Source organism: Dermacentor silvarum, chromosome 11 (genome assembly GCF_013339745.2).
Source record: "Dermacentor silvarum isolate Dsil-2018 chromosome 11, BIME_Dsil_1.4, whole genome shotgun sequence".
In the NCBI taxonomy this organism is placed as follows: Eukaryota; Metazoa; Arthropoda; class Arachnida; order Ixodida; family Ixodidae; genus Dermacentor; species Dermacentor silvarum.
In genome coordinates, this window is record NC_051164.1 from 104,079,385 (window position 1) to 104,223,563 (window position 144,179).

General features: G+C 47.3%; 2 protein-coding genes across 2 annotated transcripts in view; one reads left to right on the top strand and one right to left on the bottom strand.

Moving 5' to 3' along the window:
• The first annotated feature begins 10,577 nt into the window (after nt 1–10,577).
• On the top strand, nt 10,578–107,433 carry LOC119432948 (ras and EF-hand domain-containing protein homolog). Its single transcript, XM_049659423.1, is given in 20 exon segments — nt 10,578–10,732; nt 26,692–27,409; nt 63,802–63,951; nt 64,735–64,790; nt 64,793–64,824; nt 69,493–69,588; nt 71,102–71,298; nt 72,558–72,626; nt 73,261–73,348; nt 74,384–74,457; nt 88,825–89,132; nt 91,441–91,539; nt 92,058–92,509; nt 95,491–95,597; nt 96,346–96,851; nt 99,428–99,509; nt 100,157–100,271; nt 101,095–101,214; nt 102,268–102,344; nt 103,507–107,433. Coding segments are annotated over 19 exon segments (3,183 nt in total). The 5' UTR covers nt 10,578–10,732; nt 26,692–26,951; the 3' UTR covers nt 103,604–107,433.
• Nucleotides 107,434–125,338: 17,905 nt separating this feature from the next.
• LOC119432807 (vitellogenin-2) overlaps nt 125,339–144,179 on the bottom strand; it is a 48,045-nt gene continuing 29,204 nt past the window's right edge. The window contains exons 17-25 of the mRNA XM_049659430.1: nt 142,879–143,182; nt 138,441–138,647; nt 138,075–138,335; nt 135,402–135,539; nt 134,371–134,613; nt 132,178–132,478; nt 130,887–131,044; nt 129,713–129,952; nt 125,339–125,853 (exon numbers count right to left, since the gene is read on the bottom strand). Coding sequence (XP_049515387.1) covers nt 125,689–125,853; nt 129,713–129,952; nt 130,887–131,044; nt 132,178–132,478; nt 134,371–134,613; nt 135,402–135,539; nt 138,075–138,335; nt 138,441–138,647; nt 142,879–143,182 — 2,017 coding nt within the window. The 3' untranslated portion in view covers nt 125,339–125,688. The remainder of the gene's footprint in view (nt 125,854–129,712; nt 129,953–130,886; nt 131,045–132,177; nt 132,479–134,370; nt 134,614–135,401; nt 135,540–138,074; nt 138,336–138,440; nt 138,648–142,878; nt 143,183–144,179) is intronic.

A 144,179-nucleotide genomic window follows, 5' to 3' on the forward strand; every position in this document is an offset into this window, starting at 1 on the left:
ATTGACGTTTCTGATGTGCTGCGGTTTCGATCCTTCTTTCCAATGCTCTTGCTCAAGTTTGACTCGATTTGACAATCTCTCTCATTTGCCCGGAGTGCTTGCACTCTGCAATTTATTTATTCTAATTTCTAGAGCCATATTTTTACACGTTGCACATCAAGTCACTTCCGCGCCAAGGCACTTGCATCACAGGTGCTGCTATTTTTAATGCGCCATGCTGGTGATCGTCACCGTGACGAAAGTGAATGAGTGAATCATAACCCCAGCCGGCTTCTTAACATTATACAGCCAACTGCTTGTATGTAGATTAGCCAGAAAAGACACACACACATACTTCGCAGCTGTTCTCCAGTTTTGCATTTTCAAACGTGACGACGGGTGAGCGCCTCGAAACTGGTGACCGTTGACGTGGTGCAAAATAATTTAGCCAAACATTCAAATTTGCCTGTGCATCATATAGGAAGGCACGACTAGAAGCACGTCCTTGGCCACTCTTCGGAGCAAGTCGGTCTATTTCTTGTGTTCTGCCTAATTGCATAATTTGCTCGGATTAATGAATCAAGCTGTATGCCTACAGCTTTTTTGCCAGGGGAGCCTTCAACACAACTTTGTATGTGTGTTGTGAATACATTGAATTGAACTCGACAAGCCCCAAATTTAGGGAAAAAACTTCCAGTGCTCAAACTTTCTAATAGTCGCAGACCGTTTTAGGAAGCTTCTGAACCAGCACTTTCTAATGCCCTGCCTATTACGCAATAATTTTTTTCGGCGTCATAAAAAATCCGGTAAAATAAGAGGGGAAAAAAAAACAAACCGCGTGATTATAGGTACGCTTGCGTGAGGCCGATTACGCTGCTTTAAAAACGGCTTCGTATGCGAGAACAGCGGTGTTTGACTAGCGCGTTTAAAGTGACTGACTGACTGACTGACTGACTCACTGAATGACTGACTGACTGACTGACTGACTGACTGACTGACTGACTGACTCACTCACTCACTCACCTCACTCACTCACTCACTCACTCACTCACTCACTCACTCACTCACTCACTCACTCACTCACTCACTCACTCACTCAATCACTCAATCAATCAATCAATCAATCAATCAATCAATCAATCAATCAATCAATCAATCAATCGCTCGATCAATCGATCAATCAATCAAATAGTCAGACAACCAACTCAATAAACTTATCGACCCTAACGAACGTAAGCACCCATGCACACAGTCAACATGCGGTTTGTGGCGTCACCACACATTGCTGTTGTAGTAGAGATGAAGCATTATTAAGTCACTGAACGGCAAGTATCTATGGTTGACAGTCCATGTACAATGGCAGGCGTGGAAAATACTGAAAATTATCTGTTATTGTGCGGCGTGACTCAGATCCCGTCCTCGCGGACGTGATCGATGCGCAATTGTGCCCAACTGCTGCCCCGCGTGGCGTTGTGCTGCTAGTTTTCCACTCCTTTCTGCCAAGAATGCCCGAGGGGCCTCGTCGATGCGGTAACCGACGTGCTCTAGGAGAGCTCACGATTGCTTAAAGGATTTCCGGCGTCGACTTCACGGGTGCGTATTGTTCTTTGGATGCCAGGCATTTCTTGACATACGTCGGCAGTCAGTGTATTTTGTTGCGTTCATAGTTGTCCCTCCAGCATAGACGTTTCAGCTGTGGGAACGAATTACTAACAAACAATTAGTACAGTATTTAAGTTATAACTGAAAGCAAGAACATTTCCTTGGTTCTTTTTACATATGCACTCTCCGAGGCCAGAAATAAATGTCACCAATTGTTCCCGTTTTTCCTCGATGTGGGAATGCAGTGTGTTAAATTTTGGGCATTACAGGGTTAAACCACTGAGCTAGCTCAGTGGTTATGGCGTCGTGCTGCCAAGGTCGCGTGTTCGATCCTGGTCATTTAGATGGGGATCGATGGGGGCGGATTGCTCCAATTTAGATGGGGACGGATTGCAAAAAAAAAAAAAAAAATCGCTGGCGTGCTTAGATTTAGACGTAAACTAAACAGCCCCAGGTGGTAAAAATTCATCCCAAGTCTCGCACTACTGCGTGCCCCATGGTCGTGCTTTGGGCACGTGAAAAACTAGAATTTAATTAAATTTAGTTACTTGACTTTTCGCCCTTCGTCGCTGGTTCGTACGTCGCCGCGCTGCCAATATCGCCGGTGTCGGTCTCGGCTGATAAGAAGGATGGAAAGGGAATCGCAGAAAAGCAACGCTATAGATGGCTCGCACTGACGTCATTGTAGCCGCCATGTTGGTGCACCGACACGATGATAAGCTGGGTCCGTAACGTCACGTGGAAGCTTTCAATAAGATGGATTGGACTGAAGTGCTCGTAGTCGCCATGTTGGTGCCCCGACACGGTGATAAGGGGCGCGATATTGTACGCATTCCAAAATGGAACGGAGGCGGTCCGTTCCATCGAGCCGCTCACGATTGGTCCATTTGAACCGTGAGCCGCACACGATTGGTCAATTTGAACCGTGACGATCAAATTGACCAATCGTGTGCGGCTCGATGGAACGGACCGCCTCCGTTCCATTTTGGAACGCGCACAAGATAGCGCCCAAGGTGGGTGCGTGACGTCACGTGAAAGTAGAAGGCGGGACACGAGAGGAATGAAAACATTCACTGTAAAATAATTTACACCCGTAAAAGTGAAAAAGGATGTAAGTCCGTCTGTAATACACCTTTTTACACCCTTACACTCAAAAAGGGTGTACGATGTTAGGTATAGACAGATTTATCCCCTTCACTTTTAAGGGTGCAAATTATTTTAGTGTTCCCACAGCGCTGACTAACAACTGTATGTATTTATTATTATGATCTGTTCCTTTTATACAGAGATAAAAACAGCATTACCAAAACCAAGAAAAAAAAAACTGCTGTTTTGTCATTGTATAGAGGGCAGAGCATGATTATAAAAGCATAAAGTTGTAAGCGAGCGCTGTGTCTGTATGCTCTTTCCAATCTTGCCCCGCCTTCTAGCGCTGCTTTTCTGTAATCGTGTACCACATAGTCCGCCAGTCAATTCTTGATAGGTGGGAAGTGAAATGGTTCGTTCATAATGCAGTACGGCCCCAGGATAGTATACATCCTAATCCCGCGTCATCGTCAAGAAAATGTGCCAGCCTGTTTCTCCCCTTGCATTATATCGTCTCCTGAAGGTCTAAATTTAGGGTGAATAGTCTAGTTTTGTGGACAGCTGGTGCGTTGTGCGACCAAGAGTAAGTTAAATGTATATATACTGATGAGCAAATCTATCATTAGTGCAGGAACTCAGTAAGGTCTCTTAAGTTCCTTATTATTAAGTCATCACATCAACAGCATACTGTCAACATTTGTCAAGCTGTTCAGAACAGACGCTATCCAAATCTCTTGGCTCTCATGACGTTACGAGGAGATATATGGCAGGAACTTGAAGCTCGTGTTTTATTTGAGCATATTTTCTGGCTTATCCGAGACTCCGCTCATACTGAGACAGACACTACCGCCATTCTAGAAGTGTAATTTTTCAATTTAGTGTAGCTTAACATTTTTCTTTGGTGTCTATTTAACGTCATCTATCCACGCTCGCCTGCTAGCAGCGTCTTGGTCGCGAAATTCTAGGAGTTAGTACTTGTGGCGAAAATTTCCAGAGGGCAGTTAGCGCAAGAGAAGAGTTGCAGCGGCGACAGCTGTTTAGAATCTTCTTTCCTACAGGAATTGAAGAAGCCACCTGCGTTTTTTTTTTCTTATTGCTTTCTATGTGCGACGAATTGATGCGCTGGCTTGTTAAAGAATCAAGCGCCTCCACACGTACAAGAAAACGGCATCGAATAAGCGATGTATCGAGAGGAAACCTCTTGGTTGAGATGTGCTTGTTGTTTGGGAGGGGGGGGGGGGGGGTAAGGTGTCTTCAGTGATTGGTCATGCCGTAAAATGTTACTCGTAGGTGCCAGCTTCGAACGTTTTTCGATTCGTCACGTATGCATTATCGTGCGCAATCTTCTTTGTTTTGGCTTGCACTTTCGCGGAGTTGATGGGAGCCTTGAGATATATATGCAACGCTCGCGCGTTTGACGTTTCTGCGATCAGAGAAAGCTCAGAAGGTCTGAACGTGAAAAGAAAGTCGCGTTCTCTTTTGTTCACCCGCGCGTGGTTCGCCCCGGCTGACGTGGTTGCGGGGACTTTGCCACTGTGCACCGTTTTGGGCTTCAATAGGTTTAATTTGGGACGTATAGCACGTTGTGCTTGTTTAAGAAAAAAAAAAGAAAACGAACAAAGCTCGAATGTTTTGCTTAGGTACGCCGTATCCGTTGAGAATTCCGTTAAGGAGGAAGTCGTCTGAGCCAGCTAAACAAAAAACTGCGCTGTTAAGCATTAGCCAAAACGGGACGATAGTGTGCAGGCGATGACAGCAATGTTTGAAACGCGTTGAAACTTTGTCATCGGAACCGTATCGGCAGGAATAACTTAGCAGCAGATTTGTGCTGTCTTCATTGAGTTGGAGAAGGCTTTGTTCAGAAAATAATACTGGAAGTGCCTAAAAAATGCCCCAGGGAAACAGGCAATTATCGGCTGATGATGGAAATTCACAGGAAATGAGAGACAAAGGTGCACAACAACCTCGGCTGGACTGCAAGATAGGTAACGAGGGGGACTCACCATTGTTCGCAGCTCAATCCTCTGTGACTGCGCGGTCTTGGATGTCCCGGCGAAAACAACGCAAAAGAAGCACTTCAATGCATTCTTTGCACGCGTGACAGTGCCGTAAGTGTAACGCTGAAGGCGTGCAACTAAAAATCTTCGGGCTTGAAGATCCACTGTGCGTGACTTTCAGTGGTCCTAGTGACTTTCAGTGGTGCTATAGTCATGATGGTCTCATGTGGAACTACGCCAGAATCAAGAGACTACAGTTCGTACTTACCTCGGATCGACCCTGCATGAATAAGGCAACGTGGAACCTCTGCGCTTTCGGCCAGGGCCTGTCTACCTCAAAGTTGCTCTTTTAACGTGTCATATCTATTCAGTATCGCTCGAGCAACTTGCTTCATCGAATGTTTGACATTTTTACAGATATCGCTTCGGTTCTGTAAAACGAGTGCTGGTGCAAACTGCTGCCTCGGAACTTGTTTCTTCATCTGGACAATGTGTAAACAGAAGTGACCGGCGTGAGCCATGCTTGATGCAAGTACTGGAATGGTGTGTAGTAGCATGCCACATTCTCTCACCAACCAAGTTGAGGGGACAAGCTTACGACACAGTATTATGCGCCCAGCTAACGTTGTACGGAATTTCATCGATTCCAGTGAAGGAAAAAGGAAGGAAAAACACTTTCTTGCATGACGACTCTAGACCGAGTCGTCCCCGATTTGTGAAGATGGCGCTCAACGGTGGCAGGTTTATCGACAGCTACAATCGCCCCCAGAATATGGCAGACGTGGCGTTCGTTTGGCGCAAGTGTTTGCGTGGTGCGGTTCAGCCCAGGTGTAAGGCATGGACGGTATGATTTTGTCGCGTGTGATGATGTAGGGTGAGGAGAGGGCACGTGGACATTACCAGTACGTGTGTACCGCATTAGGATGCTGCCTACAAACCTGACAGACCTACGCTCAATGCGATGAATGGTTTCATCATTATAGGGGGAATGAGGGTCTGTGGTTGTCTGATGAGAGATGTTTCTGCACGTGGAAAAAGGTATGAGGGAGTCGGTAGGAGCATGCGAGATTCGCGGGGCTCTTTGAGTTGAGCGCGACGTTGCCTGCGATACTCGATCAGGTCGACAAACTTTAAAGAGGAGACATCTGGCCATCGGAGGGGGACGTTCGGTATGGCGACGCGGGCTAGCGAATGCGCTTGCTCATTGCCTTCTATCCCCCGATGACCAGGAATTAATTCCAAGAGGATCCAGAGGTTTGGATGAAATGACATGTGTGTGCTTAAGTGAACACGAAGGAGACACAGAAGTGAATTTAGTGCGATATTTCGGAGCGTGTCTTGGCTGTCGGATCGTATAGTAATTGTGTCGTTGTCATGTGCGGGTTAGCCGATGGCGTCTGCAATGGCCTGCGTTTCAGTATCAATGACAATTCGCACGTTTATATAAGAAATTAAGACTGAATAGGTCGGGCCCACTACTGCCGTAACCGTTCGCTCCGGTGTTTGGGCGGCACCTACACAGTACGTGGTCTGCGGTGATGTGGCTAGATGGGTGGCGTGGGCCTGTCCGCGGTCCTGTCCACAGTTTTTTCGGCAATCCTGATGAATACCGGCGTTCATGTTGAAAGAATTCGAAGTACATCGATCAGTGGAATTGAATTCGATGGTGTTGGGATTGGGGGAAGAGGTAGAAGGTGTGCAATCTCATAGCTAAGGCGAGCCATTATTGCTTGGCCCTGAGTAGACGCAGTGAGTCGGTGATTATTGCGCTTGGTGATGCGCTTGGGGTTTTCCTTCAGGCGTATTGTGCAGTGCTGCGGCTTGTACGTCACTCGTTCGTGCATATGGAGGAACTGCCAGTTCTATCCGCTGGTACTTGCGAAGAACGACTTGCAGTTTCGCGAACTATGTACGCGTAGGGGTCATACATGGAAAAGAGTGCATTACACGGGAGTAATCAGCGGCTTCCGTTAATTTTCGCAATTCATCTCTTTCATGAATGACTTGCGCTTGGTTACCCGCACCATCATATGCGGAACCTGGTGGATTTGCCGTATTAGGTGTTTCATCCACTACGTGCACCTGCCGTTCTGTTGCCAATAGAATCTTAGGACACGAATTGAGGGCCGACGTGGGATTGATTTTGTATCTATCAAGGCGAAAGTCTTATATGTTTAATCGTTCACTCGACCTTCGAAGTCCTCGAGGGAAAACGCGGCGACAACACGTAAGGTACAAAAAACTATCATCATCAACTGCTCATACCCTTGTAAGCACTCGTATACCCTCGTAAGCAAGGAAAATGTATGATGAAGATGGATGATAAATCGAATTACGATGAATGATAAAGCGAATTAAGGGGATGACTGAGCGAATTAAGTGGATGACTCAGGCGAGTTAAAGGCAATAGAATTAAGATTGATGACTAAGTGATTTAAGAGGATGCATAAGCGAACTAGACTAATTGAATTAAGAGTATGATAAGCGAATTAAGAGGATGACTCAGCGAATTAAGAGGATGAGTAAGTGACTTAAGAGGGATGACTAAGCGAAGTAGACAAAGTGAATTAGTGGGGTTGCCAAGCGAATTAAGACGATAACTAAGCGCATTAGACTAATGGAATTAAGAGGATGAGTAAGCGAATTAAGAGGATGAGTTAGCGAAGTAAGAGGATGACTCAGCGAATTAAGAGCGATGGCTAAGCGAAGGAGTCTCAGCAAATTAAGGGGGATGACTAAGCGAATTAAGAGGGATGACTGAAGCGAAGTAGACTAAGCGAATTAAGGGGGATGTGTACGTCATGTGTCCGTCTTTAATGTATCGGCACTTGGGCTTTCGCCTTCAAGTCGTCTTAGGGATAACATAAGAGATCCTGTCATTTTTGTTAGCTTCATCAGATAACGGGTTTTTCGGCGCTTCTGTGATGGGAGTTTAGCAGCACAACGTATTCGAATTTCTCTAAGGAGCATTCCAGCGAAGGGATGTAAGATTCAGAATGCACGAGTAGCTTAAATAAGAGAGCTGGAGTAGATGTGCGGAGACTACGGAGAAAGAGCTTGGAACGAGTGTGGAAATTACAAAGAAAGAGCTTGGAACGACTGCGACGGAGGAGTGGCAGAATTAGGTTGCGGATAATGTGGCAGGCGTTCAAGAAGAAAAGCTGAGATTGTTTGGCCCCGTCGTGGTAGAAGACGGGCGCTATGTTGGCGAGATGGCAGCAACGATTGACATCACTGACATGTATCCGCTACACTTTGGTGGGATCAACAAGACTACGGTGCAACATGGAGCGACTGGAGAACGAACAAGTTTGTGCATAGGTTTACGAAGGGTTTCGACTAGGGCCTTTATTGAGAAGTGATTGTCCAGGTGCCATTTCTGGGTACCAGTACAAGAGTTGGCCGTTATCAAGCTGCCATAAACGAAAACCCCGTGAATTCGAAGAATACTCGTGAGGCAACTCTTGTATTTAAAGCTGTTCCGTCTATTGGTTACACCAGGTTTCTCGATGACGTATAAGAACCAACGCAGGGCTATATTGCCGATCTAGAAACAACGAACAACATCTTTTGCAAGATGGTATTGATTTCGCTTGCAGCGCCACGTGCACAGAAGAAAGACACAGGAGGTGTGTTAACAGATTTTATTTTAGTAGTTCTGTCGGTTGTTAGTGAGCGTCGACCGTGTGCCCTTCTTGTGTGTGCTTACGTCCGTGTTGCGCTCCAAGCAAAATTAATGACAATGAACTCGCCCAAATGTCCACTTCGAAAATTTGTATCAGTGATTGAAGCTACTGTAGACTCTATGAAATATTTCAGTTTTTGGAAACGGTGCGAAACTGTCATTGTCTGTAGACGATTGTGGTTTTAAGTAGGCGGACCCTGCTAGTGTGGAAAGCGACAAGCTGCTATCTTACGGACACAATCTGCTCATTGCACGCGGGGGCGCAATGTTTTCAGGTCCCGCGCCATATGGTTTTGGTTGTTGTCTTGTAGTTTATTAAAAGGTATTTGGAAGAAAGCAGCATTCTTGTCGCTATCTATCAAGCAGCTACCTTTTCTAATGGTGAACAAAACGTACAAATACCATGCTAAAATTTACACTGATGGCTTGACCACTCTGGGCGAATCTGCAAGGTTTATGTCCCTGCAAAAGCCATCACCGTAAAATTTAAGGAAGCTCAACGGACAGCGTCCTTTGTTGCAGAGCTCGCTTTTCTTCGAAGCACACATTGGGCGATTCCTGAGGAACCACCTCCAAAACGCAGCGTTTTCACTGATTTTATGGTATAATCGAGAGTTCGACGGAAGCTCGTCTGGTCGGGATGAAACATGACGAAAGAAAGACGTACACCGGCCAAATAGAACTTTAAAAGGCACGACGTTTCGGCTTCCATACGGAAGCCTTGTTCACAAGATGTTTCGGCTTCCCTATTGAAGCCGAAACCTCTGTGTACATGTACGTCTTGTATGTCTGTGTACGTCTTTCTTTTGTCATGATTCCAAGGTTGCACTGCAATGTTTGCTATCCGTCCTACAGTGTGGATCACGCCAACTAATTCTCGAAATTCGAGCTTTATGTCATCAACTTTCTGAAAAAGGAGATGACAACACTTTTTAGTGGTTTCCAGGTCACTGTGGCATCATGGGCGGCAAATATGCCGGCGAAGCTGTTAGGAGTGCGGACAAAGATGGCGGGCTAGAACATATTCCGCTGTCAAGAACGGATGAAGCAACAAATCTCCGCACGCTTGCGCACCTGATGCCGCACGGCGCATGTAGAACACGCCAGGTTTTCTGCACACCGATCTGAATTACCTGGACCCATTTAGCCTACTCCGTCAACCATTTGGACTTTCTCTAACCGAACGACTTGTCCTTTGCCCGAACGTGGCTTGGTGCATCCTTTACTAATAATTTGATTGACGCATATCCGAGTGGTCGCGAGGGCTGCCTGTGCAGATTGCGGCGGTGAGGGAACCATTCACATGCTTATTATTTTGCAACTGTCCTCACTACAGCACCGCAGAAACGATCGCTCACGACCACGCTAGCATGTCTCGACCGCCTTTTGGTTCCGACAGTTTCGGAATGCCGGCTTATAAGGTCATTACATTAGAAGGCAATGAAATCGCTAATAAAATTCCTAAATTCATTCAGGCGAGCTCATTGAACGACTCTAACACATCATTGTTATTGTTTTGTGTGTGCATGTGTTTCTATCTCTCTGTATTGTTTGGGCATGTGCTTGCCTTCTCCGTTTTTCTTTCCATCATTCTTTCTCTCCGTCCCCTTTCCCCAGTGTAGGATATCAAAGCGGATGTTTTTCTGCCAGCTAAATACCTGCCTTTAGAATCTCACCCCCCCCCCCCCCCCCTCCCCGCCTCTTTGTCTCGTAGTTTACACATTTAGAAACACATTGTCGGGAGTAGGAAGTACACCTATAGCGAGGTATCGAATCAGCATTCCAACGGGCTGGTAGCGTTTTCATGTTCAAAACAACGGTCGCGCGAACACGCTGGCGAAATCTCGTGTCACACGCACAAGCGTCAAAGCGCGCGGTCGGGGTCGTCTGCATGTACACCCACATATGCTCGCAAGTGTTGTACCGGCGCGCGCGCCGAGGACTGCTTCGCAAAGCCGCTGGCCTGGAAGGTAAGATAAAAGTGAGTAAGAGAGAGAGAAAAAGAGAGAAATATAATCGCGCAAACACACAAAAAAGTACATCATAGTCGCGCGGTCGACACGGAGGGAAAACGCGCAATGTGTGTCAGGTGCACTCGAACAGCGATGACGGCTGGCCGGCCGGCACCGCGACCCAGGGAGCGACGCACCTGTCCACCTGGGGTCGAGGCTACGGGTTTGAGTTCCGTCGCCGCAGAGCACGCGCGCGCGTCACTCGAAACGAACTCTCGACACCGAAGTCCTCACGGGCCACGTAAACTATTCGCGCGGAGCACCTCACTCCCGCCGCTTGGCGTCAGGGTCTGTTTCGTAGGCGCAGCTGCTCGTGGGGAAAAAAAGAAAGCCTAACGCGCCGCACTCACTCGGTCGTCCCAGCTTCCAAGGTTTGTTTGCACCCTGCTTCTTGCTTTAATGTGTTTTCCTGCTCTTTTTGTTTTGTTTAGATCGCTAGTTTAGCTCGCTCAGAGTCGAATGCAGTACCAGTTACGAAAAGAATGATGTCCTTTGTGGCACTTGGTAAGACCTGCGCGCGCTCACGTCGTCTTTCTGGAAGAGGGCTCGTAAGGCGTATGCTGCTGCCAGAACACAAGAGCCTTCGCGCAAGTCCGGCTCACACTATGGCTTGCGGCTTCGCTGTGAACAGCTGCTGGGTTGGATACGAGAGGCGCAGCCGAGTTGTCCTTCGAACCTGCTTTCGAATAAGGCTCCTGCTGGCTTGTAGGTTCCCGTGTAATGTTCGTACATGGTATGACGCGTCCATTGACGTCTATCAGCTGGTCAGCTGCAGTTGTTGACTTTGGCGTCACGGGGTATATTGTCCGCCTGGTTCAACGCATGCTGTGTCAGAAAAAAAAAGAAAGCTGTTACTTAGATTGACACATTTGTTTCACCCACACACACACACACACACATATATATATATATATATATATATATATATATATATATATATATATATATATATATTTTACCTGTGGGAAGCATAGAATTTGCGTTTCAGTGAAGCATATCTCTTGCTTACCGAGGCTCAAACAGTAGCCACCTAAACCACACAGTGCCGACGTTAGAGGAAATAGAATGATTATTCCTTTAGTATCTTGGTCCTCCGGATTATGTTAGTCTTGAAGAAAGCGCACTCTGTTCTGATGCTTTCTAAAAAAAATAATACTCAACATAATGCTTGTTCACAGTTATGCAGCGTTTGCAATTAAGCCACAACTGTATTGACGATTCCAACGTGAACGCGAATAGCGACGGGCAGCTGCTTCTGTAGTTATTGTTAAGATACTGGTACGGATGCGATAATGAACACTTTATCCATCAGACGCCGTGCAGTAGTGGAAATACCTCTGGTACAGCGATTGCGATTCACTTAACCATGACCAAAGCTTCAGTTGTTGGCCCTCTGCAATGCGGAGCAAATCGCAATGGCAGAATCTATTTCGAATGAAGAAATGTTTTAAAGTCGTACATGGGAATAACAGTGCCACCCAAGCCGTTCGATGACGATTCATGACTTTGCCAGCAGGTATGTCTTCTGCAGCTAACGCCCTAAATTTTCACAGTCAAATGAGAAACCAAGAGTTGGAGATATCTTAATGGTGGCCACGAACTGCCACAGAAGTTGCTGCGTCATTCTTTGAATCACCAGAACTATGCCATTTCTTTTTGTAGCGTGCTCTGTGTGATTTACCATTGTTCATCTCATCTAGCACGCTCACGTACGTAATTCCGAACTTATTTAAATTGTGCCTTTCAACTCAACTACGAGCGTAGGCATGACTGATCAACAGTTAGCTCAAATTTGTGATTGCATCGAAAGGTTCAAGCGCATTCTTGTACGTAGTGTCTGGATTCTTCAATAAGACTTCTCATGATATAAAACCAGATTTATCACTGTTGCGTCCAACGTTGCCAGAAGTACAGGTTTAATTTGCCACGAAGGGTATTTCTGTCTCAAAACATTCTCCAGAGGTGGTCCAGTGTGAACAAACGTGTGGCCATTGCATCATGGAATTGCTTAAGTCCTCCATACTGAGTACCGCACGCTGCAGGAATTCTTCAAACTTGTAAAGGTCAAAACGCACTGCCCTTTAGAGACGTCGTAGCACCTCGGTGTCCATGACATTAATTTTCAATTCACAACAGTTACCTGTCACGTTTTATTTAGTATTTTAATGATCACTGAGTTTTGGCATCTTTAATCTCATTCTCCTGATTTGAGGGTATTGCGAGCAAAATAGCAGATAAATGGTACGAAAATAAACACAAACGACGTCTAGTTGATTGTTTGATCTATGATGTGTAAAGTCACAACGCAACACATTGGTCACGACAGATGCCATAGAGGGTGCTCCGTATTACTTTCAACCACCCGGGTTTTTTAAAGTGCACCATAGTCTGGCTTCACGAAGGTCTTGCATGCCGCAGAAGCCGCGAAGCGAACCCGCAACCGTATACGTGCAACACCCATAGTCACTGAGCCAACGCGCATGGGCAAACGAGATTTGAGTGGTACCATTTTACTTGCTACGCCACCACGTTACTTCAAGAAATGTTACCATGCGCCGCCTGGAAAAAAAAAAAAACGATGTTTGTACTTGAAGTTCAGTGGACTAAGTGACATTACGGGACGCTTTGAGCGAAAAAGCGACTTGTTTTCTTATCATGAGAGACGATAACACTATGAGAACCCTATCTTGGTATGACAAACTAAGTACACGAAAGGAAATGAGGCTCATGATATGGAAGAGTGAACTGTTTTGGTAGAAGCCCAAGAGAGGAAGCCGCTACGAGATCGCAAAGAAGTCCTCATCGGCATCCAGAGTCATAGTTTTTTCTTTGTTCGCCCAGTTTACCTTCAGAGCGCAGTACCCTCCCGCAATAACACCGCAACCACTGAATGAACGAGACATTTAATGCATTCATGCCTTAGATGTCTGTTTATGCAGTGTTATTTTGCAAACAAAGGAAAAGAAAATATTTCATGCAGTTGGCCATTTTAAGAGATGACTTGTGCACTGCTTAAAATGTTGCTGGGAACATCAAACGTGTTATAAGGCTCCAGGAATGTTGCGCAGACCGTCATGTTGCGCAGACCGCATTGTTCGCAACAAAGTCTTTTGTCCTGCTTATGAACTTTCAACGTCTGTTGACATAAAAGGGACGAGAAATGACGTGAGCGGTGTCATGTGGATATTTGCATTACTTCACAAAGAATTAAGCGAGCTTCAAAAGCTACAACAGTGGAGGCCGTAATTCGCTGAATGAATATCGAAGCTGCTACCACTGGAAACAAATGTTGCAACTTTCAGAAATATTTTTGTACTCATCTCGTTCGAAAAAAAAATGCCCAAATAATGTTACGCATGCTTAAAGTTCCATTAAATGCTACTGCTGATTGTGGACGTTCACGGAAGGAGTTGCACTTGTGCAACCCAACATATTTGTTATAACGCATCACGCAGTTGGTTCAGAAAGGCCGTATAGAAACGAATTAGTTTAGAAAGAAATCCTGGTTGTCTCGGCTCAGAATTACCACTTCCCAGCAGCTTATGGTTAGTGCTGCTAGTTTACTTTGATCACTGGAGTTTATTTGCCCAGATTATCGTCCAACGTAGCCCGCACTTGCATCGTTCACAGTTAAACGTACGTGATGTCTTCCTTCATTCTACATTTATTTAAGTAGAGCTTACTTAAATCGAACTTTCATGTGGTCATGTTCATTTCGTGACCACTAGGCGGCAATTCACCGTACTTGGACGTAGCGGCCTGTGAACCATGTAATATGGAACGCACGTATCTGTGGGAAACATTGTAGCTAATTTACGAGGAGGCTTTACTCCAGCCGAGAGAGAGAGAGACGTTTACATAGATAGAAAAGCTGGGAAGTCGGCCTGAATCAAAGCTCAAGAGCTGTTAAATCTAAGCACGTGTGAAGGTGAAATTTCTTTTCTCTGCAACCATTGCCCCGATACTTACGAGTTTTTTTTTTGTTTTGTTTTGTATTGCACATTATACTTCATGTCTGCCGGCTAGGTGGAGCATATTTTTTCTTAGGCCATCAACTTTTTTAACGAAAATGATTGAAAATCGCAAAAATAAAAACGGAAAAATCAAGTTTACAATTTTGTAATTCAGCAACGCAACATCACAATTCAGTAAACAGCACCTATTGATATATCTAAAACGGAGAAAATTGACGCCTTATGCACTGCTCTGAAATATACCGCCAATTTGGGAGTATAACTTTTGCAAAACCCTCGTAAGCACTGTGCAGTTTCAAGTAAACTGCAAACGTATCACATTTGTTCGCTTGAGATGATCTGAGAAATGCAGTTTACATAACTGTTATATAGCTGTTATTGGTGCAGAATTTTGAATTTGTAAACTTTCTGCTTCAACATCTTCGAAAATTACAAAATTTTGACAATTTGCGTTAAATATTCGATGCCCTAAATCGAAATACTCGTTCCTAGAGCCGGTAGAATTCAACTTCCTATATTAAATGATACAAATGTCATTCTGATTAGTTGAGTAGCTGTCTCGCGAAAGCGTTTCTGTTTTTCATATGTATTTGAATTATGGAAATCGGAGATGGCCCAAAGTAAATATCCTCTTAAAGGCTACACCGGGTTGTTCCTTGCAGCCATGTCTTCACGGGTGGTCTATAGTTCGTCTGTTCTAAAGCGGCATTTGCATCTTTGACGTCGCTTTGGTGTTTGTGTTCATATTCACGTCTTTTTATTATGCGCTATAGTTTGTTGACGCGCTCGGTGGCGTTGGTGCAGTTTCTTGACGTACATATTAGCGTTGTCTCGCGAAGTGTGCCATAGCAGACAAGGCTCGGTGACACGATTGATTGCCAGAATTGTTCTTATCCGTCATCGTTTCCTTGCTGACTCATTTAGATTTTTCGCTGACACACATCTTGAGGGGCTGCTCAGTTCGCATTTGTGCTATTACTGATTGTTTCTTTTCGACGCTTGTCAGGAAATAGCATTATTTTACACAATGTGAGACCGCAAATTGCGATGTTTGAACACGCGACCATGACTGTGTGCTTATTAACGTCTCAGCCTGCAGTACCCTGTCCAAATCTTCAGTGTTGCTAAACCGAATGCTAAACTTTAGTAATGAGCGTGAATTCAATGAACAGTATATGCCCTGCTAACCTGGAGGTCATGAGCCAGTACAATCTAGGCTTCGTGTGCTGCCGTGATCAGGGATCATGTGATATTCACATGTCCAATCCCAACATTAAGTTTTCTGATCGCGTGACTACAGATTGCAGAGTTATACTTTCGCACAATGTCCGAGTGCAGAGACGGTTCTTCGAAATGCTTGCTCATATTTTTCCAATGCTAAGCCTTAGCAATTACAGCAAACTTCCTGCTCATTTCATAAGGAATTTAAAAAGAATACGCCTAGATATAACTTATATTTTGTTTTACCATTCAAATGTACCTTATATCTAGTTCTATACCTTATTGTTTTTCATGTTAAAGACCCGACATCGAAACTAGAAACACAGACAGACTGTATCGCTTTGGAAAGTTTTGTCCTTATTTGTTAGCATGCAACTATTCTGCGTCCGAATGATTGTTGGTGCTGGTAACATTTGCTCGGAAGAGTCACCAGTCGAAGTGTGAGTGCTAGAGAGTGCTACCTTGATGCAGACGCGCTACAGTCACAATATATATTCGAACTATTAGACGCCTGGACGAAGGCATGTCCCCTTGATGAAACGTTCGCTTCAGCGACATTCCTTGTTTTACCACTTTTCATCACCTCCTGTGAACGTCTCTTTTGTTTGAGGCAAGACAAAGGGTTCACATGGCTATGGTGACGTGTAGTGAAGGAAGTCGCAGGCTGGAACTAGCGTTTCGACAAGCAAACTTGTCTTCGTGACGTTGTTGCCTCGACGAAGACGAGTCCAGTAGTCGAAGCTTTGGTTCTAAGATGAGTCTTTTCTTTTTCGCGGCCACCATTCGTAGCGACGAGAGTTTGTCGGAGGACATGTCTTTGAGCGCTAGAGAGCAGTGGCTATAAATCCTGTAAGGTTGTAGTCAAACCAAACATTTCGCACCTGGTAGCGAAACGTCCGGCTTTCACTGGTGCCGGGTTGTATAAAGACGACACGCCAGATTCTGCTGTACATCCGTTCATCACAGTTTCAATGGATAACAGCACTGGTCCTACTGCGGTGAATTCGCATTGCACGTACAGACATCGGAAGTGTTAGAAACAAAACGCAAGTAATTTGTTTTTAACAAATGCCGGCGTTTTGCAACGCTTAGTAATGAACTCAACTGGCGTTGTCCACTTATATCCATAAGGTGCATCTAAATTCAAACAGGGTACATTGGTAAAAAATGATAGGGAAAACGCAAATGCGTGTTGCCGTTCGTAGTTATGACGTTTATGTGTCAGCTAAAGAAGCTTCCTTCAAAGCGCCCGACCTAAATGGTTCTTTGTTTGTGGACATGGTTATATTGAAGTCCAGTCTACGCCTCTCTGTATCTATCTCTTGCTCCCCCATCCCCCTTCCAATCAACGTCTAGCTAAACCTTTTGCCTTTCTTATCTTCCCTCCCTCTCACTTGCTAGTATATTGCATATTTACGGATTCGTCGCCTGAAGACTCGCATCATTTAAGCCCTCGTTGTGTCAATGAACATTAGGCAAAACCTAACGTAGAAGAAAAAAAAACTGCGTAGCTTGAGGCGCAGTGCTAAAGAGACAGCGGAGCTGATGCGCACCTAGCTAGTCCTGGCTTTTGGGCTAGGCTAAGCACGACAAAGTCATCCCCAGCATTTCCCGAAATTTATTGATTATTGATCGATTATCGATTAGTTATTGATTGGCTATCAATCGCATATCGTTGACTGACCAAGCTTAAGTAATTAATTAATTAATTAATTTATGGGGTTTTACGTGCCAAAACCAGTTCTGATTATGAGGCACGCCGTAGTGGGGGACTCGGGAAATTTGGACCACCTGGGGTTCTTTAACGTGCACCTAAATCTAAGTACACGGGTGTTTTCGCATTTCGCCCCCATCGAAATGCGGCCGCCGTGGCCAAGCTTAAGTAGTCCCAACCATGCTTAGCTTGACTTAGCCAGACTCAGCTTCGCTAGTTCACAGGGGTGTGCGCCATTGCGCTTGGACCCTTTCTGCACTGCCACCAGGATCGGCCCACATTTTTTGATTCAGCAGACGCATTACGTCCGGCTTAAACAGCTTCGCTGTTAATACAAAACGATGTCCTGGCTCCTGCATCTAGTTGTCGTTTTTTATCATGCCCAGCCGTTATAATTATTATTTTTTTGTCGTCGTACTTCCCGGCTCTTATCGCCCTCTTGAACATGTCAAGCGGCGTCGGAGTGGGCACTTCGAGCCAGGGCCGGAAAGACCCACACGCCGCTCGAAATAACAGGCATATCGGGCTCTTGTTTGCCGCTGCACTGCAGTCGTCAATATTGACCCAGGCTCGCCCCGCTACCGCGGTGGACCAGTCTTGGGTGGCTGAACTGACTGCACGTAAACAATGCCGTCTTTACATAGTCAGGAAATTGATACTTGCGCCAAACGGCTGGGCAAGACTAATCCGTTGGCTCCGAGAGCGGGCAATTAAGGAAGCGTCAATGGTGCATAGCAGGGTTCAGAATAAATTACCCGCCGCTCTTGCTCGACGGCTGTGAGCACGTGGTGTTTAGCACGAGAGGTCAAGGATTCGATTCCACGCCACGGCGGCTGAATTTGACGGGGTTAAATTACATACGCACACTGTAATTTCTATGATCATTCTATAATGCCAAATTGTTGAAATATTCCAGAAAGAACATTTACAGCGTCTGCTTATTGGATAAGAGCAGTTTTGGAACTATAATTTCCTTACTGACTGACGTGATTGGGCTCGTGTCAGTCAGTCAGTCAGTCAGTCAGTCAGTCAGTCAGTCAGTCAGTCAGTCAGTCAGTCAGTCAGTCAGTCAGTCAGTCAGTCAGTCAGTCAGTCAGTCAGTCAGTCAGTCAGTCAGTCAGTCAGTCAATCAATCAATCAATCAATCGATCAATCAATCAATCAATCAATCAATCAATCAATGCTTATATCCTTTCAAGGTATTTGCAACATTCGGGGTTCAGAACTAGCTACTCGCAGACTCTAAAAAAACTCTAAAAAAAAAAAAGCCCGCAGTAGCCGAAGTATGTTTCGACGTTTCGACAAACACGGCTAGAAGATGGCGCTTTTGTTCTTGTTGCGGCGATAGGAGATCCTTTTAACAATGGTGGCTTGTCTTGTGTATACTCCCCTGTCCCTTCGAAGGTATGCGCTTGGTAAACCTGCAAGTACAAACCAACTAGCCGAGCAACACATTCTGTTAAGACCTGGCCTGTAGCTATTGCTTCCGGGGGATGGGCCCAAATCATTCGACTTCATTATTTTGGTTCAGTTCGGCAAGTTCAGGCACCGCGGTAGCTGGTGGCTGTGGTGTTGCGCTGCTGAGCTCGAGGTCGAGGGTTCAATCCCTGCCGCGGCGGCGACATTTTGATGGGGGCGCAATGCAAAAAAAAAAAAAAAAAAAAAAAGAACACTCGCGTGCTTAGAATTAGGAGCACGTTAAAGGCTCCCAGGTGGTCAAAATTAATCCGGAGTCACCCACTACGGCATGCCTGACAATGGGGTCGTGGTTGTCGCACGTATACACGCCAAGAAAAAAAAATGAAGTTTGATAATTTATCATCACAGAACTTGGTTTCGATGATATGCCGAACGCCGTGATGCCGTGATGAAAACCTACAATGGCTGGAGAAAACTGCGCTGAACGCCATCACCTGCTTGAGTTACTACTGGCCACTGGAAGTGATTGCAGGCCTCCTATTATTCATAACTGAGCAACTCAAGTTCACTGCCCACACTATGCGGTACTTGCAGATCTTTTGAGGGCAATGGCCGAGAAGACGATCACCTGTGCATTTTCTTTTCCATTCTACAACGGTTAGGAACCTGGACAATGCTCCTTATTTGTCGCTTATGGAGATGTGTTCAAGCCCTTCTAATTTGCTCTTTTGGTTCAGCTATCGATGTTCAGAGGGAGAGAGTGAGAAAACGTAAATAAATAAATAAATAAATAAATAAATAAATAAATAAATAAATAAATAAATAAATAAATAAATAAATAAATAAATAAATAAATAAATAAATAAATAAATAAATACAGCATCTATGATACTTTCGGTGATGCGCCTGTATTAGGTGGATTGTTTTGCTTCTCTACAGGTATAGGAGCAAGCTGTCGTATGTGGCTTTCCGGTGGGCATAAAATCATGTCCCGGGCACCGCTGAAACTCCGTAGTTGATGAACACTCTTCTATGGCTTGCGAAGGCTGCAACGCTTGCACCGTTTAGCATTAAAAAAATCATTGCTAAACTCCCATTATTTGTAGTAGAGCAGTTCAAGTTCATTGGCCGCGGGATGCGTTGCTTTCGTCGGGTCCGTAAACGAGAGACAGCGTTGAGACAGGGCGGAAAAAAACCAAAACAAAAGGGACCTACAGATCAACACAGCGGCCTCCCACACCTGCCCGTTTTTTTCCTGCGCGGCTATTTCGAACCACGACAGCTGCAGATATCAGATCCCTTGCTGTGCACTCGCTTCCGCACGAGTCTCTTGGTCGCCGATAGCGGATAACAGCTGGGATAACGGGAGCCGCTACGCGTTCGGTGCCGGTATACATAGTAGGGAGATTGAGCCAGTTCGCATACGTGTTGAAGTTTACGGAATACTGAAACACCAACTACATAAATGGTGGTGGTGGTGGCGTTGAAGCAGGGCGGGGTTAGCGTGGCATACATAGCTGGCAATTGTTCCGTCTGGTCCTCTATATGAGTTGAGATCAGGGGTGTGTCACCAGGTATCGTTGAGCCTTGTGTTTCACAGGAAGGCAATCAGCAGTCGTTCCAGTCTCTTGCTTATTGCCTTATCTCTTGCTTATTCTAACCGTCGTTGCCGTGGTTCCGCGATTGTTCACGTTTCGCGCGGGGGAAATTAGTGTTCAAAATGAAGCTTTACTGAATTTATAAAAATCGCCTGTGGCAGGTAGCATAATTCTTATCGTTGAGCTGGGTTATTCGAAGGGGCGGACATTAGTAGCACGAGAAATCGGAACACATATTCAAAGAATTAACAAAAATTGACTAATGAACTTCTTAGTTAATTAATTTACGACACACACACACACACACACACACACACATATATATATATATATATATATATATCTTAATTTGGTAGCGACATCACCGATTTAGCGGTGCTGAACGCACAGCTTTGGTAGCTGTCACGACTGAAGCGACGGCGCTGACAATACTGGCCGATTCATCCTGCAAAACCGAAGCCGACCTTGAGCCAGTGAAAGCACGTGGAAGAGCTGTGCGTCATTTGGTTTGCGCCGGGCAAAGAGACACAGAGCGCGCACACACGGCAAAGAAGCAAACGAAGAACGCTATATAGGCCTGCTGCATGCAGTGCTGGCGAAAAAAAAAAAAAAAAAAAAGAAAGAAACCGACGATCGAGAGGAAGCTATGTTTTCTGTTTTGATTGCTTCATCCACCGCACATGTTCTCCGAGCAGGCGGCGCACGGGGCGACGCGTCAGAGACTACGTGAGCGCCCCACGTGACTTGCAGACGCACGAAACACGCCTCTCCGCCGTCGGTGACGGGGCTCGATGTGCCGCGCTCTACGTGCGTGCGTGGGTTCGGTGGTTTTTTTTGTAGCCGCGACTGACTGCTATAGATTTGATACGACGCTCTTTGTTGTGATGCTTGGGAAAAAGTGCAACGTCGCGAGGAGTTTCGTTCGTTAAAGTGGGGCGAGGAGCCTCAAGGAACGTTTGGTGGACTCGTCTGAAGAGCACTTCGGATACTACACTGCGTCTCTGCTGCTAAACTGTATATGATCGCCGGCGATAACCTTAGGCGCCAACCGTACGCTCGGCAGCGCGACGAAGCTTGGTAACCTACCTTCAGGCGGTTCGTACGTATGATGCCGACTTGGGTGTCGTAATGTATATGCTATTCTGTTCGAGCGATGCATACGTAAAACATTCACAGTTGCAAAATTATTCTTACCCCTATTTGAAACACGCTATGTTCATGAGGTCTTCAATTTAAAGAACTATTTCCGTAGCTTCACTTTTTTGTAAGCTCTTGCCATTTGGTTTTGAAAACGTGGCGAATACTATGAAATCCCTGAATTTAAAAGATGAAAAAAAAGCAAAAAAAAAAAAAAAGAAAGCTGTTGCCACATAACGAGCGATGTTGGCAGGCTGATAAGCTGGTAGGCGTAATCAGCGTATATTATGAATCAAAATCAGAGTAGATATTATAATATATAGTAGAGAACGGCGTAGGCTGGTCGCATACGGGTGCATAGTTAATAACCGGTGGTCCATCAGTGTAGCGGAATAGGTGACAAAGGAAACGGAACCTCAGCCGGAGAGGGAACATAATTAGACGGACTCGTGAAATAGATAAACATTTGGTTATGGAGGCAGTTAGATCTCTTGGATGGCCCTTTGTCTTGCAGTAAGCTCCATCAGTCTGATGATAGCGATTTAATGAGATTAATTAGTGGATGAATCAGTCAATCCAATGGTGTATTGGTTGCCACTGGTTAGATATTAGGTACTGGGTACATATTAGGCGAGAGGCACTGGGTTGGATACTCCATCACCTCCACCAAATGCTAAGGGCTTTATTAACGGTTAACGTTAGCTGTAGGCACAGTCACGTCCGGTCGGGCAGGAGCAGCCGAGTAGACCAGCCGAATGCCAGGGCCAGCTGCAACGCCGAGACGTCCGTCCACTTCCTCTTCAGCGGACAAGCGGCAGGAGCGAGCTCTTCTTCATTACACAGTTTTTATAAATTCTGAATTACGGAACTCTGATCCGATTAGTCTATACATTGGTTACAAAAGTAAACAGTATAATCGTAGACTTACGAAACTAGCATAAAAAGATCGAGAAGGCGCAGTAAACAATATTGCGTTACGCAAAGATACACGTATCACTAAATTTTCGTACCTAATTTAAATATTTCAGCTTCGCTCATTTTTGTTTTGCTTTAGAACGATATATAGTAAGGCCATTTTACAATAACGAAACCTACTCACTATAGCTGCCTAGCATATGCCACTCACTTTGTTAGCAACGCTGTGCCATCGAGTCGTTTTCGTTTCCATTTGAAGCAGCCGGCCGCTTGTCGTGACGTCACTGTCTGACGCCACGAGAGCAAAGGGCGTTACAGCCAGGTTCCTCTAATTATGCAGTCTCAGACAGCAGTGACATTTCTTACCCGTTAGTTATTTTTATTATCTCCAACTTCACGGTGCTCTCGCATTCTTTTGCCAGCTGACACCGTCGCTGCAGCTGCGTGTGCTTGCACAGTGATTGTGTTCGCGCGTCATATCTGTGACGTCACAGTGATGTTCATCCTAGTAGGTTCGTCTCCTTGGCACCGCTATTTAGTCACAGAGATGCAAACTTGAACGTTCGTGGAGCGAAAAAGAAATCCTGAGGTCTTGTCATTTTGCTTCTTGCAGTAAACGCAGTGGTGGCTACCGAGTGTAGCAAAGCGTCGAATTTCAGAGGAGTTGCAGTTCTGTTTCTATTTTACCGCGACGAACGCTGAAACGCTCGAAACTGTGCTTGTTTTGTCCATCCGTCTTTCCATCGCGTTACGCCACCATCGTCAAGCTGCCACTGTCGTGAACCGGTCATTGAACTCCTACCCCTTCACACCTCTACTACCACACACACACACACCACACCACACACATGCACACACACACACACACACACACACACACACACACACACACACACACACACACACACACACACACACACACACACACACACACACACCACACACACACACACACACACACACACACACACACACACACACACACACACACACACACACACACACACACACACACACACACACACACACACACACACACACACACACACACACACACACATGCATGCACGCACGCGTGCCAAAACCACGATATGATTATAGGGCACGCCGTAGTGAGGGACTCCGGATTAAATTATGCCACCTAGGGTTCCCTAACATGCACCCAATTCACAGCACAAGGGCGCTTTTTGTATTTCACTCCCATCGAAGTGCGGCCGCCGCGGCCGGGATTCGATCCCGCGCCCTCGGCCTTAGTAGCGCAACGCCATAGCCACTACGCCACCACGGCGGGTCTCAATATTTCGGATGTTTCTGTCAATGAGGCAAGAGGGAAGACAGATTATTTGAACATGTAGTGCGTACATAGGGAAGAGGCAGCACGGTCAAGAAAACAGTGAACATTACCGTTGCTGCTAGGAAAGGGTACTATGTCAATCTATGGATACTTTAATAGTGGAAATTAGCAGCTGATGATGTGAAGAGATAAGATATAGGTTAAAGAAGAATATCGCTGCTTGTTTGAATAGGGCTCTCTTTTTTCAGTGAGTGATCGAATTTGGCCTGGTGTAAGGAAACGGGGTCTTCAAAATGAGATACTTGCACAAGAAAAGAAAGCTGGGGGGGGGGGGGGCGAGTCGAAATACGTTATAGGAATACGTGTAGGGTTGCCAACTCTTCGAGTGGACGAAGTCGGCAGAGGGAGAAGGGGGCGGCGGCTCGCGACGACCGACTCTGTCAGTGCCAGGAGCCGCCAGAGTGTGCACGTGCACCGAAGTTGAACAATTTTATTGCGATAGCAATTATATGGACACTCGAAGCGTATTTCTGCCGTCGTCGTCGTTGTCGCCATCGCTGTGAGGTTCCGTACAAAGTCCAATGGCGATAAAATCATCGCCGCGCGCCGTATGCTGTATGTGCGAGTAAAAGCGCATGTCCCTGGCGCGCTTTCACAGAGAGCGAACGCACGGCGGAGAGCAAACGCGACGTATTCTGTCGTGCGAAAGGCCGTGGGGGGATGGAAGGGAGGAAGGGGAGGTGACGTTTAGCTGCGGCACCAAATGCGTATCTTGCGACCGGGCGGTAAGGGAACTGGCGAATCAATCTCCTACGCGAAAGGAGGAAAGCGGGAAGGAAGCGCGGGGGGGGGGAGGGAGGAGGCGCCGCTTTTACTCTACCAGCAACTGCGTACTTGTACTTTGCGCGGCTCCGGGCTGTGGCGTGCACCGTATCTTGAAAGCGATCTCCACACGGCTCTTACCTTTGTATGCGCTGTGCTTTCGCCGCTCAGTTTCCGTTGAAGCGATAGACCGCACGAACCTTTGGTCGCTGCTGCTGCTGCGCTTGCTCACGCCAGCGTTTTGACAGTGGTTGTCTGCGGTCATCGAGTGTTATCTATCCGTGTTTGCTTGTGCCCGCTGACACCATGCTTGTTAACTCAGTTAGTAAGCGAATGCGTCCAAGTTTACTCAAACGTTGGGACTGTCCCGATAAATTCGGGATTGTTGGCAACCCTAAATACGTGTCATCCATTCCTTAGCGTTTTGTGTTTTTCTTGCGCGGCTACATGGAATTGGCGTACTTGATTCGACCATACCAAGGTGTTTCTCTCAAACACCACTATTGTGCTACGGGAAGAAAGTTGCTTATGTGTTGCCTCGTCATCACGTTTTATTTCTGCGTTAGATGTGCTCACATTACTCATGCGACAAGGACTAACAGGTACTGTCCACTGGAGCCAACATTATCTCCCGGACGTTTCCTGTTCATGGACGGATGGATAAATATTACGAGGAGCACCTATAAATGGGGTGGTAACAGGCATAACTAAAGTTCCACTGACTTATGTTTGAATTTAGTATTTGTTTACTTAGGCGTGTTGATCCAGAGCCACGTAGCTACTTAGGCGTATACAGTCCCGATGAAATAAATTAAGGAACTGAAATCTTTTTTGCATCTCCCCTGTTAACAGAAAGCTACAGCTCACAGGTAGAATATGGCGACTAGGGGACGTATTTTCGGACGATCACACGGCGATACTATCGCCTTCGCGAGACGTAGCGCTCAACCAGCCAGTCAGCTCATCCAATTTTGCTCAACCAGCCAATCAGCGCGCGTCTGATGGCCGAGTCGATAGTATCGCCGAAAGTGATCGTCCCAGAATACGTCCCTAGATTGACATGACGAAAAAAAAAAGTTTTGATTTTTTTGCGTTAGCCTCTAACAGACGACCACTACATTGAAACTGTGGCGGACGCGAAACCATGACCTGCATTTCTAACGCGTAAAAAAAAAAAAGAATAGCTTCCTGTGTAGCCATATGCACTCTGCATTCTGTGCACTACGTTGCAAGGTCACCGACAGTCTTGACAACTTGTTCTGCAAAGCAACTGTTGTGCGCTATATTGAAACGACCGTTAACTTTTCCATTTTTGGACTACCTTCAACCTCGTTTGCCGCTTGTCTGAATAGCAAGAGCTCGGGTATGAACACAGAAGGCTAGAATGCAGAAAAATCTAACTGGTATTAGTATGGAATAAACAGTTCGGCCACATAACAGCTGTTCAGTCCCTAGTACCGAATTGTATGTATGTATGTATGTATGTATGTATGTATGTATGTATGTATGTATGTATGTATGTATGTATGTATGTATGTATGTATGTATGTATGTATGTATGTATGTATGTATGTATGTATGTATGTATGTATGTATGTATGTATGTATGTATGTATGTATGTATGTATGTATGTATGTATGTATGTATGTATGTATGTATGTATGTATGTATGTATGTATGTATGTATGTATGTATGTATGTATGAGAGAGAGAGAAGAGCGGAAGAAAAGGCAGGGAGAATAACTGGACTTCGTCCAGTTTGCTGCAGGGGGATGGGGGAGTGAAAGAAAGAAAGAGAGAGAGAGAGGAGACATGAGTCTTGATCGCACTTTCACGTGCACTAAGCCAGGTGCAGCGTATCTAAAGCCGGGAATGCAAGTCTGTCTCCTTTAAGTACTGTAGAAGAGCTCAAATGGCTTTCTGGGCTGTTGAGCTGGTAGTCCAGGCTCCTAAGACATTTGCTTGTGTAAATGGCCTATCGCCCAGCGAGAATAAGAACAGTCGCACAGAAGATGATCGATGGTCTCTTCATACTTTCACTTAGCACACATGAATCCGCCATTCCAATGCGATAGTTTTTAAAAAGCTGTTTTTTAAAAAAAAGTACGCAGTTTTAAAAAGCTGAACCACTTATATAGCGGTATTTTAAATGCAGTGGTCTAAGTGACTGATCGCAGCTTCTTTCCCTCTGCTCAGCTCTCTGCTCACGCTGCTTCTTTCTGCTCTCTTACGCAGTTGAATGACAACCAGGTGGAACGACGGGAGGCGACAGGCAGACTCCGAGGGCCTCACGTGCGGGCGTTAGACTCCAGCTGGACACCGATTAAGATAAGCCCCACGAAGATGGATTTATCCTGACCCCCGCCGGGTCCCACTGAAGGGAAAACGAGAACTTCAGAGCGAGAACCCTGGCGTCGAAAGCCGGAACGGCCAAGCCGCGATCCGCGGAGAGCGCGCCGCCGCCGTTGCCGAACACCGCAGCCGCAGTCGACCCGATGGCCACGCTGCAGCTGGAGCAGCTGTTCCGCGCGTGTGACACTCGCGGCACGGGATACTTGGACCGCGAAGAGCTGCGCAAGCTGTGCCACCGGTTCAGCATCAGCAGCCAGGACGCCGACGCCATATTCGAGGACTTGGACCACGACGATGACGGACGGATAGACTTCCGCGACTTCGAGAAGGGCTTCCGCGACTTCCTCACCCAGCTTCCGGGAGGCGACACGCCGCCGGAATCGGAAACGGCGGACGATGCCGCCGCCGGCGGTGCCACCGGTGCCAACGCGAGGGCTCCGCGACCCTCGGAACTGCAGAAGGCGTTGCGCAGGGCCTCCACCATCGAGTATCGCCGGGACTCGGTGATCAACGGTGGTGACGAGAATGCAAAGTTGTGGAACACGCAGCGCGCTTGGGGCAACCTGACCACCGAGCTTGCCAAGTCGGGGAACGTCATCAAGTGAGTATTGCGGCCACTATGGTTCTCGAGCACGCTTTCTGAAGAGCTAGTCTAGAAGGGAATATTTGCAGACAAAGGGGACGGAAGAACAGCTGTGACAGACGGGCGCTTTTCGGATACTGTACGCAGTAGATTTAGCGCGACCGTACGCAGCAGGCTTGAGAATGTCATCGTTTGGCTTGCTAGGTCCTGGAGTGTAATCAATATGCGATCACTGTGATTCAGAAGGCTTCTTGAAGGGCGGATTTTGAAGCGGGCCTTAGTACAAACAAGGTACGACAGAACAATAGGACAGACGGTCGTTACTTGGACTCTGCTCACTCTTGTTAGCGGAAGTGCAACAGTCTGTCAAAAACAGCGTAAAGGCCACGGCTATCGTCCGCGGAGCGCGCTAAGATCTGCGCGATGAAGATGCGGTGAGCGGCTTTAGTTGCCAGCAAGACAGAAGCCCAGCCTTGTAGCAGACAAGCGGCGGTGAGAGCATCACCATTACACAGCTACTTTTACTTATCAGCGACGAGAGTAGTGGCGTTTAGACTGTTGCGTCAGACGTAGCATCACGTGATTATGCAGCCGCTTGAAGACTTGACTACCGTAGGGTTCGCGGCGGCAGGGTAAATTCACCACATACTTGTACGACCTTGCTTGAGAACACTACTTGAGGAGAGGGTCCGAAGTGTTTGTCAGTTTTGATTGTTTATTGTACGCCTAAAGCGAAATTAGCTCGCGCCGTTGCGCTACAAATGCTTCACACCCGCCACTCAAGAAGTGTTCTTAAACATGACCAACCACTATGTGAGCCTTACCAAAAACGGGGCAGGAAAGAACAAGTGAAAGGATATATGTCACTTGTATATATATAGTGCTGGATGTTGTTGCGGATATAACTGTGTGATCACATGGGGATAGAACACCTTATCGGCATTGAAACCGCGAGTAGTTTATTAGTGGGAGTTCAAATTTTACTTGGTAATATCTGCTACGGAGTTCTCAATTTGAAGATTTCAGGTGATATGTACTGGATTTCACCAACGGAACCTGCACTTCTTATGCTCCACAATGCGGCACACGTGTTGCCTTTAGTTTTGGTCCCACCTTGGCACAAGTGAGCGCGCGGTGCACTTGCTAGCACTGTGTTGATATTGGTAGGCAGCAAGAAATTTAGAAGTAGGGGACTTGAGTGGGCACAACTGAGGCTGGTTGGGCGTCATTAGCTCTCATTTGACGATACTTTAGAGGCAGGCGATTACTTGCAGCTGTACTTCGCATCTTTGTGTGGAGAGGAAAATTGGCTGCACGGCGAACTAGCCCTGGACATGAGCATCAATATTAGAGCTACTGTAGAGAGACGGCTGTCAGAAAGTGGCTGCTTGTTTGCATGATTAGAGGTAAATTTTAAATGCAGAAAAGGCAGGATCGTCGACCTGAGCTCACGTGCGGCTGTTGCTCTTCGCGGGGGAAGATGAGCGACGAAGCATGATGATGAGAACAGAATAGATAAGTGTGCAAAGTTGAATACGTAAGCATGCTCAGCAAAAGCTATACCGATCATGGAGCGGATATTTTGATACACATAAGTACCACGTACATCCGGCCATTGTTGAAAGCAAGAAAGGCTAGTGCATGCATGAGGCTGGCATTCCTGAAGCGAGTACGTCACAACAGTTCGGTTGCTCTTCCCCAATTCTTAGCCTGTTACAGTAACAGCTAATGGGTGAGCTAATGGGTTGATGTAGTTCTCATAAAAATAAAAAAGTCGTCTGACATAGCGGGCGCCAAGTGCCACATAACTACGACACAGAGACGAGATGAAGGGGGACCGTTCACGTTGCTTAAGATCATTTATGTATGATGGCACTGACTATATCAAAGGAACTACTTCAGAATTATCCGCAGTTCTGAGTTAAACCAAGAGATAGAGCGACTTTATTCAAGGAATGAAAGTCAAAGAAGTCGGCCTGAGCTAGTGCGCTTTAGCTCACTTTGCGCTGGGGTGAAAGGGGAAGGGGAAGAGAAGAGAATAGGCGTCAAGATGAGGACAGATTAGAGGAATGCTAGACGCACAATCATTCAACCGACGCTTCTGCAATGGGCATTGTTAACGGGATGGCTGGTTAGAATTCCTAGTCGAGCTTAGCGAGAACAAGAAGCAAGCGAAAGAGAGGGCATTCACTCGTCCTGGCCTCTTGTTCGCGCTTACAACAGCTGTGACTGCCGCAGGAATTACTGCCTCGATGCAGATTAGCTTTTAGCCTTTCACGCATGGCCACCATGTGCATCCACAAGCGACGATACTGTGGGCGACCTTATCAAAGCGCAGATGATGATTACGGAAGACTGGGGCGAGAAATGCTTATATGTATGACGTCGTTATCACTGCCATCCAAACAAGTGTGGCTTTTTGTGACACGCCTCAAAGGAGAGGCTGGTGTCGTTAAGCGGCAACTGCTCGTCGCGGGGCGAACGAATTAACTCACAAGAATCACTCCAAAACACTCAATAGAATTAATAACCACGAACGCATACAAAGTTCTACACACAAGTCAAGGAACGGAAATAATGTATGGTACAAAAACACTCACAAACATGCACAAACATGCGAAGTTCAGTAAAGAAGCGAAATTGCTTTAATCGGCGTTGCAGGAAAGAAAGGGCATGGACCTTTTCAACGCTAAAGCAGCTGTATTACCTTTAATTCACTAGACGGCAGGTGAGTAATCTTCATAAATGTCCTAAAAAGCTAACTTTGATGACTGTGAAACAGCGCAAGTTCATCGGTGTTTATACTTAACCGATGACGTACTGCCATGTTCTTTACACATGAGCGTACTTGACAGACAAGTTAACTCTACCGTAAACTTGCTGTACGCCGTCTGGCCGCAATTTCTGGTTCTTTGGCGGAAGTGCGCAGTAAGCGCACCAATGAATGCAGCCTACCAAAGTAGATTTCTATGCCCTTTGATAAATATGTTATTATAGCTCATTGTGTGTTCAAACTTGTTTTGCATATGTTCTTTTCGAGTGGAATTTCACTTCTCCCATTGTAATAATTGCTAGGTTGAGCTAGTCTGCACCCGCAGAGAAGCTCATATTTTTTATTTTATTTCACTTTGAAGCTGCAAACTTCACTGGAACTGTTTCTTGGCCGCATGCGCTGACATATACGAGTAAGGTTCAGGACGCCAGATGGCTGTTGGGGGTTCCAGTGTAGTTGTTGGCGTGAACTTAATAGAACACTCGTCTGCAGAAGGGGCCCTTGAGGACGACCTACTCAGGTAGAGCAGTCAAAGTTAAAAAAAAAAGAACAGCACGAATCGTAAAACAGACATAACGTAATGGCGGGGCAATGATTTTAGCTCAAATCCCCAAAACGGAGTTGACCTCGGTAGGCATATATGGGAAAAGTTTCAAGAAGCCGTTAATATGAAAGACCTGTTCGTAAGGACAGTGTCAATGGCTTTGAATTTTGTGATGTTACGTGCTAAAACCACAATATGATTATGAGGCACGCCGTAGGGAGGGACTCCGGATTAATTTTGACTATCTGGGGTTCTTTAACGTGCACCCAATGCAGGTTACGCGGGTGTTTTTGTATTTCGCCTCCATCGAAATACAGCCGCCGTGGCCGGAATTTGATTCCGTGGCCTCGTGCTTATCAGTGCAACGCCAGAGTCACTAAGTAACCACGGCGGTTTGTGAACGGCTTAATTGATATGGATAGTTACAAACAGTTCTCGCAAACAAAAGAACAAAACTGTTACGAGCGACAACGAATGAAGAATTACACTTCCTCAGTGATAATCGTGTTATTTGTATATGATCGGAACGAAATATTTCTATATGTCATAGTTATGGCGCACTACTCATCATGGGTAAACGGGTAATTTAAAAGAGTGACTCTTTTAACCTGGTGACCACGGACAAACGGCATTTGGTGATATTTTGGGAGATCAGTGAGGCTGTGTGACGTCGGCGAGTCTTTCAGGGAACCGTAACACACTATAAAGAGCTGAAATAAGCTTTACGCTGACTATATCAATTTCATACATGAACACACTTAAAATATTAAACAAGGAATTCACGAGGATGTCGCGGCGCAGGCTCAGTTTGGTATGGCGCTCGAAGCTTTCGTATTGCACCGGAAGTTGTATACATGGGCTTCTTCTTCGACTGTTTGCACGAGGGATTATGACGAATGCTTGAGTGAATTGTTACCAACTTCCCTTAGATAGTCGTACTGCATGAATTTCGTGCATATGCAGTGAACAGTTCTGAGAAGTCAGTGAGCGCAATGTGCGGCGTTAAAATGTCACGAAGTTGTCAGTGAGTACCGCCGTGTTTGCAGTGGGCCTACTATGGGAGTACTACTATGTGTTTTCTCATAGAGTTTGCGTGACTACTACACTCGGATTGTAGGAGAGTACTGCTATGGACTTTTGCATATATGACTTGACGATTTGTAAAATTCGTATGATTGGCCGATTTTAGTCGTTTCTTGGTGTTTTGCGGTCGCAATGACATTATGAATGATTTGTCATAAAACGAAATGTGAACAAACCAAGTAGTTAGCTCATGGTACCGTCGGCCTCTGATGCAAAAATTCGCATCCTCTCCTAATTTGCTCGCCCAAATTGATATTGCGGCAACTAGATTGCAGTTATCCATGTTTTAAACGCGTAGGCAATGAAGTGCTTGAAAACGATAGTTGCTAGACAATGCGAGACATAGAGTGCTCGTGCGCCTAGACTAGCCCAAGGCTGGTATTTTGTATCGATACGTTATTCTTTATTCTATACTAATCTTATCATCCACCGCTCACGGCCGGCTGATCCCGTTGATAACGTGAGCGGACCGTCGCTCTGACCACTGACCGAGCGCGAAAAGAGCGAAAAGGCATTAGCATCGGAAAGGCATCGCTACAAAATACCGGCCCAGGTTATGTACCTGTACATGCAGTTTATGGTAACCAGAAAAGCAAAAAAAAAAAAAAAAAAGAAAATCTGCGTTAGATATGCCCAGTCGACATTCGACTTGCTCACAGTTGTGCTACGAAAGAGAGCAAGAAAGCAACCGACAAATGGCGGACAGTGCCAAATTTTAAACGGCCGTTGACATCTCATATTGCATAATATGTCTTTTGCGGTTGGTGACGGAAGATGAATTGCTCGCACCGCCTTACGGATCTGTCGCAAAGCCTCATTGTTCGTGGGGACACTTGGTGAGGAGCCTGTCACTGATGATGAATCAGCAATTTAGATACTTGCATTAAAGACCTCAACTTTGACTTTTGCCACTGCCTGCCGCTCGTACATGAAATGAAGACATGTGATGCAGTCGCCTTGTGGTGGTTCGTGTCCTCTTCTGAGAACTCGAAACGTGTCTCCTGTACCCATGGAATTGGAGCGTGCTACAATTTTTTAAGCTCATGGGTGGTGATTCTGGCAATGACGCATGTGGTAATGGTGGTGGTGATTATGATGATGATAATGATGATGATAATGATGTGGGACGTATGTTATATAAAACGAGCAAAGCAGAGATCGCCGCGACCGTCGTCCATCGCTAGTGGCGGAATATTTGACGCCCTTCGACGGGTCTACTGAGCCCTCTATGGAATACAGGCATACACAGTATACATGCTTGAGAGGTGTCTCGAATCTGTCGGTTTCATTTCTCAAGGATAGTTGAAGAATTCAATGAAAGCTCCACACGTTTAACTTTTTCAGCGAGTGCTTTAGGCGCCAGTCTATGCAGCAGTCACGTGAGAGAACAATCCGCAAATCAACTCTGTGCGTTTTTAGGCGTTTGAATTGACTGAAATAATAATTTCCCAAATTATTGTTGGAAAGGTTTGCGGGCTAAAAGCTGTGGTCTGCAGCCTGACAGCGGCCCACAAACCAGACCCTTAGCAGGGCTTTCCATAGTACCATACATGATGCCCGGAGTGTATATACATGTCTTGTAAAGTGAAGTGCAACATAAATATGAAATCAATTAAAATAGCAATATCATTAAATAGCATGTACATATGGTACGTCGTCGAAGCATTAGTCTAAACTCTGCCTTTATTAGTGGTGTCTTGTTTCCAAACAGGGGACGTTTAATTTTTTTAACACGAAAGTGTTTTATGCCGGGGTCCACCAAGACATACACGAACATAATACAAAGAAAGAAACCAGGAGAAAAAGTTCCACAAACATGCAAAATTTGGAAATCGAACCCACGACCTCTCGGTCCGCGACGATAGATCGCCGAGCGTTTAACCCAATGCGCCACAAACGCATTTGCAGAGAGCTACACAGACGCGCCTTATATATCTAACACTCCTCCGTGTACCCGCGCTCTTGCTCGGGGCGGTGCCGCCGCCTACGAGCAGAAAAGAGAAGTACTGCATTATGACACTAACGCGCACCGACAGTGAACGCTTCGGTGGTCTCAGCACTACGACGCCTCGATGCCAGCATTCGAAGGGACGCTCGCATCAAGAAGCACTACCAACTAGGTGGCGTTCACCGTACTCAGCACAGCGGAGCGTGGCCTCCGCAATTAGCTCTGAAAATGTTTCTGAAGTTGATCGCGGAGGCTGCAATTACGACGCGCTGTACGCGCTGATTTGACTCGGTGACGATTCAGTTACGTGCTTTGTCTTGCGCGTTGTATTAGTGTGTCAGTTACGTGCTTCGTCTTTCGCGTTGTGCTAGCGTGTGCAGCGTAGTGCAGCTTCCATATGCACGACGGTTGCTCATGGTCATCGACGTTGGTAGTCGTGATGGAGGAGACGTGCCACCAGGCGTCAGCGTGGGTGCATCAACGCCTAAGGGCGCTTTAGCCACAAAACACCAATAGACATTATATATCAATGTGCAATAAACATTACACTACTTCTGTGAAGACACGTTTCACTTTCGTGTTCTATACCGATTCCTATATAAGAGGGATCAACCACATTTTTTGGCATTTCTATAATTCATCAGTTTATGCTCTTGTTTCTCGTATTTTTCTCAACACTGCCTATAGATAGCACAAAAATGCTTCGGTATATGGCTACTTTATATAGAAGACAAGGCGTGCAGGAACGCATGACAACAACACGAGGTTTTTTTGTTGTATTTTTGTTAAAGCTACGCACGAAGAATAGAAATACAAAACTCCCCTGGCATCATCGGCCGTAAACTCGACTAACTTGTGTGCAACGTCAACGAATGATGCTCCTTTATTTAGTTACTATACTCATCTACGTTAAGCAGATTTAGTAGACCTCTGCGGTAGAAGCATTTCACCTAGTTTAGAATGAGACGTCTTGTTATGATATAGCCGCGTCATACAGCAGTGCTGCCTTTATTGTCTTGTTCCAACGTGGTGCAGGCGCATTACTTTGAAAAGTAATAAAAAAAAAAGAAGCGCGGATAAGAATAGGTGGCTGTGCGGACAACGAAACATGAAAAAAGAAAAAGAAAACAGGAACCGAGCCAAGAAGCAGGTGCACATGCGCAGGTGTCTTCTCAAGCGCAAGTGGACAGGAAAAGGAGCCGTTGTTTCTTCATGGCTTTGCGCGTTGCAGCCCGGCTGTTTGGAACGTTTCCAGAGACGCATGCGCTGGCCGTCGCCGTCTCGCGTCGGTCCGGCAATGTACTTTGCTTTCGAACGCTGACACCATCTATGAAGAGGCTGAGTGATGTTCTTCCTCGGGGACTATAAACGCGAGCACCACAATTCAATGAAGGAAACAATTTCGTCGATGTATTTCCGATAAGGATAAAATTCGCTTTCCCTTGAGGAGATAAGTTCAAACCACGGTGTAAGATATATACTCTTTAGGTGAGGTCACTCGCCAGACTCGATCGACCAGATAAAGTAGCAAAGGGGCGCACCGATCGACCCGGTGATGGCAGCGGATACCTATCGGCAGTACGACGCAACTTTAACACAGCAAGCTTTTTATTGGTTTAATCTCCCGTTGTTATAGCAACCGGCGGTTCGCGGGAAATCCGAAATGATTGAGTGACGCACGAAAGTAGGTCACCGGGGAGAGGGCGTTCCTTCTCGGCGCACGCTCTCGCCTGCGTTCTAACTGAAGTTGTGTCGTTCCGCCGATAGGTATCCGCTGCCGTCACCGCCCCGATAGACGCGCGCCCTTGCTACTTTATCTGGTCGATCGCGTCTAGCAAGCAAGCCGAGAAGTGTCCCCACTTAAAGAGTATATATCTTACACCGTGGTTTAAACACATCTAGATCAACGCGAAAGTTTAGCAAAATGGGAATCCGAGAGAGCGGATGGGTGGCGTCCACCTAGCAACCATCAGCGAATGCGCCTTCAGAGTTATGCAAGCCGATTTCGAGGGCTAGGCCTTTGCCGCATTGAGGGTGGTGGAAAGCATATAGGCCGAAAGTGCCCGTGACGTCATGGTCGCCATTTTAAGCCAGCTGTAAGCAATTATTGCATTTGTTCCATCGTGTCTTGTTTTGTTACCGGCTCCTTAATTTCTAAAAGCCATCACTAAAGCAGCGCCGACGACGGCCAGCTGTGAACTGGGCGTCTTTATACGCTGGTGCGTCTTACCTTTGGCACCGCGGTCTGCGACCGCGACGCAAGCCGCACCAACGAATGCACCAGCCTCCGAGATCTCCGGTATATAGCAACACGCGCCACCGCTAGATACGCCAGTTCAGGATCCGTTGTATACAGTCCGTGGAATTGGCTTCACGCTAAACCGCTCGCTTCCCACGTGGGGGACCCGGCTTGATTCCCGGACATTTGCGTTAAATCTAATCATCTAATGGATCATTAACATAACATAAACTTATCTAGCTGAAATGTTGTTCTTGGATAAGAAGTAGCGCGCGCCGCTTCAGAGCGCCATATCATTTACGTTATACACACATATAATTACGTAACTAGAAGTCGTCCAACAACCATTTCCGGGTTTCATTGTGTCCTGTCCTTTTGATGAAATGATGCAACCGCACACTTTGAGAGAAAGTAAGCAACAACCTCATTGCAAGCTTTGTAATACATAATTGACCATGTAAAACACATGGTCTCTGCAGTATACACGATAATAATGTCGTCAAACCGGTTCCGCCCTGCCCGTCGCTTTGACTCACGGCATTCTGCTGCCCAGTACAAACAAGGTCATGGTTTAAATTTCTGCCCACATTTCTGCGTGTATATGAGTTCTGATGGCACGGGAGTGGGAGGTGTCTATCAGAAATCGCTGGCATGCTAAGTTTCTCGGGGGAAGTAAAGAGTAAAACTCCTATATAAAGTGCGACGCCTCTCACACTCGTGACCCTGATCTCGCCTCTGGGGCGAAAAAAGTCAGTCATTATAAACATTTCAAAAACAGGAAGTTCTATCTGAATGTAGCGGGACGTACACGTCAGGATTTCGACTGAACTTAATTCTTTGAGCATTGATCGTCATCCTAAGCAATGGTCATAGAAGTAACACAAGTTGAAACCTTCCAGCCACACTGTTGGGAGTCTATAAATCGCGCAGACAATGCGATCGGTCGCCAGCCATTTGATCGCACTTAACCTTCGGCCGAGTTCATGTTGAGAACAAGGTCAGGGCTCATGAGAAACGCTTTCAGGCTTCGTTTCGCCCATTCCAGCGGTGCAGCGACCGTTCCTTTCACAAATGTATTCTTGTTCGGAACAAAAATAAGACGCAGTTTACATTGTATCGACGTTAAGTCCGCCTTACGTCGGCATTCGTGACCTTTTGTTGTATTGAGTATTCTTCCTGCTAAGAAGCAGTGCCATCTTGAGAAAAAACTTCTGCAAGGGCAGTCGCTGAGAACGGGTGTAAACGGGCTCTAAGCTCGTTTCTGTACATCATTCTCAATTCCTTCAAATAGAGAGCTCATAATATAAAGGACACTAACGTATCAAAGGCATATGTCTATCTCCAGTGTGCCTTTCTTTAAAGTGTGCTAAAGAGATGAAAAGAAATAGTGATATGACAGGCGCTTTTCCCAGAGATGGCCAATATTTATTCAAAACAGTGCAATAAAGATATATAGCCGATTGCTTATTTTTTTTCGGCAGAACATTACTTGTAGTAGTTGCACACACTAGAGGCTATGTGGAGATCACTAATAAATCCAGTAATGACAAGATTGATAAATCAAGCCTAAATAGTAATTGGTGCATGTCGCGGTGGGTAAATTTAAGCCAGAAATTGTTATGGAAGAAGTTTAGCATAAATATCCCCCAACAGGACCTTCTCAAGCCACCCAATATTTTAGGAGTAGCTGACTTCCTAAGAATTCGGACATTGCCACCAAACAACAAGTCCTGCGCCGGAATCAGCTGCAGCTGTTCGACTAACCGCGCAAGTTTAACAAATGGTCGAACGAGGACAGTCAGATCGACCAAGAAAAAGTGAAGTTGGTTGAAGAAAGGTTGAAACTTGACCTTGCTGGGTACATTGCGAGAATACTTGGAAGCAGCGCTACAAGAATGGAGAAGGATGGGCAACATAGAGGGCGCAGTAATTGCTGAAGGTAGTTGCGCCTGAAGGAGGCATTTGAAAAAAAAAAAAAAAGAAAGGAGATCCTTCCATTATTGCGAAAACATATACGGCCGTAAAGCGAAGATATATAACAGCTGCGCTCTTTCCTCATGATAACACACCTGCTATAAGGTAATATTTTCTCCTAATGTCGTCGTCTTGCGCACGGCGAAACAAAGGTGTATGGAACAACGTCGCGTCACATTTCTTGGGATTGGTATTTGGACGACGATGACTTTAGGAGAAAATTACAGCTTGAAAGAGACTTTCACTCTGTGTTGGACGTCTCTTAGTTTTATAATCACTATTTTTGAGGCATTGCCTAATGCAAGCATTTATATTTGCTTAATTTTTAATCCCATATTATGAATCAAGCGAAAAAAGTTAGCCGTCGCCAGAAAACGGCGACAACTCCTATGCTCGTTTTTATCTCAGTAATAATAATAATAAAAAAAAAACGCCACACCCATGGGACAGCGCATATCATTACAGCTATCAGCTCCGAAAACTTTAATAACCTTCTTTACTGAAAGTGACATTGCATCTCGGTATTAACGCTTCGTATGTCCTTGTGCGTTAGTGTTATGTCGCATCACTCTGCGTGAGTTATACGTAGATTGATTTGTGTGCTTTTTTTTTCTATGTTGACTGATGTTGTTTGAGCATGTTTACGAAATGTGCTTCATTGCCGGATCGTCTTTTTTTTTTTTTCACGTCACCTCATGTTTTCACCCTTTGCTCATTGGACAATCTATTGTTTGTGGAGAAGCCGGTGACACAGCAGGCGCCAACATTTCCAATGTCATCAAAATAAATCACTCGGCCACAATATAGCGGATGCATTATCATGACGGAAGAACACAGCTGCTATATACGGCGTGTCCCAGGTAACTTGTGGCAAAACTTGAAGACACGCGAGTGGCCAGTTGCGGGACAGAACCAAGGTAATGTAAAACGAGGTAACAATAAGCCCGCAAGCGGACGCGAGAAGTGCCGTGCGACAAGTCGCGCCTCACTTTTGTGTTTTGCGGTTTTTCTCTAACGCTTGGAAAAAAACATTTTCGCAGCAAGTGTTGAGCAACAGAAAGAGGGATCGGGAATTTTCTATGATAGCTTGCAATTTCCTGACTGACAATTTTGCTCCGAATAAAATATCGGAAAAGTTAATTAAATAATAACAGCTAATTATATAATTAGGCAAAATGCAATAATACTCTGACTTGCTGCACGCGACGGCAAACAACTTTACCTTGGTTCTGTCCAGCTACTTGGCCACTCGCATATTTTTAAACTTTGCCACAAGTTACGCGAGACACCCCGTATATCAAAGCTTTCCGGCCACATGTATTTCTTAGGTAACGGAAGAGAACGAACAGCTACAATCACTGTGGTGCGCTTGAGGCCGTACCCGTGTGGTCCGTTCAGCTTTCCTCGAGCAACTGTCTGCGAAACTTGCGCGGTTGTGTCCAACAGCTGGCGGATGCTCGCGCAAGGCTTGCTTTTTTTCGTTTGTTGGAGCACGACGCAGGACGAGTGCACGGCACCTAAAGTGGGAAAGTTCTTGTGCTCATGACCGTGGCCTCCGAGATTCAGCGGTGTGCGCTGTACACTGCCCGACCTCCGAGGCCGTGTCATGAGAATAGCGTTTCCTACAAGAAATACTAGAGGGCGAAATGCAAGAACGCTCGTGTGCTTGTAGTTCGGTGCACGTTAAAGAACCCCCAGGTGGTCAAAACGAATCCGGAGTCTACTGCGCGCCTCATAATCAGTTCAAGTAGTTTCGGCACGTGAAACCACAGTGTTTTGATTTAAACACTGAACGTTTTCAAAACACAGCAAGACTTATTCATTGCAAATTGTGGCGTTTGCACGCAATATGCCGAAAGCGAAAGTTTGTCAACCACCCGGCAGTAGCCGAAGCCACAAAGGAAATCCAAACACGTTTCTCCGCTTGGGTTTCCTTTGTGGCTCTGTTTTCCGAGAAAAGCAAACGGAAACCGAAACTTCTGAAAAAGCCGTTCGGGTATCTTTTGTAGCTTCGGATATACTGCATTGTCGATGACAGTCACGATTCTCCCGACCTCCACCTAGCGGGCTTCCACAGAACTGGTTCGCAACACGACGAGTTGCTGAAAATGATCAATTTGCAAGGCCACCAAATAGTTTGAAGCTAGGAGGACGAAGGTTCGGCAAATCCATCTATGCTGGCTACCATTCCCATGCTGGCTGAATCACGTAGCATATGTGCAGCTCTTGTCGACACTAGCGCCACTGTTACCTCTGGGGATTTTTTAGGAAACACAATGTCCGTGAGTATGTTGCCACGTGGATGTGATGGTACACAGGCAGGCATGCAGACAGGCAAGCAGGTAGGCATAGACTTGGAATAGAGTGCGATCACTTGATCGAGCGAACGTTTTTCCTTGATTTAGCTTTAAAAAAAATGGGGGAAGCTTCACACTAGTGGCGCGAAGACTGCGCAAACAGCGAAGCTGGCGATCCCACCCAGCTTTATCTCGGATCCTCTAAGTTTTCGCGAGGTTTCGCCATCGCTTCACCAGCGCGATACTCGGGGTTGATTCGAAGTCGTCTCATCCGCTATCGAGTAGCGGCACGAAGGTTTTTCGCGCCGCGCTTCCTCTTCTTCGGGAGTAACGCACTTCTTCGGTCGCCCCATCTTCAAGGCGATGTGATCTGCGCGGAGACGCGGGGCATTCCGTCGCCGCCGCGGCGACGCCAAGCCATTATTAGAATCGGCGCAGTGACGTCACGATTTAGCACTGCTTCCGCAGCTGTGACGAGGCTCGGCGCAGCTGGGCGACGCCTTACTAGGTGACGCATGGTGACGTCATCGCTCGGCGGAGGTTTTTCTGCGCACGGCCGACGGACCAACCTCGAGCTTAAACAGCTTCGCTGTTAAAAGGATAGATACAGATAAACTAAGAACATACAGCTCGGTGACGGTGACAGCAATTGAAGCGGTCCGCAGTAGTGAAATCGAATTTGCTTGCGTCTGGCCGCTTTTATACATGCGTCATCGAGTATTAGATATGTCCTCGGTGGTGACGAGGTAAATTATAGAACCTGCCAGTCAGCTGTTAGCATGCTTGCGAGTTGAAACGGCGGGCTCGTCTTTGTTTTGAGAGAACGATGACCGTAAATAATCAGCGTTGCCTGATATCGTTAGCGACAGCAGAAACATGGTAACATCTTTAGCAGTAACTAAGCCGCTATGGCGTTACCAGCTCCTGAGCTTAAGGTCCTGGGTTCGATTCCCTGCTGCGGCGGTCGCATTCCGGTGGTGGCGGACTGCAAAATATGCTCGTGTACCGCGAATTGGCGGCACATTAGAGAAATCCAGGTGGTCAAAATGAATACGCTATGCACGAAGGCGAGCTTTCTGGTTCTTTTTTTTATTTCCCCCGCATGGCCGGTGCTGTCGCTGAGCGGATGCGCGAAGGCGAGTGCCATCTGGTGGTGCTACAAGGAACCGAGCGCCGCTTTGTGATTGGTAGAACCGCGGTACGCCGCGGTGCGCCGCGGTATAGTTCGTAGAAAACTTTCGCTCACGGTCAACTCACGAAAAACGCCGACGACACCGGGGCTTCTGCGCCACGGGGTCCTTTAAGCTATCGCTTTAATATCTGGTCGTTTTGGGCACGATTGAATCAACGTAAATTTCTGCCCTGCTACTTCGTAGTCCAACTTTTAAGCAATGGTCGGCGGCTTAATAAAACGCCAGAGGGAGTTGAAAAGTGTTTTTCTCAGGCGTTGGAAATTCCGGGAAATATAATCTGGAAAGTGTAACGTGGTTTCTATAGCAAAGAGTCTGGCGTTACGATAGTAGTTAAAGATGAAGAGAACATTACCATGCGGGATAAAATACGAGAAAATCAACTGGAGATGTACGCGTATTGCGAGTGCCTAAACTGACGCTGCATAATCTATCTTAGAAGAGTTGAACAATGGTGTCGCCCAGTAATAGCTTTATCGATACCGGTGCGCGAGAAACATTGCGGCCTGGGAAACCAGCTATAGGGGCGCGGATTGTGCTGTTTTAGATTATTAATTGTATGTTTTTTGAAGAATGTTCATTTGTAATGCGAACGCCGATGTTCTTGTATAATTCAACACGAGTCAACCTGAAAGCATTCCGTTGGCGGTGGATTTCCATGGTTGCGATTCCAAGCAGCTGCAGAAAACGGTTAGTAGCGAGCTGCGATTTGAAGCGCCACGCTCTCGACGTTATTATCAAAAACCTGCTGGCACGAGGCTGCGACATGAGGGTGCTATTTTCCGGCTGAGGTTACCACCTGGTGCCTCCACTGTTGACTCACAGCAACGTGTTTTGATACTATGCTCACGTGCCTGCCTGTACTTCAACTTCGGATTAAAAAAATTGTGCACGCCTAGAATTTGAATCGTTTGTTTGAAAACGGTTTCTTGGTATAAGAAGTTTACACTCGTGATGCGCAGTTTTTTTTGCAATCATTCGAGTAAGACAAATGGATCAATAAGGCATATTTATCAGTGGAGTGGTAATTCGGATCAATTCATACACACTTACGTGGCAAAAGAAAGGGCGGGACAACAGTAGACCAACGTGAACCCTCGCATGGATCGTTTGCTGCTGTCCTGTTTTCAAGCGTTGTGTTTTGTTGTTATTGTTGTCGCCGGTTACATTGGTACGTGCCAACGATGACGTATTGGCCAGGGTGTCGCCGGGCAAACAACATGGAATGTGTTTCTCGCTAATACTGGTTCTATTTTTATGTTTACTAAGCGTTGTTTATTCCTGGGAAAGGGGGGGGGGGGCGGAGGGGGGGTTACAGCTCTCTCGACTTCTTGTTCTCAACTGGAGGGATTTATTATCCTAAGCTGGTCATATAATATAATTCATATATAGATAAACAGCAAACTATAGATATATCTATATAGTTCATATACAGGATGTCCCAGCTATCACGCAGCACGATTTAAAGAAAGAGGAACGGCGCTACGCGAAGCAAAGCTATAGTGCGTATTGTTTCCAGTACAGTGGAGTAGCCATCAATAATTTTTTTAATTACTGAGATTTAATTAACTAATTGTAATTAATTATCTAACTCCAGAAGTACTGTCCTAATTACCAAAATTTCAATGAGAAAATTGCAGAGCAACCTGAAAAACTCCCGATACAGCTTTCTGTTGCTCAGTACGTGCTACATAAAAGTGTTTTTTCGAGCGTGAAAGACGCCCGCGAATACACGCAGAATTGCCGCGCGACTGGTCGCTCGAGGCACTTTGCGTGTATTCGCGGGCGTCTTTCACGCTCGAAAAAACACTTTTATGTAGCACGTACTGAGCAACAGAAAGCTGTATCGGGAGTTTTTCATGTTGCTCTGCAATTTTCTCATTGAAATTTTGGTAATTAGGACAGTACTTCTGGAGTTAGATAATTAATTACAATTAGTTGCTAATGACGTTTCATAAAAAGTCCTCAGAATATGTACACTGCAGAGTTACTTGCGACATTTAAGAAAAGAGAGGACAGGGTACCTTCTCAGCAGATGTTTCCGTTCAGAAGAGTTGAACATTTCGTGCAGACCCGAGAGACTTGCTCCTTGCTGGAAAATATGCAAATGCAGGAGCCTGTGGACAAGTCCTAGCGAATTTCGAATACGTGTTTATCACTCCATGCTAAGCCATTCTAAGTCGTGCAAACTGAAATGCGCAATAAGCTTCGTAACTTTGGCCACAAATTACTTTAAAAAGTGATGTTTAGGAGAAATAGCAAATGAGGTTGGGCCAGGGAGACGTGTCAAGACGCCATTGAAAAACGCATTAACCCTATCATGCTTTGGAATAAATTGCACTGATCGAGAAAATTACTGTTCTTGTCGCTATTGCGGATTCTTTTTTTGAATGTGCGCATAAAACTGCCTTCGCAAGACCCCGACAGAAAGAAATGCTAAAAAAAAGAAGAAGAAAATTGTACCATGTCTTTTGTGCAGTATTACTAAGTTTAGATTTATGCTTACCGTCCGCTTTATAGGAGCTTTGTGTTAGAGCAAGAGTATACATCAAGTTCACGTCAACAGTATAAAATGTCAGCGTTATTAAACGAATTCGTACGGCAAGTACCAGTGACTCGTATTTTAGGGATTTCAATAAAATTAAGCAGGCTACGTGCAAAATTTTAGAGGTTCATTGGCAGTTTTTTTTTTCCCTTTTTTTTTCTTCACATGGATTGGCCAGTTAGACCTGCAAAAGAATAGAACTAGTAGTTGTATGCAGTATGCATGGAAGCACATGTTGTAGATATTTTTTGTTTATACCACGAGGTGGCCTCTTTTCTTTCAGGACTTGGCAAACTATTTCTCTCTTTTTTTTTTGCCGTGAGGATTAATGTCCACTCATCGTCACACTCTGACACAGCTAGCCTGCGCGCACTAATCAGCTATTTTGTTTCCGCACTCAGCAATGCGGCATTTGCATGTGAAAGTTCGTGTTTACATCCCGTATAGAAAGGACCCCATGTGCCCGAAACACCAACTATGCCCCTGCGCTTTCTCAGCAGGCACTTTCTTTGGGTCGTCTGCACGTACCGAGTTAATGCCCAGCCATTAACCCGCTCTGTATACGTCCGCGTGAATGTCAACGACTGCCGTGTTTTTAATTTCGGTCAGTGCCCCTCACGGCTCTTTTGTCGTCGGCTGGCAAGCGGCTGAGAGTGACGCCATCAACGAGACGTCGGAACGTACGCATTCTGCAGAAGACCGGCGTTTGAAAACATACCGAGCTTCCGGGGATGCTTTAAATGGCGACAGCAACGGCAGTTTAATATGGATAAATTTGCTATAAATGGGTGGTACGTACTATATACCAGTGAAGCAATCTTGGCAACGCCGCAGGGCTGGCAACTGTGTAGTTTTGTTGTTAGCAGTCTTTGGACAACACCAAAGCAGACGACGCGTACGCCTGGTGGTTGCTTCTGTGACCCAAGTCCCAGCACGTTGCCTCCGAGATTCTTTTCAGCGCGCCGCCGGCAGTCGCGGGCGCCGCCTTATCTCTGAGGCCATGCCGAGGAGCCGTGTGGTCTGGGTCATGCGTCACTTCCTGCGAGCGGGTAATGGCGGCGTCTTTTTTTAGTTTTGATATCGAGAACATATAGTATTTCTACGAGCATCCCGTGACGCTTCCGCTCGTATTTCGAACGTCAAATTTTGCACGGAGGCTACTTTATGTCTGCGTTACTTTAACTAGGCTTTCTTTACGCGGTTCAACATTTCGTTGCAGTTGCCATTTAAAGCATTCTGGTCGTTCCTTTCATTAACCCGGTTTCTGTTTGTTGCTGTTTTTGCTTTTGTCGCTCACTTAGCGTTAATGTTCATGACGAGAATGACATTATCGTGAACATAAATTATGTGCGCGATGATAATTGCATTATTATGGTTGTGACATGATGGCAGCTATATCAAATTGTGATACTGTCTACTTTAGATCGAACATAGTAGTGGCGTGCGCGATGCACCATGGTCAAGTGGCTGGCCAGTAATAGTTTTGTGTGCAAGCGCCTGCACAATTCTTGGTAACTCGTACTACAGCAAAGTCAGTTCTAGGAGCTGCTGGCGGGTGAGTTGGTTGTGAACCGTGGTTGGCGTCTGACATCGCGAAAAGCCGAAGAGCAGGCTAAACGAATGTGACGCAGCGAAGGCGAGAGGAATACGTTGAAGAAGAAGAAGAGCTTCGTCAGGGCTCGACTGGTTCGCGTGGCCCAATCGCTGAAGCATTTGGACCAAAATGGCAGAGTGATCTTAATAAATAGCTAACGTTATGCAGAACAGCGTATATTAGAAGCCAGGTAAAGCTGTCGGCGTTACTGCACGCTCCCGCTGTTCCGGCTGCGGTGGTTACGTGGTGGCCATTGCAAACTGTAGATCGCGTGATCGGCTCATGAGTGAAACGAGCACCGGAGTTTTTTTTTCCACAGAAAAAGGCCAACGCCGGTCAAACCGCCGTAGGTGTTAAGTTCACGGCGGGGGTGTGGGGATTCCGAGTCTACAGAGTGGTCGGGCTCCAACTGTTTTTATAGTGTTTCATAGAGCGAAACCTAGTAGTGTTGCTGTTGTTTTATCGCATGTCTAGTTAAAGAAATAGGCGACATAGTTAATTATGTTAAAATCATTAACGAGATGGTGGTAACTCCCATTGAGTATGCTTGTATACAGCGTGCATGTGCTCAAGCAATAGGCTGCGCGCCATCTGTCTTAAACCTCTCCCCCCCTAGCGGGCCAACATGGCTCACCATTCGCTTCGGTTTCATGCGGTGCACTCACGGAAAAACGAACTCCGTTATCTTCGTTAGTATTTCAAGTGTGTCATGTGACTTGCTTCATTGACGCCTGTATCAAACCTAGGAGGTTCTACGTTTACCGAGTGCTCAGACTCTACAGTAATCGATGTGTGGCGTTCGGGTACAGCAATTGCCGGCAGTATTTGCAAGGCTATGGGTCCGTTTGCAGCAAACAAAGCACGTCCTCCCGTCTCACTTCGTGTTTCACATTTATCAGAAAGATTACCGTACTATGCCATATGAACAGGCGAAGATCTCCCGCATCCATTACGAATAACTGTCTCTCTGCATCATTCTACAGTTACATTCATCGATATAGTATATTCTATACAGGGATTCAATGGCGCCGAAGTCGCATGTGTTAGTACGCCTACCGGGTATTATCGTTGCCACCTTTCTCAGTCATTTTCTGTATCCTCGCGGCATCACCTTTCCGACAGTCGTCGCCATCACTTCATCGCCGTATCATACTAGAACTTTATAAAGTACTATCCTACTATAGCTAGTCAAGCGTAATTTATATTGCCACGGGGTATAAACAGTCAAGCGTAGGTGTATTTACAGGTCTTTGTTCATAGTCACACTATGTCCCACTTCTCCGTAACGATATTTTATAAACGTATTCTACTATAACTGCTATAAAACACAGCCCCAGGTGGTGGCAATAATAAAACCGAAAATTGACGTCAGTTGCTTCAATCGAGCGTTACATGGGTGCATTTCTATTGAACTGCATGCAACGATGACTTTTACGCCGTGGCTTTGCAGGCGTGTTGTTTGGCAACAAATGACCGTCACCACAGTCGAAACGACTGCAGATGACTCGACCTCCTCCTGTGCTTCTATCACATTTCCCCAATTTTAGAAGCTGCGACCACATGGACGCATTTCCCGCGTATTTTCTGGTTTTAGCGCCTGCTGGCGTTGGTGCGTTCACTTATTCTAGCGAAATCTGTGCAGGATAAATTCTAGCGAAATCGGTGCAGGATAAATTTATTGGCCAAATCAGTAACCGCATGGTACACATTTCTGTTAGTTTAACAGCGAGGGGATAACTTAATTCTGTGTAGATGCGCTGATGCCGGGCTATATACGCGCGACGCCAGAAATACGTCGCAAGAAACCTTCCATGTGGTTGTCAGTCGCCTTTTTTTGCCAGTGCCTTTCGTATACGCTCGCATGTTTGCAAACCCTAAGGCAGCAAGAAGAACAATCGCTGAATAATATCGCGGTCACGTGTTTCGCCGAGTTCGTACGCTTTGCCGAGGGCGGGGCGTAGAGCAAGCTTGCCGTACGTGATGCTTTATTTTCGTTCTCCGGTCAGGGACCTTTGACAGGGCGAGGCTATAGTGCGGTTGATTGACGTGCCCCTTTTTTTTTGTGTGTGTGCTATGTCACACCTGTCCCGTCGCTGACATTGCTGGCATTCCGACGCCGATGGCCGCGTTCGTTGCAGAATGTGTTTTGCCGGTAGTGGGACGACTCGAGCTTGTGCTCAGCGCTCTTTGCTGGGCTTACTATTTTATTGTCGTAACTGATAGATGATCGGGCCCGGCTGCGTCATTTTGCTTCATACAAGCGTCGAAGTTGGCGACTTTATCCAGCGTAACAGGTGGTGATTCCTCAGGGATCGTTTCATACGTACGACCTCCAGCGATACTGATACCATACAGTTCATCCCATATCTTCCATTGGCACGTTCTATATAACCTCCTAATACCCCTTGTACAATACATTGCACATTGCCTTCAACTTTTTTTTCGATATTCACTCGTAAGTGATTACGCAAAATATTCATTCTGGGTATGAAGTACTCTACATGTGTAACAGTGAAGAAGAGGTTTACTCATATTCTTGTCGTCCGCTGTCAAGAAATTTAACAATAAGGTGATCTAGACCTCTGTGTCGTCCCAGATGGCCGAAACCAACCTTGAGGTGCGTTTCAAAATCACTGAGATTGCGTGAAAATTCTGGACGCGGCAGTCCGGAACCAAGCTTTCCCGGTCGTCCTTTGATGTGTTTTGTCATTTCCGTCTCCGTGCACTATTGCTGTGTACCTTAGCAATTTACTCGTGTTCTCACATGTTTTCTTCATCGTCGCAACTTCTCCCTCAGGTATGCGCTACGCACTTGGGAAGGAACAGTTGTTCGACAAAAGCGTATTAGCGCTTTCGTGACCTTACGCGCAGTAGAGTTATTCGGGCAAGTTTCCAGAGGTACACTGCTTCCAAGAATGTTTTGCCGTCGCGGGTTTCCTTTTGTGTCTTCAGATTACACTCCTTGTTGGGGCACAGCATTTTTCTTTTCATGACAATATTCTTCCTCGTGTGCGGACTTGGTTTACCAGCACCATGCAAATAAACAAATCTAGTGGCCGTTGTTGACAGTTGGCGGCCTGCCATAGGAAGCCGACCATGAGTTGGTCCGGGGGTCTCGTCACTGCTGAATGTTCGAGAACATGAGATGCGGGATATTCAAAGTCCTGGATGAAGGGCGACAAATGAAAATACCCTGTGTATAACTATTGTATGAACCAACGTGAAATGTCTCAAACAGGTTCTTCACAGTGAGCAGGGGACTTCACCCTGAAAAAGAAAAATAGGATTTACCAGGGCGAAGTGATGCCTCGAACTTGTTCCTTACAGTGACCCTAGCATTTCACCTTGGTTCATCCAATTTTTTGCCCATGGCGTGGAATATGCCACGATTGTCGTCACAAAAAAAAAAAAAAAAAAAGTGCAGACTAACTCAGAAACTTGCCTGTTTTTTTGGATCGAAACTGGATAGTTTGGTAACTGTTAACGCTACCGAGATCTACGCCAAATTTCAATGATGCCAAGTTCCACAGTTTAAAGTAAGCATTGGCCTCGGTCGCTGTAGAGGTTGACGAGTCGACTTCCGACTTCATCGAAGGTACTGAGCTTGGTGCGTTTTGCTGTGTACGCTCCCTGATGGGCAGTGACGCGCCATATTTGGCCATAGACCCGGCGATAACGCGGTGGTAACTGGGTTGACACGGTCGATAAGCAGGTTGCGTTTAGAAAAACAAAACCAAACCGAAGTGTGCAGAGCTGTTACGTCGAACGTACACGGCGCGCGCGAAATTTTTTCTCTTTCGCGATCACTCCCATCGCACTTCTCGCGTCGCCAGAGGCGCGCGCTAGAAACCTCGTCGCGCATACAGAAGGTAAGCTCGCACAGATGGCTCAAGTCACGACAGCGCAACACGGGCACCTGCAGAAAGCGGGGAAGTGCCCGTTCACCGAACAACCTCCGGATCCGCTGGAGCCTGGAAAGGAGGGAGCGGGGGCGGGGGGGCAGCAGCCCTCCTACGCGGACCTCGCTCCCTAGGCTTTCAAGTTACTTCTCTCTCTCTCTCTCTCTCTATGATTTGTTCGTTCAAAACGAATCGACGCATGCGCGCGAGAGAGCGAGCCTAGCGCGGCGGGCGAAAAGAAAATGGTGCCATCGGTGTAACATTCGCGAGGACTTGGAAGACCCTATAGTTGAAAGGGCAGAGATTGTCGCACGTTCGAGCGCATATTGTCGTGCCTTATTTCGCTGTGCTTGCTTAGGAGGGCAATATTCACAAGTTGGGCCAGTATAAATTGCGATTCCTCTCGCTGTACTCCTTGTTAATCGTCCACCGCCCCCGACCGGCTGATCCTGTTGATGACGTAGGCGGAGCGTCGTTCCGAGCACTGATAAAGCGCGATAAGGAAGAGAATCGGAATCGAATCGCTACATTTGTATCTCGGCCATGCTTATTCTACGTGATTTTGCTCGAAGTCAACGCTGGTTTTGCGATCGCCTGCTCTGAAGTCCGAATTGTTATAGGCGAAAAGTAACTGATTTGTTCTTGGCTAGAATTACGGTACAGTATCTCATGTATGCCAACTTTATTCACGACTACAGGCCAATGCCGTTTGAAAAGGATAGTAACGTCGCGAGCGCAGAATAAACGAGACCGGAGGTAGGAGCCGTGGCTCGGTAAACGATGTTCAAGGTACTCCACCAATATTGTAATTTAATTTTGACGATCGCACAGTGTTTGTTTTCGATTAGCACTTTTAATGCGAAAGCATTATATGCCCCATTACGCGAAAATCCGGCGTCGTTGGCGGCGGAGTGATCGAGCGATGATACCAAAAAATGACCGATGGCGCAAGGAGCAAAAACACGTGAAAAAATGCTCGGATAGCCGTCCAATTTCTCAGGTAGGTTCCTGCAAACAAAGCATATTAATGGCTTTGAAAATAAATTTTGCTACATTTCGGTCTGGGTGTAATTCGAACCCGGGTCACCGGGGTGCGAGACGAGCACGCCTCCCCGACGCCACAGTGCGTGCGTCATTACACACGTCACGTCGCAGCCACCTGGCTGACTAAAGGTGTGACCTAGTGCGTGCGTAATTGGGCACGTGCCTGGCGAAAACATCAATCGACAACATTTCACCAAAGCGACAATAATGCTTTCGCATTCCCACACGTAAGCAGCCTTGAGTGTCTCTGCCGAATTTATTTTTGTTTGCTTTTTGTTTGGTGGGGCACTGCCGTTACATGACGTCGAAAACCAAGCAATGAGCCCACGTGTTCAGCATTTTTCAATGGCTTGTTGTTTCACGATCTTCGCTCACTGACTTCTGGTTACCAAAAGGTCGTGTTTCAAGCCGACACAAGGCCCACAAATCTGTTCTAGCATTTTTTTTAATGCTGCGACGCTCGGCTCTCGTCTGCAGTATGTACCCACTTAGTCTGTGTATGACGTCATGTGTTGTTCTGTGAATTCCTCCTCGGTCTTTCCCGGCTTTAGTTTTCTCAGTTCCACGTCGGCGGGTGTGGCGTCCCTTTCATCATCAATCATATCAATCAACCGACAAGTGATATTGTTCAGCAGGAGTCACAGGTTCTTGGGAGTTGTGATTGACAGAGATCTGTCCTGGACTCCTCACGTCAACCACGTGAAAAAACGCCTGATGGCTATTTGTCATCTGTTCAAGTTCCTTGCAGGAAAGAACTGGGGGGTATCCACACAATCCATGTTACAGCTATACAGGGTGTTGTTTGTTGGGTTCCTCCGGTACAGCCTACCTGTTATATCCAACACCTGCAAACCTAATTTGCGTACAATTCAGAGCATTCAGGGGCAAGCTCTTAGGATATGCCTTGGAGTACCACGCAGTGCGTCAACGGCTGAAACTATCGCCATTGCTCAAGATTATCCAATCACGACGCACATCGCCATCGAGGCAATGCGTGCACATGTCAGACACATTGCCCGGACTCCTTGCCACCACCTCGCCGCACTCACCGTGGAAAGACCCCGCACGTCATATAGCACAACTGTCAGTGCATATCGTGCCTCGATTACATCGGGGTACGCACCTGCGGTCAGGCCGGTGTCTCCTCCGTGTTGTTTTTGCCGTCCTGAAGTCCAACTTAGAATTCCAGGACTTCAGAAAAAGTCAGATCTATCACCGTCTGCACTAGAACAATTGAGCTTACTCCTTCTGTACGAAAGATACAGCAGTCACGTGCATGTCTATACGGACGGATCGACTACATCGACTAGTTGCGCCGGTGCTGTGTTTATATTGACGAGAGGAGTAACAATGCGATTTAAGACCTCACATGTCACGACGTCCACGGCTGCAGAGCTCACGGCGTTGCGCAGTGCACTTCAATTTATAGACGCAGAGAGTGCTGGTACATGGGCCGTGTTTTCCGATTCGAGACAGGCTTTACAAAGTATGCAAGCAGTTCTCCGACGTGGAGCTCATGGACAACTAACGTACGAAATTGTAAAACTTCACCACGACGTCATACAGAAAGGCCACGAAATTATTTTCAGTGGCTCCCTGGCCATTGCAGGATCAGTGGAAACGATCTCGCAGACAAAGCTGCCCGAGAGTCACACCAAGAACAACACAGCGTTCCCATTCCTCTTTCCAGGACAGACGCTGCAAGGCGGCTTCGTCACCTGGCACGCAAGCTATCCTTAACTGAGTGGAACAACCCAAATATAAGGCGCACTAGGCTACACGAACTGAACCCTTCGCTCCAACTCTGACCTCCACCCGGGATTCACCGACGTGAGGCGACGTGGCTTTCACGAAGGCGTACTGTGCTTTGATTGGAATGACCGAAAGTGCTACGTGCGATGTCTGCGGCAGCGAAGAGAACTTCGAACATCTATTGTGTCACTGCGATCAATTTCAGTCGGAAAGACAAACATTATCGAATGCATTGCGACGACTTGACGATCGGCCGTTGTCCGTGCAGGTGCTCCTTGAAGACCGTCCCCATCGCTCGTCGGCCCACAAAGCTGTGAAGGCACTGTTGTCTTTCTTGAGGGCGACTGGCCTATATGTGAACGCCTTTGAATTGCTCAGGCCCTCCGCGTGCCTGCGCGAGCTCACGGTGTCCTTCCTCCCCCCCCTCCGCTCCTCTCTCTATCTGATCTTCTATTCCATCTTTCCCGTCCCCCGGAGTAGGGTAGCCAACCAGACGCATTTCTGGTTAACATCCCTGCCTTCTCTTTCTCTGTTCCTCCTCCCTCCTTCAGGAGACAATTGATGCAGCCGGCATCTGTCCCCTTTCTTGCAATGTTTAAACGATTCCATAAAGCAAGCAACAATAATACCTCTTGTCAGTAACAACAAATACGTCCTAGACACGCTCTTGTCATTCCGAATACACCAGATCATGTGACAGTTTCAGGTGCCCAAAACATGAGGATCAGGAATATTTCTAAAATGTTTTTTTTAACACGAAAGTGTTTTATGCCGGGGTCCACCAAGACTTCACTGACGTATTTCCGTCACGGAAATACGTCATAGAACATAATACAAAGAAAGAAACCAGAAGAAAAAGTTCCACAAACATGCAAAATTTGGAAATCGAACCCACGACCTCTCGGTCCGCGACGATAGATCGCCGAGCGTTTAACCCATTGCGCCACAAACGCTTTTTTTAACACGAAAGTGTTTTATGCCGGGGTCCACCAAGACTTCACTGACGTATTTCCGTCACGGAAATACGTCATAGAACATAATACAAAGAAAGAAACCAGAAGAAAAAGTTCCACAAACATGCAAAATTTGGAAATCGAACCCACGACCTCTCGGTCCGCGACGATAGATCGCCGAGCGTTTAACCCATTGCGCCACAAACGCTTTTTTTTCTTTATTGATTTGCGCCACAAACGCATTTGCAGAGAGCTACACAGACGCGCCTTATATATCTAACACTCCTCCGTGTACCCGCGCTCTTGCTCGGGGCGGTGCCGCCGCCTACGAGCAGAAAAGAGAAGTACTGCATTATGACACTAACGCGCACCGACAGTGAACGCTTCGGTGGTCTCAGCACTACTATAGTGCCTAGAATATACTTACTAGTGTGCCGACCGCCGGGCGTTTCCAATGGGAGACGCTGGCACCGCCGGTGATGCCTTCCGGCGGAGGCCACCAGACGGCGACACTGTTTGGGACCGTGCTAATCGAGCGGCGCATCACGCGTCGCTTGCGCTTCGGATGCACTTCGGATGCGCGTTAGTAAGCGCAGTCGGTTGCGGCGCGTTGTAGCTTTCGAGCAAGTAGCATGTGGTGCCTCCGCATGCCATTGCTGGGTTTGTTTTCTGTGCGCGTGGTTCGCACTTGTGTCTGTTCACGGGCGGAACCGAGATGTCGTCGCATAAACGAGGCGTAAAGACAGCACCTGTTTTGTCCCATATTGTACAACTGGATAGCGCTCAAACAACGAGCAAGTCTGATTATTCAGCGCGCCTGCTGACCCAGAACGTTTTGCCGAGTTGGAGAAGAATATAAGAGGGCAGATCGAAGGCCAACTCTGGCGGCTGTCACTTGTGAGAAACACTTTAATAATTGCTACATTGAGCGCTCGTTCAAAATTAGTCGACGGTGTTTCGCCCATGAAAATGTGCCCTGTTAATTACAGTTATTTATGGTAATTAATTTAATTTATGGTAATTAGATACAACTCGGTGTGAATTTAGCATTTGTGGACATGTCTCGCATGCAATAGTTTACTGTGGAAAGAAGTTACACTTCTTCGGAAACCACGTATTTATTCATTGGCATTTTTGGCAGAAACACCCGGTATCGTGTAGCGTTATGATAACTGTGCGTACGATCATTTGTAAGTGCAACAACATCATATTCTTTCAATTACACTTAGTACCTCAACCAACGTTCCGCAGAGCGAAACGGGCTGGGACAGCCCATTGGCGTCTGTCGCACACGCGCGCGTTGGCTAGAGACGCCGCTCGGCATAGCACGGTCCGTATGGCTATCGCCGTCTGGCGGCCGCCGGCGGAAGGCATCATTCTCCGTGCCACCGGAAAGCCCGCGGTCGGCACACTACTAAGTATTTTCTAGGCACTATAGCACTACGACGCCTCGATGCCAGCATTCGAAGGGACGCTGGCATCAAGAAGCACTACCAACGCCACCTAGGTGGCGTTCACCGTACTCAGCACAGCGGAGCGTGGCCTCCGCAATTAGCTCTGAAAATGTTTCTGAAGTTGATCGCGGAGGCTGCAATTACGACGCGCTGTACGCGCTGATTTGACTCGGTGACGATTCAGTTACGTGCTTTGTCTTGCGCGTTGTATTAGTGTGTCAGTTACGTGCTTCGTCTTTCGCGTTGTGCTAGCGTGTGCAGCGTAGTGCAGCTTCCATATGCACGACGGTTGCTCATGGTCATCGACGTTGGTAGTCGTGATGGAGGAGACGTGCCACCAGGCGTCAGCGTGGGTGCATCAACGCCTAAGGGCGCTTTAGCCACAAAACACCAATAGACATTATATATCAATGTGCAATAAACATTACACTACTTCTGTGAAGACACGTTTCACTTTCGTGTTCTATACCGATTCCTATATAAGAGGGATCAACCACATTTTTGTTTTCAGTCGCGCACCTGGCAGTTTATTGTCAACTTTGATTGCTCACGTGACACTTATTGGACGTTGTGCGTCACTCACGGACTGCGACACATGCCGCCAGTTGACATAATCTTGTGTCCCGTTGGACATGCGTTCGATGCGTGCGGATTCTGTGCTATCAACTTAAAAGCAGTGAGCGGCGCCGATAGCTTCCGACTCTTGTTTCAGAGCATGAAAGTATCGCCTAGTAAGCCAGCCTGAGTTGGATTGTGTATTCGGCATTTGGCGAAACGTCTGAAAGCACTGTGTGCCATGGTCTGAACCGTCACCGGTCCACGCACAACAGTAAAAGCACCTGCGGATATTTATGAGCTTCGAACTTATAGATGTTAAGAGTGACACTTCAGGTCTGTCTTGTGAACTGAAGTGATTGGTTAATTAGGCTCCATATCTCAAAAGTAAGATCTGTGCTGTGAGGGCAGCCGTAATGGAGGGTTGTGGATTACCTTAGTGCACAAGTGATTTGACGAACACTGAAATCTAAATTCACCGACGTTCCTGTGTCCCATTTCGGCGGAATAGGCCAGCGTCCCTGGGAACGTAATTCGTGGTTTTCGTTTGCACACAACCACGTATTCGCGCGCATTGGCACATACGCGGCAAATACACACACAGACATGCATGCAATGTGTGTACGCACACGCACACGCACACACACACACGCACACGCACACACACACACACGCACACACACACACACACACACACACACACACACACACACACACACACACACACACACACACACACACACACACACACACACACACACACACACACACACACACACACACACACACACACACACACACACACACACACACACACACACACATACACTGCTCGCAAGGAGCGTCATATAAGTAGCAGAAAGAAGAGGGCAAAGCGCAAGATCAGATCTCGTACACTGCGATAACTTTTGAACGTCGTGAGCGTGATTGCCTAAGCAATAGAATTGCATACAAGGTCTGGTCGGGAGCAGCACCTTGGAGCGATAATTGTCAAAGGAGATTGCTGATGTAATGCAGTGAATTGACCTCTCAGCCTTTGTTTAAATGTGTCTCCTACTTTTTCTCTGCTAACAGACTTGCCGTATACAGTAGTTAGATCTACAGACTCTTTGTTTATACATGTAACTGTGTCAGTGCATCCGTATAAGTAAGTGAACCGTTTTAACCTACTTCTAGTTTGCAAGGAAAGCGCTGCATCATAGTCAGAAATGTGGCTGGTTTTCTTTACGACAGTCCTTACGACAGTCTTTCTTGGGCTACCCATACGCGAAAAAACTTGTCACTCAATTCAACGGCCCGACCAAAACCAAGCATGAGGAAAGGAGGTGCAGACAGGGAAAGAAGGACAGACAGAGAGCGAGAGTAATAAATAAATAAATTAAATAAACTTTCTTGGTGAGGCGGGATTCGAACTCGGGTACCGAAGGCGAGCGTCATAACCACTGGACTATACACGCACGCTTGTAGAACATGCATTTATGGGAACGATATAATTGCGTTGTACCAACGATTGTAACAGAACTTGCTATGGGCGAGAGAAAGAGAAAATGAGAGCAAAAGAAAGAGAGATACATTTTAAGAAAGAGAGAGAAAAAAAGAGAAACACAGGTAGAAAGAGAGAGACGAAATCGACAATCGCTTTAAGGAATACGGCTGTTACCAGGCTTCGCAAAAAACGCTGCATATGAAAAAAAATGTGGTTGATCCCTCTTATATAGGAATCGGTATAGAACACGAAAGTGAAACGTGTCTTCACAGAAGTAGTGTAATGTTTATTGCACATTGATATATAATGTCTATTGGTGTTTTGTGGCTAAAGCGCCCTTAGGCGTTGATGCACCCACGCTGACGCCTGGTGGCACGTCTCCTCCATCACGACTACCAACGTCGATGACCATGAGCAACCGTCGTGCATATGGAAGCTGCACTACGCTGCACACGCTAGCACAACGCGAAAGACGAAGCACGTAACTGACACACTAATACAACGCGCAAGACAAAGCACGTAACTGAATCGTCACCGAGTCAAATCAGCGCGTACAGCGCGTCGTAATTGCAGCCTCCGCGATCAACTTCAGAAACATTTTCAGAGCTAATTGCGGAGGCCACGCTCCGCTGTGCTGAGTACGGTGAACGCCACCTAGGTGGCGTTGGTAGTGCTTCTTGATGCCAGCGTCCCTTCGAATGCTGGCATCGAGGCGTCGTAGTGCTATAGTGCCTAGAAAATACTTAGTAGTGTGCCGACCGCGGGCTTTCCGGTGGCACGGAGAATGATGCCTTCCGCCGGCGGCCGCCAGACGGCGATAGCCATACGGACCGTGCTATGCCGAGCGGCGTCTCTAGCCAACGCGCGCGTGTGCGACAGACGCCAATGGGCTGTCCCAGCCCGTTTCGCTCTGCGGAACGTTGGTTGAGGTACTAAGTGTAATTGAAAGAATATGATGTTGTTGCACTTACAAATGATCGTACGCACAGTTATCATAACGCTACACGATACCGGGTGTTTCTGCCAAAAATGCCAATGAATAAATACGTGGTTTCCGAAGAAGTGTAACTTCTTTCCACAGTAAACTATTGCATGCGAGACATGTCCACAAATGCTAAATTCACACCGAGTTGTATCTAATTACCATAAATTAAATTAATTACCATAAATAACTGTAATTAACAGGGCACATTTTCATGGGCGAAACACCGTCGACTAATTTTGAACGAGCGCTCAATGTAGCAATTATTAAAGTGTTTCTCACAAGTGACAGCCGCCAGAGTTGGCCTTCGATCTGCCCTCTTATATTCTTCTCCAACTCGGCAAAACGTTCTGGGTCAGCAGGCGCGCTGAATAATCAGACTTGCTCGTTGTTTGAGCGCTATCCAGTTGTACAATATGGGACAAAACAGGTGCTGTCTTTACGCCTCGTTTATGCGACGACATCTCGGTTCCGCCCGTGAACAGACACAAGTGCGAACCACGCGCACAGAAAACAAACCCAGCAATGGCATGCGGAGGCACCACATGCTACTTGCTCGAAAGCTACAACGCGCCGCAACCGACTGCGCTTACTAACGCGCATCCGAAGTGCATCCGAAGCGCAAGCGACGCGTGATGCGCCGCTCGATTAGCACGGTCCCAAACAGTGTCGCCGTCTGGTGGCCTCCGCCGGAAGGCATCACCGGCGGTGCCAGCGTCTCCCATTGGAAACGCCCGGCGGTCGGCACACTAGTAAGTATATTCTAGGCACTATAGTAGTGCTGAGACCACCGAAGCGTTCACTGTCGGTGCGCGTTAGTGTCATAATGCAGTACTTCTCTTTTCTGCTCGTAGGCGGCGGCACCGCCCCGAGCAAGAGCGCGGGTACACGGAGGAGTGTTAGATATATAAGGCGCGTCTGTGTAGCTCTCTGCAAATGCGTTTGTGGCGCAAATCAATAAAGAAAAAAAAGCGTTTGTGGCGCAATGGGTTAAACGCTCGGCGATCTATCGTCGCGGACCGAGAGGTCGTGGGTTCGATTTCCAAATTTTGCATGTTTGTGGAACTTTTTCTTCTGGTTTCTTTCTTTGTATTATGTTCTATGACGTATTTCCGTGACGGAAATACGTCAGTGAAGTCTTGGTGGACCCCGGCATAAAACACTTTCGTGTTAAAAAAAATCAACGCGTTAGAAATGGTGTCGAATAGACGCTACGCGTTAAAAACAAGCCGACTGAAGCCGCGGCTCTGTAGCCGGCTTCAAGCCAACGGTAATAAAAGGTCCCAACAGATGGCGCGAGAGCAGGGCGAACACGGGAAATTAGAATTGAATTCAGCAAAACCTCCATTGCATCCGTCATGGGAGGAGTGAGAGGGGAGGGGAAGAGCGTGAGGGGTGGGAGGGGGAGAAGAGAGGGTGTTACGTATCAGGGGCGGCAGATGACAAAAGAATATCGATTGCGACGTCATTTGCAGCGAAGCAAGCAGATATCCGCCCAATTTCTTTCTTTCTCATAGGTAGCTAAGGAATGCCACCGCAGGGCAGGAGATTGTTCGCTTCCTTCTGCAGGTCCTTGCTATTTATGGCCCATGGGGGCGTGCTAGTTTTCAGTGAGAGACAAGGAGAGTCAGTCATTGATCTTTGGCTTGACTTCCTATCTCGTTGAAATGCCGAACCGCCTACGTTCTCCACGGTGCTGCGCCTGTACACACCGAGGCGTTCCGGAGAAAGCCGTGCCCGTCGGGATCAAGTTTCCATGACAACTTCCTGACTAGAATTTAAAATCAAGAAAGGGGCCGGGACATGGAGAAGCACACTGTGGTATAAAAGTTACAAACAGTGATAAGGTGCCTCAGAAAGGCTGGCCTGCGTTTGGACCAATGAGGTCTGGAGTATCGTGTAAATAAAAATAAATAAGATAGGTGGGCCTATCTTTGACAACGATAGGACCACCTTATCGAAACGGAGGCCAGCTTTTCTGAAGCACCTTATCCCTGTTTGTAACTTTTTGACTGGAATTTAAGTACTTTTAAAAGTAGGTTTACAGAGCCAGCAGTTTTTCTCTCGCCGAGAAGGCGTACATGGAAGGAGTATATAGAAAACTGAAAACGACAGGAACAGAATGGTGGATGACTGGCCCAATTAGACTACACTGAGTGACTTGAACCAGTTAGAAATTTTAATTCCCTTCCACTCCGTGAAGATGGTCGAACAGCGAAGCTGTGCTAGTTACACCGAGTGTTACGAGTGTTACATGTGTTGCACTTGATGCAATTGCGTAAACAAAAGTAAACACAGATCTACAAGATGAACTTATATTGAAACGTTGCGAGGCGAGAAGAGGCAGTGACTTCCGACACTACTCGTGGAGTGTCCAGTTCTCTGGTCGAAACCTGCCGAGCCGCCGCCAGAGGCATCGGCAGCGGTCACGACGCGGGGATACGCGGTAGGCGTCGGCAGTAGATCTGCGCGTTGCGCGTTATCCGAAAGGGCGGACCGCCCAGAAACCCATTCTCTTACACCCTCGCCTCTCCTCCTCGCGCTCAGCGCAGCCTCTCATTGATGGCCTCCTCCCAAGCGCACCTCTCGTCCCTTTCTGGTCACGTGACCTGCCCTCTCCCGCCGCGGCTCTCATCCTCTCCTGGTCACGTGACCTGCGTGATACCGGCGGACGGACGGCGCAGTCTCGCCCTACAACAGCTCTGCTGTTAAAAATGCGAAGGAGTTGACAGAGACCTTCTTGCTGGCTGTGTAACAGATAGGCTGTGTAACATATATAGAAAAAAAGAATATTTGATCGATGTTAATTGGTTTTTTATAAGGCATCCCGGTGGTTTATTTCTTATTCCCTTTTTGTCGTTCTCGCTATCATTGAGAGAGTGCTTCTTTCTTTTTTAATTTCAGCCTGTATCGAATCTTTCTTTTTTTGTCGAAACCGACAAAGCAAAGGACAATGCAAGATAGCGTACGACAGTGGTTTGCTGGTGTACTGACACTTGTCGAGTGTCGCCGACAGTGGGGACACGAAAAAATCACCTCTCCATCGAAGAAATTCCGCTCTTGTTTTCACGTGCGAAGCTAATGCCATTAGGAGAAGCTCAGTTCCATAAAGGGTAATCAAAATAACAACAGCAAGGCTGTCACCTAACTAAAACAAAATACATTACCGTTGACTCAGGAAAAAAAAAAAAACAAGAAAAAAATCAAGAAATGCCCGCGGCTTGTTTTCTGTGCATGACTCATGAACGAATGACGTCATAAAGATTTCTTTCTCTTCTCTTTAGCATGGTGGCTTTTGCGTATCAGTGACGTAAGAAAGGAAAATAAAAATGCGGGTAGAAGAGAAAAACACCTGTGCCAGAGTGTTTCGCCGATATAGCTTTTCCGAGAAATTTGCGACGCTGTGCGTACATTATCGGAAACGGAGGCGGTGGACGTGCAAACAAGTTTTGAGCGAATGAGCACATTTGAGGCGCAAATCTGCCAGGATGGGGTGCAGCACGCGTCGTTTGTGCGACACATCATGGAACGGCGTGCGGATTTCCACAAGTCTCGGCTGTTCAAGAAAAGGGTAGAAAGTGTGTGAGTTTCCCATTGATTTTCTTGGTGAAAAACAAAACGAAAGGATTAACTTTTCTTTTTGCAGCAGGATTAAGCATGAGTCACCATAGACACGGGGTGAGCGTGCGTAATATATATATTCATGATTCGCCATATATATTCCAAGGTCACTGCCAAAAAGGTTTAGTCGACAAGTGGACCGTATACCGTCGCTCTCTTAATTACCTTACGTGTTTGTGGCCGAGCTCTCCGCTGCACGATGGAAAAGTGTCAGCCGCTGATGCTCAATTTGATAACCATTATGCACGAACCTGAACAATCGAAATGTATTAGACAGTCTTAGCAGGACGGTTTCTGCTGCCTGCTCCTTTCTGCTGTCTGCATACGCCCGCTCTGCCCGAACGGTTGAGCGGAGGATGAATTGGTTTTATATATTTGAGCGTTCTGAGGGTGCGGAGGGCGTACAGCATATCGCAGTAAACATGGTGGCAGAAGTCAATTTGTGCCAAGGAGGACGAATAAACTTTTATTATAGAACCAGCACTTTATGATGGCCGGGCCCAAGCCTCTCATGAGGGGACGTCGAGGGCTTGCCTCGCCGCCGCCTCACGGGCGTGCTGCGTCGCCCGTGAGGCGGCAGTGTATTTTTTTTCATTGTTAATATTTCTGTTGCGATTTCCACAAAGGATGGTGTGTTTATTATCTTCTACTTCTTACTACTATACTAAGCGCGAGTGCATTATCACACGAAGCCACGAGACTCCGCAATAGCCGAGGTAATGCCCCGATGTTGTTTCGTCGGACGCTGTGTCAAAGGTGCAAATGGTCACCGGAGCAGATCAGCAGACCCACGGTAGTGGTTGTAGCCATTAGATAATTTTAGCGTGTCCGGTATTCGGTATACGCAACGGCGTTTGCGTAATAACGGTTTACCGGACGCTTTGTAGTGAGATTTTGTGACGTTTCGTCCGACCACAATGCTTTATGGGCACGTTTTCGTGTTCCATGAGTGTTCTTGTCGAAAATAACATTTGAAAAGGCTCACGATTACGCCTCTGCCCGAAACTTACACAAGCAGCGATGTAGAATACGCTCGGTCGTTCGGTGCATGCGCACTGGCGCCCCCGCTTGCTGCAGCTTCGCGGAGTGGGGTGCAAGAAACGTCAACTGTCTACTAACATAACCTTAGTCTCTGCTACTGCTGGATATGCCTTATATGACGCTTGTAAATAGCGTTACGCGACTGCGTATTAACTTGGGCATGTGTGTGGCCAACATGACCTGAAGGACAAAACAACATGGTCACGCCTGAATAGGCAGGTTGCGGCCAAATAGGGTGTACATTTTGTAGAGCGCCGCCACGCGGACAACTTTTGCTCTCGGTCATCGCTGTCTGAGAGCATGACTTGTATTTTTGAGCATGTCTGCACATGCAGACGACTCAGGAAATGTGAGTAAGCGTGTTGTGCCAGTGGTGTGTTTAATCGGTCTTGTTTTACGCCCTGACTGGAAAAAGCAAGCGATGCGCGTAATTTTTAAGTAGCGCCTGTTTTGTTGTGTGCGTCATTTCCACTAGACATCATAAGTAGGCCTTGCTGAACGTTTGAGCGTATCTATCATTTACCCGAAATCGTCTTTCCAGGACACACTCGCCGACAACCCACCTACGAGATTTCTTATATAGGTGCGTTTTCTTTGACTGCCTCTCGCATTACTTTCTTTTGTGGCGTTGCCTTCAAACGCTTAACGCACTATCACTCATCGCGATTCGCGAATCCCTCATCGCTCATCATGAACTTGGGACGAATCAACTTAACTTATAATACGGTTCTTGCAACGCCGTTTCATTCTCTGACGCACTCAGCACATTCGACAACAGTGTGACCTCACAGGGCGCTTCATATGACGTATGTATAATGGCGAACTCACACGGGACGCGAACACGCGTGCAGTAGATCTTAAGGAACAGTGGGTGACGCACACTGAAATGTCTTCGTTGTTTAAGCTTACGCAATCTACACTAAGCGCGTCCACACCGCCTGTGAGATCGCCGGGCATCCTGTTGCCGTTGACTTAGGTCTAAATCAGCCAGCTTGTTTAAGTTGTTTTGGTTTGACCTAAAGGAAGTGCTAGGCGCGTTCGTAGCTTCGTATTCACAGTGCACAACTAGGAAAAAAAGTTTTAATTTGGTCTCATTATGCTAATAAGTCTCTCTGTATGTCTCTCCATTATTTTCTGTATTATTTTCTGTATTCTACAAACTTTAGAGTTTATAGGAGCAACGCTTAGGTGAAACACAAGAAATATATGCAGAGACCGACGGCGTCGTCGACGCCGACAATGACGGCGGAAATTTGCTTCGAGTGTCCATATAATTGCTATTTCAGTAAAAAAAAAAAAAAGACATACACAGTACAGCGTGCGTGTTTCGTCTAAGCGATGTTCCTACGTAATCTGAATTATGTTTCTTTGTTATTGAGGTTCATCTCTCCTGCATTCTGTTTACGCATGACTTACTCGTGTGTCGACCCAATCAGCGAGGAGACGCTCAACGACTTGTACAAGGAACTTCAGCGTAGCGAAAAGCCGCAGGTCGTGGAGCGTTTCGAGGACGTCATCGCCGATCTGTTGGACAACATGAAGAGGCTTCAGGAGGAGAACAACCAGTTGGAAAACACATGGCTCAAGTGAGCATCGCCTCCTCTACGATATATAGATCAATCAATCAATCAATCAATCAATCAATCAATCAATCAATCAATCAATCAATCAATCAATCAATCAATCAATCAAAAATTAGTTTCCAGCAAGCATGCATAGGTGGTCTAGTTTACTGCGGAGTTACACACTCTAGCGCAAGACCGGCAGGAGGCAGTAGACAGGACTACAGCGCCACACCTACATCAGTTCTACGTCTAGTCTTCGATACGAGCTTTGCGTTATGTCTGCAGTAAAATAACGTACACGCGTCATCAAGGAGCGGTGGCAGTTGCCGAGCACGTATGGAACAAGACGTCCATCAATAACTGAGCTGCATGTTAGACCTTGGCACTTCTTGACAGCGTTCACGTGTGCGAAAGACAGAACAGCTTGCTTGACTTATTCTTATTTTCGCACTTATGACAAGGAAGTGGGTGCATCGAATCTGCCGAGCTTGTTAGCCCTTGTGATCTTTTGTGCATTCTATTGAGCCGATAGCATCGCGCATAAGTTGTGTACAGAGATAACGTGATTCGTCGGTTCGGCGCACCGCGTACTTGTCACGAAACGTCACGGAACAGCGTAGTGAGTCTGAACACAGAATCTGCTCGGCGGGCGCACTACGTCTTGTGCATGACCTGGCTAGCGTACGTCCGTCTACTGTAGCCAGAAATGACGCTTCCCGGACACTAGTGTGGAGCGCAAATGCAAGTCAGTGTTGATTCACAGTGCAGTCAGGGAAATGGTTTTCATTATTTCGCTTTGACCAGGGAGAAGAAGGAGCACGAAGAACACTTACGACGCATGGAGGAAGAAATGGACAACCAGTCAAGCTTGTGGAACTGCAAGCCAAAGCCAAGGTAAGCCGTCAGCGTTTCGCTATTGAGCAGAAGTATTGAGGCATTGTAGCGCATTACCGGAAATGCGCGCGTAACACCATGCACATGTCAGAATGTTGATGAAGCTGCTGAGAAATGGCAAGATCTGAGATGCAGTGAGCTCATTCGTGACTCTTTGCTCACTTTCTCGAGCGGTGCTGTACGTTCGCATACACGCTTGCGCTAGCAGGTGCGTCGCCCAATGAAACGAAAGCAGGCGGACGTTGAGAACAGAACAGGAAGTGCGGTTCCTCGGTGGCTTAGTGCAAGCACAAAGAAGTAGAGGCCACGGTGGTGAACCACTCAACGTTCGCACATATGGCCACGTGTTGTACGATACGCTATAACAACCATTTCGGCCGCGCACTACGGGGCCGCAGACGAATATTCGCCAACTTGTAATATCCAATTGTCGAATGAGGTACAATTCGAAGGGCAAAGGATATTCGATTCGAATTCGAAATTTAGAATATTCGGTCACTATTAGCGAAAAATAAACAAAAAATAAATTATGGGGTTTTACGTGCCAGAGCGGGGCGGGGGGGGGGGGGGGGGGAGAGGACAGAGAAAGGCAGAAGGCAGGGAGGTTAACCAGAATAACGTCCTTTACGTGCCAAAACCACCATTTGATTACGAGGCACGCCGTAGTGGGGGACTCCGGAATAATTTGGACCACCTGGAGTTGTTTAATGTGCACCTTAATCTAAGCACACGGGTGATTCCTGCATTTCGCCCTCATCGAAATGCAGCCGCCGTGGACGGGATTCGATACCGCGACCTCGTGCTCAGTAGCCCGACACCATAACCACCGAGCAACCACGGAGGGTTGAAAACTAAATACGTACACGCAGAATGCAAAAGGGAGAAAATACAGCAAATACCTGATAAGCTTGTACCTCACCTTCTGTAGCCCGATGTACCTCGAAACCTCAGGCTTTTGTTTTGATTATTTTGCTGTTCCCCTTTCGAAGCTGGGCAACACGTCGCAGTGGGCTTTGTGACTATTTATGGCACGCATCTCTCCTCGCGTAATCAGAGGAAGCATGTCTAGTCACGTGTCATGTAGTAGCCGAGCGCCGGTGGGAAAGACCACCCTCTGCTGAACCCGCTGGAAGCCACTGCTGGAAAAGCAGTGGTGGGTGCAGCCGTGCCAGCACCTACAGATACCTAAACCACGTGACACTTGATGGATTTCTCCGTTCGCGGAATTTTGTTTCCCCACTGGGCTCTCTTGTGTGCGAGTTTGTTGTGTCGTCAAGTGGACACTGAACCAGGCAGGTCAGTTCATCACACGGCAGGCTCTCTGAGATGAATAACGACCGCCAGCTGTAGAAGAGGACAGTGCTCTACCGAAGTACTTTGTTTTAGCTTTTCCGGAAATTTTTGTTTCTGTCAGCTAAATGACAGTCCCAAATAATAGGTGGCAGTGAAACTAAGCGTTGGCATTTCCCATACGCAGTAAGTCCATACAAAGTTGAACGCCTTTACAACGGACGCCTCTAAATATAAATGAGCTGTGCGACGAAGATTTCATTATGTTCCAGCCGAATTCATATTTTTCGTATGTGTGAAAGATAGGAATTGTAGGTAATCGCATTATACCTATATATTATACCCATGTATTATTATACCCATGCTGTGAACCTCGATGCATTAAGTTTGGCTGCGGTCGCACATTCTGTCAGACGCAGCCGTACGCGAAAGTATCGGCAACATACTCCACTACATGACTCTTGAATTCATGTTAAATAAAGGTTTCTATTAGGTTCACGTGCTTAGCGTGCTCTTTTGTGAGCGGTACGGTGCGCGAACTTTACAACGAAGAAACCCACATAACGAAGGATTTTGACGGTTCCGGCCACTTCGTTCTAAAGGCGCGTGACTGTGCCCCATATTCTCACGAGGCCGCCTTGTGCTCGTGTCGTTACCCTCTGCAGTAGCACAGTGGCCATGACGTCACGCAGCTGGGCTCGAGGTCGCGCGTTCGATCCGTCCGTGGCGGCCGCATTTCAATGGGGGCGAAGTGCTAAAGCGCTCGTGTATGTAGATTTAAGTGCAGTTTGCAGAACTCAAGGTTGTCAAAATTAATTCCGAGTCCCCCCGTACGCCTCATAATCTGTTCGTAGGATTTGGCACGTAATATTACAGAATCTTTTTTTTTCCTTCTCGTTGCAGCTTTTGGCGCTTGGCACTGGTGTCCCATTTGTGGAAATTTATACATATTCGTAATGTCCTCAAATGGTCCCTCGTCATGCCCTGTCTGAGCAATTTTCGCATTACGCTGAAAGTTTGTAAAGCGTCTGTCGGGGAGTTTTCTACCCCGTCAATTTCTTCAAGATGGCCCAGCAATAACACATATATAATGATATCAAATGTTGCGAGAGGATGGAGCTTCCCCTCCTGCCCTCTTCTATACTTGATTCAAGGCATATTCTTTGCTATGGTACTGCGCGCTATGAATTCCACGGTATTCCCCGCTTTTTTTTTGTTTTTTTTTGTTCGGCTTCATTACGTACGGCTGCACTACTGCCTGATCTCTAAGGACGCGGGCAGCCGACCTGTGACGTAGTAGCCGAGACTTGTGACGTCGTCATTGCGGCGCCGAGTCTGGCTATTAGAATGTTTTCTCGCGATTATAATTGTGTCACCTACGCGCCGGCCTTATTTTTCAATGTCCAAATCTTGCGAGTGCCCCTTAACGTTCTGTTTGCGCTAAAGGTTCAGACGTGGGCACTTCTGCTTGCCGGCTTACTTTTTTGGGAAAGCCGGTGCTGTAGAGCGCCGACCTTTCATTCGCTCCACCAGAGGCTGCTTAGCTGAAATATCTAAACATAAATCAAATTGAGGAGGTTAACGTCCAGAAAACCCAACAGTTGTTTATGAGTGACGCCGTAGTAGCGGGACTCCAGATTACGTTTTGAACACCTTGAGCGCACTGAGATTCTCGCGAATGTGATGCACGGCAGGGTGAGTGAACGCGAGCGAGGTGGAGATACACGCAAACGCAAGGCGTGTGAGCGTTTTCTGTCCAATTTGAATACAGTTTTAGTTTCGCGAAGTCACACCGCGGACCTTTTAAAGCGATCGTGTTCTTTGTTCAGTTTCCTTTCAGGGCACGATCTCTGCAAATATACGGATCCGAATTGAGGCTGAATGAGTCGACACGAGGTGATCACTTTTGTCTCCGCACTACAATGACCATCTTCCTGATTGGGCTTAGCTTACTAGCGCAGCTATTTCTTGCAGAGTAAATGAAGTAGAATTAGTCTTAAAGCAGGCAGGTAGGCTGCTTCGTTGCATCACTTTCTTGCGCCATCCTTTGCGTACAATTCCGATTCAAGACTATGCAGAGTAGCGGGTTCGCTTGGCCATCTCTAGTTCATTTTCAGTCTCTCCACGCATTTTCCCATTTACGAGAGAGTTCTTTCTTCGTGTCCTTTTTTAAAAAAATTTCTTTCTCACGCGTTGTACGTATCTTTTCTTGCGATAACATGTGCGACAGGGCATGTGTGCTACAGTGCGAAGGATAAGTGCACTTCATTCTCACGACAAACGCGAACTGCACGACACGGATATATCCGTGTTTTTATCCGTGACAAACTGCCGCACGTGCCGTTTGTTGCAGCTGATGGTGAAGCTGTAGCAGTAATGACTGCGCAAACCATGCCATTATGAGTCGAACGGCACAGGACTGCGCCCGCGGATTAGTTTGTACGACGATGGCCTTGCATGTCTTTGTCGATGTGCTGTTATGGCATGTCGTAATGATGGAGCCTACCTGGTATATTACATTAACTACGGGAGGCCAAGCCTGTGCTAGGACTCAACATTTCAATTGGCGGATACGACTACTCCTTGATGAGGACTGTTTTGAAGCTAGTCGTGGATAGGTCCTTTTTGATTTCGTAGGGATTGCATTACTATTTTTTAACTGCATCTTTTACATTTGATCCCTTATACGATTACAGTGCGGCAATGTTTAAATGTTTAGCATTCACAGAACACGCGTGACGCCGAAGAATGTTTGATGACTGCTAATAAACAGGCCACCTAACAACGCCAATGCGTTCACTGCTTACTGCCAGGGCTCAGTAATCTTTACGTAGCAGTTGAGGCTACTCGTGACCAAACGGTTATCTTTACAGCTTTCTCGGCTAGCGCACGATAACGTAATTTTAACGTCTCTCTGAGACACGTCCGTTACTTCGCGATCATTACAGATAAGAAGTATATGTTACGGAATATAAACTGAAATGTTCCGCGTGCAGTCCGAATATTCTGTGTTTTGTCGGCTATTATAGCGGAAATAATTTGTAATTCGTGCAAAAATTCCTCTGAGCTCCCTTGGAAGGTAGCGCTCTGTCTTTCCTGTATTCTTCTCGCGCCCTTGCGATATTCAAAACCTTTGCTATGGCAAACTAGCAGGCCTGAATTGCCACGATGGTGAACTCCATTAAAGTTTTCTAAAGGATGCATTGAAAACGTATTAGTGAGGTGCGTGAGGACATGTTTCCGCATAGCACACTCTTATGAGCTTCTTTTCCAGTCTCAGGGTGTACAATAAAAAAAGAGCAATGTTATGTCTTAATTCGCTTCATCGCGGCATTTCACGAAGTGACAATTGATGACGTCACACATTCTATGACGCAGGTGGAGGAGGAGGTCGAGGCGAAGAGGAGGACGCTTCAGGCCAAGATGAGCGAAGAGATGAACGAACTGCAGTCGCACGTTTCCCTCTTCGAAAAGGTAGCGATATTGACTCAGTGCTTGTGTAACTTCGCGCTGGCTCTGTTTGCTACCACATGTTCTTGCAACTACCGTTGCAATATAGTTAGAAAAAAGGTTGATAAGGTACAGACGTTGTTTGGGGCAAGAGGATAACCTAGGCTGTGGAACGTTTGGACGGACAGCAAGTCTAAACGCTGTCAGCGTGGACCATTTGTGCCTCATAACGCTAACGTGCTCTTTCTTACTTCTCACTCGGATTTCGATAACATCCGCGATAAGGTTTAATGGCTGTTATAAGGAAGAAACCTACGAGCACCAACATATTCTTAACTATACCCAACGAAGAGAGAAATTAGTGCGAGTGGTGACGAGCTGTGTGAAGCGTTTTGGGAGTTGCGTAACAAAATTTAGCATGTAGTAGATGTCTGCATAGAGCAAATTCGGGCTGCTGGTTAGACAAAGCTGAACCTACTTTATATATAGAAAAACTACGTAAGCGGCGTTATCCTCATTGTTAATAACGCTGCAGTGGGTCATAGAGGTTTCTTACAGGGCCATATAACGGATGTGAAAGTTAGGGCGTTTATCTAAATTTCTATGACCTTTATCTGCAGTGCAGCTTATGCTTATTCAATTATGTTGACAGGCAACGACAGCATCCTAGAAATACAGGCATTGTCTTTAACGAGCACCACCTCTTAGAAAGTTTCACTGTCAATTTCCGCCGTTAACGCAACAAAATGCGTATTCACGATTTACATTGCGTTTCCATTTACGTCTCTTATTTTCATGGTATCTTAGCAAAGCCATGATGTTTTAGTGCTGGCAAAGGTATTCCTATAGGTCGCGCCTGACTTGTCATTTTCATGACAGCATTACAAGCGTCACGATCGTCGTCGTTATCGCCAGCATCATTATCCACGCGAACATAGCGACCAATGCCATCATAGCCACCACCGCCACCACCACCACAACCACCATCATCATTTTAATCATCATTATCAACGTCATCATTACTGTCTTGATTACCAATTCGATCACAAATCTCCACAGCCATAATCCATCATTATATTTGCTACCGCCATAGTCGTTATCATCACCCATCACCTTCAACACTCCATGAAATCTACAGACAAGATACAGAGATTAGAGGTAGACGGACACTTGAAGTGGCCAACAGTATAGACAAACAAGGGAGAACCTCAGGCTAGAGCCGTAGGCTTCCCTTGTTCGCCCACTGTGGATCACCACTACATCAGTATCGCTGCCACAATCAGGATTATCGCAATCATAGTTTCTGCAAACCTCCCCACTCATTTTTTCAACGTCGTTTGAAATGCCGAAACATGTATTAGGAGAGACCCGTCCTTCCTTCGACCTGTCGCGCTTTCTTTTCCTTTTTTTTCCCCCTGTTATCAGAGTCACCGTCCTTCCGCTGTCACACGTCATGCGAACGCGACGAGCGTGACAAACGCGCGAGCATCATCGAAAGCGCGCACCTGAGGTCATCGCTTGTTTTCGTGGTCCGCAGGTCGAACAGTGGCTGCGGGCGAACGAGACGCATGACCGCAAGCTGACCTCGGTACACTCGAAGCTGGACGAGGCGCTGCAGGAGAACCGGCAGTTGCGGCTGAGCCTCATGGACACGCAGAACAACGTGGCGCTGACACGCAGCGAGCTGGCCCAGATTCGATCTCAGTACGAAGACAAGTGCAAAGCCCTCTACGAGTGAGTAAGCGTCGTCAGATTGTCAGGCTCAAGGGGACGTATTCTTGGATGATCACTTTCGACGATACTATCACCTTCGCGTGACTTAATGCTCCACCAGCCAATGATCTCATCCGGTTTGGCCCAAACAGCCAATCAGCGAGCGCCTGATGGCCGAGGGGGTAGTATCGCTGAAAGTACCGAAGGTGATCGTTCCAGAATCGTCCCATGTTGATGGCTTGATATCGAGCCAATGGCGTTTGCAATGCGTAGCGAAGGTGACTTTTGTTTGGTGCATTATAAGGGAGGAAGCAGACTGAAATAAGGGATCAGTAAGTGCGCTAGATGTTCTCGTTCCGTGTTTTAACTTCCATCCTCAAGTGTTTTTCTCTCAACGACGGCATAGGTTAACAGCTCTGACTCACTGAAACCTGCTCATCTACAGTCTTTCGCAAGAGCTATATTTGGTGAGGGAGATGACGTCCTAAGCCCCCGCGGTACAAAGGAGCCTGTGGCTATAGCGATGAGGAAGTTTGATAAAAGTTGGAGGATAGTGTTTTGAGCCTGTTCGTGTCTCATTCTGAATATATTTCTACCTTTAAATGTATTCTAGCAATTTCTGTCTGTCGCGGGTTTCGTGAAGTGTCAGTCACCCTTCGCCGTTATACGCGCGCACTGCATTTTTGTTTTTGTACCCCCTTTTTTTTGTCTGCTTGAGCTTTAACCACCATTAGTGTGTTAGTGGTTCTTCTGAAACACGTTCGCTTTACGTGATATTACTTGAGCAATTTTGCTTATAATTCTGTCTAAAAAAAAAAAGAACGCTTCCTTCGTTCCTCCAAGTGTGCCACAGCGAGCGTGCGCGAGGTAGCCGAAAAGTGTGATGGCTCGATGTGCGCTTCCTTCCCGCGCGCCCAGTATTTGGAAGTCACGTGACTTGATGACTTTTGGAGGCTCGGCGCAGTTCAGGTGGCGAAGGCAGCGTTAGCACAGTTTGCAGTGCTAGCACTGCATGCTTGAAGACAGAGGTAATACTAGCACGTGCTCCCTCCGCTGTCGGCGCTCCTTATTTCTCCAGCGTTGTGTGCCCGTTGTCATTGACTGAGCTCTGTTCATGCGTGCCTTTGACGCGTGACACATTAGTTAGCGAATGTTTGCTGCTCTTTATGCTGTCCATAACCAACCATCTTTACTTCAGTGTAATGCTCTAGTACTTTACTATTACTGTCAATGTTTCTCTCTTCGCGCGAAACCGCGACTTTTTTTCTTCTCTTTTACAGCGAACGGGAGCGCATCATGGGTGTACTGCAGGAGCAGGGACTCGCCAGCAAGCAGCTTCAGCATCTTCAGTGAGTATCCTTGTGCCATTTTCACTCACTGCTACGTATAGTTTGTCTTGTAGCTGCATCGCTCGATCTCGTATAGTTTGACTTTGATTCAACGCGAATCAGACTCAGTACGGATCAAGCGTCGCTAAACCGTCACTACTAAGCACTCTTGGGTTCGATTCTCTTTGATTGACTCTCGCTTAGCCGAGAGCGACCGAGACATTCGAGTCAGTCCCGTTCTAAAGCGTACATGTGTGCCTTCGAGCTTTGTGAACAGTTAGATGCTATGCTAAAAAAAAAAGAGAAGAGAAAATAGGAGAGAACACGGGAAACCGAACTCTGAACACAACGAAGACAACAGAAGAAGAAATGGCCGTGATAATTCGCATGGACAATGAAAGTTCTATTACTTTTAAAGCTCGACTATCGTCAGATGCTGTTTCGGAATGCATATATTTTACTGACTGTACTCTTTGTTCGAGAGTAAGGTTGACTAATGCACCTGATTGTCTTCCGCAATCACGCGCATAAGTAGGTTAATTTTACAATAGAAACCAGGATAAAAATTAAGATTTCTTTTGTATCCTTGCCTTTTAGCTGTGGAATTCCCCCTTAGACAATTTTTTTTTCTCCTTTCGCCTTGCGTGTTTTGCAGAGAAGCCAACCGAAAGTTGCAAGACACCAACGACATCTTGCGGAGCGTCTTGGAGAAAGCCGAGGCCGATAAAACGCACACTCCTGACGTATGGCTGATTTCGATGATCAATAGATAAGACAGATAGGTAGACAGATTGATTGGATGGAGACTAACATCGACGTGGACGAACAGGAAAACACAGATAGATAGACTGGCTAGATATGTAAACGTGTGCATATAGACAGATGAATAGATGTATGTATGTATGTATGTATGTATGTATGTATGTATGTATGTATGTATGTATGTATGTATGTATGTATGTATGTATGTATGTATGTATGTATGTATGTATGTATGTATGTATGTATGTATGTATGTATGTATGTATGTATGTATGTATGTATGTATGTTGTATGTATGTATGTATGTATGTATGTATGTATGTAGTTATGTTGTATGTATGTATGTATTGTATGTATGTATTTATGTATGTATGTATGTATGTATGTATGTATGTTATGTATGTGTGTGTGTTTTGTGTGTGTGTGTGTGTGTGTGTGTGTGTGTGTGTGTGTGTGTGTGTGTGTGTGTGTGGTGTGTGTGTGTGTGTGTGTGTGTGTGGTGTGTGTTGTGTGTGTGTGTGTTGTGTGTTGTGTGTTTGTTTGTGTGTGTGTGTGTGTGTGTGTGTGTGTGTGTGTGTGTGTGTGTGTGTGTGGTGGTGTGTATGTACGCACATACGGACGGATGGATGGACGGATAAAAAAAGGTAGATATATAAGCGGGTGGACAAAAACGGTGCCACATACATACACTTAGAAGGTTGAACAGATAGGTATTTGAATGGATAACTAGCCTTATATATCTATCCATTCACTGTTCTATCCATGAATGCTCCTTGCTGTCCAGACAGGCATATATAGAGAGATCGATCGATAGTAGCTGATGCATAAACATGTAGATAGGTAAGCAGATATATCGAGGGATTGATAGATAGCCACTAAACATGGCTCAGTAAGGCAGCTATGTGTTTTTGTTAGCTCTGCATGAAACACTAAAAAAAAGAACGAAAAAAAAAGCACGTCTTGACTGGCTCTTTTCTTTTCTTTCAATATTCTATTCCTCCACCACACAACAACAGTTGGTGAGACAAGAATCAGTACTTTCTGACTACTTTGGGGACGCTGCCTTCATGCCACCCATGAGAAACCGAAGGTGCGTAGATTCTGTATAGCTGCTTTTTTTCGTGCGTTCTCTTACGCCACTGTAATTGTCATTACATCTACCGTTCGCACGAGTACAGAGCGAATGGCATGTTTACAGCTCAATCGGCAAGATGTTTTTGCCACCTATGTAAGTGACACCAAAGAGAACGCTGGTATGACAAGATATGCCATTTGGAAGCGTCGAAGACGCTTTTGCAGATCACCGTCGTAGGTAATTGTAGAAAAGTCGTGATGTTAAAAAAAAGCAATACGCCCACTCTCACAATGCTCTCGGTAAAAGTTCATTTTAGCCAAGGAGTTGGCGAGGCTATATAGTCAGTAACGCTGTTGCCTATGCGGCGCTGTATACAAAAATCACAGTTTCGGCAAACACACATTGAACAGCGCCTAGTACCCTTTATTTGTTTTCATTTCGGCAGCATATAAGCGGGGCGTTTAATGGGGTGGTGGCACTCTTCGAAGAACAAGGCACCACGAGCTCTAAATAAAAAATAGTTAGATCGAACTAAAATAATTTTTGTGTTTTAATATTCCCAAGAGAGAGGGAGAGAAGAGTGAGATGCGAGCAGTAAGGAAGTTACCTGCAAGACAAACGTCCAGTTTGCTACCCTACTATGCGGAAGAGCATGGTGTAATCTCCCGAAGACGCAGAATTGGCTATGAGGGATGCGTAAACACTTTACGAAGAAACAAAAGCAAAATACACAGGCATAAGCAACGAACATACAGTGCTGCAAGTTTCCTTTGATAAGCGCTTAATAAATCGGTGAGGCAACAGGAAATGCTTTACCCGCTCACTGTTAAAAAAAGAAGAAAAGTGCCAGTTTCGCCGAAAGTCGAAGTGTTGAACTCCAATAGCAAAGTTCCGCGCTGCGCTGAAGGCGAATCAGTACGCTGGCGTGGTGAGGAGCGCTGTTCGCGGTGTCGCAGGCGTAGCACCTCGGCGGCACACAAGATGCGACAGAAGAAAAAAAATATGCAGTAACTCCACTGGAGTTGTCTGCGTAAGGATTGTCCCACTTGCTTATCTCCACGGAAACAATGCGATGTATGTTGTTGACCACGATTGACGAAGCAATAGACGGTTCATTAAATGTATGCTTCATTGACCTTGTAATCTGTTTTGGCTCTTGATCCGATCAGTATAAACCCTTATCAACCGTTATCGGTCGTTATCAACGTAATCGGACTCGATCCAACCCTTATCGACCCTTATCAACTTTTATCGGTCGTTATCAACCTTATTGGACTCCAACCAACCATTATCGGCCCTTATCGGTCATTATCAACTTTATCAGAATCTCTCTGGCCCTCATCAATCCTCATCTGTCCTTATCAACCTTAACAAAGATGATCCGACCCTTATTAATCATTATAGGTCGTTATCAACCTTATCGGATTCCATCCAACCTTTATTAATGTCCTTATCAACCTTATCGGACATGATCCGACCCTTATCGGTCCTTATCAACCTGATAAAAATTGCTCCGACCATTATAAGCCCTTATCGCTCTTTAGCACCTTATCCAACCGCATCGAGCCATTATCAACCGCGATCAGACCCATATAACCCCTCACCACTCCTTATAATCATTATCAACTCATTGACTGCTTATCGGTCTGTGTTGCGCGACAACACAGACAACGCGGTAGAACAAATTCATATGGTTCAGATATACTCGCTTTCTGCAAGCGTGGGTGTTTAGCCGGGTAAGGTAAGACATTCGGCTTCTGGGCGTGCACACAGCTGCTCAGCAGGAGCGCGAATGCGCGTGCGCGCAGCACTCGTGCCAGCAGCGGAAGCCAGGGGAGTGGGGGCATTCTGTAAATCTCCACCTAGTGGACATGTCCATTTAGTCTGCTGCTGCAGTTCTGATTGGCTGGGCTGGGTTACGCGTCAGAAGGAGACAGGCAACCCCAGCCAATCAGCACTTCAGCAGCGGACGGTGCGTCCATTTGACTTCGTCGCTTTTGCAGCCAAACGCACCTTCGCGTCTCAGGAGAACCTTCTAACCCTTCACACGTGGGCCGCGCTTGCGCGTCGATACTAGGACAGCACGACGGCGGCGCGAACGCCCTCCGAGCGTCCGTATCATTGCTGTCGCAATAAAAGAAAAGGCTTTGAAGTGCGCATTGACGCAGGAATGCTTGAAGAGTGACATTTCTTGGATCAGATAATGAAAGGCAGAAAAGGAAAGTTAAGCCAGTTCCACGCTTCTGATATCTGATGAAACAGCGGAGTTCTGCAAGCGTGGGTGTATAGCGTAGTGCGTATATGACGCTCCCTTCGGACCGTGAGTACCCGGGTTCAAATCCTGCCTCTCTCTGTCGCTCCCTCTCTAGCTCTCATTTTCACTTTCTCTCGCCCATACAAGTTGTGTTACAATCGTCGGTACAACGCAATCATGTTTCCAATAAATGCATGGTCTGCACGCATGGGTGTATAGCCTAGTGGTTATGACGCGCGCCTTCGGACCGTGGGTACCCGGGCACGAATCCCGCCTTGCCAAGAAATTTTATTTTGTTTTCTTTATTTCTCTCGCTCTCTGTCTGTCTCTCTCTCTCTTTCTCTCTCTGCACCTCCTCTTTTCATTTTACCTCTCTCCACTTCGCCCGAACCTGCGAACACCCTCGCTCCGTAGGGATCAACCTTGACCTTAATTAAAAAAAAATCACAGCATATCCACGAGGTGAATGATGATGATGGGGCGAAGCTCCGGAGGGATCATCGGTAAAGCGTGAATATACTCCGAGTAATTCGCCCAGTATATGATCAAGTAAACACGTGAGAAACAGTGCATCCACAGTGTGCAGTGTGTATAAGTCCCGCTTGAAACGCGCGTCGGCACCTTGGGACCGAGCTCGCCTGATGCGTTTTGTGGCCACTTCACGAGCTCTCACAGCCTCGGGATCTGCCTGTCGATACGCCCGCTTTCGCGCCGATTGCCTGTTCCTTACAGTTTGAAGATCCGCTTCGCGCCGCAGCCGCGCGGCTTCTGCCTCTCGTTCTCGCACTGCGGGGTCTTCGCGCCGCCGGCCGTAGCGCCGCTGCTTCGCGTTCGCTGCTACATCCTTTGATGTAGAGTCTCTTGGCGTTCCTGGTCTCAGTAAGACAGAGAACGTCCACTGCAGTAAGTATCGGATCTCGTTCCACATCGTCTACGTGGGCATGCAAAGACCGAACGTTCAGGAGGGCACTACGGGGTCTTCGCGCCGCGGCCGCGCTGCCTTGTCTTCCATCCGGCGACTCCGAGCGAAAGAGAAAGCGCGCCTTGAGCGAGCACCTTTTATTATAACACCCCTAGCGGTAACCCGTAGCACTACATTGTAGGTTTTCTCATCAACTATACGAAAAACTAGCGCCATCTAGCGACATTATATACACTTATATATAGAAAGATCGACACTTACGCCATCTAGTGAACACTTCATAAAACTACAGGTGGCTACATACTACATCGGAGGAAGGACAGACCCACGCCTTAAGGAGCTTCGCCCCTAAAAAAGGTTGTGCGGATTGGTTTATGAAAGTGCGGGATCTGGAACGTTTCTTTTCAAGTGGTTTCTGACTGTTTCTTTTCACTACGCCGGTTTGAACCGTGGATGTTATCTTCACTTGCATTCTACGCATTCGTCTATACGAGGACTAGAGAAAACGCCAATTTAATAGCGGTACCAGGCTCCGCTCGCTTAACATGCGGCGAATATTACTGCAAGATTAGGCGTCCCGCAACACTGTACGAAGTGTTGGAGATTTGGCTGCACCCTGTCCTTGATAACTATTCATTAAAAAATGGCACAATAAAACATACCCATAAATATGATTTATTTGGAAAACAGATTCTCCTTTACTGCCTTCACGAAAAATACCGTACTCTTTACGAATTGAAGTTCTCAGAGAAGACGAAGAACAACAAACCTCGAGAAAATGTAAGCTGACGTGGTATAAATGCAGTGGCAGCCTGCTTTTTTAAAACTAAACTGCAGTTTGCGCTGCTTCGCTTGTTGAGGAAAAGCGCTGAAGAGACGCGTCTGGGAGGCGTGTATTGATTGATTTATGTATTTATTATTGCGATAGCAATTATATGGACACTTCAACCGGATTTCTGCCGTCGGCGTCGCCGTCGCCGTGAGGTTCCGTATAGATAAAATCTTCGCCGCGCGCCATATGCCCGAGCGGAAGCGTGCGGGGACGCACGCTATCACGGAGAGAGAACGCACTCATCTCACACGCGGAAGCAAGGAAGCGAGCGCCGGAGGGAGCGGGGAGGGGGGGGGGGCGCACTTCTACTCTGCCAACAACCGCGCTCGTCGCTCGCCCGCACCGTCTCTTACCTCCACACGGCTCTGACCTCTGTATGCGCTGTGCATTCGCCGCTCAGTTTCCGTTGAAGCGATAGACCGCACGTACCTTCGCCCGCTGCGGCGTATGCGCTTGCTGCCAGCGTTTTGACAGTCGTTGTCTGCAGTCATTCAGTGTGATCTATTCATGTTTGTTTGTGCGCGCTTACACCACGCTTGTTCATTCAGTTAGTAATAGTCGGGCCACATTTTCCAACGCACGCTACACATGCAATGCTGCCCGGGTCGGCAGTGCAGCGCTACAGGTGTGTCCCTTCGCACGCGCTGCCCACGGGAAGCGCTTCTCATCAACACCACCGTTTCACTACGCGCCTTCTCGTGGTCATCGAGTCTCTCTTCATGTCGGTCTACTTACGCCGCAGCACACCTGCTTACTTAATCAGCTCACGTTTACTACAATTCATATTGCTACCAAAGCCGCTCACCTTACTTCGTATGACATTACTGTGCTGCTATCGCATTCATTGCTTCGCCCTTAGGGCGAAACTGTGACATTTTTTCACGAATTCTTCAGTTTTCTTACAGAGAACCAAAAATGAGTGAATTGAGGAGCAGCACACTCACTTTCGCATTGCGTGATTATTTCCAGGTGCCTTACGCATTTCGGAGTCACCACAGGCTTGCTTTCGCTACTGAGAGAGCGTTTTCTAAGAAACAATCATATAGAGCGTATTTCAGGCGTTCGTCGCGCGCTAGGTTAACGTCGTGCGACGACCACGCTACAACCCCAACCAGAATGCGTTCTCTGCCGTTATCGCTTAAACCTAATGCGCCACGGCACGCCTTTCGGTCAAGGGCGCGACTATTTCTCAGACTAACACTAACCACCGGGCGACGTGACGCCTATAAGACGCCAGAAATACGTTTCGTGATGTTGCCGCTTTTGGGTCTCTTCTGTACTGACGGCGGCGGACGCGGACGAGCAGGAAGTTTCGAACGTGTTGGTTCTGCATCTAAGTTTGATGATTGTAGCATTGAGGGACTATGATTGTAGTAAGGACGACGATTAGCCACGCAATGCTTAGCACGAAGAAGGAGGGTAGTAGTGCGGCATACATAGTCGAATGATCAGTTCTGTTAGGGCCACTTATCTTACAGATAAGTGGAAGATTTTTCAGTCTAGCGGAAGAAAAAGAAATAAAGACGATATATGTCTTGGTCCGCATTCTTTCTTGTTGTGATTCCACTTGCTTTGAAAGTGTAAGCAGTGTATATAAACGTTGTTCTTGAAAAATGACCGCAACAATGTAAAGGCTTTGTGCGCCAAAAGAAATAAATGGCGACTTCTCCGAAAGCTTTCGATAATTTTTTCCGTGGATTAGCTTCGGTTGCAGTCAATCGAAAAGGCCAGCGGGATCGGCTGCGTGGTTGGTTCTCGTGGCCTAACCAGAATAACTACCTCGCCGATGTCTTTCTCTATGACTTCAGGCTGTTGTTGGGTCGCGTTGGTGTGGAGTATCTCGTCCTGCGTAATGTCGTAGTTAGTTTAATAATTTTATTGCGATATCAATTATATGGACACCCCAAAGCGGATTTCTGCCGTCGGCGTCGCCGTCGCCATGAGGTTCCGTATGACGTCAACGGCGATGAAATCGTCGCCCCGCTCCGGACGCTGTATGTGCGAGTGAAAGGGCGCGAGGGACGGGCGCTTTCACGGGGAGCGAACGCACATCGGAGACCAAACGCGCGTTCTGCGCCGTGCTCCCTGAAGGGCTGCAGAATTAAGCGTCTCTTTCCTCCTCCTTTACAATCACCATATATAGAGAGCAAACGCGCCTTCTGTCCCGCGAAAGGCCGTGGGGGGACGGGAGGGAGGGAGGGAGGGGAGGCGACGTTTAGCTGCGGCCCCCAATTGCGTATTTATATAAAAAAATGTCGCAGTTTCACCGGAAAGGCGAAGCATCAATTGCGATAGCAACTTAGTAGAGATAAGTGATGATGATGATAAGTGGTTCTTGAGGGAAAAGGGAAAGGTTGGCGCTATCTTCTGCAGCCCTTGAGGGAGCACGGCTCAGCGCCAACTTAGTAGAGAGCTACACGGAGTAAGGATGGTAGTTTTATCAGCTGTATAAATTTGGACACGCAGCAGCACCAGTAACGCGCAGAACTGTTGTTGACGCCGTCGCCGTTTTGCCCGCGTTCGCACTGAACGCGCGCGGCGTTGGTGACTGTTGCCAGGGCCTTTGGGGGCGGCTCGGACGTTTTCGACGAGATCAGAACGGGAAACTCGTCGATCAGCGTCGGAAGTCTTGAGCACCTTCTGGCCTCGCAACGTTTTTATATAAATACGCATTTGGTGCCGCAGGTAAACGTCGCTTCCCCTCCCTCCCTCCCGCCCCCCACGGCCTTTCGCGCGACGGAAGAAGTCGCGTTTGCTCTCTATATATGGTGATTGTAAAGGAGGAAAGAGACGCTTAATTCTGCAGCCCTTCAGGGAGCACGGCGCAGAACGCGCGTTTGCTCTCCGACGTGCGTTCGCTCCCCGTGAAAGCGCGCGTCCCTCCCGCCCTTTCACTCGCGCATACAGCGTCTGGAGCGCGGCGACGATTTCATCGCCGTTGACGTCATACGGAACCTCACGGCGACGACGACGGCGACGGCAGAAATCTGCTTTGGAGTGTCCATATAATTGCTATCGCAATAAAACGTTGCGAGGCGGGAAGGTGGGTGAGATTTCCGACGCTACTCGACGAGTGTCCCATTCTGATCTCGTCGAAAACCTCCGAGCCACCCTTAGAGGCACCGACAACAGTCACCAACGCCGGGCACGTTCGGTGCGAACGCGGGCAAAACGCTGACGGCGTCGACAACAGTTGTGCGCGTTGCTGGTGCTGCTGCATGTCCAAGTTTATGCAGCTGATAAAACTACTATCCTTACTCCGTATAGCTCTCTACTAATTTGCTATCGCAATTGATGCTTCGCCTTTCGGGTGAAGCTGTGACAAAATTTTTAGAACACTGCTGCAAAACATATTTTCATAGGCGGCGTGCGCCGTAGGAAACTGAAGGTACCAACACCCGATTTTGTCAGCACTGAGATGGCACTAACATTCCCGGGAACGTCGGATGCTTCGGGAGAGAAGATTACGCCGCCGTCCTGACAACGCAAATCACGAGTCTGCGGAACAGAACTCGCAGTTCTTTCTTTCGGAATTGACGCAACCTGCGAAACCCATCATCTACGTCACTCATCTTTCAGCGCGCCGCGTAATTAGGCACTCGCAGCGCAAGCACAGCCTGCCTCATCGTGCTCAAATGGCCGGCGGTGCGTGGCTTTGACTCTGGGGGAAGAACAACGAAACGTCGTGTGCCTCGGACCCGCCACACCTTTGTAGCTTGCGGCACCTCCTTTCTCCGTGCCTGCAAGCAGGCTTGTCCGCCTGACACGCGCAGAGAAGACGTACCTGGCAGTTCTCCGAGCAAGGCGTTCGGCAACGGCATCGCGGCAGAAGCGAAGCGCAACCGCAGTGGTAGAAGAGAATGTGACGGGAAGAGTAGTAGGGGAGGGGGGTTGCGCGCAGGCCTGCCCTATGCTAGGCTACCAAAAAAGAAAGCGGGAGAGAAGAGAAAGACCCAAGCTTCAGCGCATGCTCGGCACCGCCAAAGCGCGCGCACCTTTTCCACGTCGTTACAGTGGGCGCCCTGTGAAATTATTACGAGGACATAACTCTACCTACTCTCTCTCTCTCTTTCCTCCCTTATTCGCCGTCGTACTCCTTCCCACGCACCGAGCCACGGCCTCGAGCGAGCCACGGCTGCTCAAGGTGTTTGGGAGTTCTGTGAAACGATGGCTGCATGCGTGCTCTACGACGTCAGCTCTCTCTCGCTCCGAGTCCTTCGGTTCTCCCAGCAGAAGCAGCACGGCCAACAGCTGGAGCGTTCTCTCGCCACACGCTCCCGCCTTGAGGGAGTGCGTGCAAGAGAGAGAGAGAGACACGGCGAATGAAGCAAGCCCCGGGTTGACGTGAAGAAAAAAAAACAGAACACGATAGCGGGGTAGTGTGTATGTGCGTATGCTGCCAGGCTATCTGTACAGGAAGGCAAGGAAGGAAGGGGCAAGCAGCTTGCAGCCCTCTGTTTAATGCGTCGCGATGCTGCCGCCGCCTTTTGCGTGGTTCTTGTGAACGCCCACCATCGACCTTCGTCGGGGCGAGCTTGCGCCCTTGTCGGAACCTTAAAGGGTCTTGAGCGTTGAAGAACCGTCGCCGCTACTTCCGTCGTCGCTTAGCTGGACCCGAAGACATCGTGCGGTGGCAGGAGCATTGGACTGGCTGGAGTGTTTCCAAGAATCGTCACCTCGTTCTTTACTGTGTATGTGTAATCGCCTTTCGCCGTCGTCGTGGTAGTGACTCGACTCGACCATGGATTTCTGTGTATGATGTGGTGGAGGGTTCTCAATGTCGCTTGACCTTGGGTGCTCATTCAAAGCTCATAGAGTTGGTCACTGCGTTATTCGTTGCGGGAATTGACTGTTGCCACATTATCTTGGACGGCGGCAAAGCCGGAGATGTGTTGACAGAGTTGACGGCCTGAGACTGATCGTTCTGGAAGTGTCTTGTCTCCAAGCTGTAACTGAACCGGAGGCGGTGGACCACCCTGGAGGTGTTGGAGCCACGACTGAATGGAGGCGGCCTTCATGAAGCGACTCAAGGCTATGTTTGGCGTCGGCAGGCGCGGCAAGTTGATCGTGAACGACGAGCGCGCGCCGCCGGAAGTTGATCCGGTGATGTGCTACAAAGTGCTTCCGGTCGGCGCCGAAGACTCGGCGGCAGCCCGGGAATCGACGGCGACGGCAAACGGTTGGGCCGGAGGCAAAAAGAAATTGATTGTCGCCGGAGAAGAGTAGGTGACGCTTTTGTTGTTACATCGACAAAAGAGGGAGAAGGAGTACAAATAGGGTCTGCGTATGTCGCGTTGGCTAAGAAATATGTCACGATTAGGAGAAGAGGAAGAAAAAAAAAAACTGGGTGAGTGAAAGGCGGTGCTAGTCCGACACCTGCTGCGACAAACGTGCTGAGATTTCTTTCACGTGTATACCGTCGCAATATATCCAGGTTTTGCGTGACATAAGTTTGTTGCTACTTTTTTTTAATTTTTTTTTACAGCAAGAGTGGAGGAAAGGCGAACATTTCCTGGTCTTAAAGTCGACCAACTGAAACATTTAATACTGAAGAACAAACAAGAAAATAACGCAATCTTGGCAGCTTACGCTGATTCGCCCCCGACTTCCTTCGGTACACGATAGGATTTGTCAGTTAAAACTCCTGCTTCGTAATCGCGAAACATTACACTTTGATGAACATTGCGCTTTCGATTTGGTAGACACCGGCGGTCGAATCATCTCTATGTGAGATTTTTATGCGCCTGAAGCCACTGGCGGATTGAGAGGGGCGGCATGGGGGCCCGGGCTCCTCCCCGAGAATGCCAGCACTTCGACGCTCACAATATAACCAGACATAGAGCCCCCCCCCCCCCCTCCCCCCTCTTTCCCATAGAGCCTGCGCTGAGTCTGCCCCTGCCTGAAGCATTAAACCGGAAAGCAACGCGTGTCGTTTGAGCCAAAGTCCGCATGTTCATTTGTCGAAACGGCCCACGATGTTAGCGCACGTGGTGCTTGCGGCGTGAATGGCTATTTCTTTAACTCGTAATTAAGCAGGCATTGTTCTATTTTTGGATAACATGTTGAAGCTAATTGGTTTTTTAAAGTACTTACGTTTTCCTTTTGATAACTTGCTAACTTGTGTTTGTTAATAGGGATTTTTTTTCTATCAGTCTATCTCTATCGTAACATTTTCTTTTTGTGTGTCAGGATCTTAGTGTATCGAGTCATGATAGGTGATCGACGTTTCTGTAGCCTTGCGTATAGTGTTTAAAAAGCGTATAATGACAACTTGGTGACTTTTGTCAAATACGTCTTCTGCTGCCGGTCTGAATACTTATGCGACGGGAGCGCTTTCAGTGCCTCATTCTGCGAGCTTAATAAAAAGACATTGTTACCCGTTGTAAACACAAAAATATGACAGGGTTAACCACGCTTGCGCATTATCGTGTCGTGCATCAGCAGCTCATTCTCGAGCAACTGAACCTCCACAGATTTGTTTTTAGTCCCGACAGCTTAGTCACGGGTTCATGGAACATATCGAGGGACAACACCGCTACAACGTTCTGCTATGGTAGTACAGTAAGCCTTTCAGATGGCTTATCAAATGCTTGAATATATGTTCAAGGGAGCTAACTGAAATCATGCTCACGTTTATGTTCGCCTGAAATCACAACTAAACCGGGCAGTATAGGGAAGTATAGATTGTCGACACTGTCCTATGGTGCCAGCTTAGATCGAGGTGATACCAGTCAGTTTACATCGCAATAGGAATTTTGTTTGAAATGTTGACGTGCTTTCGAAGCGAAGCATACACTGTATGCAACGCAAAAAAAAAAAAAAAGGCTGCTGCTGTTGCTTAAAGATGCAACTTAAAAATAGGAATGACAGTTAATAGCCATGGCACTCACTAGTGCCTCCTCATCCTTTCAAAAAGAAACCATGTCGAAACATAGGCTTTAATCTGATCCTTCACTTGTTCAGCCAGCCACTAGTGATCATTTCAATTCATCTACCTGTGAACCCTTTGTATTGTTTGGACACCAGTGCAGCAGTGCATCTATGTATGGCTTACTGTTCTCATAAAAAAGAATTCTTCTTTATGTACTTCCCGTGCGTTGGCGCTAAAGCCAGTATTCCATCTTCAAAAGTGGAAATGCCAGACTACGCTCGACTACAGCAGTCTCTGTATGGTTCCAAGTAGACTCTCTTATTGCAGGCCCCTGTGTGAAACAGGTGTTGTATTGAATAGTAGCTCCACGGAATCGCGTTTTTTGTGTGTGCGCCTACGATATCGTAAAAGCGTAATGAAACTACGTTCTTCTTAATGGTTCATTCATCAAGTTTTGCAAACCAGTAATGACGCAATTGGAACATCAAGCTTTAAGAGGTGTGAGAAGTATAATGGTGCGCGCTTAGTCAAGCGCACTTCCCACGCCATGAACATTTTGTCTTTAATGCAGAGCTTTATCTGGGGCTAGTTGGGTTATGGCGTAAGGGAATCGAAATCTTATCATTTAAGCAATTTGCTTTCTGCGTTAAATCAAGAGAATCGTTAGCGTATTTTCAGTTCTGTGGGCATTTTCTACAAAGGTCAAACGATTCTAGCTCATGCCGTCTATTGCTTCTGGATTTATACTTGCCGAAAAAGGAGACGAAAAACATCATTGCTTTAAAAAACGAGATAATGTCCATTCAACTCCATAATATAATTGGCAGTGTGAATCGAAAACTTCAATGCTGTCTACAAGTTTGTCCTTTGGCTCATATTTTTGTACTTTGGTCGCTGTGTTCATGCTTTAATAAGCTTCAGAATTCAATGAGTATTCGTCTCACCTATTGGACGCATATACTATGCAGGCCGCGCATTTTTCGTGCTGGCAGTTTTGAATGCTCTGAACGATTGTGTAAATTTCGTCTGCGTAAACTTTCATAGCGCAGAAAAACGCTCCGATATTCAGACCGCCTGTTTTTGGTGCTCAAAAACAACGTTTAGCGTTCCACTTTCTAAATGCAGAAATTGTCGAATAGCCGCCTGTCGCTTTTCACATTCGGAAAAGAGCTTGCTTGCACTTGTTAAATTTATCCGACTGTCCTGAATATTGCTAGAACGCTTAAGGGCTTTCACGCGAGTGACATACAGGCGTATATGCGGCTGCTTCAACACAGTCTTGTGCTGAGTGAAGATCAAGACGCGAGAACCTGCTTTCTAAAAGGCTACCCTCCGCCATAGTTGTAGCGTTTGACCCGTCTCTTCGGTTTCTAAGTTGTGCATCCGGTTCACGTTGATAGTGCTAGATTGGCCCGCTTGCGGCCGATGTAGGAAAGCGCAATATTGGAACATTCGCATCCAAGTTCGCAGTGACATTTGATCGACTAAATCAGTTCCCGCAAAATGCATTGTCATGGTTTGGATAAAGAACGCTGCGGAGTGTTCTACCCGTGAGAAGGAATGTTTTTAGTGTGGGAAATATAACAACATGAAAGGGCGTAGCGAGACTCAGACAGTAAGTGAACATACGGTCATTGTCTTGTTCCTGTGCACTTGGTGCATAGGGACGTTGTGAGGGTGCTTGAGGATTGTAAGTATTCAATGAGGGGGGAATTCGAAGGGTTGGAAGGGGGCTTCCTCGGTCGTCGGAGAGTATCTGCAGGGGCAGTGATGGCGAGGTAGTTTGTACAGAGATAGTTACGTCTCCGCTTGTGCAGAGGTAAAAAGTTTAGCATTACTTATTCTTTTTTTCTATATTCACTAGACATGCATCATGTTCAAGGGTGTGAAATATGCCTTACATGGTATACGTAGCGCATGACAAGCGTCGCTGTTCTCTGGGATAATTCTTAGCCAAAGTTCAAATTCAGTCCTGTACTACACCACCCACGTAGTCGGACTGTGCTGGACTCAGTCTCACACAGTCTGTTATCCGCTCGAGATCTCTCCAACTCAGACCAGCATGAAGTCTTTGTAGCCTGTGGATGATTTCACATACAGTCACTGTCATAATTACCCCGAGTACTCCTAAAATGCCTCTTCGCTTCTCCTACAGAAAGTGCTGCGGCTTTCCGTTTGCGAAACTTTGAAGGTGCTAAGCTAATCCGTCTTCCGTCCAAAGTTTGCTCCCTTCAGCCCGTGCTTGTTAAGTAGTTATAGATGTGTCTTCATTGTTCGGCTTAAGTCTGACGGCGGCTGTACATTCACTCACTCGGGCACATTTCAAAAGATGTGCGCTTGCAGTTATTCCCAGTTTGAGTCATATCGACGGAGGGCAGCGACCGCAAGCATAAATCTACCCGCTCACACTCGCTGTCTGAGGACGCAAATCTACAACCAACTTGTCGAGTCCATTCACCGAGACGTGCGTGTGGGGCTGAGGGATCCCACTCGCCCGCTTACTCAGACCCAGCGGCTCACGTGATGCACAAATCTGCAGACTGATAGAGTCAGTGGTCTGGCTTTCATGTAAGTCCGGTTGAGCAGACTCATGATATGGGTCCCTCCTACTCCATTGGTTGGATCGGCACTATGAACATCTGTATTTACGTCCTGCAGTGCACATAAATATAGGCTGCTGCTGCTGATGATGATCTGCTGTTAAGCGCTCATCCGTGGCTTGCCGCGTTTGTTCTTCCAAAGTCTGTCACGTATCGAGTGGGTGCATGCAATGTTCAGCTATACCGCCGCAGAAAGGTCAGAAGGCCTATCGATAGAACCTCGCAGGAACCTAGTAGACCTTATATGTACATTCGGGTGAAAAGCCCCGAGTATAAGGTTAAATTGTAAAGATTGTGAATAAAGGCCAATCATGCAGTGAACCTTGAGAGAATGAACTGGCACAGTGGAAGCTGGCGGAGAGCCTGCTGAATCTCTAAAGGTATTTAACGTCTGCAGACTTGGGTGGTGTCTGTGAAGGCTACCATCAACTGAAGGTAGCATTTGGAAATACTTGCGGAATATTAGTGTTTCGCTTTGAACTGAGGCTGCTCTTTATGTATCCCGTATGATCATCACCAGCCTATTTTATGTGCATTGCAGGACGAAGGCATCTCCCAGTTATCTCCAGTACCCCTGTTCTGCGCCAGCTGACCCCGTCTTATGCCCGAAAATTTCCTAATTTCATCACAGTCCCTAATTCTCTGCCTTCGTCTACTGCAGTTCCCTTCTCTTGGCGCCCGTTCTGTAACCCTGATATACCATCGGTTATCCGCCCCATCTGCGGGAATCTTTCGTGCGTAAATCTGGCATTCTTTTTCATTCTTGAGCGCTGCTCAAGTTTGAACCTGCCGGATCTACGCACAGAAACCATCACAGCTCGTGCCTCATCTTTTGACCAGTAACATTAGCGCACGTGGTCACCGGTACTGCGCCATTTCATGTTTATTTGACACCTTTCTCAGGCCGCTCGGCGACCGGAGACCCCTCTTCGACCCCGAAGAAGAGGAGCGGGCCTCGGCCATCTGGTCGACGAGGGCGCCCTCCATGGACCAGCACCCCGTGCTGGACCGTATCGAGAGCGAAGAAGAGCCCCACATCGTCGACCACAACCACCACGATCAAGAGGAGCTGCACTCGCTCGAGCGACAGGAGCAGCACCTGAAGCTGCAGCCGAAGGAGAACGGAGACGAGACGGTCGCCATGATGGCGGCGGGAGGCCACTTGCAGCCGCCAGCTGCCGCAACTGCGACTGCGCTCGCCGAGGAAGCGGGTAAGGCGGGCTCACTGCAGCAGCGGCGCGATATAGCGGCCCACCTGTCGCTTCGCCCCACGACTGTTTCTCCCCCGAAAAGCAGTTGCGGAGCGCCCTTCACATCTGTGTTAGCGCGCGCGATTCCGCAGCAACCGCGCGTCGCTTCTCTCTCTCTCTCTCTCTCTCTCTCCGATGTGCGCAGTCTATATCTAGGACAGCAGACGTCAACCCCTTCGTTTTTCTTTCTTGTTTCTAGCGCGTCGACCCTGGGCCCGCGCGCGGGTCCTTGCTTGTGCTCCGCGGGATGCGTCACTCCGGCGCACTGCATGCCGACGTCGTGCTCACTGCTTGAGCGCGTTGTGAGAAATGACCGCCGCTCGCTGCCATGGTGGTGGTCACGACTTTGTTCATCGTCGTGGGGCCGGCCTTCCCCAACAACCCCGATGACGTGTGCGTTCACTCGCGGCGATTCTCCCGTACACGTTTTAGTACTAATGCTCTCCCCCCCCTCCTCGTCCTGTACATCACGTGCTGCTTGTTTGAATGACCTATGTGCGCGCTGCGCCGCCGGCATGTGCGGACCTTGGAACCGCGAGGAATATGAAGGAACTGGGACAACACTTTCTGGACACGTGCGTTGATAAACGGGCTGCGAGAGAACGGGTTGAAAAATTGATCGTAGCGATAGTGGCAAGGACAAAATGGAGACGATTTTAAAGCGGGTCACGGCTATTAATTGCGTCGGCATGTTCACGAATAAGTACTGCAAGGAAAAGGCAAGATCTCTCACTGCGCGTTCCGCTAAGCCCGCTGTGAGAGGAAAATTCCATCAATTTCTACTGTGAAGAGCTGTTAAAGAAAAAAAAAAGTGTGGTCCAAAGGAGTTCATTCGAGTCGACGTTCAAGACTACCATACGGCGCACTTAAAATTGCCGACCGTACGTTGCACCATTTGTATGGGCCTTGGAGCATGACAATTTCTAACTCCGGTTCCTAAACACATAACCTGGGCTCAATTAATTAAGTTTCGGAGCAGTCTCACAGAATGATGGCGTTTTGCTGGCGTATCAGCACAACAGAGTTATTTGTCGCAGGCAGCTCAATATGCCACAAGTTGGTGCCATCTGTAATTAGGTTCAAAACGGAGCGAACGATAAGATCGGTCCCATATTAACGTTGCTGAACATGCTCGCACCTCGTACGCGTGGTCTCAGCCGCCATGATTATGCACAGCCATGAATATGCACAGGTGTCAAAGCTGTCCGCACGGAGGGCTTCCACGACTCGTTATTATAAGTACTCTTGACGCATGCATGGCTCCGTTTCGCTAGGCTATTGCCATCCCGCTATCTTCTACGGTTTTCAAAACAATTATAGGCAGATCAAATTAAATTTTATTAAATGGAAATCGCAGCACTTCTAACAGGTAGAGCTGGACATGGGGTCCAGACAGGTGCCAAAGCTTCGGCAGACAAATGGTTGTTGAAGAAGGGTAAGGATGGCCGTCTGCAAGGCTAAAGCAGTATACTTTGAAGAACTCATGCCAGGGTATGTTCAATCTTCAACCTAGCTCAAATGCAGTCCTTAATGGGACAGGAAATAAGTCACTTCAGAAACCAAGCGCTTCAACCGTGATTGCCGTTTGAATCACATGCAACCAACGCCATTTTCCCTGCTAAAAAAAAAAACGAAAAAAAACGTGTATGTCCCTTGTATAAAAAATCCCATATGAACACATGGAGATCCCGTATAAGGAAAACCCGTATGTTCCCATATATCATATGGGGCATGCCTCGTACGTACGATATTTCAGTATATGTTCATATTCTGTATTTGGAGGTTTTGGGGTATATGTTTTTTTTTCGGTAAGGTGTGATATATGGGAGTGAGTTAGTAAACAAATTTCGTTTCAGAAACCAAGCTGTTAGTGCTCGGAGATGGGGGGTCACCCTATTCCAAGAAGCCGTGGCCCTCTGCTGATAGCCTAGCTCGGTTCACCAGTCATAGCTGGTGCTCAGGAATTGGGCTTGTCAGCTGGGCCTCCCACAGGTCTTCTGTTGGGGCTTGGATGGGTGTTGCCGGTGGGTTCTTGTTGCATTCTCAGATCAAGTGGTAGGGTGTTGCAGAATTTGCAGTTCTCTTGTATACGTTGAGGGATACATCGCGTGTAGCAGAGTGCCGGGGAGGTAATAGCCCACCTGTATGACGGCTTCTTTTCTGTTAAGCTTGCATTGTGGTGCCAAATATTCCCACCTGTTCTATTTGTAATGTTCTAGAATGTCAGAAAGTTTGCTTTGTACCCTTTCGTCTGGGTCTGGCGGTATAGACGATGTCCTGGTGGGGTTGCCCGGCGTGCACGTTCTCGGGCGGCGGCGCGAGCCGCTTGGCTGCCCAGCAAGGATTCGTGTCCCGGGGTCCAGCCAATGTACGTTTCAGGGATGCCTTTGTTCTTGATGATATTTAGTAGTCTTGCTAACTCTTCCTCCCCATAAATGGCGACAAAGGCGAAAGAGTCTGTGAAAACGGCACGTTTCCTAGGCAGGTCCGCATCGCTATTGCTATGGCGACCTCTTCGGCCAGCCTAATGTCCCTAACAACTACTGATGCAGCTGCTATCCCTTCGTACTGTTTGACGGTGACGTAGGCAAGATATCTCCCTTCCTTGTATCTTGCGGCGTCCGAGTCCCTTATTTATGCATTGTCCTCTTTGTTGTTTAAGATTTTTTTTTTGCAGCGCGGTGGGAACATACGGGTTTTTATGTGGGATCCCCATATGTTCCTATTAGATTATTTTATATGGGACGTATTGATTTTTTTATAGAGTTGCTGCGCGCATCGGTGGCGTATCTCGCGAAACTCGCCGTAAAATTTGTGCATAACCGAATGCTCAGAGAAATGTGACACCGCTCTTCATCGTTCTCTCGCCTCTTCGTTCCTCCACAGACAGCGGCCTGTCGACCCTGCGTTCCGCAGCCGCCCTGGACTCGGCCGAAGAAAGCCGCCAGACTGACTACAGTACCCCTCTCCCGTCGCTGTCTTCCGAGACCGTGTCGCTTCGTCACCGGTCCTTGTCATCGGCGACACCGTCGCTGCACGACCGCGAGGACAGCCTGGACTCCAATCCAGCAGGTGGCCTGGTCTCGGAGTCTACGACCGCGACGTGCGGAAGCGGTCACAGCAACGGCCCGGTGCTCACGTCTAGGCCACCGCTGCCCGCCAGGAGCACGAGCAAAGCGAGCGACCGGAGCGTGCAGTCGTTGCCACCGTCGTTCGGCGAGTCCGCGTCCAAGGCGTCTTCGTCGTCTTCGGGAAACAGCATGGAACCCAGCGCGCCCGGCGCGGGTGCGTCCGTAAGCAGCGAGAGCGGCATCGGGAGCCGGAACACCTGGTGCAGCGTGAGTTCTTTATCGCGTACTGTTATTGTGCACGCTATATAAAGAACGCTTCAGTTCTTCTTGTGGAAGACGGGACGAAGACAAAAGACGGTCGAGACAACAAGGGGTACTATTCCGGACACTCAAATCCAGCCATATTGTCAAATTCATCAATGACGGCATTTGGAGCCAGTCGGAGAGGCCGTAGCAACCCCGTGAACCAATCGGAACTTACAGGACGGCGAATGTGACAATATGGCGGAATTTGACTATGTACAGTATACCACGCAAGATCAGCAATGAAGAGTGAAGCACAAGCACAGAAAGGGAGACGAGAAACACACAAAACGCTGTTTGTCGTGTACGCATCGATTTCGCGTCTCCCTTTCCGACCTTGTCTTCTGCGCAACTTTACCGTCCCAGAGATCAAGCCAAATCGCTCAAGCTTCCATTCTAGTCAAGACAAGCCCTTCTCCTCTGATGTCTCTCCATACGGCAGAGTGTAACCTGTAATTGAATGAGCGCTGGCAGGGACAATTGTTAGAGGGATCTAGAGTCGGTGACAACCTAAGAATTACAAACAAGCTCCACCCACACAAGTACAGTGCACCCGCCCTTCACCTCTGAAAGGAAGCCGAGCCACCTCGAGTCCGCTCACAGCTTAATGATATTGCTCTCCTAATGTAAATGCTGGGCTCAATGGGAATAAAAGCTCGCTGTTTCAAGCTAAAATATGATTGGAGAAAGGTTATTGTTGCAGAAGGGCTACAGAAATATGATACTTGGCTGAGCCGTCATATCGAGATTGCCAATGCAATTTGCCCTATAGGCATTCATGTTTCATTCTTAAAGCAGTGACATGTTGACATTAAAACGATTAGCATTAAAGCGATGTGGCGACACACCGCATTGCCACCGCAGGCACACGAAGTAGAAGTATCGCTGCCAACCACAACGACAAATGATGCCACGATGCAGTATATCCTGCTATCGCTGCAGCCCAGTTGAAACTCCGTAGTATCCATAGCATCTTGTCAGCGACTTCGTTGCAATGGCTCTTCATCTAGCGGCGGCACTCGACGCGGAAGTCTCTGTTGTGGATAGGGTGCTGTCGGCTTTAATATATTTAAGGCTACATACTCCTTGTATCACATTGGCATATACATTCCGGGGACTGGCCGAGAGTGGGCACATGCCAATATCTCCTACGGTGTGCCGAAATTGTCTCTTCGGACACATACTCAGTAACACGGACGTACCCAGCGACCCAAGTTATTTACTTGGCCAGACGGCAGCCAACCGAAGGTTGTCTATATACCGGCCACATTGGCCCTTGTCTGCTCGGCAAGGCAGCAAACAGCACATCCCTAGTGGCCCAAGTTAGCAGACAACTTGGGTCAATGGGTGAAAATGGTTAGATACAAATGGACAAACCGTAAAGTGGTTTGTGTTTCAAAAAAAATGCTAATCGCATTAGAAGTAATCGAAAGTAAGTGCTTTCGTCCGGTCATTTCCTGACGGTACTGTCTTTCGCTCGCACTGTTAACTGTTAACCCAAGACGTCAACACTACTAACGTTTGTGGTCGGCGCTTGTATGTTGTACTGACCGTGTATAAGCGCAGAAACCCGATGGCCTTCGTATACGAAACCAGAAACGTTAATCCTAGTAATCTTTGTGTTCGAAGCTTGTCTTCTTTACTGATCAGGAGAATCTGTAGCGTGATTACCATAATGTTGCTCCCGGCATTGCCGCGATTAAGCATTTTTCTTCGCGGGATGTTGCTTCAGTATTGCACAACGACGGCGCCTCGCTTTGCTGTCGGCGCTGAAATGGAAAGCGTACAGCGCGGCTTAATGTGTGGTTGAAGCTGCGCCTGACAAGCCTGTGTGCGTGTTCCATTCACCGCTCGTGAGCTTGATGATTTGCGAGTGGCCGCCAGCAAAGGGTGCTCTTGTTAGCCGGGGTATTACAGGGACGTTTCACAACGGTCGCTTCGTCGCCTTTCTGGGTAATTCCCTGCTGAATAGAGACAGTCTAGCCTGGGTGATTCCCTTCAGGTGTTGCTGAGTTTCACGCGTGAAAAACACCAGCTTCGCGAGAGTTCATCAGACACAGGGAGGATATTGTGCGCGGGTTTCGTAAAGGCTCATTCACAGTAGGCCGACATGACACCGATTTTGGTCTGCCGACTGTCGGCGACAGCAGTTAGGACCGGAAACGCTGTGGCTAATGGCTTAAAGGAAGGAATACACTGTCGCCAACAGTCGACAGATCAAAATCAGTGTCGTGTCGGTCTAGTGTGAATGAGCCTTAATAAGCGCGTAATGTCCACGTAAGAAGCACGTAAAGTTAGAAATAACTGCTTCCTCTCACCTTCATCGATGTTGTTATAGCAATGACTGGCGACCATAACTACGACGAACGGCTGTTGTAATTACGTTCAGCTGAGCCTAAAAACAAGCGCCGACGGCGTTGGTCATTGATTTGTATTGGAGCTGTCTAACAGTATAGCAGAATAGATGAAGCGATACAAGTTGGTTGTATGCTTGATCGTGCTACGTGGAGAGCATAAAGATCCTTGCTTGCATTGTTGTGGGTTGTAGAGAATAACCTGGAATTTCTTATCAGGGTCCTAGCAATTGAGTACCGTTCATTTGCTAGACAGACCCGTGTTTCCCTGATTTTGTAGAAAGGAAGACCTGCGCGCTGATCATCGTGGACGTCTGTTTCGAAGTATGTTTGGGGGAATACTGTAATTGGTTCACTTCTACTCATGACATCTTTTTCAATCACGCAACAAGTTGTCGCCGTGGACTGGACAATGAATTTAGGGGCCTACATTTTCTGTTTCATCCATGTCAGAGTGAAGTTGTCTTTGGAGAGAAGCGAAGGCAGCTATCTTGAAGTTAGCGCGAAAGTTCTGTGACGTCATTTCTTGTAGCATTCTGGCATATATTTGCATCATACTTCACTGGGCTGTTATTTTGTTTTTAACTGCAGATGGAGAGTATCGATGACTCACCGAAGCCGATGACCCGGGGAAATCTATCTTCAAGGAGGATTAGTGAAATTAAACGGCAACTAGGTGTCGACCCAAGTACCGCGAAGTAAGTCCTCCGCTCTTTTTGCTTGTACGTTTTGTTGAAATTTGCACCATTTTAACGGGTTGGAGTGGAATGGCTTTCATACGTCCTGCAGGTCTAACTGAGACATTCTGAATAGCTTTAATGTGTATGCGCGTGTCCATAGGTGTATGGTCGTTTGTCTGCCTGTGTTATCATTGTGCACATTTTATTTTTCACCCAACACTTCGAGAAGCATGTCACGCGATCAGCCACGCTATCTTTAAAAAGTAATGCTAACGCACGGGGCCCCAAGACTGTGTCTGTGAGACCGTGTCAGGCAAAGTGTGTTCAGCGTTGTGTCTGTATTTTGCCCACCACTTCTTGTGGTTCGGATCCGCCCTATAGCTAAAGCTGGTGATTCGCCATCCAAGACAGCGAATCACCAACTCGTCCAATTCCTTTTTGGCCTTATGGGACCTTGAACGAAGTGGAGTGGATAGACGAGAGGCGCCAGTCTCAAATGAAAAACATATTTATTATGGTTACGTCAGCAGTTGCCGGGAGCGCTGGCCAACACAAACGCGAGTCCGTGTGACTCTGCCACACCGGCAGTGGTGATTCCTTGACCACGGTGCTACCGCTACAATCTTATCAGCTAGGCTAACATCCCAAACTTCTCAGATAGTCATCATTTCTCTCTCTCACTATGCTAAGCTATCCAGCTGGCCTTAACGGCGCTTTAATTTTGCCACATTTTACCGTTATTTATCTGGTGGCTTCCTCTCTTCAGGTACCACCGTCGAGCTCCCAGCCCGTCCGGTTCGTGCCAAAGCGTCAACATCGCTCCTTCACCGAGCGCTCTCAAGACGAGACGGCAGAGATCGCTGTCTCCCCAGAGGTCGGGAATGCCTCCCGTTCCGCTTCCAAGGTCCAGAGTCACCTCCCCGGAGCCCAAGCCCGTACCGCGGCGCCACCTGTCGAGACAGGACACGCCGGCCAAGTCGACTGACGAGCCCGACCACGACAAGCCGCGTGAGGACGGCTTCGTCGAAGACCACCGGAGGAACTCGGTGGCACAGATGAAGGTCTCCGACCAGGAGACTCGGTGCAGCCGCAAGATCTCCTCCAGTTCCACGTGCTCCGCCGATAGGTCCATCGGCAGCTACACTGACTGCACGGGCCCACCCGAGCACACGTTCAGGGTTGTGTTCGTCGGCGACGCGGCCGTGGGCAAATCTTCGTTCATCATGAGACTGAGCAGGGGGATCTTCATGCCGCAGCTCACCTCCACGCTCGGTAATTATGGCTGGCTTCTTAATTTATTATTGCGATAGCAATTATATGGACACTTCAAAGCAGACTTCTGCCTTCGCCGTCGCCGTGAGGTTCCGTATGACGTCAATGGAGATGAAATCGTCGCCGATGATAAGTGGTTCTTGAGGGAAAGGGAAAGGTTGGCGCTATCTTCTGCAGCCCTTGAGGGAGCACGGCTCAGCGCCAACGCTGTATGTGCGAGTGAAAGGGGGAGAGGGACGCGCACTTTCATGGGGAGTGAACCGACGGCGGAGAACAAACGCGCGTTCTGCGCCGTGCTCCCTTAAGGGCTGCAGAAGTAGGCGTCTCTTTCCTCCTTTACAATCACCATATATGTAGAGCAAACGCGCCTTCTTCCAACGCGTGAAAGGCCGTAGGGGGAGGGGGGGGGGAGGCAGGCGACGTTTAGCTGCGGCACCAAGTGCGTATTTATGTAAAAACGTTGTGAGGCGAGAAGGTGGTAAAGACTTTCGACGCAGCTCGACGAGTGTCCCGTTCTAATGTCGTCGAAAACCTCCGAGCCGCCCCCAGAGGCTCCGGCAACAGTCGCCAACGCCGCACGCGTTTTGTGCAAACGCGGGCAAAACGCCGACGGCGTCGACAACAGTTCTGCGTGTTGCCGGTGCTGCTGCATGTCCAAGTTTATACAGCTGATAAAGCTACTATCATTACTCCGTATAGCTCTCTACAAATTTGCTATCGCAATTGATGCTTCGCCTTTCGGGTGAAACTGCGACAACCTTTTTATTTATACATCATTACGGGAAAGGAAAACATTGCCATCCACCCGACTGCAGCCCTAAGGTAAGACGTAATCGCGGTTTTCTGGTCTGATAAGCCCGTATTGAATTTCCTCTGTAGCTTTGTGCTTGAGTCGGGTGAGTGACAGTGTTAAAGCGAAGCTATCTTGGCGAAGCCTCCCGAACAATCGTGACCGTGGCTTGGTGTTGCTGTCTTGCTGATTAGCTCATACTACCCTTAAAGGTGCCCTGGCTGCTGGTGTTGTTTTCTATAGAATTACTCAGTAATGAAACAAATGATACATAGATAACCTAACTGCGAAAATTATACGCCATCAAGAGCACAATTTCTTTAATGAAGGAAATCCTTGTATGCCTACTTTCCTAGTTTTTGAGGATTTGTTGCATCGGCTTGGTCTGTCTTTCACCGAGTTAAGTGCAGTTTACTATTGCACTATCTTCAGGATCCGCCCACCCTAGTTGGCGCGCCGAGCCTGAATACAGTGTCATAGGCTCATGGCTAAAGATGCCACGGAGAAAGTATAATGAGAGGTCACGTGGAGTAGAGGGGGGTCTCCGCATCTTGTCGTCTTCACTGGCAGGCAGATAATCGCTTCGGTGAAAAACATGGTGCAAAGTGTAATCAGTTTCGTGGCATTTCTTTAATCGTTTCACGACAGCTTCGCCTCTCAAATTCAAACATGGGGGTTAGATCTGCGCAATTAAACGGAAGAGATAGCAAAATAACATAAACCAACACAGCACTAACTATAAAGTAAGACACAGGAATGTAAGTAGTGACAAAACGGGCATAATTACTTGAAGAACGGCCTTGTTATTTGGTGAAATCACCACGTCACATTGGGGGAATCCGACATCAAAACTTTCACATAATCTTAATAAGTTGAGTGCATGACACATAACTGACACCCAGAGGTAGTCCGTGAGATTTCTGCCCTTTAAGAAGTCGCGAAGGGCTCTGACGAGACGCCTCTGCTTATCAGGGCACTACGACAGTCCAAAAACTTTGCTCACTGTTAGAGAGCGTCTGTCAAGAAGGTTCAAACAGCCACGCAGGCGATACTGCTCTTGGTCATATCGTCATATCGTGGGCATGCTGTAAGTTTCATAACAGGGTTTCCTTCGCCCTGTTAGGAAATTTTTGTGTTATGATCTCCTTTTTTTTGTTGAACAATTATGGCATCTCTACTTGTGCCCCTGTACATAATCCCGGCGAGAACAGAAACCAGGGATAGTTAGTGTTTCATTTTTTTCTTGGTTATGGTGTGTTTGGTGTCAATACTGGCCCATCCCTGCTTGCGAAAATATGTAACGCTTACTAAATTGATTCTAGTGGAGCTTCTTTTGATACCTGGCATTTAGTATTTATGACATAACATGACGCATCGAATGTTGTGACACTTATTCACGCCTCACGAAGAACTTAGACGAAGAAATACCTACGTGTTCAACGTCGAATGAGGCAGGGATGGAGGGGGGGGGGGGTGCATATTACAGTGAGGTTTGATGCTTAAACGATCGTTTGTTGCAAAACGAGAACGTAGCTTTTACGCTAACGCTTCTGCTAGCACTTTTTCAGTTTGTTTTTCTGGTAAGCCATCCGAGGCGTGCCGGTTATGCGGGGTGTGGGACTGTTACAAAATAATAATAATAATAAATACTTCATGATTCCGATAAATAAAATAGGCTACTTGTCTCGGTACTTGCCTTGCGACAAACGCAGCTTAGACAGGGACGTTATTTTCTAACGCAATAATAATAAGAAAAAAAAATGTACTTTTGTGTCGACATACGCAGGGGTCGACTTCCAGACGAAAAACATCTGCATCGACAACAAGAACGTTAGTCTGCAGCTGTGGGACACAGCCGGCCAGGAAAGGTACGTGACAGCTGAATCGCGTTTCAGAAAAGTAGAGGAGTCAGCGAAATGAAAATAAAGGCTCAGAACGTCGAGTTGCGAGCCGACGCTGTCCTTCTATGTCTGTGTTTTCTGGTCCCCTGGCGCCTGTAGTATAGCGTATGTTTCGTAAATAGGGCGCCGGGTACACGCGACTCTCTAAACTAAACCGCTGCCTCTTTCCCGTTAAAATTGCTTACACAGGTGCCATTTGGTGATTACTAAATTTAGCGCCATTACATGCCTGTTTCATCGAGAATATGTAATCGTAAGAAGTGTGCGCCGCCCCCGGCTATGTGAAAGAAAAAGTGCAGAATTCTTGGGAATGGAACCGTGGTTTTCAATTCACGATTTAAATGTGCGGCGCGACTGGACGAAAACAGAGAAATAAACACATACACAGCGCTCTTTGCATGTCTCCTTTTTCTGTCTTCGTCTAGTCGTGCTGCACATTTTATAGTCGTGTTTCGCTCACACCGCTTCTCGTAACTCGCATCAGGGTCACGTTTGTAATCTTCAGGGCGTGTAACAACCTTGTTAAAATTCTTAATTCCGCTTTTATTAAGAAAAAAATGTATTCAACTGATTTTGTTCAAAAATAATTTGGTAAACTCTGCCCTTCCATGCAGATTCCGGTGCATAACGCAGTCGTATTTCCGCAAGGCTGACGGCGTCATGCTCATGTACGACTGCACGAACGAGCAGTCGTTTCTCAACGTGAGGCAATGGATGTCTGACCTTGAGGTACGTCGCATGATTTATTGGGATCGGCCGTGGATAAACGAGGTCTTACTTCAGAGGCAAATAGGTTGTGCAACAATTCTTCAGAGCCCGACGGCACGCTGATACTAGATTGGGAATGTTTCAAATCGACGATACTTTCCGCCAAGTTTATTGCTACAAGTGGGCTCACGTGCACAGCACTTGTAAAAACAAGAATACTGTTGAAAAGGTTTATTAGGGTGAATGGTTCCGTTGTTCGGTGGCCTAGATTTATAAGAGGCCATGGGATTCAGGAGCTGTCGACCGGGCCAACTATCCAGAAGTGTCCACGCATGCTTACACCATACGGAGGATGCCCGATTTGACAGCGAGGACTTATAAATAATAGCGATACATGGGTGCGACATATAGGATAGCAAATGGAATTAGCTCGTTTGCGGGTTAAAATAGGCGTTCGCACAAAATGTGCTAGCTCCGAACCACTAAAACAGTACGGTAGCCAAATGTGAAGTATGGCACATTGCAGACATACTTAGGGCTCGAGGGGACTAATAGCTGTCTCGAGCGGGTGGCCGGAAGCACTTGCGTACTCTGAGAGTTCTCTCGAGAAGGCCCGTGCCAACCTGGATGGTGGTGCCGTTACAGGCTAAAAACCATCGATAGAGCACTGCGGAATGTTCGTAGCACCCGCGTGCTCGCGCGGGAAATTGCCGTTTAACTTTACGTTCTTGCACGCGTAGCATTTTCTGCGATCTTTCTGTGAGCGCTGATTTAAGTGCACTAGAGTCAAGTCGTTATCACACTTGATTAGGTCTCACGATACTCTCCGTAATTGCCTTCACAGGAGGTGGCATCCCGTGGCATCCCCATCATGTTGGTTTCCAACAAGACCGACCTGCGGGACGTATTCAAAATGCAGAGCAAATCCGTCGTGGAGAGAGAAAACGGGGAAAAGATCGCGCAAGTAAGTGTTGAACGAACCGGCAACAGTGCTTAGCTGTAGCAACTGTCGTCTTTGATCTGACCTCGTTCCTGAATGCTCATGTGGCTCATTCATCCGCGTGCTTACTATGTATCGAGGCAAGTGTTCAAACGAGGGCATGTCCTCCGTATAGTATATGGTTTGAGGTGGCAAGAAAAAAAAATAACTACGGCTTACCTGGTGTATTCTCTCTTTTTATTGCGATAGAATTTATATGGACACTCAAAGAGGATTTCTGCCGTCGTCGTTGCCGTCGCCGTAAGGTTCCGTATGACGTCAACGACGATGAAATCGTCGCCGCGCGCCGGACGCTGTATGTGCGAGTGAAATGGCGCGAGGGACGCGCGCTTTCACGGGGAGCGAACGCACGGCGGAGAACAAACGCGCGTTCTGCGCCGTGCTCCCTGAAGGGCTGCAGAATTAAGCGTCTCTTTCATTCTTTACAATCACCACATAGTATATAGAGCAAACGCGACTTCTTCCGTCGCGCGAAAGACCGTGGGGGGGAAGGAGGAAGGGAGGGAGGGAAGGAGGAAGGAAGGGGAGGCGACGTTTAGCTGCGGCACCACATGCGTATTTATATAAAAACGTTGCGAGGCGAGAAGGTGGGTAAGATTTCCGACGCTGCTCGACGAGTGTCCCATTCTGATCTCGTCGAAAACCTCCGAGCCGCCCGCCCCCAGAGGCACCGGCAACAGTCACCAACGCTGCGCGCGTTCGGTGCGAACGCGGGCAAAACGGCGACGGCGTCGACAACAGTTCTGCGCGTTGCTGGTGCTGCTGCATGTCCAAGTTTATACAGGTGATAAAACTACTATCCTTACTCCGTATAGCTCTCTACTAATTAGCTATCGCAATTGATGCTTCGCCTTTCGGGTGAAACTGCGACAAATGTTTTGAAGCAGAAGTGCGACGATACGATGCCCAGTCTTTAGGAGCCGTTTCGTACATGAGATTACTGCAGTTTGCTTACTCAAGTTGCTGAAAAAAAAAAACATTGGTACTGACTGCGCCCGTTTTGTGTGTTTTTTTCAGGAAATGAAAGCTATCTTTGTGGAGACAAGTGCCAAAGATGGGTCGAATATTAATGAGGCTGTTGGCGCATTGACGAGGTAAGTGAGCTATCCTCTCCTTCGAACGGTGTAAATGCACATTAGCCCACTGCACGTCATTTTTAAAGCAGCAGTTTTGAGCTTCCGGCTAAATCTGTCTGTAACTTACACTGTCCTTGGCACTGAACATATTCATCAGCATTATTAAGGCGAGTTACCTGGCGCGAACCATCTATATTCACATGGTGTTATTCTGGAAGCACATTCACGCCCGCTACAGGGACGGAAGCCTCTACCAGTGATCTCCAATTATGATACGGTTCCAGGTCAGCTGAATCCACACTATGCCTTTAAGTTTGCTTATGTTATTACACTGCTTCGATAATTCTCGACCGTCCTGGACTGCGTTTTACTTCCCTTAGCGCCTGTTGCCTAAATGTTTTTTTTTCTCGGAAACCACTACACTGAATTTGATGAGGTATGTTAAATTTAAGAGAGAATGTTAAAATGTAGGGACTGTATGAAGGAGATTTCTTATTTACGCCCTGGATCTTCTGGAAGAATTCTTAGACATTGCAATATTAAAAAAAAAAAAAAAAACAGCAGCTCAAGTATTAGGTTTACAGCTCTTTAACTCACCAAGGAAAGTGGTATCGAATTGCTGTAAACTGCATCTAATAATTAGTCGAAAGCGAACAAAATTTATGTGTTACACACTGCTCTGAAGTGGGCCACTAATTTCAGAGTAGGACTTTTGCAAAACCCTCGTAAACAATGCAACACGTTCACGTAAGTTGTAAATTATTTCATCAAACTTGTCCGCTTTAGATGTTCAAAAGATGCAGTTTACAGATTTGTAAACTTAATGCTTCTGGTTTTTAATTACCAATTTTTGAAAGTTTTCATAAAAAGCTCGAGGTCCAAAATCAAAATTATGCTTCTTAGAGTCGCTATAATTTATCGTTCTCTGTCAAATGCAACAAATTTCGATCAAATTGGTTCAGCGCTTGTCTCATAAAAGTATTTCTGCATTTTAGGTGTTTTTCATAATCGAAGTTGATCCAGAGCTAAACATCTCGACTAGGAACATCAGCTGTCATTGATTGCTCTCTGATGTGCATCGGTGTATTTCTCTCTCTTGAAGTTACGCCTATGCTTTCTTGTTTCATGATCTGAAGTCACATAGTCTTACACATTTCTCTTTCGTGCGTGTGTGTTATAGGAGCATGATCAAGCACGCGGTACCCCACGAGAAAGACAGCCTCACCCTCAACGAAAAACAAAGCAAGAGCTTCGCCGCAAAGTGCTGCACCAAGTAAAAAGGGGAACGTCTGCACGGATGTGCACAGTCTACAAATTCCAAAGCTGTTCCATGGACATCACTCTTTTCCTCTTTCGTGCTCGGACATCAACCTTGCAACGGATTCGGTTTTTGTCCGGAATGAGCTCAGAAGTTGCGGTAACGAATAAGAGGCAATTGTTCTTTAGAAGAACGTACACCTCGGACAAATGTACATTGTCTTAATTGCAAACTCATGACGTATTGTACCAAAAAAGGTCCAACTACCTTTCCCTAAACCTTTTGATATTGCTGTATGTGAGGTATGGGACTACGCTGCTTAACTATTTCGGTTGTCCTGGTAACAAAGCAACGACAGACCAGTGCCTTTCAACAGCTATACTTTTCGACGACATGTCCTTTTTTGAAATTTTTTAGAACGTCTTGGGATCAACCGAGATACTTGTCAGACCTCTGGTGTTTACACCGGTATTTGGGACAAGTAGCTCCAGTGATGTGCCGACATCAGCCCGTTGGCGCTAATACCTTTTCTTTCTTTTTTTTTCAATTTGTGGACTTGAAGAAGAATACAACTTTATAGTCCGCAGTGTGCAAAATGACGACGACAGGTGAAGTTTGTTACTGTCAATGACGAAACGATTCCTGAAAGTGAGCAATTTATGGCGTTCTTTTCACACAAATCCTGCTAGCCCATCGCCGGCCACCATATGGACTTTCTTTGTCGTTTGTTTGGCAAGAAGATATCGCCTTGCATGCGGTTATGCAGCTAGTCTGAAGCTTGTGTGCATGGAATTATGTTCAAGTTACCCTTTCATAGCGCACAGTGACAATGCACTGTTTGTTGACATCTGTTTAGTCATGCGTGTTCTAGTCTCTAGCTTGTTCATTTGGCACTTTGCATGCAGTGCTTCTTAGCCGAAACTTCTCGGCCAGGGGTCTGTTTTATTTTTTGTTCTCTTTTGTGTCTAGTCAGTCGTAGTATACAATAATTTACGCAATAATGTTTTGTCATTGGAACAGAAAGTAATGCGAACAGCGGAACCACAGACTGTTAGGCATGTTGGATGGTCCAGCCCCCCTGCTCGATCGCTTTATGCATAAGTTAGGGCGACGTTTGAATCTTTCTGGTAATCTGTCAGTATTTACAGCTTCCTCATTTTCATCCTGCTTGCTAAGTAACTATGTGGGTAAGCAATCTCATCAAAATAAAGAAGTGTGTTCACCTACTAGCTGCTGATATTTAGCATAACGGCCCGAGGGTGTGGAATTGAATCCCGGCCGCGGCGGCCGCATTTTGATGGGGTCGAATTGCAAAAGCGCTCGTTTACCTTCCATTGGGTGAACGTTAAAGAACTCCAGGTGGTCAAAATGAACCCAGTGTCCCCCACTACGACGTGCCACATAATCATATTGCGGTATTGACACGTAAAAAAAAAAAAAGAAACAACACTTAGCATGGTTGATTACTTGCTATATAGTTTGATTCAGAAACCGTCGAATTGTGATGCAACCTGCAATGTGTTATACCCGCCAAACAATTTCATACATACAACTCGACACTCGAAACACTTAAGGATCACGTAGCTAAACGCGGGCTAACTTGAAAACGAACAAGCAAGAATAGATTAAAACAACACATGAAAGTCTGGCGCATGTTTGGGCGTTTACACATATGGCTCCGTCATTGTTGCAGCAGCCACCGCGATCCTTCCAATTCGTCATATTTATTAATGTCTGCCCGAACGAGGTGTGTTACCGCTGTTAGTATTCCTTCCTGTGGTTTTGTTTAGGCCCGACTTGCCGAAACACGGCTTTGAGTGTGAGTTATAGTCACGTGTAATGAGAAAGGGAACACCGGTGTAACATTCAAACTAATGCGGAAACTATTTAGGCTATGTTCTGATCTCCGAGGACACTAATTATTGCCCACCAAGAAGCTCTGCTCTTAATGGGTTGTCACCTGGCAACAGCACATAATCATGGCTCCCCTACTGTAGCGGAACAGCTAAGTTGGTTGCCCTGAGCGACACTCTGAAGCAGGAAACACGTGGTATGACATTGCATCCGATATGACGTATGATGAATCTGAAGGATGTTTGCTTGTAGTGTTGGTATCTGCTGTAACATTGGGGCATCTATTGGAACTTATTAGAACTTTCTTTTGGTGGAGTATAAAAGTGCGTCTACATTTTTGGAGTCGGTTGTATCTGAAGGAATTTGATTTGGATCCTAATGCTGGTACGACTGTTGCAGTTCAGAAAATATATGCTCCTATTGTTATGTTGTGTTGGGGCCTGTTGGAAGCTGATGGGCACTTATAAAGACGCAATTGTTGATATACGAATGTTTGTTGGAGTCTTAAAGACAGCTGTACCCATTAAGGGAACTTGTATACTGGTTATGAAAACATTGGATGCGGTTGCTTGCAGGACTAGCCGTACTATGGATAGCACGCTTAATAGTATCGTGTGTCTTTTGATTTAAGATGTCTGCGGCATGTTTTAGTTTGAATAATCAGTGCCCTGGAGAACTTCCATGGTGTACGATAAACCGGGTGTTCAAAACTAAGCTTTACGGAATTTTTAAAAATCGCCTGTGGCAGGTAGCATAATTCTTATCGTTGAGCTGGATTATTCGAAGAGGCGGACATTAGAAGCACGAGAAATCGAAACACATATTCAACTAATTAACAAAAATTGACTAATGAACTTCTTAGTTAATTACTTTACGACACATATTGCAATTTACGAATTCTAGCCGGTGAGTTTGCAAGACGTATCCACTTAAAATGAATTTCCAGGATGACATCAGTTTTGAGATAATATTTCCCAAAGTGTGGGACGAACTACTTGGGCGTTCCAGTTACTTTTGTGCTTCAATGCGTAAAACAGCATTTCGATAAAAAAGTGGAACAGTGCATTTCGCCGGGAGTTTGATGGCGCATATCTTCAAACTGGTGTCTTTCTGGAAATGCATTCCAAGTGGATACGCCTGACAAGCTCACCGGCTACAATTCGCAAATTGCAATATGTGTCGTAAAGTAATTAACTAAGACGTTATTTAGTGAATTTTTGTTAATTAGTTCAATATGCGTTTTAATTTAGCGTGCTGCTAATGTCCCTCATCGAATAACGCGCCTCAATGATAAGAAATATGCTACCTGCCACAGGCGATTTCTAAAAATTCCGCAAAACTTGAAAATGAACACCCTGTATATAGTCATTGGACCTTTTGAATGCAAGCGGGCTGTTCTCTGTAACACTACACGACGATGTGCTAACACATTTGAGCTAGTTGGTTTTCTTGAAGCCATCGCGTCTCTATGTTTCGTAGATGCATCAGCCAACTTGCACCCTAATGAGAGCAGAAGCCTTGTGCTGTTCCCTTCCTATGCGCTGTTGCTTTCGACAAGCGCTTATTGCACGGTGCATAATCTCCTGTACAGCCTGTCTTGACCTTTTATAAATTATTTACCTTCCTTCGTGTTGAACGCCTGCGCCACCTGTGTGACGCTGTTTGGCGCGTGCGTTAAGCGAGCGTTAACGCCGGAGGCTGTGCAAAAGTTTCGGAAAGAGTACCGACAAGAAGGGACCATATGTGATTCTACTTTCCTAAATACTCGTTTGTGGACGTTGTTGGTTTATTTTGTTGTTGTGTGTTGTTCTCGATAGTTTGTTCACTGTTTACATTCAAGCTATATTTCACCATGTTGCCTCTTGGAAAAGCTTAACCGCGCGGTTCGAAAACCGCGTGCTTTTCTCGCGATCAGCGCTGTACAGTTCAAAAAATGCTTTCGCCTGAAAACTCGCGCCTTCATTGAAATAATGAAATAAAGTACAGGTTACTGTCTCCAAAGCGTACGGTTTGCTCAACATTTTTTTTCTGTTGTTATTTCTTTTTTTTACTGTTGATGAGCGGGAAGGTCGGCTGCATCAAAGCCGGCTGTCTATCTGCTCTAGGGTCCTAACCAAAAGGGTATAGTCTAATGTTCGACGAAAACTCGTCTTGCGAGGGTGGTACTGGTCAAAATAAACCACCACTCGCTTAGGGTTAAAACAACAACTGCACATATTTCACGTTTCAAGGCCGCTACTGATCTCTTGTTCACATAAGAGAGTTCTAGAATAGGGTGCGCAAGCCACAACAAAGCGTTGGAGGACGCAAACTACGAGGATAAATGAACAAAAAGGCAATTTTGTGTTCTTCGCGAGAATAAACGAAGACTGGGGTTTTCTGACGTCACGACGTGTACACTTGGAGTGATGCGGAAGTAGGAGTACCCATCACCGCCCCACACAGTCGATGTGTCGCTCAGAAAAAAGACGGTCTCAGTTTCGCCCGAAAGGCGACGCATCGATTGCGCTAGCAAATTAGGGGACAGCTATACTAAAGTAAGGATCGTAGTTTTATCGACCGCATAAACTCGTAAACATAGGCGTACTAACTCAATCCCAGATCGCAACTCTAATGCAATGAACAAGCATGGTGTCACGCGCGCACTAGCAAACATGAACACATCTCACTCGATGAGCGCGGTAACTCGCTGTCAAAAGGCTGGAATGAGGAAGCGCGGCAGCGAGCGAATTGACCTTCGTGCTGTGTCTCGCTTCAACACGAACTAAGCCGCGAAAACACAGCGCACAGCGGACTGTGTCCCCGACGCAGATGGCTTCTCGTCCGCGAAGACAAGTCTTCGCGGACGGGATAAAGAAGCTGCTGGCGTGATACCAAAAGTGTAATGCCGATCAGGAGGCGTATGTAGATAAGTCGTATGTTCATTGTTTCTTCCTATGTAGAAGTAAAGATGTTCTGTGGAAAATGCCTTTACTTTTTGAATTACCCTCGTACATTGCGCTCGGTTAACGTTTTTTTTTTTTTTTTTTTTTTTTTTAATGTTCGCCTGGCGGTTTGCGTCCCCCAGCACTTGAGCACCCTAGTCTAAATCTCTCAATTCGAGAGGAGAACGAGAGGGTTAGATTTTTAAAATCCGTTGTCCGGCGTTTGGCGTTATGGCACCAAAATTGAATTGCACCAAAATTGACGATGCCACCACGACCATTGGTGAGAGTCGAACTTACGACCTTTGGAGGGACTAAAATTTCAATGGCACTAAAATAAATGGTGCCACCATTGATGGTGGAACCCACGACCGTTGGTGTTAATAGGGCGAAGGTAATCAAGTTACAGGTGATTAAGATAGAGTTAATTGAAGCACTCCAACACACGGCTTTGGTGGGAATCGAATGAATGAATTCTAATGATGATGTCAAGTAATTAAATTCATGTCTCGTGGGCTTCATTCTCGTTAGGGTATGCTCAAGTGACTGTCAACTTTTTATGCGTTAGGGGGCGCAAAGAGCTAACAACGGAAATGCTTTTGCAACGAGCGCATGCGCTCGTACGTTTTAGTGATTGTAGTATCCGCTGGTGTCGCCAGATCAGAGGCTGGAAACATGTGCTTCAGCATGAGCACTGAATTTGCTGACGCGAAATTGCAGCACACACAACCGAACGCCGCTTTCTCTGCTCGCTAGGCTGTTTGTTACGGCGCTGCTGCTTGCGCACGAACGCAGTTGCCCATAGGCACCTTGCGCTGAAGCTTTCCACAGTTTTCAGAGCACTAGAACACGAACTCGGATCAGCGGCGGAAGCGTAGTGTGAGCGACGCGAGAAACATTCGCCGTGACACCTCCAATCGCTTATTACAAGGTAAGACTGTTCGATATCTTGAAACGTCCAAGCCGCGATTTCGTAGCGATGCCTTCCGCTCGATTATATGCCACTCTTATCATCCACCGTTCACGGCCGGCTGATCGCTTTGATAACGCGGGCGGGACGTCGCTCTGACCACTGACAAAGCGTGGAAAGTGCGAAAAGGAATATCATCGCGGAAGGAATCGCTACAAAATCGCGGCCCAAGAAAGTGCGTATGCTCCGAATGACTCGGTGTGCTTGCGATCGAGATTATAGAGCCACGAACATTACCGAGAGTCAGCTCGCCATAGCTCGGTGCGTAACAATTAGACGAACGATGAAGCGCGGGTCTTGGTCGTTTTAAAATGTCGCCTCATTTTCTTCGCACCGCTAGCGGTGGTGTCAAATATGAGAACGTTGTACACCGCCCTGTGGTCGGTGCAAGGTGCCTATACTGCAGCGCTTCTCCAACGTATAAAAACATGGAGCAGTTCAGCCGACCTAGAACAGCTTTTTGAAACCGCAAATCACGTCAATACTCGTAGGAGTACTTCTTGCTGAACTAGTTCCTGATGCATAGCTAATTAGAAGAGGGGCGCCAATTAACATACAGAGACGAAGGAGACAGGACGAACTCTCTTGCTGTGTTAATTAGGGCCGCTCGTTTAATAGTGCGAAGATTCATATCACGTGGTTCAGGTCGTCGCATATATTGCACACGTAGGTATGCATTTCGCAGTTGTCAACTCGTCAACTGCTGTTTGAGCGAGAAAGACATCGTATACACACGACACACATATGCGGCTGGCTCTAAAGAACGCTTAGAACGTCTCTGGTAATTGCATAATGTGGCATTTTTGAAATAGTGGCTTTGCTTGAGTAATGGATGGATGGATGGATGTAAAACTTTAATGAAATCCTGAGGTACGTGACTCAGCGCGCAGCGGGCCGCTCCCACGTTGGGACAGTCAGGCGACACCGTAGTCAGGCCATGCCCGACCGCCGCATCGTGGGCCCTCTGGACAGCCCATAGTTGCGCGCCGGCATCGGGGCTCTTGATAGCAGAGAGCCACTGAGTAATGCCATGAGTATTTGTTGCATATACGTTGACTAGCTAGAATTTACGCTTCCTGAATTTTCGATAATTACGATACTGGGGTTGACATTCCGTCCATTACAGTGGAACTTAGCTTAACTGAAGCTCTGCGTGAGGTTGGCATGACGCGGCAAATTTCGACTTGCGACATAGGGCTCAGATTTCAGAGAATACTGGGGCACGAAAAATACAAAGTATTTGTTTATTAAGTGCTTCGGGCTTTATGAAGCGTAATGTAATATATATTATTACAGTGATTTATTAAAGGGACAGACAACCGCTCAGAATATGAACTGAGATAACCCCGCGGATAGAAAGATCGTCTATCGTATTGGCTAGAACGGGCCCTGTTTTTCTCATTAAACGTGGATTTATATTTTTAATTCTTCACTAAAAGTAGTGAAAAATGACCTTTGGCGCCCCATGCGGCAAAAACATGAACCTAATTAAGAGGTCTACCACGTGACTTGCTACCAGCGTATGCTGTTCCTGGTCTTTTTATTAATATTGAAATGCAGTAACATTCTTTCTATGATAAGTTTTTTCTAACTTACAATGTGCAGATAAGCCTTCGTTTGTAGTGAGTAGAAAAGTGGTGCTGCCTTCGCCTTCGTTTTAGATGACTTCGCTTGGCTCGTCTATCGACTGAATAACGACGACGGGGGCCAGCCAGCCATGACGTAGGCGTGTACTTGGGGGGAAAAACGCGGTGCAGCTATAATACAGGCCTGTACAGCAACGCAAACTTATTGTACCAGTCTATTTACATTTAAAAGTGGCTCGAAATTGAAAATATAGGTGGTAAACCACAGTTGCACTTTCTCCAGTGAAAGCAGGACGATGGGTGGCTTTCACAATTTGCGAGGCGGGCTATCGGCATCGCTATCACTTCTCAGCTGGAGGAGGGACTCTTATTTTTTTAGAGGCTGCTCAGGTCGAGAAATTCTGCTTACAAAATATCCACGCACTTTTGTAAGTAACCGCTGCAGATGTAAACACTACCGAGGGTGAGCTTTTCGTTGCGCCATAAAAAGCTGGGTCCATAAATATCGTTTGTCAGTCCCTTTAAAGACTTATCTCGCGGTCAACTGCTATTTTAATAATACAATATTGTAAAACGTAGAAATTATGTCGTGACACGACATAATTTCTGCCGGACCGATATAAACAAAGCTTGTGGGATTTAAGCGAATTAACTGAGCTATAATGGCTACGGGAAGCAAATGTTTAGATATCACGTCACATTTTTTCCGAAAATTTTTGAAAATGGGAAAGTTAAAATATGAAAGTAAGCACACAAAGTTTATACATCTGCAACTCTGCACTAAATTCATATATCATAAACTGCATCTTTAGAGCATCTGCTAAGCGGAATGATATTGTCAGGAATTTCACAGTTTACAAGAAATTGGTTGTGTACTTACCATGGTGTTGCAAACATTTCACTCGCCACTCAGTAGTATATTCCAGACTGTTATACAGCTAGGGTATTTCAGTGAACACTTTCAAAAATTTTTAAAGGTTGCCTGTGGCAGATAGCACAATTCTAGTTCATGAGCTGGTCTACTCGAAGAGGCGGACATTACTTGCACAAAAAATTGAAATACAAAATCAACTAATTAACAAAAATTCAAGTACCAAATATGGGCCGCAAGGTAACTACTTAGCTTATGTCCCATATTGCAATTTACAAATTCTAGCCGTGGAGTTCGCAAGGCGGATACACGTGGAATGAATTCTTAGGATGACACCAGTATCGAGATATTAATTCCCGAACTTTGCGGATAACTGCATTGGCGGTCCAGTAACTTTTTTGCTTCAATGCATAAAACGTCGCTTTTCACATCGATTCCTCTGACTGTCTGCTCTGTTACAAAACAGGAGAATCCATTTTATTTTGAAAGAGCGGGTACGACTCCTAAGGCAGCATCTTCGTAAAAGTGGTCGGTTAGTGTAACCGTTCTGTCGTGTTTTCTTGCGGTAAAAGCCGTTTTCATTTGCCTAAATACGGATGTGAATGTATAACGTCGTTTGGCAGGTGGGCGTGCTTGAAGCGTACATCCCGAATTTTTCATACCAACGCGCGGATTCGCACGGATTTCACTTCGTGGGTGCTATTTGTCATATTCGACGGCCCAACATTGCGATCCAAACCAATCTCAATTTTCAGTAAAAACTGACGGCATAAATACGATTGAACCACTTCCTATGCAGTTAAGCGTGCATCGGACTGTATATCTCGGATAGGTACTTGACGTAATTACTTCCGCGTTAACATTGAAATGTATAGAAGACAATACGGCATTGTAGTGTACCGTGGAGCCACCATAAATATAGAAAGCCGAACACCAGTGAATGCATTTCGCGCGTAACACGAAACTGCGATGGGTAATCCTTGGTAGCTAAGCATGGAACATAGTCCAAGTGTCGTAAGTGTGAGCATAGCCCAAACGGTGGCTTTGTGGCTACTGTGCATTCGCCTCGAGATCTTTGAGTGGCGCCCTCTCGCGTGTGACATCAATGGGGGGACACTGCTACCGCGCCGCGTGCGCGCTCGCTACGTGAAGGCAACTTGAAGCTGCCGACCATCCTGCTCTGCTCGAATTTTAGATGTGAAGCAGCTTATTGTCGGGGCTATGTCACTCCCTCCCTCCATCCGCCGTGCGGCGTCCACACCCCTACTGCGCATGCGCATCCTCCTCCCCCTCCTCTCCTGATCTCCTCTCTCCTCCCCCTCCTCTCCTCTCCGAAGCTCCTCTCCTCTTCGGATTGCGCAACGAATGGCAACACCTGCGGCTCCGCGCGCGATAATGCGATGCAGCTTAGGTCAGAGGCGCGACGGTAGCCCCCAGGGTAAGCACTTAGCGCCATCTATGTGAGGAGGGAACACTTCCGGCGGAAGAAAAAAAATATTGTGACGTCATATCCGGTAAAAACAGAAGTGACGTCGTTTGGTTCTCAAAGGCGCGAAATTTGTTTTCGGAGGCCTGCCACTACAGCTGTATATTCAAATGCCCCGCCACACGACTTGATGGGCGTTGCGAGCTTTCAGTGCGGAAAGCGATGCAGGAAAAGGTCAGCCGTACGGGTGTCGAAATCGCATCGCTGCACGGAACATACTTTCTTTGGAGGCGGACAAACGCTTTTGGCGTAGAGTGCTCGTCCTTTCGTCGGACGTCAAGCCCGTCGGCCAGCGCTGTCGCACGAAAACAACTAAATTAAACAATTATCTGGCGGTCGCAACTTACTACTTTTGACTGAACAGGTCAAGAAACAATGAGACTACCCGCGTCACCAAATTCAGACAAACGTCGGCAAGCAAAACAACAGAACATGTGTGGGGGGCGTATTGTAACAGGTTAACTTTACGAGCGCGCCTTTCTGCACAGTTCAAGGGCTGCATTGCATTGCAAGTGATAGCGGCTTCAACGCCCGCCGCTATCAGTGGGCGCTCTTGCGGCGGGCGCTGAAAAAATGTATTTATTGATAATGATCACGTAAAACAGAATTGTCTCTTCCTTTCTCGCCATCCGTATATAAAATTTATTAGGAACTTTATTTACGTTGAATGAATCTAACTGTGTCTTTCTTTATTTATAAAACGCTTTTATCTTTCCTAAGTTTGCATAGTGGCGCTTCAATCGCTGTTGCGGCTCTGAACCGCCGCCCGAAGCTTCGCGTGTGAATCGACCTTGTTTAGGCGCCCAGAAGCACCGGCAACAGTCACCAACGCCGCGCGCGTTCGGTGCGTCGACAACAGTTCTGCGCGTTGCTGGTGCTGCTGCAAGTCCAAGTTTATACAGCTGATTAAACTACCTTGAGTCGACCCCATGGCTGCCTCGCATACTATTGGGTCGATAGGTCTTAGCCAGAACGAATTGTTCAGCAGCAGCCGCACTGGAGGGAACAAACTAAAGAGAGACACGCGAACGCGCATGGCGTGTCAGCGCCCACCGTCGGGCGTTGAAGCAGCTATCACTTGCAATGCAATGCAGCTCTTGAAGTGTGCAGAAAGGCGCGCTCGTAAAATTAAACCGCCCCCCTCACATGTTGTGTTGTTTTGCTTGCCGACGTTTGTCTGAATTTAGTGACGCGGGTAGTCTCCTTGTTTCTCGCATACTATTCAGGGTTTCCCTACGGGAAGATGGTGTAATTTTTGAAAAGCGCGTCTGCAGGTTTTTCGACCAGTATGTACGGAATGTATTCCCTGCAAAATCTAGCCGAGTAGTCGTCACCTCGCTCAGTGTGGATTGCTCCTGGCGTCGTCCGATAGTCATCAGTGTGTATACGTGCGTGTACGGCGTTGGCTTCTCGCCATTGCTGTTCCGTTTTCACGGCGCACTCATAATGATTTGTCGGCCCTTCTTTTTTTTTTCACAATGGACTGCGGGATTTGGCCTTCAGCTACGGTGCCTGCGCTGTAATAGTGTGTTTGTCTGTTCAACGCGTGCTGCTTGTTCGGTTGCCTACTCTGTTTGCCACATTCATTCCGATTTCGCTGCTGCCCAACGCGTTGAGCACGTCACGAAAGAAGTTTGATGCCATTCTCAAGAAACTAGGTGGTCACTGCGGTACGTTAATGCGTGCACTGCTTTAGGCGGCACTGCAACAAAATGCGGTCTGGAACGTCTGATACAAGGGAGGACAAAATTAGCGAGCAAAACAAAATTACGTAATCTTGTGCTGCAGCACACTGAGCTTCGCATAATTTTTAATTAGAATGGATTACTTCCACCGTGACACAGCTCGCCCCTGCATGTTAGTCGCGGCTCAGGGTAACACTTTCTTTCCTTGCTCCTACCGTGGCTAGCGTGCACATTCCCCGGGCTAGATTCGTCTAGCGATCATAATTAGTGCTACCAAGTAAAAAAAAAAAAAGCGCCAACCTTTGCTTATATCACCGTTTCCAGTATATCTTGCTCTGTAAGCGGGTCATACCTATTCAAAACTAAAACAAGAAAATTGATAAGTTTAAGTTAGCTGAGAACAATACTGAATAAGTTGCTGGAGCTGTAAACACACACACACAAAAGAATGAGCGGAGAGGCGGGAGGCAGACGTATAAAGGCTAAATGTTTACTAGCCTTTCTGGGTTTTTATAACAGAATATTTTTATTATTACGCCGATAAAATAATGTTTAGCGAGTGGCTTCCTGCAGTAGGAAAGTGCGTTGAATGGAAATATAATTATGCTTACCTAAACAAACAATTTTTTTTCTGTATTAGAAAGTGGCAATGAGATTTATTTGCACAAAAATAATGCGAAGCATGCTTGGCAATTGGGAACGTGGTTCCCCACTAATGTTCAAGGTAAACCGCTTCTCAGTGAAATAACGAGACTTTTGTTGTCGGAAAAAGCTTTACATTTGGAACCCCGAGTTACTGGAATTACGAGCAAAATGTGAAATTCGCATTCAACTACAATGCCGCTTTGTCAGCGCGAAATTTTGCGCCTGAGCCCTGCGATCGCGCTTCATTTCCAAAGCTGTGACGATTTTCATTTACTGGCTCGGAGCGATGTTTTATGACTGAGTCACGAGAACGTGTCCCTGCCCGCGAGAGATGGGGATTTATTAAAAACAAAAATATATGTAAAATAAATTCTGCGATTTTATTTGCCAAACCCACCATGTGATTATCAGGCACGTAGCGTAGGACCCGAGATCAATTTTGGCCAGCTGGGATCCTTTACCGCGTGCACCTAAATCTAAGTACACACGAGCGCGTCTGCAATTCACCCCCGTTTAACTGCGGCCGCCACGGAAGAGATCCAAATCAGCGACCTCGAGCTAAGCAGGCGCAACGTCAGAGCCACTGGACGATCACATCGTTGAGGTTAAATGGAAGATACATTTAGTGTACAAGGTTTGTTGTCCTCATGATGCTGTCAATAATCAAACTAACACTAGAAAAAATACAGGTGATAATTGTATACAGTGTCGTGCTACGCGAGTACCTAGTCAGAGCGCGAGCAAAAGCATGAAAACGAAGCTATTCTAGCCGGAGACGACAAAGGCGAGTCCTCCCTCTGACGTCACGGGAGCGCCGTTCGCAGCGCCGCCATCAGTATAGCGCACGAGGCCAATTGTGTTGCACTGCTCAACAGGAGGTGGTCGTGGGTACGATTCCCGTTCGTGGCCGCCGCATTTTCACGGGTGCGAATTGCGAAAACGGTAGTGTGTTTAGGTTTAGGTTCACGTTAGTTAAGCAGCCCCAGGTGGACGAAATTTAGCCGTAGTTCCCCACACAGCGTGCCTCATAAAGCAGATCGAGATTTCTGGCTGCGTAATCCCAATATACATTTATTTTCGCATGTATACGTTTGGAATGTGAATTAGGCCGCTGTTACAAATCCAGGACAAACTGGAAGCGAAGTACTGCGTTGGAGTAGTTTCGGAATTTTTGTTTGAATGTATGCTGATTATCACGAGGATATGTCGACTGCATCTATAAAAGTATTATACCCATGACACAAGGTCATTCTACGGTCCTTTAGGTAAGGGGACATCTACCGGAAAGGCGTTCAAGCACAATGAGACACGACAAAGGAGTATCTCCCTCCCGGCAAAGTTTCTTTGCGGGAAAGAACGGGCATTTTCGAGCGGAAAGGTGTACTCTCGCATACAGCATGCACAACTAATCAATAGACGAAAACGTGTTACATAAATACGGTTCCCCGTAAGTATTTCTTTTTAACCTTGGAAAATGTATTAATCTTTAAGCGGTAATGCGGTTTGTCAAACAGTAATGATTTACTCTAGCTATACTCTCAAATGCTCACACCACTTTGCTAGCGCCGCCATGTTGAATTCCGAATATGCGCATTATCATCAAAAATGAAAAAAAAAAAGGTTATGTTGTACAATCACTAAATGTTATCTAGATACGCAGCTTTTTGTAAATGTTTTCTTTCTTGCTGCTTTAACAAACAGCGCTTTTTCTTTTTGCGGCGTTCATCTGAGGACCCACCTAAATAAGTTAGTGCAATGCCGTGTGTCATCGACGCAACTCATTTTTGCAAAGGGCCCTTCGGAGAATTAAGGGCCGTTTATAGTACGACGTAACGCGAGCGCGCGCACGCTACCTCACGTTGGCGAAAACTAGACAGTTTTAGTTACACGCACGTAGAGGCTTTGCGTACGTAGAGCTTCTACGTGTAAGTAGTGCGCATGCGCAGAACGTAGCGCCCACGCGCTGGTCTCACGGACGTACGTGAGATTCGATTTTTTGCGTGCGTTTCTTGCGCACGTAGACAGATTCACGCGGGGGTTTGGCGAGATCACGAACAAGCGATAGCGTGCTGAGCACTCGCAGATGGCTTGCATGGAAACACGGCGACAGGATGACTGGTCATCTATTTCATTCCATGTCAACGATGACAGCAGATAATTCTTGCACAACACACTTCTGGGCATTCCGGAGACGATGACCGGCACGCATCAATGCACATCACTGGCTTGGCTGAAATACTCGAATTGAATTGGCTACCGCAGTGTTCATATTTCCCGATAGATGTAGCTACGTGGTGCGTCGCGTACGTGTAGCTAAAAACGTTTCAGATGGCGCGCACGTAAGGTACGTAGACTGTTCACGTTTGCGTACGTGAAGTCTCCACGTACGTGTAACTTCTACTACCGCCGAGGTACCGACGCAGCCAACGTAAACGGCGGCTTGCGACGCGTCCCGAAGGGCCCGGCGTATATATCTTACACCGTGCTCCTGACACATTCGCGCGTTGGTCGCGTCAACTGCGCTGACCCACAATGCATTTCGCGCGAAGAACTAAAGACGCCCATGCTGCTTCGCCGACCGGCGCAGACAGCCGTTCAAAGCGGCGCGCGTACTTGGGATCGTTCTGAACATGCTCCGAAGATAACAGAGATGGCGTTTCGGCTGGCGCAGCGCAACCGGCGTAGCGTGACTGGCCGCAAACGACGCTGGCCCGTGCGCCGATAACGTCGGACTATAAACGGGCTTTAACAAAAGGGGTTTCGTACAAAGGACTTTTGCCCGTGTGTCAGGGGTATTTTACACCGGCTGTCCGTTGCCTCGTAATGCCGTCTAGTACATAACTCGAGATCGCAGGACGATGAAGTCGACGCTGACGAAGCATTTTCCCTATGTTTCCCTGCAAATGCGGGCCGATATTCACGAGTGATCACTCTCGGGGAAACGGTCATTCTCGCGAGATATCGCGCATGACTCAGCATCGGACGCTTTGGAGTGCATGGCTGACAGTGTTCCTTGCACTCTGACAATCTCGCTATCTTCGCATGTATGGTGCAAGCGACGCACTCGGGAACCGCACGAGTTACCGGGGCGCCCAAACGCCGGCCAATCAGGCGACGCTCCCACGAAAGAAAACTTTTTCAGTACCGGCGGCGGCTTTCTTGCGTGTGTGTGCGCTTCAACGCGGTAGCCGTTTCTTCGCGAGCCATCGTTGACGGTGGTGGACGCCTGTGCCTTAGATCGCCATGTTCGACGCCGAGCTGTCCGGTTTTGTCCACCAAAGAAGTCCGTTTTACTGTATTACCCGATGCTCAGATTCCGTATACGTGCTCGTTTGCTGTCATTCTGTGCTCGTCGGCGGGTGCATATTTGTGTGTCGTGAACACTTTCTCTCGCAACGTGCGATTCCAGGAGGACGGCCCCGTGCTTCTGCGGCAACCCTGCAATTGTGAGTGATGACGAAAAACAAGTTTTCATTGCTAAAACTAGACTTTACAGCGCTTGTAGGTGGCAGACATCTTATGCCGGGGAATACGCGAAATAGCGCAAATAATGACCGAGACAGCGTTCAGCCTGTTTTTGTCGCATGCATGCCGCCAGTATTGACTAGTCATGACTTCGTAATCAGCAGCTTCGTCATGAAATGCGCAGTCCCTGTGCGGGCCGCGCCGACAGATGACTGGAGTTGAGGTGACGTAAGCTTACTGTTAACGCGGGTGCTAACGCCCCAGCTTGGCGTAGGATGCAATATGAATAGCACCTGCCGCGGTGCGCTGCTAAGCACGAGGTCGCGCGATGGGGGCAAAATGCAACATTGCCCGTGTCCTCTGCATTGGGGACACGCTACAGATCCCCTGGTGGTGAAAATGAATCCCGAGTCCCGCACTATGGCGAGCCTCATAATCAACTTACGTGGCATTTTAGGTCGTAGCCTGCCCTTCAAAGCAGCGGCGGGCATTGGATTTATTGTTCCGATACATCTACAAAATTTGTCTTCTCGGTAAACGTTAAAGAAGGTACACCTTACGATTTAGACAAACCGGTATTAGCCCATCGTCTCATCTGCAAATACCACGATCAGGTTTACTTGCTCACTTTATTTAAACGCGATAGCGTTAAGGGCCCCGTGTCGCAGACAATCCGGCGTCGACAACCGGCGTCGGCGTGCGATGTCGGCGGGTGGCGGAGAAAATCATCCCCAACCACCCCGACCGCGCGGGCCCTCCACGTGGTGCAAGGTATTGGTGAACAAAAATCGAATTTCTCACAGTAAAATCCGCCAGAAAAAAAATTACAATTCGTCGTCGCATTGTTTACCAATCGGCGTCGGATTGTAATATGAATGTACGAGAAAACTTTATTCTGAAATTCTTAACTGAAACACAAACCCCATTTCCAGCATTTCTACCAGACTTGCGCGCGTCGGGGCAATAGCAAACAATTAATAAAATAATAAAAAAGGTGCTAGGACCTTCACATTTTAATTTAGGACCACTTATATTGCCCCGGGAAAAACGTCTTTCAAGCAATGCATTTCTGTTTAAAGTGAAGCCGACTTTAAGGGGATCGGTGTAAGCTTGGTCTTTGTAAGCTGGCTTTTCCACGTCCAGGGTTGCAGTGAATGCAGCCTACTTGCCGTATGGGAACGATGCGATGCGTACGGGTCCTCCAATTTCGTTTATTCTACATGTTTTACTGTCCTCTGGAATTTCTGAATCCTCTTCCCCTCTCTTTATACAGAACAGCACTTTAGTGGTCACGCCGGCCTTTATATCTGCGTTTCGGAAAATGTCTCACTCTCTCTTCCGCTTAATGTGGAGCTGCATCACGCGCTTCTGCCTAGCAAGGGCGTAGTGGTGGCCGGTAAAGCCCCTTAAGCTTCGTAAAGTAGCGACACTCTCCTCCTCCGCCTTCACCCCATTCCCTTTTCTCCTCTCTTTCGCGCTCCTTTCTCGACCATGGCGCCGCCTACACCACTTGAGCGTAATATTGACACGTGCACTTGTTTATCTTTCACAGGTGAGCGCTTTTCACCGGCTAACAAATGTTGAACGTTATCGCTCGGCGCAGGACGCGCCTGACTGTATCGGAAGTTGCTCGAACGTTATCGATGCGTCTATCCGTTGTCTGTGGTCACCGACGCTTATGTAATCCGATTGTTCGAGATTCTCGATTTGTGTACTTCTTTCTGGAAGACACGCGGGCACCAGGGATTACGGTGGAACCTTCGATGACTCATGTATAAAAGCCGACGCGTTTCGCCGCTGATCAGATTTCGACGATCGCCGACTGTGTTCGCTGCTATCGTTGTGCTCCTCGCCAGTCGGTAGACGCTTCTCCGGCGAAAATGACGATGGAGCAGGATCGTAAACAAACGTAGCCAGCACACGGCGGCGCGACGGCCACGTGATGCGATTAGGCCAATACCGACGCGGCGTCCGCCTCGGATAGGGCGTGCCAGGAGGAGGCGGCATTCTTGAAAGCGTATCGCTACTTTTACATTGAGGGGTTTTAGTGGCCGGCGTCAAGACCAGACTCCAGGCTTCGAAACGTGGCGTTCGAACTTCTAAAGAGCCAGATGGTCGTCATGGGCGCGATCTTGTACGCGTTCCAAAATGGAACGGAGGCGTTCCGTTCCATCGAGCCGCACACGATTGGTGAATTTGAACCGCGACGTTCAAATTGACCAAATCGTGTGCGGCTCGATGGAACGGAACGCCTCCGTTCCATTTTGGAACGCGTACAAGATCGCGCCCCATATCTACTTTAATGAGTACCTTGCACCCTAAGGGCGCCTAGGCTCCACATTGAGGAGATGCCCACGTCTAGTAAGGCGTCGTTAACGGTTTAACTCATGAGCGGCACATGCCCAATGCCACGTATACCCGGTACCCAAGTTGGCCCGACCACTGGTTTTGAACTCGGCCTCTTCATCAAAGCAACTCAATTCTGTAAGCATTAGACCATAAGCAACTCAGTGACCCAGGTCGGTGGAAAAACGGTTAGAGACACCGAGAAAAAGAAACATTTTTCCGTCCTTTTGAATCTTTTAATCCCCTTCCCCATATATAAGCAGAGCGACATGTCAGTGGTCACATGCAAACCGGCAAAAATCTGCAGAAGCCATATCACGATGACTCGACGGTAATGCGTTCAGCATTGAATCACCATAGTGACACACCTGAAGCTTGGGTTCCCCCGCAAAGGGGTGTGATGAAGTTGTCGAGATGAAGCGCCTGCACCTTCATGACTTGTGACAGGGCGTGATCGTGCAGCGGTTCTCTAATGTCAAGAATAAACAATAATAAAAAAAACACCCGCCTCTGCCTTCCCAGACAAGCGGGCTGTTCACCTTTCGTAACACTCTTGAGTCTTTGCGTAGCACTTCAATGCATGCGTCCATGTCATGGCCTTACGTAGTAGCGTTCTCGAACGCATTCAAGTCTGCTAATACGGTCCACATCGTCGCGCTAAGGTCGGTACTGAAGAGTCGCTGCTGTCGGTAACCAGCCAACTGGGGTCGTGTGGAACATCCAGCCACGTGCTCCCGCCCTTGTCGTGTGCCTTCGAAGACACACGGCAAACCTGGGCCACGACATCCAGCGGCAGCGATGCTCGCAATTGCTGCCTCCCTATGCCAGAGATCGACACTTTGTTATGTCGTCTCTCATCAGGTATGCGTATGTAAGGTTACTGGCAACTTTTATGCTTTGTGGTCGAGGAAGTGGGATACAGAGAGTGAGAGAGAAAAAGCGAAGAGAGGAAAGGCAGGTAGGTCAACCAGACGAACGTCCGGTTTGCTACCCTACACAAGGGGTAAGGGAAAGGAGGAGTAAAGAGGAAAAGAGCAGGTACAATTCTATTTATACGAGAACTCGCTACCGACAACCTGAGGCGACTCAACAGAAGTGGGATACAAATGCGTGGTAATGTACACCCCATCCCTCGATTGGCCTTTTTCATTTCTCCTGCCCGATAAGTTCTCAACGTAGAACTTTTGGCAATAGTTCTTGCTTTGCGAAAGTCACCCCTTTATGATGCTACAAGAATAGTTGTCATAGATTCTATTTCTCTGTGCAGCGCACTTAACCATCTCCCCGCTGCTTCGCATCCACACATGGTTCCCTTTAGCGGAAGATGGAGTAATTTTTTTATTAATTAAAGTTTCTCTCTCTCTCTAACTGCAAGGCTGACTACCTTATAACCACCCGGTTCGTGGCCTATCTCACAAAGTGGGTTTGTTCCATTAAATAGGGGGTCATCATCATCGTCCGTGTCGTTCTTCTGTGAGCTCTGGCATATGCACGATCGTGTCTTCAGTAATAAAATAATGCACTATCTCTACCACGCAGTTCCTCGTTTCAATATTCCCGCCATCAGGTGTAGGAAATTCACGAGGTCTTTTATATGTTATCCCTAGGACGACTTGGAGGCGAACGCCCAAGTGCCGATGCATAGGATGGCGTAGGATGCAATATGAATAGTACCTGCCGCGGTGCGCTGCTAAGCACGAGGTCGCGCGATGGGGGCGAAATGCAAAATTGCCCGTGTCCTCTGCATTGGGGACACGCTACAGATCCCCTGGTGGTGAAAATGAATCCCGAGTCCCGCACTATGGCGAGCCTCATAATCAACTTACGTGGCATTTTAGGTCGTACGCCCTGCCCTTCAAACCAGCGGCGGGCATTGGATTTATTGTTCCGATACATCTACAAAATTTGTCTTCTCTGTAAACGTTAAATAAGGTTCACCTTATGATTTAGACAAACCTGAATCAGCCCGTCGTCTCATCTGCATATACACAGATCAGGTTTACTTGCTCACAATATTTTATTTAACGCGACAGTGTTAAGGGTGCCATGTCGCAGACAATCCGGCGTCGACGTGCGATGTCGGCAGGTGGCGCCGAAAATCATCCCCAACCACCCCGACCGCGCAGGCCCTCCACGTGGTGCAATGTTTTGGTGAACAAAAAGTGAATTTCTCACAGTGAAATCCGTCTGAAAAACGGTAAAGTACGGTTTTACCATTCGGCGTCATATTCGCCGTCGGATTGTTTACCAATCGGCATCTGATTGTAATTTGAATGTACGAGAAAACCTAATCCTGCTACGAGGAAACACTAACCCCTTTTCCAGCAGTTATACCAGACTTGCGCGCGTCGGGGCAATAGCAAACAATTAATAAAATAATAAAAAAAAGTGCCAGGGCCTTCACATTTTACTATAAGACCACTTTTATTGCCCCTGGAAAAACGTCTTTCCAGCAATGCATTTCAGTTCAAAAGTGAAGCGGACTTTAAGGGAATCAGTGTAAGCTTGGTCTTTGTAAGCTGGCTTTACCACGTTCAGTATTGCAGTGAATGAAGCCTACTTTCCGTATGCGAACTATGCGGTGCGAACGGGTTCCGATAACGCTATCGCGTTCTACTCTCAAAGGCGAAGCTTAAGCGTCCTCCAATTTTGTTTATTTTACATGTTTTACTGTCCCCTGGAATTTCTGAATCCTCTTCCCCCTCTCTATGGAGAACAGCACTTTAGTGGTCACGCCGGCATTTATATCTGCATTTCAGTAAAATGTCTCCCTCTCTCTTCCGCTTAATGTGGAGCTGCATCACGTGCTTCTGCCTAGCAAGGGCGTAGTTGTGGCCGGCGTCACGACCAGGCTCGAAAATAAGGCGACGAACCTCGTAGCGCTCTCCTTACTTCGAAACGTGGCGTTCGAACTTCTAAAGAGCCAAGTGGTCGTCATAAGCAACCCAGTGACCCAGGTCGGTGGAAAAAAGTTAGAGACACCGAGAAAAAGAAAATTTTTTACCGTCCTTTCGAATCTTTTAATCCCCTTCTCCATCTCTAAGCAGAGTGGCATGTCAGTGGTGTTGGCCTGCGACTCGCGCCTGCACCTGCATGACTTGTGACAGGGCGTGACCGTGCAGAGGCTCTCTAATGTCAAGAATAAACAATAAAAGAAAACACCCACCCCTGCCTTCTCAGACGAGCGGGCTGTTCACCTTCGTAACACTCTTGAGTCTTTGCGTAGCACTTCAATGCAGGCGTCCATGTCATGGCCTTACGTAGTGGCGTTCTCGAAAGCGCACCAAATCATAGTGAGCTGAACTACAAAGTAGCACGAGTCAAGAGCGCTAATACGGTCCACATCGTCACGCTAAGGTCGGTACTGAAGAGTCGCTGCTGTCGGTAACCAGCCAACTGGGGTTGTGTGGAACATCCAGCCACGTGCTCCCGCCCTTGTCGTGTGCCTTCGAAGACACACGGCAAACCTGGGCAACGACATCCAGCGGCAGCGATGCTCGCAATTGCTGCCTCCCTATGCCAGAGATCGACACTTTGTTATGTCGTCTCTCATCAGGTATGCGTATGTAAGGTTACTGGGAACTTTTATGCTTTGTGGTCGGAGGAAGTGGGATACAAATGCGTGGTAAGGTACTCCCCATCCCTCGATTGGCCTTTTTCACTTCGCCTGCCAGATAAGATTTTAAGGTAGAGCTTTTGGCAATAGTTCTTGCTTTGCGAAAGTCACCCCTTTGTGATGCTACAAGAATAGTTATTATCACAGATTCTCTTTCTCTATGCAGCACCCTGCATCATGTTTCATCACGCAAACATCACGCACGTGAGGTTAGGCCGTATCACTCCATGACAGACCTGTATGGGTATTCATATTTTCCACTGGCAGTAGAAGACAGCGATAATTTGTCAGAGGAATCAATGCAGGGCAAGAATGTTAATTTATTTTATAGACAGTTGCCACATACAGAAATGCTTTATAGACTGTGCGGGACTCTAAAAAAATTTTATACATAAAGGATAAAGAATAAATTGCCTCAACCGATCACAAATTAGAAGCCGCCCTCGAAAATGCAGTAAGACGAAGAGGGAGCTCGAATAATACTTTAGCACGGTTGATGTTGTTGTTGGCCTCAACACATGGCTCAACACAATTGGCCATGCTGGAGGTAATGAAAAGTACGCACAACAAAGAACAAATCATTCAAGAAAACGCTTTCTTTTGTCTTATTTTTTTTCGAAGTAGTGAAAGCGCCTACTATGTAAGCTAGGGTTCCATTATTGAGACGGTAGGCTGCAGTCGGATCTGGGCACCACGTAGCTCTTGGCGAACTCCAGAGTGCTGTTGTAGAGGCGGCCGTCGGCGCCGGACAGCTCGTGGTTCCTGTCCAGGTTGTAGTCGCCGCACAGGCCGCACAGCTTGCCGCTGTAGAACGGAGCGACCTGCAAAGAGTTCGAGGATGTAGTGTGCAAAGAGTGACTCAAGAAAAAGGAAGACAGGTGTAGGCAGGGTGACGTCACGAAGATGAGGCCAAGCTGCTGTTGGCAATTTTTTTTCACCATTTTTTTTCTATGAAGTTTATTTGCAACCATTTTGCGGCAGACCAGAAAAAAAGAAACAAAAGTCACAGGCCTGCGCGGCACAGGCAGCACAGTCACAGCGTAAGCTGGTGGAGCGACCTAAGAGTAGCTCCAATTTCGGCACCACGCACAACAGGGTCTTAGCGGCAAACTCTCTTTGCCTCGTTTTGATGAGAACGATCTGAACTGCCCGCCCGGCGTCGACGGCGATCTGTGGCTTGTAATGCTCTCTGCACAGCAGTCTACTGAGCCAAATGATGCCTGGTTGTAGCTGCGCACGTAGCTCTACGATTCGCTTTTTGAGCAGTGGTTCGTACCTTGTGAGCAGACGCCAATTTTGTGCTTCAATGCATAAAGCGACGTTTTGTTAAGGAACTAACTGGAACACCAATGCATTTCTCCGCAAAGTTCTGGAATTAATATCTCGAAACTGCTGTCATCCCGAGAATTCGTTCCAAGTGGATCCGGCTTGGAACTCCATGGCTCCAATTTGTAAATTGCAATATAAGCCATCAGGTAATTAGAAAAAAAACTTAATTCGTGATTTTTTGTTATTTGATTCTGCATTTTAATTTCATGTGCAAGTAATGTCCGCCTCTTCGAGTAGACCAGCTCATTCTGTCACAGGCAACCTTTAGGAATTTTTGAAAGTGTTTTCTGAAACACCCTGTATATGCAATTTACATGTCGGGCACGGTGCGTTTGCAGGTGCCTTCACTAGATGGCGCTACCATACTGGCGGAGGTTCGGGATCGCTTTGATTGCGCGCCTCATCTGAGCCACATCTCGTCGTCTTAGCCTGCGCGCCTGTCTAGGGAGCGTTTATAGGGCATTTTTTCGCTGCCCGATAGGAAGCGCTTGCGTGGATCAATGGTAGAGTATCTGACTCCGACGCAGCGGGCGTGGGTTCGATCCGGGTGGGAACCGCGTCCTTTTTTTTTGCATTTCCGGCGATAGTGGTTACGCTCACAGGCGGTGGCGGCGGCGGACACCATCGCGAAGGAGCCCATAGCAGCTTAGGCTGTAAAAAAGCTGATGAAACAGCTTGAGAGGACTTGGCCACTCCACCCACACACACGTTCGCATAACGGTATAGTTGCAAGTGGAAAAAATACAATGCATTGCACATGGCTCACGCACAGACAAATCATACTTGCGTATGCCACCTGTCAAAAACGTATACAAACAATATTTCCGATAAACATCAAATGAAATGAACCGTTAGCAAGATTTCGCAGAAGCGTGAATGAGTTTATGGTAAAGATGTTATACCCAGTACACACAGTAGTACCTGTAGTTGTTTGAATGAAATTTGTGGGATGCCGAAGAGCTGTTGTTCCCCTTTTTAACTGCAGCCTCAAATCAAAATTCTGCTGCCTCAAATTGGTAAGACTTCATATTCTCTCTAAATAAAGTTTTATCCATCCATCCATCACATTCTCTCTAAAGTGCAAGGAATATGATTCAATCCTGTTCACCTGGCTGGTGTACGAATGTAATTTTTGCACCAGTGACGTATTTTTTCAACGGTCGTATTATTTTCATCCCGAAATTGTCAAATGTATTTTTTATTGCGATAGCAAATGTATGAACACTTCAAGCGTATTTCTGTCGTCGGCGTCACCGTCGCCGTGAGGTTTCGTATAAAGTCCAAGGGCGACAAAATCATCGCTGCGCGCCGCAGGCGCGAGTGAAATCGCGTGGGGGACGCGCGCTATCACAGAGAGCGAACGCACGGCGTAAAGCAAACGTGACTTCCGTCGCGCGAAAGTCCGGGGGGGGGGGGTATGGGAGGGAGGGAGGGAGGCGGGGCGACGCTGAGCTGTGGCACGAAATGCGTATCTTGCAACCGGGCGCAAGATTGCCAAGGGGAACTGGCCACTCAATCTCCCACGCGAAAGAAGAAAAGCGGGAAGGCAGCGCGGGAGGGAGGTGGGGGCAGCTTCTACTCTGCCAACAACCGCGATTGTACGTTGCCCGGCTGCGGCGGTCGCCCGCACCGCCTCTTAAAAGTGATCTCCACACGGCTCTGACCTCTGTATGCGCTGTGCATTCGCCGCTCAGTTTCCGTTAAAGTGATAGACCGCACGAACCTTCGCTCGCTGCGGCGGCTGCGCTTGCTGCCAGCGTTCTGACAGTGGTTGTCTGCGGTCATTGAGTGTGACCCTTTCATGTTTGTTTGCTTGTGCGCGCTGACACCACGCTTGTCCATTCAGTTAGTAAGCGAATGTGTCCAAGTTTATGCAGCCGATAAAACTACTATCCCTACTCCGAATAGTTCTCTACTAATTTGCTATCGCAATTGATGCTTCGCCTTTCGGGCGAAACTGCGACATTTTTTTCATACGCCGAGTTTGATTTTGAGAGAGATAAATGACATCGTAAAGTTCCAATTGCGATTAGCTCAGCAAACCAATTAAAAAATTAAATTATGAGGTTTTACGTGCCCAAACAACGATCTGTTTATGAGGCACGCCGTAGTGGGGGACTCCGGAATAATTTGGACCACCTGGGGTTCTTTAACATGAACCTAAATCTAAGTACACGGGTGTTTTTGCATTTAGCCCCCATTGAAATGAGGCCGTCTTGGCCGGGATTCGAACCCGCGACCTCGTGCTTAGCACTAAGCCCAACACTATAGCCACTAAGCAACCACGGCGGGTTACCCCAAGAAATAATTAATACGTTAATTATATTTGCACTTGATTAACATTTAGTTGTTTATTTGGTAGCAATGTAGTCTTGATGGAGAGAAATAGAGACGATAAAGCTGTTCCATTTTTTTTGTAAATGTGATATTGGTCTGGAGTCCAGAAGATTCAAGGTGGCTGGAGAGTTAGGTGGAAGAAGACCTCACTTCACCGGCCTGAGTGACAGTTTAGAGCCCTGCTGGACACCTTAATGTGTGCGCGCAGTTCTACCACTCTCACGTGTGATGTCATTACGCAGAAGATGATCACGTGAGAGTAGGACGTTGCTACATTTTGACATTTGCTCCCGCTCGCTCAGTCGGCTTCTGTGCAGCTACTTGTTGTGAAGGCCGATGTAGCGGCAGACCAGACGACCGAGCTAACCGGAGTGAGTGTCAAGGTGTGGCCATGTCCTGGTCTCATGTGACAGACCTGTGTCATGACGTCACGGCACAGTCAGATCATGGGAAAGGAAACCGAAACAGGCAGTAGAAAAGCTAAAATATGGAGGACATTTAAGTTAAGTGTTCCATGGAACGCGATAGCATTCAAAGATCCCTGGCTGCTTATCAGGCTTCCCGGCAAGTGAATTATGTTTTCTGGTATCTTCAAAGTATAATCCGATGCTATTCCGTCTGTAGGTTGTGGTTAAGTCGTACTTTAGGATTTTTCGGACTGATTTTACTTTGAGCAATTTAATTTTGTTCACTAACACATTGCGCCACGCGGAGGGCCTCCGCGGCCGGGTGGTTCGGGATGATTATTTCCGCCGGCGCGCCCGCGCCAGCGCCGACACCGACGCCCGAGTTTCTGTGACACGGGGCCCTGAACGCCCTCTCGTTAATACAGGCGGAGTGAATAATTAATATATTACGAATAATTAATTGCGCTCTGAGGCTTTCGAGCATTTTGGCTAGAGTTGCGAGCTGTCGGACTTTCACTGCACGCAAAAAAGAAAGAAAAAAGTCGAAATTGTATTTTCCATGCAGCGTTTCAAAAACGTTGCTTCACATAATCAAGTGTATACAAACCTGGACAAAGAGCATGTTTCCATTAAAGACCAAGTAGACGCCGTACGACTCGGACACCAGCGCAAACCACGTTTTTGAAGATTTCACGATCCTGAAGAGTTCCGCGTCGTGGTACGTGTGCCGGTAGGGCCTCTCGATCGTTGTCTTCAGCGTTGTACCGTCGACGCTCACTACAAGGCCAGAGTCTTCAGTTGCAGGCAGTATTTCAACCTTGGTCGTGTGTATGAAGACCTTCAGCGCCTGCGAGGTATAATGCATATAAGTTGGCACTGGAATATGTTGGCGGCAAGTAATTAATGGTGAGCAGCTTAATGCTCCATAAAGGGTGTCTGTTTTTTTTCTACAGAAAATTAAAAAATCGCTGTAACAGACAGTCCGTTTGTCGTGATTGAACTTGGTCACCCGAGGCGGCGGACATCACTCGCCCTAGAAATCCGACTCAATAATTGTATAAGTAATGAAAATCACTAATTACCTTCTAATTAATTATTTCACAGTACATATTGCAACTTTCCAATTGTAGCCGCTGAGCTTGTAAGGCATATTCACTTGGAACGACTTCTAAAATTCGCACGGGTTTCGAGATATGCGCCGTGAAACTGGCGGTAAAAATGCAGTAATGTTCCACTCACTTTTTTGACAAACTGTCGATTTATGTACGAAGCACAAAAGTAACTTGAGCGCGCCATGGGGCGTTGCGCGAGGGCAGAGAGCATCGCCGCGACGCCACGTCACTAGCGCGCCTCGACGGAGCATTCGCGTGCTGCCCTCTCGAAAGCCGGCGCGCGGTGTTTCTCTCCCTCACCCCCACTCTGCTTAGCTGCTGCGCGCGCCTGCAGGCTTTGGTGGTCGCTGCTGCTTCCTCGGTCTCTCGTCGCATCTCATGTGGCGCTGGCACCGCAGGCTGCTGCTGCTTGCTGGCTCGGGCAGCACGGGCCGCTATGGTCCTGAGGAATCAGTCTGGGACTGATGCGGGCTGCTCCCACGTGGGGACAGATGGTACATTTCTCGAGGCGAAAAAGCTCCAAGAACCGCTCAGCGGCATTCTACTGGACATTAATGCTTTCACATTCACAACTCATGAGAACGGCTTAGGTGTGCTTGTATTTCGAGTATGTCCATATGTGGATTTCTATGTCCATATATATGGACCACGAAAAGTTGCTGCGTTTACCTTGGTGAGCGTAGGGTTGTTGGCAGCCCGAGCCAAGACGAGGAACCGCTTGTTCTGTGAGCAGTCGCGGGTTACCACCTCGTAGCAATCTGTCTGGGGCAGTTCAATCACGGTGCCATCGAAGGTACGCACACTTCGGGACTGCAGGTCACAGTATCCTGCACGATGACATAAGGATAAAGGACACTGCCACATCATCACCCTAGAAACACAATTCGCCTTCTCAGTTCAGGTTTCACTTCCGGATTGCGTGGTCTTTCTCTAGGTATAATCAGCGTTAGTCTTCGACCGAAACCTACTTATTAATCAATATCGCTTGACAAATTACCCTTGCAAGATTCTACCTTCGTTGATTGCGCGGTAATAGATTGATAACTATAGAAGAGAAAATGACTATCGAATTTTCAGGTTCAAATGGCGCACCGGAATCCAGGGCCGGTCATCAGTGTGATGTCTAGGATTGCAAAATGTTTTCTTTTCGCATTTCGGCTGCCCTGGTTCGGCGAAAGTTCTTGAACCTTCCTGAGTTCAATCTCTGGCTCTTTAATAATACGATGCAGTTCATTTTTACCAATATTTATCTAAGCCCAAGCAAGCAGCCTCAAAATTTATGACGTCAGGGTGAGGAGGTGCGGCGATTTCGAGGCGACATCCCCCCTCGTCTTTCGGTCTCGCGTCTTTTCTAGCGCACCAAGCGTCTTCTGGCAGTAAAAGCGGCTCTCTTTTAGTCATGTGGTTGGGTAATTTACTAACACAGCCAAAACAATTTTGCTCTTTAGCGTACGATGCGCAATGCACCGATTTTTTTTTTGCTTGAGCGCGAAGGGGTCAGACAACCGCAAGTGCCAGCGCCATGCGAGAACTTCGTTTCACTTGGTGGCTATGCTTCTCATGGCGCCACTAATCTCACAATAGTGGCTGAGGCATTTAGCCGTGGTGCTTTTCATTTGCCATGGCTAGAGCTACACATTCTCATCGAAAAGCGGTGAAACGAACTGGTCAGTCAACGATGACAAGGCTAACGCGACGACAAAAACGATGGCAATGATCACGTCACGGTAACTACGGAGAAAATATGACGCCACGGTGAAGATGACAAGGATTGGAAGAACACTTATCACTGCACGACAGATGTGAGAAGGCCGATGGCACGACGGCTCAAATACAGATAGACCCAGGATAGAATCTTTGCTGTGGATAAGGTGAGCTCTTTGGCAACTTGTACGCTGACGGTAAACATAACGCCATTAAAATTAAGTTTACGCACATCGATGTAGCAAGAAAAACTAACCATGCTTGTACAGCGAAGAGTAATCTTCCATGTTCGTGTATCCCATCTCGGCAAAGACCCTGGGTGTGAGCACGTGGGTCAACAAAGGCACGCCATGGTACTCGACGCTGTGGCCATCCTCGCGGACGACTGTGATGTCACTGCGCAGCTTCTCTTTGGGGTCCCACCTAGGAACTTGCGACACCACGTGAAGTTTGCCATTCTCGCCCTTGAAGTTCAGGCGCAGAACACGCAGGAACGGGTCCTCCGGCAGCTGAAGCGCAGGGTAGAGTGCTTGATTCGGAAACAAGCGCCTGTATAGCTAAATGAGGAAAAAAATCGCAGGACGCTTCAGGCTTCGCCTTTAAGAGTAGAACGCGATAGCGTTATCGGGACCCGTTCGCATCGTATCGTTCGCATCCGACAAGTAGGCTTCATTCACTGCAACACAGAACGGGGGAAAGCCAGCTTACAAACACCAAGCTTACACCGATCTCATTAAAGTCGGCTTCACTTTTAAAAAGAAATGCATTGCTGGGAAGACATTTTCCAGGGGCAATATAAGTGGTCTTATATTAAAGTGTGAAGGCCCTAGGACTTTTTTTTCATTAATTTATTAATTGTTCGCTACTGCCCCGACGCGCGCGCGTGTCCAAAACGCATTTGGCATGCAAAGTCCCGATTTGACCTGCCGAGGATGCCAGCGCCATCTGGATAAGATTTTCGCAAGTAGGCTACTCGAGTGAGCAGGTGTTGTCATGGTAGAAATGCAGGCAAAATAGGATTGTGTTTGAGTTTCCTCGTAACAGAATTATGTTTTCTTGTACATTCAAATAACAGTTCGACGCCACCATGTCTGTAGGTTGTGCTTAAGTTGTAAATTACCATTTTTCTGACGGATTTCACTGGGAAATTCAATTTTGGTTAACTAACAGCTTGCGCCACGCGGAGGGCCTGCGCGGTGGGTGTGGTTAAGGATAATTTTCTCCGCCGCGGACGCCGGCATTCACGCCGACGCCGTATTTTCTGCGACACAGGCCGCTTAACGGTTTCGCGTTAAAGTAGAAAACTCGACCGTCAGAGTAAAAACTAAATTATGGGGTTTTACGTGGCAAAACCACGATATGATTATGAGGCGCACGCCGTAGTGGGGGACTCCGGAAATTTGGACCACCTGGGGTTCTTTAACGTGCACCTAAATCTAAGTACACGGGTGTTTTCGCGTTTCGCCCCCATCGAAAGGCGGCCGCCGTGGCCGGGATTCGATCCCGGAGACCATCAGAGATTGTTTTTACCTAGCTGGGCTTACGAGGGGGGCTCTTGTTAAAAAAAATGACAGTTGGACTCTTTCCAATACGCCGAAAAATACGCAATGAAGCGAATTGGGAATCTAACACGCATCACTGGGCTCTAGCATTGTGAAGCTAGCACGCAACACAGTTGAGCAGTAAAGATTAATAACGGAAGTCGCAGTGTGCTTTGTCGACGAATCTATGCCGATTCGTAGGAAACGTCGGCGTAACAGCTATATTTCCGACTGCGGCTGAAGGATTGTAATGCCACAGCTTCCGCTAATATTTTCATTATGAGACTCTACGACGTAGGGAACAGTCGGGCGGGAAGAAAATGTTTGGTTAGGCCTCATAAGCGCTGCACCTTGGTCGAGTCAGTACATGACTATAAACATGCAGCCAACAAGCTTTAGGCTGAAAAATCAAAGAAAGTGTACTGCTACTGACATGGGAGGTCACTGCACTGCAGGCAGTACGAATTCACTCCGCTCTACAATGATGTCAATATTGTAGGTAAAGCTAGAACAGAAGAAACTCGTGCGAGTTCACCATAACTGTTATTGACAAAGAAGGGGTGGGATTTCCTCGACAGTAATTCTTACGGGTGTCTTCGTTTTGTCTGTTGCCGCGGGGTTGGAGTGTCACATGGTTTATGCTACAGCGAAGGCGCTCGTTTTGTAAGTGTCGATTTCTCATGGGAAAAGGTCGACTGTAAGTGTAGCGTCTTTCCTGTAAACTTCTGCCTTTTTTTTCCGCGGTCTTTCCGTCTGTCTTGCTCACAACTAGTTCATAGTTAGAGCTTACGTACGGCTCTTGGCGTTAGCTGGGAGGTCGTAAATGCCGTGCCTCATCGAGGGCTAGATATACGATTCCTTCTTGGCTTGGGACTTCGTGCAGTAAGCTAATCAAGGTTCCTACTTACCGGCTTGTAGTTAGCGTACTCTACGTCGGCCGTGAACTTTCCGAAGCGACTGGAGTGGCGAAGCAGCTTAAGGCAATGGACACGGAATTCGGTGCCGTTTTGTCTGCTATCTTTGCATTTCCGGGCTAAATTCTGCAAGAAGCTGTTGCTGAGGTGTCCTCTGCCGAGTGGTTTGCCTTGCGCTGCTGCAGTCAGCTGCCTTTCGTCATCGTCCGTATGCGTAAACTTCCCCTTGATGGTGATCTGTTGTGGCAGGCAAAAAATGCGAAGGGCGTCACGTGGTGAGAAAGAGGTTTTGGGCTGCTTCGAGTCAGTTCGAGTCAGTTCGTCACTGCTTCGAGAGATTGTGTCCAGAAATGATGCAGGTTTTCGATCCGCGTATTTTAGATGGCAGTACAAAGCTGACCGGCGAAATTAAACATGCATTTTCATGCGGATTAGGCAAGTGAAAGATCATTGATAGCGACAGTAATGCTTTGCATTGGGGAGTCTGAGCAGACTACTAAAGCAGACGTGAACGGGAGAAACAACGGTACTGTCTTGTCACACCAGTGCGGCGTAACGGTAGTCATCAGGCAACAGAACGATCGTTTGAATCCCGGGAGCTTGTTGGCCGCCTGGCAGTCAGTGGCAACCCTTAAATTGTAAAACCATCCACGCTAACGTTTCGAACGATGCAACTCGGACGGTCGTTCGAGTCAGCTTGACTTACGAATTGTGGCTACCGATGTGGAATACGCAATGTGGTCTCAAGAATGGCATTCGTTATAGTCACATTTTCATGTTATCAACAGTTCGAACGTGTGCTTCAAGCGGACATTTTCTGGTAAGCGCTGTCCTGATAAGACTGTGCAATCAGCCTCGAAAAACGGTATATTTGTAAGTATAGACATTGTACAGTGCTAAACCTGTAGAGTAAGACTAAGCTGCTGCAACGCGAAGGCTACCAGGAGCGGTCACCAGAACCTAGCTACCATGTGTATAAGGTAGTTAGTTGCTAGTAATTAGTTAACGTAATTAGTTTTGCTTACCCGTGACTGCCCTTCGCAACTGCTTCCATAATGGAGGTCGAGACTGGCGTTGACTTGCTGACCCAGGTAGAATGTCGGCAGGTTGTGATACCTGGACCTGTCCGGCTTGGGAAACTCCGCTGAAACGTCGACACAGACCTGCGCAGTGTAAGGTGGAATTTGGGTCTATAAAATACGCAACTGCGTCTAGTATCGTCTCTTCGCGACATCAGTTTCAGCAAGCACAGAACCATTTTGCCACCCTCGATACCAATAAGAAATAGCTATTATCCCTGCCATCAATCACATTATATAGGCAATATTAAACGTGATTCGGAGGTACGGAACTTATTTAGACTCGGTTGTTGTGTAGATAAAGACACAAGTATGTCTACGGACTGACACTGTTTTCAAAACTGCGGAAGCCCGACGTACCGCTTGACACTATAATAGTACTTATCTGCTGTTGAAAATAATGGACCGTGGTAATTGTAGATGGAAACCGATCAACCTAGCGGAAGTGCCGTGAAAATGACCAACAACTGTATGTTACAGAATGGCTTCGAGAACTCCACTGAGCTAGGGACTTACGTTTCCCGAGAACAATACCGTATGCGTATAATTTTTCAACGGTCAAGAAATTGATCTCTGTCAGGCTATGCGCTGCCACACGTCTCAAAGCAGCCACGTAAGTGCTACCATAGGCTGCATGTTTCTTTTCTAATACGAAGCCCCAATATTTGAAAAAAAAAACACTCCGAGCACACCTAAGCACTTTTTATGAGTTGTGAATGCGATCGCGTTAATGCTCAATTAAACGCCGCTAAACGGTCCCTCCAGTTACGAACTCCTCGCGGGGAAGCGAGCGCGCTGCGACGCTTGGCGCGTTTTGATTTGGCTTTACCGAGGCGCAGTTAGATTGCAGGCGAGAGCTTGCGTGGGCAAGGAACGCGAGGATAACACGGAGCGAGGGTGGCGTGGCGTCGCGGTGATGCCCCTCCCATTGCGCAATACCGCGCCAGCGCGTGTCCCCTTTCAACCGCTCTCCTCCGTCGGGGTCCGAGCTAGGAAGCGCAAGCCAGTGTCACCAGCGCGCGAGGCGCGCTCGTGACGTTCTGTCGCTGCCAATGGGAAGATAGGCTGCTACAGACGCCGGCGGCTTTTAGGGGCGAAGCACCTTAGGGCCGAGCCTTGTCCCCCCCCCCCTCCTCGTTGTCGTCGTCCGTAGCTCTGGTTTGCATGGAATCTGCTAGGGGCGCTGCGGTGCACACGGGCGTTCGTTCCCGACGCGCGCTCTCTTTCTCTTTTCAGCCATGGACGATAACGGTCGCTTCTGATAACGGCGCGCCCGCTATGGATGAAAAGGCGATAGTGGCGGCTCAACTGCAAGTGGAGTCGACGGCTGACAAAGCTGCTGCAGCAGGGCGACGCAGACAACAAGCGGACCCGGAGTCTAGGGCGCGGGCAGCTGCAGCAAAACGGCAACGCCATCAAGCGGACCCGGAGCTGAGGGCTCGCGAAGCTGCAGCAGCACAGCAACGACGGCATGCGGACCCGGAGCTGAGGGCTCGCAAAGATGCAGCAGTACGGCAACGCCGGCAATCGGACTCGGAGCTGAGGGCTCGCGAAACTCGCGCTTGAACCGAGCATCGGCGCCACCAACCTCAGGTATAGAGAATGCTTCCGGCGTTTTGCCGCCGCTTGCCGCGCTCTGGCCGCTTCTGGGTCCGCTTGCCGGCGTCGGGGGGATTCACGGTTAACCGAATGATCCCCCTGTGCTTCGCCCACTCATCATCATTCACTTCGTGGATATGCGGTGTTTTTTTTTCGCTCAATGGGCCGTTTGACGCTTTTGCATCAATATATTCAGGTATCCATTCTCACGTGCTGTCCATCATTTATACGACCTTGCGCTCTGATCCTTCACCTATAGCCTTGCGTTGATGTGCCCTGCTACGTTTGCTTCTTTACCAAAATTCTTCCCGAAAAGTGAAGTAAAGTAGACCGAAGTTAGAATATCTTGCTGGGTGCAGGGGCGTGATATTTTAATAAAGAGAGATGCGGCTAGGTGCGTAATTATACGCTCTTCTCTATCTTGATTACCTAAAACTATCATTTCCGGCTAATTCAGCGCGGTAAGGTATCTTGAAATAAAGGTGTAGCGTCCAATAATAATTCTTATTTCATTTGTTAATGCTTCAACAAAATCGTACGCGCGAATTAAAAACAATTTTCATATACAAAAGATTCTCAGTGAGTCGGCGTACTTCAATGTGCGGCCACTTCGGAGCTCCGTGGCGAGGACGGGGAACGTTCCTGCTCCACCACAATGTTACGCGAAGGACGAGTCAGTAAGACGAGCAACTATTTACAGGTCATATTTTCAACAGCGGTTGCAGCGCTGACAGTTTAGATTCACCGCGCGAGCCCAGCTCGTCCTTCTTCCTCTTTTATCGAGTGATGGCGCCCGCGCGCTTCGTTCGAACAATCAAATACCACACGCGTGTAGCAATATGAACAGAAACCGCGGCAATACGCTGCGAATCACTACTGAACGAATTTTTCACACCGTCGTTTGTCCACCTCAGATACTAGTCTCTTGTGGCGCCGACCATTTATAACGAATATAGAATTCGCTACAGAATTATACAGTGTTATAGCGAAACCAGAATACGGATGCAAGTTTATGCTGACCTTCATCCCTTCTTTTTCCGCTTTGTTGAACGGAGTGCGTTCGTAGAAGAGCTGCAGCTTCTGGTTGAACAAGTCGTGGTCGAAGGAATACCTCAGCGCGGCAGTTGCTTTGCGTTCCTTGGCTTCGCCTTTGAAGGCAACATCAACATTCACCACGTGTGTAGCCGGCAATTCAGGGTCATTGCCTATTTGGTCGTGAGGGTTGAAGTGGCTGTTGCGTACTGCGCCGGAGTCGAAGAATTTGTATGTAATATTTACGTTCTACCTGCGTGAAAGAAAGATGTTTGTCTTTAGTCAGTTTTCATGGTCCATTTAATTTGAGAGGTGGGAAGTTTGTCCAGCAGAAAACTCTGAACGTAAACGTACCTCTTTGGTCGGGTCTTCAGCAGCGGGCGCGAGGAATATCTTGACGTCACGAGGATGCCAGTTGGGGTTGATCGTGACGTAGTAGAGCTGCTCGCGCCACGTCATACTGCTGAAGTCGCGCAGACCCTGTTGCAGGCCCTTGCTCAGTAAGTGGCCTTTGACGGCCAGACCGACGCCGAAGGCTTCGTCGAAATACTTGTGATCGAACTGCACGACGTAGAAAGATCATTAAAGGCAGCAAAAATTATCGTCCCGGAGGAGGAGGAGAAAGCAGAAAGGAAAGGCAGGGAGGTTAATCAGACGCACGTCCGGTTTGCTACCCTACACGGGGAAGTGGTTTAAAGGGATGAAAAGAAAGGAGAGAGAGGGAAGAAAGTACTTTCAGGATGAACACATGCGGTTGTCCAACATTTCACAATCGGTCACTGAGGCCAGTCGACTTCATGAAATGTAACAATGCCCGCGTCGCTTTGTAAGCCTGCGACGCGTGGGGCCACGGTCCAAGAATCTTTGTCTCTGAAAACGGTCTTCTGTCTGATCAGTTAAGCACACTCCGGGGAATGTCGCGTTCGATTTCATAAAGATTACAAAAACACGTGTTCCACCCTCTCCTCTCAGTGGCACGAGTCACAGATTGGTGTGTCGGACATGCCCAGAAGGAATGAGTACACTTTCATACCAGGAAGAGCATGAATCTATACGGGAAACTCATGTGAGATTTTCAGAAACAAAGTTTCCCAGTTGAAGAAAAAGTTGTCCTGCTGTGGGGATCGAACCCAGGGCTAACGCCTTGTCAGGGCGGTCGCTTTACGATTTGACCTAACCAAGAGGCTTGCAGATCACAGGGAGAGGGGAACTAATCGACAACTCTAAGCAGAGAAAGAGTGAATAAGGCCGATGAGTTCTATTGAAGACCAATAAAGCGCTGCAGTTTAACGGCTTATATCAATAGATGAAGCTATTAAATCAGATTAACTTCGCGACACGTGTTAACTCCTGGTAATAGAAGAGAGAAAGAGAAGAAAGGGGAAAGACAGGGAGGCTAACCAGATGAGAAGATCCGGTTTGCTACACTATGTTGGGAAGAAAGGGGAGGGGGAGGTAAACAGACAGGAAAGTAGAAATAGAGAAATAAAGGAGCACAGACACGCAATCACAGTCGCTCACTGTCACCGCATACTGTCACCACACAGCACAGTAGCACTTGCAGCACTGTAAACATCTGTTAAGGCTACAGCCGCTTGTCCAAGTCTGTTGCCCAGTTTCTTATCTACTTCTGAGTTCTTTTTTAAAGTCTGTAAGCACCGTCCTGCTTTTATACTTCGATGTTGGGCTGAAGGGGACACTACGGACCGGCGATAGCTGGAGCACCTTCTTTGATGTTAGCATTACTACTTTTTGGTATAGTTGTATAATACTTGAATTGAAGACGTAGCAAAAAAAAAAAAAAAAGAAACGGTTAAGGAGCGAATCGGACAGGAAAGAGCATCGCAGAAAACAGGGACCAACTACAGAACAAATATTACGTAACAATAGCTTCTGTACTCCACATCAGGAACTTAGCATTGTCCATAAGCTTAACTTAAATACTGGTGATTGGAAACGTACAGTGGTGCCTAAAGTTTTTACCTTAACTCATGCCTACATAAATTATCGTAGTTTAATCACGAATGGCATGTAGAGGGAGAGAAGACAATCTGAGGGCACACATTTAAAGTAACATCATATGAGTAAATGTTTTTTACAGTCGCAACTGCCGCACACTAAAATACATAGAATGCAATGAACGTACACAATAATATACACGAGTATTAGCATTTTCGCTAGGCCTTTAAGAGCGGCAGCTGTTCTTATATTTGGGTTTATGCATATCGTGCTGTACTCACGGACAACTTTCTGTGTCAATAAACAATATCCATGGGGGCAATGCACGCGCAGGTAAAAGCACTCCTAAAAATACTCCCACATTTTCATCCACGTTATTTTAAACTGGGGAACATGAATTAAAGGAACACTTTTTTTACGACAGCAAAATAAGAAAAATAAATCGCGCGCCACTACACTCATTTCAAGGTGGATTACCAGCGGTGCAATTTAGCACATGACATAGCGGTTACACCGAATGTAGATGAAAGGTATGAGCAAATTTTACTTCTCTTGTGCGGTGATGGCGGTCATCGCGAAGAAAGACACACACGCAGACAGTTTTATCTTTCGGACGCGCGAGAGGCCGTGGGGGAGGGGGAGGGAAGGGAGGCGACGTTTAGCTGCGGCACCAAGTGCCTATTTATATCAGAGGCTCCAGCAACAGTCACCAACGCCGCACGCATTTTGAGCTAACGCGGGCAAAACGCCGATGGCGTCGACAACAGTTCTGCGTGTTGTTGCTACCAAAGCCGCTCACCTTACTTCGTATGACATTGCTGTGTTGCTATCGCATTCATTGCTTCGCCCTTAGGGCGAAACTGTGACATTTTTTTTGATGGGCGGCACACGAAAAGACACACATTTTTTTGATCGGCGGCGCACGAACGCGCACACACATTTTATTGCGATAGCAATTATATGGACACTCAAAAGCAGATTTCTGCCGTCGGCGTCGCCGTCGCCGTCGCCGTGAGGTTCCGTATGACGTCAATGGAGATGAAATCGTCGCCGCGCGCCGAACGCTGTATGTGCGAGTGAAAGGGCGCGAGGGACGCGCGCTTTCACGGGGAGTGAACGCACGGCGGAGAACAAACGCTTGTCTGCGCTGTGCTCCCTTAAGGGCTGCAGAAGTAGGCGTCTCTTTCTCCTCTACAATCACCATATATGTAGAGTAAACGTACCTTCTTCAGACGCGCGAAAGGCCGTGGGGGAGGGGGAGGGAAGTAAGGCGACGTTTAGCTGCGGCACCAAGTGTCTATGTATATCAGAGGCTCCGGCAACAGTCACCAACGCCGCACGCATTTTGAGCGAACGCGGGCAAAACGCCGACGGCGTGGACAACAGTTCTGCGTGTTGCCGGTGCTGCTGCATGTCCAAGTTTTTACAGCTGATAAAGCTGCTATCATTGCTCCATATAGCTCTCTTCAAATTTGCTATCGCAATTGATGCTTCGGCTTTCAGGTGAAACTGCGACAACTTTTTCTTGACCGCCCGGCACCGCCGGTGACGTTTTCGTTGCCGTTCCCACCGTTGCTCTTCGGGAGGCGGGACTGTACGCGGCCTCGGCATTACGACGACAGAAGTGAAATTCAAAATTGAGAACGGCAACCTAACTTTCTGGTTTTATACACATTCGCGTGGAAGGCTACCACCACCTCGAGGAGCCGTAGGAAACTAGGCACGCACGATGGGACCGCCACCCGGCGGAAAGTAGATACGCGCGACGGGACTGCCACCTCTGGAGAGCAGAAGGAAACTAGGCAGCAAGCGCTTGGAATGACGAAAAAGAAAGGGCAGTGCGAGCGTACACATCGCCGACGCGGGTCGCACAGCGGCAAATCTTTGAGAAACCCTTATATATAAATCTACCTGAGGGTATACTGATCTCAAAGATGGTACGTATTGATAACAAATCTAATAAAAATGCATATACAAGTGATGAAAAGTATAAGCTTTTGCGTAAAATGAAGCGATGTTGCATCATATTCGGGAGCTGAGTTTTTGCACACGCAGATTCGTCGACGGACACGAAAAATGCATGGTACCCTTGTCATAAATAGCTTCGCTGTAATACACTACTGAGTTTTAAATCTGACTTGTTTTTCTGCATTCCTCGTCTGCGTTTAGACATATGCGAAACCGCCGAATGGGGTGAACGCTACGCTGATTCGGTACCACTTCCAGGAAGTCGGAGGCGCTGTTAATACCTGCCGTACTACTTGGCGCAGTAACACGCGTGCGGAAGCTCCACCCCCTCTATGAATGAATGAATAAATGCTTATTTCCCTCTTTAAGAAAGGGCGGGGGCCGGGTTGGAGAGCGGTAGATGCATGTGCTCTAGTCCCAGCAGGTGTCTGTCCCCACCTTCTGTGGCTAGACGTCCGTCTACCAGTCGTGCTAGGCCTCCGCTACCTGCTGAGCCCACATAAGGACTCGGTCCTGTAAGGTGGGATCGGAGCTACGCAGGGCAATCTCCCTCAGCTCTTCGCTACAAATTAATTGTTTGAGGGCGCGGGAGGGGAGATTTGATGGGCCATTGCTACATGATGTGGGAGAGATCTGCTGTCTGGACAGGCCAGAAGCGGCAATTGGGTGTCGGGTATGTGGCGGGAAAGAATAAGTGCAAAGTGTGCGGGGCAAGAAAAGTGCGAGTTTGTAGTTGGCGCCACAACGTTTTTTTTCTGGCGCGTGCTAGGCATAGAGAGAGGTGGATACACCTCTTTTGATACCACTTCCTGTAGCTTTCCAATCATTGACACAGGAAGTTGTGCAAAGTCGAACATTCTCTCACCTTAGTCAGTTCTTCGGATTGGTACAGGGGCTTCTGCAGGTTCAGCAAATTGTTTGCAGTGACATCGATCCCAGTTCTCGTTTCGAAAGGCATCACGTATGTGAAGGGATGGAAGTAGTGTTTGGCCACGTTCCACGGTAAGTGCAGCGGGCGGTGCAGGCTCAGCTTGCCTTCCGCCGCATTCAGGTTGACCTTCAGGTCAAGAGGCCACGATATCACGGTTCTGGCGTGGTAAGAGGCACCGACGGTTGCATTGACGAAGGACAGGGCCAGGCCAAACGACTGGTACGACCGGGTCTCGTACCTGGATCCGTGATTGAAGAAATGAGCTTAACGCGATAGTCCTTCGCCCGCCACGGTGGTCTAGCGGTCACGGTATCGTGCTGCTAAGCACGAGGTCGCGGGATCAAATCCCGGCTGCGGCGGCTGCATTTCGATGGGGGCGAAATGCAAGAACGCCCGTGTACCGTGCATTGGAAGCATGGTACGAAGTCCCTGGTGGTCCCAATTATTCCGGAGTCCCCCGCTACGGCATGCCTCATAATCAAATCGTAATTTGGGCGCGTACAACCACATAATTCAATTCAACGATAGTCATTTTGTGTGCAGGGTCTCTGAGGCAGTGGAAGCTGCGTGTGTCACGGCCTGCGTCGTTGAAGCGACACGAATAGTACTGAGCCAATTTCAACAACAGAGCTTTGAACTGGAAGGTATACCTGGCAGCGATTTACGGGCTTTGTGTTTTTTTTATTAGTAACTTCGGCATTAGGGCGAATTGGGTATAGGGGTGCGAAGGAAGAAAACTGTTCAGATCATTTGTGAATTGTGCGGATATTTATGAATTTTTGGCTGCTTATGGATTGTTTAGGGTGCTGGTGCTTTTGAATGAGTATACAACCGTAGTACACTAGAATGTTTAGCTCTCTTTGACTTTGGCAAACGTTCTATGTTTTTTTTTTCGTTTTCTATTACCGTCTACAATCTGCTTCTTTCAGTACAGAGGGTTTCACAAACGTGAGTAACCGAAGTAGAATTCGAGGGTTCTGTCAGCTTCCGTCCTTTTTAACTGCGGGTTGCTATGTGAAACAATTTACAGAGAAGTGCATGGTAATATTTCTCATTGTAGGTGTCTCTGTGACTTCTCAAATGCTTTGAAGTGATCTACTTGAGAAAGATAAATGATTACACCAGAATAGGGATAGATGCTTATTGCTTAAATATAGCAGCCTTACGCAATAGTGTTTGTCGTGTAAGCTAGCTGCTCTACATCCTGCAGCAATTCCAGGAAAAGCGTAAAACTC